Source organism: Stegodyphus dumicola, chromosome 10 (assembly GCF_044657685.1).
Source record: "Stegodyphus dumicola isolate Sdum_Otavi_A_Nest chromosome 10, ASM4465768v1".
Classification (NCBI taxonomy): domain Eukaryota; kingdom Metazoa; phylum Arthropoda; class Arachnida; order Araneae; family Eresidae; genus Stegodyphus; species Stegodyphus dumicola.
The window spans coordinates 170,181,554-170,325,732 of record NC_140777.1 but is presented as its reverse complement, the minus strand read 5'-3'; the positions used below and the strand labels follow the sequence as shown (position 1 = coordinate 170,325,732).

The window sequence follows — 144,179 nt, the reverse complement described above, 5'->3', positions numbered from 1 at the left end:
CATGCAGCCAGCCCGTTCGCGGGATTCGAACCTCAGACCGAACTACCAGTGTTCAGCGTCTTTACCGCTCGGCCACTGGTGGGCCATTTTTAACTGGAGTTGGATATTAATCTTCTTCTGAGTAGTATGGTTTTTGGGTTCTGCTCATGAAGACCTAGATTTAAACAGCTCTTATTTTAGTCTTTTTTTCATAAACTTCCATTAATTAAGATGATAGTTACATTGGTCAAAGTAAGAAAGCAAATTTCTTTTCTAATGTAAATGACAAAAAAATCTCATAATAGGATAAAGGTGGTCATGCCACTGGGGGGGGGTTAAATTCAATTTGCTTTAATATAATGATATAGCAGGCTGAAAGTATGTCTCTGATATGTATTTTTCATTATTATAATGGTTACAATTCCTCTCTTTGTGCTCGGGAAGCTGAATATTGGAACAGAGTGTTTGTATTATTAACTTAGCATAAAGTAAAATTCTTTTATTTGTATCTAGCACATCTCTGTGTTTTATATTTAAAATTCACAAACATGATGATAAAACATTATTGAGACCTGTAATATATTTTGGGGTCAGATGTAGGTCACTACAAATTAAATCATAATAGTTTGTGAAAATGTAGAATATTTCAGTATTTAGAATAATTAATACTAATAATTATGATGTGCAAATGTTTCTAAACAATCAAATACAGATTTATTTATGATAACTAAAATATTTTGTAGAAAACCAGAGAGGTCTCTTTCTCTCTTCTAGTAGTAACATTCAGAACATAAATATTTATAAATAAATCATGTTTATACAATTTCTTGATTAAAATTAAATATCTTTGATGATATATTCAATCAGCATTTTGTAGTTCTGTATGCAGAATTAAAATTTATGATGTACAATATTTTATACAAACTTAGTGTTAACAATATATTACATATGTTAGAAAATTGACAAGCATTTTTATCTGAAAATACCAATGATATTTAATTCCGGGGTGATCATAATTGAAGTTAGCCTTTTCAGAGCACTGTGTAACTGTAACCATTAAACAGCATGGTGTCAAAATTTAAATATATCATCTTTAAAAGATGCAGAAAAGGATTCTGCAATTGAAAATAATTAATTAAAAAAACACCCAGTTAATGACTAATGTATGATATAATACAGTAAAAATAATCTATTCAATAAGTGAAGTAAACTAGGGAATAAAAAAAAAAGTTCAATTCAAAACAATTAAACATTTCTTATACTATTTAAGCATTGTGAATTGAATAAGAGAAGTAAATATCACCTGAAGCAGTGCCAGCATAAGTACAGGAATTGCTGTATAATGCGCATTATTTACACAAAACACCAATTACAATATGTGAAATGATCTAAATCAGGGGTTCTCAACTGGTGGTACACATACCACTGATGGTGCATAAGAGAAAAATAAGTGGTACAAAAAGAAGCAAAGTATTTTTAACTATTAAATCCAAAAATTAAAACCTCCAACATCCTGTATGAGTTTTTTCTGTAACACTTGTAAATTTATGCGATTTGAGCTTTGTTTAAGAGTTGTGCTGGTTGTAGAACTTTGTAGTGGTGGTACTAAAGGTTTTCAGTTTTTATTTAGATGGTGCACATTAGTCAAAAGCTTGAGATCCCCTGATGTAAATAATCTGCTTAGTGTGGTCTGTGCCTTGAATTTGCTTAAGCCAATGAAGAGTGTGTTCCGTAGCTGACTGCAGATGATTGTCTGTGATGCTTTGCACTATTAAATGATATTATAGCCCTTCAGTTACATCAAATTTGTGATGCTGTTATGATAAGCAACATTTTTTTTTTTGGAATGACTGGCCTGTAAAAAATATTGGGGATTAAGATCCGTTGAATGTGATAACTATGCAACAGGAAATAAATGTGACAAGATGCATATCTGTAAAATGCTTTAAAAGTATTCGAAATTGCCCCTTTTCTTGATTTCTTGTGTAATGTGCGTAAATAGTACAATGCTTGATTTTTTTGGTAGTTTGTTTCATTAATTAAAGGTGTTTATTCTATTTATTTTAATTAATTCCTCCCATTTCCAGAATCCTGTTCTATATCCTTTGAATACTATATGCGTAAATAGTAGTGTCTTATGTATTAGACAGTTACAGCTATAGATTGCTCTGAACAGGCCAATTTTAATTATGAAATTTTCCATTTTCCATTTTAAACTGCTATGAAAATGCTGCTTCTGTATTGCATCATCATGGTAATAAATCACAGTAACAATACATATGTTCATGTTCTTACTTATACAATTTGTATTGTCTGTTTTTAAAATTAATTATCAGTAGGAATATAATATAAATGACCAGTGTCTATTATCTATATTACCGGTGGAATTATTCGTCTATTTTGAACACATAAAGTTTCCACCATTTTTTTCTGACAGCAATATAAATACAAATTAGTTTATATAAATTATTGTTTACCCACTGTATGTAATATGAAAGGCATCTAAACATATGGATTTTTTTGTTTTGCTTTTTAATTTAAAGTATTTGTCAGGTTTTGAAATATGGATTTTATATATAACATAAAATTTCTCCCCAAAATATTTCTTATTTTGATTATAAAAAGTCGGAAAAGCAAATCACTAATATGAGCCCATGTATTTAAGATTCATTAAAGAAGTTTTAATTTACTTAAAAAATTAATGAACCTGATACTAAACTTTATATAAGAAATTCTAATATTTCATAACATACACATACTTTTAAATATAAAATAAAGCTACAAGTATCAAACAAACTGGAATTCTTAAAGGTCAAGTGCAAAAAATAAATTGACTTCCTTTTGTCTTAAATACCTGCACTTTGTCAATCAGTATCCTTGTACAGAAACCTAAAAATTAAAGAAAAGTAACAATTTAAATATTTATTAAGCATTTTATTAATTCTTACATCTTGCACTTTTGAGAACATTTCTATTGTGTATCTGAATAATCTTATATTAGAAAAAAATGTTTCTTGGGTCAGGTAGAAAAGTACTAGTCTGCCTCAACACCTACTCAAGAATTGAAAATGTGGTTCTGACTAATGTCAGTACATTGTCAATAATAACACACAGGAATCTCATTTATTTGGGGGAAAAAAATCGCTTTTATGACGCACCTGCTTTATCATGGGTATTATATTCCTCATTTGCACAGACATTGTAGAGAGAAAAAGAAATGCTGGTGGTCTGGAGATCTGGATATTAAATTATTCCTGATACTGGGCAACTGGATTTTTAATATATATATATATTATTTTACCGTGCAAATACTCATTTTTTTTTTTTTTTTTTTTTTTTAATTCAGGCATTTAACTTTGCAAATTTCACTACAGAAGTTTTAATTCTTCTAAATTAACCAGAACCTCAGTATGCTGCATGAGGAAACATAATTTGTAATTTAATAAACTTTTGGCATCATACCTGAAAAAATAATTTAAAATCCCTTTATGGCGTTTATTTTTTCGATTTTGTTTTTTTGGAACGTCTGGAATTGTTGCTTCAGATAGTTTCTTTAATCTTTCCTTCTCCATTTTATTGAGATTTTCTCCATCCATAACTAAAATTTTGGGAAATACGAAAAAAATATTTTAAGTCCAGTATATTGATTTTTTTTTCCCCCTAAATCAGATGTAATGTATAAAATTTACTTGTGTTTGAATTATTTTACCTGTATTTCCTGTGTTCATAATATCAGCTGCTTCATTCTGAAACATAAATATGCATTTAAACATTACTTAAAAATTGATTTTTTAAGCTTAAAATTATAATAATTATATTACACATTAAAAAAAGAAAAGGAAGTAAGCGAATTTTATTTTAGAACTAAAGATAGTATATTTTAAAATTGATTTTTCTTGAAATCATGCTGGAACATGTGTATCTGTTTGCAGTTACATACTTAGTTCATACTTTGAAAATTCTGTGTTTAAAAATTAGTAAAGAATTTGATTTCCATTGAATTTAATGCAGTATACCAAAAATCTTTAAATCAGTGGGGAAAATATTTAAACAAGTATGCAAAAGTTTTTACAGTGTTAGATAACATTTTTTGCTACTTTTCTATTTCAGTATATGTTCATTATATACATATACAACTGATATGTGTATGCATAAACCAATGTATATGTAACTCTTTATTAAATAATGAAGAATATCTATGTATGCAACCCTCACACTATGGAAAAATTATATTCCTCATTAGCATCATTTTTCCATAGTGTGAGGGTTGCATACATAGATATTCTTCAAATTTTCAAATTTTGGCTATCTAGAGCTGCCAAAATTTGAAAACACATAGTCCTTCATCTGAACATGTGCACTTCAAAGCCCAAATTTTGAATTTGTTTTTTATTTATATCATATGCTAGGAAAACTTAATAAACTCTCTGACTGAAAAGTAAGCAGTGGCAACTTGTAAAACATTTTTATCTTTGGCATGCTATTTGTTAAAATTTAAGCTATTTATCTTACAAATTTAATGAACAAACAAACTTGGCTGTTTGAAAGAAATGTGTTGCTACTGCTTGGACTAAAAACTTTTGTCTTCCAACATGTTACCATTAGGCAAAACATAACATATTTAACTTTATAATTGAAATCTATCTGTTATTGATTAATAAACTAAGTGATTGAAAAGCAATAAGTATAGTTCTTAATTTTTTTTCTACTATATTATCTGATTGATTTGAATCATTTAATTTATGATATATCTAAAATCATTAAAGATTTTTTATTAAATTACATTAGCTGGATTAATTAAAACCATTATATATATATTATATGTCATTGAGCTTCACATTATTTATTAATGAATACTACTTGAAATTTTTCAGAGAATGACAGTTTACACAGTTTAGGGAGTGACACCAGCAAAATGCTTTTGTCTATCACTCAACCTTAATACAGTATTTCTGTACACATATTCCATTACAAAATTTGCTTATTTCAGTCCATTTTAACTGCTTTTATATTATTGGCAGGTATTTATTTTTTAAACATGTTTTGAAGTCTTTCAAGTTAGTTAAGAGGTTTTGTTGTTCAAAAGCATATTAAAATTGATAGCAAATATTTGAATTGAAATTTTAGTAATAATATAGACATGCAGTTATTTCATCAAAACGGGGTTAGTTATAGAGTTGAGCAATGAGCAGTTTTTGGTATAGTAAATTTTAATGGGAAGGTAAGATTAAAAGCACACATGATAATCTAACATAAAAAAGGTTCAGATGACATGATTCAGGGATTAAAATTATTTCTGGTAAGATATATACATAAAATTAAGTGACTGTAAAATTAGTTAAACTTTGCTGTAATAATTTACATTGCTTTTCAATGAATATTTTAATTCTGACTCACTTTATGTTTAATACAAACTTAACTGCTTTCTTTTTATTATTATTTTTATTTTTAGTATTTTAACTTTTTAACTGTTTTCTGCTCATGTTTAGACATGAACCAGGTTTTCTTAGCAAACCCTTCAAGTATAGCATTTTGATGGAAACAGGCCTGCTTCTACATTTGAGATGATGCCAGCAAAGTTTTGGGGCCAGAGCATTATCCTTTCCTGTTGAACATGCATTTCTGCCTAATAACAGAACTTATTACCGTATAGTTGAATTAAGTTGTAGGAGCAGAAAGCAGGCTTTATTATAAATATCTTAATTATATATTGATTAAACCATACATTTTATATGAAAATATTAATAAAATTGAACTTAATATAAAAAGAGTTCTAACTGAAACAATAGAAAAGGATGCTAGTCTATAGCATAAAAAATTATATTTTGACATGTAGGTAGGAAGTAAGAGGAGAGGCTCTATCTAGTTTTTTTTATGCACCGCCTTGAAGGAGCTGCACTTCCTTCGTACAGACCAAATGACTTGCCAAATTAATATCAATGGTTTTTGACATGATCGGAGGTAAACATTTTGTAATTACATTGTAAATATACATATAAATGTGTATATTTTCTTTTCTATAATATTTCATAGTCCTAAGAATATATTTTTAAGCAACATTTCATTTTGAACAGAATTAAATGCTGCAAATTTCTCAGAATAGTTTAATTTGAATGAAATATTTTCACAAGTTTTCTTTAATTACTTTAGAATGAAATTTTAAAGTAATTTGATTTTATTTGGTTAACGATGGCACAAATTAAGATAAAAGTTTATTGTAATATTAAAATTACGCAATATTTCTTTTCTATTTTCAGAGCTTCTTGAAATACTTTCTCAAATATGAGATGATTTTTTAGCTTCTGAGGCATCCTTTAAATCAAAAATCAGAGTAGCTTTATAATTAATGCTCTGTTTGGTTCATTTCAAATTACAGCACATTTTATTTTAATTGTAAAGTACATTAAATATTGCCGCCGATTTCCAAGTACTTAAGTATATTTTTGAAAGGGAAAAAAATTTTTTTATCTTTAATTTCAACAACACATATTCTAAAAATACTTCTTTACTACTTCCTAAAACATACGACATATTGCTTTACACCTTTTAACAGATTGCTTTCCAGTACGAACAATTCTTACTTAAATAGTTTTATATACATGTTAGTCAATGGAATTTCAATTTATGGTTACAAATTAATATTAAAGTTATTATTTATTTAAATAGTATTTATAATTATTCTAAATTTAATTATATTTAATAACTAGATTTCTTCACAGAAACATTCACAGGAGTTTATGAATGAATAAATCCTTCATTTCCAGGTTCACCAGTGTCTGAGCGGAAAAAGTCACCGAACATTGGTAGTTCAGTCCAAGGTTTGAATCCTGCGAACAGGCGGGTTGTATGAGTGCTTTCGTAGTTTTCCCCATGTATAACACATATACGAACCAGTTACTCTTAGAAAGTCCTTCATAAAGGCATCCCTCTTCTTCAGCAGATAGCCCTCAAGGCTTTCCCATAATCTCATAAAATCCAAACTAAACCTTCATTTCCAAATACATTTATAAATAATTTAATAAATATTTACGTATTTTGTTAAAGGTAGATATAGGCTTTTTGCAAGGATATGCATAAAGACCCGTGTATATTTAATATTTTTCATTTTTGGCACGTGCATATATTTAATTTCAATTGCATTAACTATATTTTTCAAGAAAAGTAATGTAAAATTACATTACTTTACTTGTAATGTTAGCATATATCAAAGTTACATAAGAAATATAAACTGAATAAAAATTGCATGCATTCATGCTGTCTCGATGATGTGTCACATTCACATGATCACATCATCTTGACCACACATGGTACTTCTGCCGAATTGGCAAATGTTTCTGTATACAATTTTACTCAAATTTGGATTACAAATGAAGGAAAGTTGACTTATTAGCACATCTGTCTATATATTTATTAATTTTAATGAGGATTACAGGATTTCGGGGTAATTTCAATTTTCATTTAAGATATGTAAGCCCAAAATTATTATTTTTCATTTTAGTATAAAAATAAAATGATGAGTTTAAAATGAGCAATTAATAATTCTTTCCCCTAAAAATTTTTAAAAAGTACCTGTTACAATATTATGTGGATGACAAAAATGTACTTAACATTTTGATATTTAAAACATTTTGATATTTGGAACATAAAATTAAGGTAGTGAATACTGTATCAAGGCTATTGAAAGAGGTATAAAATTTTTTATGCTTATACCAGTTAGTTATAAGGAAATTAAGGTTTAAAGTGTTTTATATTTTTGCGATATTTTGACATTTCAAAGGTGCCTAAGTTATTTTTCATATTCTTGTATTCCAGTAGCTTTCGAATTTTATAAAACAAATTCCAAATCAATATAGCTTTTGCAAGTTATCGAAAAAAACAAATATGTGACTTTTACGTAAATGCCACTAAACTATACAAAACTGCTATTATCCATCTAATAATGAATGTTCTTTTTATGTGGAAGTGACCCCCACCTTTTTGGCTTGTGGAAACACTATTAAAGTGCTGTCAAGGATGATCTGGATGTAAAAAAGAAACACCCACTTTAGAGACCAAAGCTTGAATCATCCTCCTTTCATTCCTCCATATATTCGGGCACCAGATGACCTTATATGGCCTATCAAATTAAACACATTTTTTCCTGCTTTTCATTTAAACTTATTTCCTTGAATTTCATTAGAGATATATTTTTAATTCAACCAATTCAGTTCTAACTTCGTGGCAAGACAAAAATACATAAAAACTCAATCTTCATTAAAAATTATAAAATGCATAAAAACCTAAAACAACAAAAACAGTTAAACATTTTTTGCAATTAAAAATAAAGTTTCTGGGCAAAAACAAGCAATTTGGCCAGCAGGCAGGAAGACAAAATTTTTAGTGCATAAAATAAAAAATTATCTTTTGGTCACACTGAGCACAAAAAGACACTGAAATTTGTGCACCAGTACTCTGCTAAGAATTTCAGATGTAAACAAATGGAGGCCTTATTAAGATTACCATCACTTTAAACTCTGAAAATTGTTGATATTTCTACAAATATTGCATGCAGATTCTTTAAAGGCATAAAAACCTTAACCGGAACATAACAACAACAAAATTCAATCATTTTTATAGCAAAAGGTACACAATTTCGTAACATTGAAGAATAAAAAACTGAGCTCATCAAGCTGGGTAACAGAGTGGCAATATATATACATTTATATATGTTTGGTGAAGCCAATTGCAACAATAAAGGGAGGTGCACAACTACATATTATAATAGTCTCATATACAAAATTTTAATCTTCTATGGCTATTTGTTTTTGAGTAATGTGAGATGCATTTGTACGTATGAACGTACAGAAGGCACGAAAAAAATCTTTTCTAAATCCATTTTGAATACATTTTACAATCCATTTTGAAAAAGAGAGTTTTTTATTGTGTCCATATGTACATATGTTGCACAAAAACATCATTCAAATGGATTTGAGAGCAGGAAAAATGGGTAATTTTTGTTGAATATGATACCCAAAATGTTTCAGGATTGCAGTACTTCCTTTACTTTACAAGGAATTAAAAAAGAAGTGGGATTAGTTTTTAGATCATTTTTAGCTTAACTTTCCTAAATGGGGGAAAATAATACAGTGATCTCATAGTCTGATAAGTAATCAATAAAAACAGATAAACGCAAAAAGATATTACCTCAGATTTTTGAAAAGTGTCTTTCCAGTTATTTTCTGCAGAAAGTGTTCTTTTCATAGAAATATTATTATCTCCTGTTTTCAAAGTTGTATGACATCTTTCTTCTGATTCAGCAACTATCTCACTGTCTGTGGCATCTGATAATGCTGTTATATGTATTTATAAATTATTGCATTTTATTATATATGCAGAATTAGGGGAAAAATACATATGTTATATTTTTTGCTAAAATTTTGTTTAAGATACTACTAACATGTAATGCTTTAGCAATTAAAAAATAAAAGACCTTGTACATTTTTTGTAGTTTTGTACTTAAAAAAATATACAATGAAATAAGTGTTATTGTATTTGTGCATGTATAAAAGAACTATGCAAACTTTAAAATTAGACAAATGTCGCTTTTAAATTATACAATATGAATTTTTAACAAAATATTTACATTAAAACTTGAAAAAAAATTAGGAAGTAAAGTTACGAAAAAATGTAAGGAATGAGTTTATAAATGTTGATTGTCTTGAAATGAATTACGTTTTTGAAGTTTTCCAGAGTTTTTTATTACAGTTTTATCAATTTTTCTTTCTCCTCACTGTAATTTGCTGTTTATTTATATGATTTTGAGTATTATATGTCCAAACGTTTTTTATTTTTATTTCTAATTTTACTGCATGTTTTTCTTTCTGAGTACGAATGGCATGCAGAGGAAGTTTGGAGCCAAATATGAGACTCTCTGTAATCTTAGTTTTCAAAAAGGAAAATGTATTTAAAACAGCTTATGGTCTCGCATTGTCCAGAGGATTGAAATATGTTATTTAACACTCATTAATCAAACCAGTTTGGTGTTTCAAATATTTACCCCTTGACAAGTTCCATTTGAAAATTAAAATTGGGGAGATTAATATTTTGATTTTATCATTTTATTCATTTTGCATTGCTTCATATGTTAATTTTTTCATTGCCACTATTATATTTATTTTAATTATTATGCTATTGTTTTAACAAGTTTTAATTTCCTGTACAAAAAAGCTTAACTTGGCATTTTTAAAATTTGACACCTTTTTTCTTGGATAGAATAATCAGGATTTCTATTACTAATGTACTAAAACTTATATATATATGAGGACAGACAGATGTCCTAATTGCTGTTCTGTTTCACTAAAATTTATGTGAAAATAATATAAGATTAAGCATAGTTTTAACTAAATCTTGTGTTGATGTACTAATCTAAATTCTGAATCATTAGAAAATTACTGCCAAGGGAATTATTTTCTGATTACTGTAAGTTTATCTTGTGACGAACAAATATTTATCTGTTTATCTTCATACTTTAACAAAGCTTTTTTGTATGCTCCATTTTGCCATCATATGAAGTTCTTAACACAATTCTACACTGCAGAATTTCATTAATTCATTTTTTTCAATTAATAATTTGTGATCTGTTCTAAGACATTTTATCAATTTATGAAAACAACTTTTGTTTTGTCTTCTAATTCTGTATATCGTGATTTACGATAAAATATGAAATCGGAAGGAAAATGAAGAATAGATAATAGTTGATACAACTAACAAAGTAATGAAAGAACTTTCAGAGGAAGATAAAAATAAGTTTTATCTCCATATTAGAATCTATTTCTGTTGAGTATGTGATTACATACCACATAAGTTTTCAGTTAATAATGAAGTGACTTTACATGCTAAAGTTGAGAATGTTTCTCCTCTAGCAAATGCATCTTTTTCAGATATAAGTTACTTTTTGAATACATATCCAGTTTTGCTTTATTTAGTTTTGAAAGACAATGGAATTCATGGTGCAACTGATGAACTGCAGTCACAGTTTTGTAGTTTGCAATTAGAAAACTTAAATAATGTTATATAACCAGCAAGAATTGACACCTAATGGAGTTTAATTGGAAAACTTGGAAAAAAAAAAAAAAAAAGCTGATGTTATTTTAAAGTACAGTGAACTGTCTAGAATAATACTGACCATCTTGACAATTCTCCATAGTAATGCAGAGTGTGAGAGTATTTTTAATGATGTTACTAAAACAAGGACTAAATTTACATCCAATATTAGTAATATGACACATTAGAAAAACTTTTATAAGTAGCCCACCATGGCTTGTTCTGAAGAAAATTACAAAGCTTCTTTCCTAATGAAACAAATCTACCACTGTTTTTGTGATGTGTATAAAAAATAATTAAAGTATTATTTTTCTATTAAAAGGTGCAAACAATACTGTTTGCATTCAAGAATTAGTAACTGAACTTTCAGATTTTAATTAGTTACTATTGAAAGTTAATTGATCATTAAAAAAATATTTTCTTTCTATACATTTTGTTGTGAAAATTCTCCCGACTTCTTAAAAAAGTCTGATTTTTGAGTGTCGTAGGTTGGTATGCATATATTGTAATTTTGTTTTATTTTTATGACTGTACATTTGTATTTCATCTGAGTTTCATTCCTTTTACTATTTTTTTGGGGGGAGAGGAGATAACTTATCCTTTTTTGAAATTTTACAAAGCTGCTGCAGATAAGGTTTGTTAGCATAAAATATTCTTTTAAATTTATGTCCTTGTTTCAAGCTAAGCATAGCATTTTCCCATTTTGATCCATGATAATTAATTATAATCTTTTCAATTGCTAAAATCAGTATAAATATGCTTTATCAAACAAATTACTGGTATATTAACTTTTGAATTTTTTCCTAATGTTGCTTAATTCTGCTTCTTTTAGTTTACTTTATTATATGTACTTTTTATAGTAAAAACTTTGTGTATTAGATACTATTTGCCAACTTCTATGTATTTTGTTCGCAATATTTTGTAAGTTGAAAGATAAATGGCATTTTAGTTATTTTATTTCATTAGATAGATTATATGGATTAAAATTAAAATTTTGACTCAAATTTCATTTACTCTGGAATTGTTTCTCAGATATAAAGCACAGTTTATGACTATTTTGAGCCAGAAGAAGAAATAAACACTTACCTTTGAGATAATTTGCATACAAGCATGGAAAAATAATATAAACTATGTATAGCAAATCAGTGTTATAATTTTAAAGCAGTTATATAGTATTTTATACAATTTTTATTGAAATCTTAATACTAAGTAAAATTTTGATATCAATTTAACTATATATACATTTTACCAAGTTGGTTGTTATATTACTGGGAAAAGTGCAAGTAATACAGGGAGTAATACAGTTTCCCAGTACATTACTGGGAGTATTTTAAATTTTGTATTGCTTAAAACCTAAAATACAGCTAATACATTCTAAGTTTATTTATTACAATCAACAAAGCAAAAACTATTAATATGGATCTAGAATCATGAGAAAGGAAATACATTAAATATTTAAAATTTGTCATTTTTTAATCAGTATGTATGCTTACTGCAATTAGTACATATGCTTACTGTAAAGATTAAAATCTGATTCAAAACATGAATTTGTATTAAAATTTAATTATTTCTGGACAATACATATATGCTTAAATTTAAAAAAGGTATAATCTGCATATCAGATATAAATACAGAATATCTTTTTATCAGATATGAATACAGAATATCTTTCTAAAGCTTAAAGTATTGACCAAAAATGTTTTAAAAATAAACCATATTTGGATGATATTTATGATTAAAGTTTTTTATAAAGTCATATTTTTCTCTATAATTTTTATAATTAATTATCTGTAAATTATTTATACAGATAAATTAATGTATTTAAAATTGTTTATTGCTATATTAATATTATAATATAACAGATATGTATTGGAGTACATGGTTTAATCAAATTTATCAGATAACAATACCTGAACTATTCTGTGCATTTTCCTTTCCAACTACTGTTAGCACAAATTGTTGATTTGCTGCATAGTAAATATTTCTTTTACTCTTGAAACATACTTTTTTAGCCATATGCCAAGGGTAAAAATTTAGATTTTTGTCAAAGAAATTCAAAAGTATCTCTGATTCAATGTTACGTATTATGTAAAAAAATAAAATAAAATAAAATAAGAATATCGGCTTAAAAAATCAATCAGTTTGAAAATAGTTTTAGTAAATAAGAATTTACTCTGTAAAAAAAGGATACCAATTATTGCTGAAAATAAGGATGCATGTATTTTTATCTTTCCAGAGTTTTTTGTTCTCATAGACAATACTTGAAGAATAATATCCTAGAATAAAATGAGTAGAAAGCTTTCAATTTTTTTTATTATTATTATTAACATAAAATTTAAAGTTCTGTAATTTATCATGGATTCACATTATCTACCTAACTGTAACTACAAAGAGTTTGTCAAAATATATATTATCCCAAGAAAATGGTCGGACTCTTTTTAGGTTCTGAAAACAATGTAAAAATTTTTAAATGCATAAAAGTAAATAAAAGTAGTTTTCTTTGAAATATGAATTTATACATGGTCTTTTTATATTAGACATGTTTTTTCAAAAAATGAAATATCAAATTTTAAAATTAATATCTTCTTCTCTTTTAATGGATAAAATCATATCGCAAAAGTTTTCAAACACTTACCCACACAGCAATTAAAATCATTTGCAATAAATATAGTAAGTAAATTTATGACATTATTTTATGGCAAGGTATCTAAAAATTATTACCAATGTTTTTCAATAAAAGTTCTTAAGATTTGTGTTATTTATTTATTTATTTTGTATTTATGTATTATGCAGTCGACTGATCAAATAGTGTAATTTAGCTCCAATTATGGATGATAGAATTCCACAGTAATGACTGGTGACCATTGTTGAAATTTCTGCCAAGGGTTAATGGAAGTAATACATAAGTCCAATTTTTTAATTATAGATGCTTTAAGAAAGCATGCCTACTTAGAAATTCAAATATTAATTCTTCATTTGCATCTTGTAAGAAAGAGCTATTAGAAAACTGCTATAAAACATTGTCTAAACCTTCACAGAATACAGAATGAAGGAATACTTAGCCCAAAACTATCCAGTCATATAGTGTCTTCATAAATATTAAAATAACTGAGGCTTGAGTGTTTCCTAATTTGCAGCAGAACATTTGGTAATCATAAAAGGTATTCAGAAACAACTTTTGAAATAATGACTCGATCTTCTGCTAGTATGTGGGCAGTAAGCCAAGCAATAAATTTTTCATTGGTAAAAGGGCAGAAATCTTCAAATTTTTTATCAAAATCTGCAAGAAATAAAAATTTTGAATATTTGTATAAATTTATATTTGCTAGCAAAAGCTAATTTTGATTAGGATAGTCAGTTTAAAACTTGAAGGAAACCCAAGAACGATTTTAATTCATACACTGTTTGATGAATTGTACTTACAGAATTAAATATCAAATGCAAATGTTATAAATATTTAATTGGTTTACTTGTATAAAAGACGATTCCAATAGCATTTGTAAGATACTGTGTATTAAATATAAGATTTTAATTTAAATATTATTTTAAATCACAGTCTGCCTCTTTTCAGATATTAATTTCAGTTTGAGACAAATCTAATACTTCTAATAAATATTATATACTACTAAATCTAGTAGTATATAATATTTATTAGAAGTATTAGATTTGTATATAGATATTTATTGTTATTTACTGTTTCTTAGAATTAATATTTTTCATACTGATTTCTAAATTTTTATTGCAAGGATCTCTTTACCTGTAATTCCATTTGCAGACGTATGATACCATGTTCTGTAAGAAATCTGAAATGAAATTATTACTATAGTATATATAGAGAGAAAAGTAGAAACATACTATACTATAACACTTCATTATACTTACTTTTGTAAAATGTCACTGTTTTTTATTGTGAACTTATAAATTTGATTATTGTAACGGATAAGTTTAACGCATTCATTTTCTTTACCAGGTAGGATGCATAAATGACAGTCATTGCTACTAGGAAACATCGCCAAATTTCTCTAAAGGTTCATAAAATGTCTAAATTAGTAGTTAATTTTTCTTTTTCCTGTTGTATTCAGTATTCTGAATGCATTTCAGAGTTTAGCTTCCTTGCGCATATATATATATATTCAAAACTGACAAATGTATATATTTAATTTTAGACGCAACCTGCAACCTTTCTCTTTAAACCATATAGAAAACTCTCACTTTAAGAGGTCTCCTTGAATATTTTTATTATTTTATGTTCGTTAACTTCTCTTACAGATAAAATTTAATCCTGTTCATATTAATCGTCTGCGCGTACAATTACGCGTACCGGGATATCGTTTTATTTTTTCGATTGTGAATGCTCGCTCTCTAACAGCAAATTATTGAAAATAAAAATATTTTGGATTCTTTGAATAGGCACGGAGCAGTTAGGTTAATTTGGCGGTGTTTAATATAAATAGAATTTAGGATGCTGTTCCTCAGTGTATCGCAAAAAGACAAGGGAAAAATCCAAATTAAAATAGATAATAATATTTTAAGATATTAAAAGTAAAATAAAAGATGTCTTCCCGGGATTTGCGTAATAGACGAATGTAACGTCTGTAATGGAACATCAGGTTAAGTGCTTATGCAGTAATAACCATTCTGTATAGAACATTCTTTGAAGCTAACATGTTATTAAATAATGTTCTTCATCAACATGTAAATACGACGGCAATTTGCAGATATCCTAGATTAGGGACAACGAAACTTATATTCACGAACCAAGAAGTTATGCATTTAAAAGTAAGATAACAAAATAAGTTTAGGAAGGAAAATTTTAAGATATTGCTTTAAAACAACCAAACATTTGTTAGACTTTAAATTACTTTGTTAAATATGTAACGTTTGTGTTATAGTATGTTTTATTTTAATTTATAAATTCGAGTATTTTATTTTTTAAGTTTTCGTTTAGTTGGTGCATACATGTGTGGATTCTCAAATTTACACCCACTAACATCGGTATATCAGATATTTAGCGAAATTAAGGACATACTGCAAAATTCTGAATTTCCTGGTACCTTCATTTAATAATGCAAATATAATGAAATCTTTTTAAGTCATACAATCATACATCTTTTTTTTTTTTTTTTTTTTTTTCTCAAAATTCTTAAATGTTAGCTGCATAACTTACTCTGCATTCTTTGACAGTGTAGAATGTACAAACTCCACCATAATAAACAAGAGCGTTTTGAACTTCTGCTATTCTATTATTGATTCTTTTTTGTAACAGAACTAGTCAGTTCTCAAAATTTACTTATCTTTGTAGACCTCGACGAGATACAAAGGCAGTGGCAGAATTGAATCCCCTTATTTTTGTTCTTTATATCCCTTATTATTGTTATTATCTTTACCCCTTATTATTGTTCTTTCGTTCAGTATCGTATATATTTCTAGGTGTGCATTTACTTCCTATGTTATATACCTCTCTACTATATTGTAGTAAATTAAAGATGGTTTTCTTTCTCAGTTGCATCTTCTTGGAATTCATTAGTGTTATACATGTAGACTGTTGCGTCATTTTAAATGAGATATTAGGAATCAGATCAGCTTATATGCCTGACATTGCAAACTGGCAAAGTTTAGGAAAGATTTTTGGTGCTAGGTTCTTCTAATCTAGGATGTGAATTTAGTAAGGAATAATTAATTGAGTTAACATTTTGAAAATGTATAATGTTTGATCTAATTCACTGTAGACTTTTATCCTTTTAAAAATCTGAAACACATAATGAAGAAAAAGGTAACAAAATGGATATAAAAAGAATCGGAGAAAAATAATGTTTCTAATAAACCTCTTTAAACAAAAGATACATACTAAACACATCTTTGTTGTGACTTATCTCAACACTAAAAAGCCCGGGGTCATACGAAATGACCGCTGTTCTAGATATTATAAATTGTAATTAAAATGATTTGTGCAAAGGAGTCTGCTAATTCGAACTGAATTACCCAGGGCAGGCGGCGAGGACGCCCCTTCCACTTCCTTAATTGCTTTAAAAAAATAAAATGTTAATTCACTTGTCAAGGATATCTTTGTACACAACATTTCTTGCGTAGATCTTTCCATCATTTTTAAGCTCGCCTTGCAGAGGACCATCCATTATTTTTAATTTTACGTCCGTTCTTTCACGAACTCTTGAACAGGCAACATAAAGTTGACCGTGTCTAAATGGAGGCTCAGGTAAAAAAAATGCCAACACGCTTAAGCGTTTGGACCTGAGACTTATGGATGGTCATAGCAAAGGCAAGTTTTACAGGAAATTGTCTACGTCTCGATTGAAACGGCAACCCTGTGCCGTTGCAACTTCAGTCCATTGGCTAGTACAGTTACGCAAGCAACCAATAAACTATCGGCGACAAACAGACACTTAAGCCGCATATAATAAAGATATTTATTTATTTAATTTGTTTTTTCATCATTGCCGGTTTTTGCCGGTTGCATAGTTCCGAATTCTATTATATATAGATGTTAAATTTATTTATTAAATGTTAAATGCATGTGCTCTTGTATTTTTAATTTTTACGGTTTAGCTTTCTCATAATATTCGTCACGCGCTTCACTGCACGGGGAATAAAACTATTTACAGTTACGCAAGCAACCAATAAACTATCGGCGACGAACACTTAAGCCGTATATATATAAGATTATGTCTGACAGTAACATCAGAACAAACCCACAAAATTCAAAAGCACTCCAGGTAACGTAACGGATCCGAGGGTCTCCCACTCCTCCTTCCCTACCAACAACTTCTCGAGATGATTTTCGGCTCGCCCCATATATAGAGAGCCCCCATGCCGCACAGAAACTATACATCTACAAACCTCCATTCGAGATTCGAAACGTGGGCCTTCGGTACAACAGTCAGCGTAGTTAATCACTATAACCTTTGGGCGGCAAACACATCTTAAGAAAGTATTAGGCCGAATGGATACAGCTGCGAAACACTGTTAGTTAGGTCCTCCCCTTAGCGGCAAAATGGGTGAGCTCGGGTTCGAATCTCGACAAATTCGCTAGCTACATGCGCATTTGTAAAGCTTTCTTAATGTGAATACAGGTCATTTGCTTCTAAAATGCCCCTCACAAATATTTCTCTATTTTTAGGAACATAATACAAAATTTATCATATATGCTGCATCGTGCTTACCCGTTTATCTGCGCATTAAGCGGCAGGTGGGTTTGCATCTACAGATCTTCGGACAGGAATTTTGAAAGTTTCACTTACCACCCACCGATGGGATACCTCTCCAAGGGAGATGAACGCTATTATTTATGAATGCTTTTTATTTGAACGCTGTCTTTACACTCGACGGTGCACAGGATTCCCATGGTCACCATTCCGGGGAGCACGGTGACCACGAGAGCTTATAGAAATCGTTTCTACCTACTCGGATGGCATACGCCACTACAATAGATCATTGAAAAAGGAACTGTAAGAGTACTTTTGTTCAGAAAATTCCAGAACTGTGAAGTGTTTTTGGAGAAAAAAAATGCATCGGTTCTATATTACATTAATCCATAAACCATAGCCTCCTATGAAGGAACGGACAAGTTACATCCATGCCTTCTCCGGGATTCGAACCCGAGGCTTTTGGTATAGCAGTCAGAGTCACTAACTACTTCTCCATCTGGGCGGCGTGATACTTCTTCTTTCACTGTGATATTTATTTGAAAATTTGAAGCATTTATTTAATTGCTATTATCACCGAAAACCTGATAGGAAGATGTCCTAAAAGCAGAAAAAAAATTCTTACGATTTCCTCCTAAATATGCCCTAAAATGTCTCGAATTGTTACGATTGTTGCAATAAATTGGGATTTAATTTGCGAGGTATGTAATTTGGAGACTAAATTAAATGAGAATTGAAACAATTTTTGCGCATCCGAATTTTAAACAAGCGCTGGGTATTCTTTATTTCATTTTCTGTTTTATATCTATTTTCGGTTATATTATAAGACTAAAAAAAAAGAAATACTAAATCGAATTTGTCGGCATTTCAAATGGAAATTTTAGAAAATTGATCAAATTGCTAATCATCATGAAATTTTAAGACACTTCAATTATTGAAACTATTTTACTTCAAAAATTGTATTTATTTAATTTTAAACCAGTACTTTAGAAGATTTAGAAATTTTATAATTTTATTGTCCTGTATTTTAAAATGTTTTCTTCCCATTCCTATAATTGTATTGGTTTTTTCACGCTGCCGAATCCAAATTTGAAATTTAATTTTCAATATCATTACAGAATTTAAGGAAATCTAAAAACTATAGGAAGCCAAAACATTTCTTAAAAGCTCCTTCCCCCCCTTCTTTTTTGAATATAAGTAACGTATCGAGTTATATGAATATAAGTTCGAAACCATGCGCACCGCCAGGTACCTAAATTTATAAGTAGCATGTTCGGGTATCTAATTTAACCGAGAGTAACTTTTTGTGTTTAACATAAATTGAATTATAAAACACATCATCTGTACTTTTTTATCGTTTTTCTTTTGTAGGTACTACTTTGTGTATCTCACATAAAGTCATACTTGGGTTTGATTTTAAGTTGTTTGTCCTTTTTATATGGGAGTTCATCCTTTTATACTACGATGAAATACTTAGCAAATTACACTGGTTATCATAAAATAAGTAAAAATTACAAAAATCACGATTACTGAAAAAGTTACATGTAGAATTTAATCAAACTTACCTACAATATACAAGTAAGATATCATATTACATAAAAAGAAATTACCAGACAAATATGGTAGTATAGAAATTAGCACATGTATAAAATGGACAAATTGAAGGTGTCAGTTTGCTATAGGAAAAGTACCTTCAATAGGGAATATAATCGCCTCTAGAAGCAATACAGCACATACAGCGATGTGTGATACTTTCAATTATGCAGTCTATCAGTTCCATAGGAAGCGAGAGCCATTGATTGCTCTTGCAAAGCAGTTGCAAGCGCGACAAGGGTCTGAGGAGGCGGATTGAGAGCAGCTAGACGTCTCTCTAAAGTATCTCAAACGTGCTCGATAGGATTCAAGTCCGGGGATCGAGCTGGCCACTCCATGCGCATAATTGCTTTCTGTTGAAGATAATCATCTACGATGACAGCCCTGTGTGGTCTTGCGTTGTCGTCCTGTAACAGGAAAGCATCACCTATTGCCCCGGCATATGGGCGCACATACACATCAAGGATGTCATCTCTATAAATCTGAGCATTCACGGTTCCCCTTGGAAAGACATAGAGGTCTGTGCGTCCACCCAAAGAGGTGCCTCCCCAAACACAGACACTGCCCCTTCCGTATACATCTCTTTCACGGATGTTTGACGGATGATAACGGCTTCTAGGTTCTCTCCATATCAAATAACGCCTACTATCGCTTTCTAGACTAAACCTGCACTCATCCGTAAAGAGAACCGCTTTCCAGTGATCAGGCGTCCAGTGAACGTGTTGTCGTGCCCACTGAAAACGGTCCCTCCTATGGCGTGACGTGAGCGGCACACAAATGGCTGGTCGCCTCGCATACAGACCACCTTCGTGAAGCCTTCTACGCACAGTTGACGGTGACACGAACCTTCCGGTGGCTGCGGCAAAGGAGGATCTAAGAAGAGTCGGAGGAGCGGTTCTATTCCTGCGTGCACATAATGTCAAATATCGGTCATCGGCGCTCGTCGTAGCAGTTGGCCGTTCTTGGCTGAACCTCCTAGATGCCGAATCTGTGGTTTGAAATTGCCTCCAAAGTCTATGAACCACAGAAGGACTCACATTTAGCCATCTGGCCACTTCTGTTTCACTTTGTCCTGCCTCTAGTCTCCCAATGGCTCTCCATTGCAGTTCTGAAGGCAAATGATGCCTGGAGGTCATTGTTACGAATTGGCTATCTCAGATTTCTGATGTCACTGTCACAGTGAAATATGTGGGCTTGCTCTCAAACTTTTATGCTCCTCGCAGATGACGTATTCCGAAAGCAGCGCCACTAATTTGCATATCGCAGTTTTACTCAGCTACTCTTACTTGGCAACATATTCAGATTTTACATGGTTTGGCTTATTTTTGAGGGAGTTATCGCTATTTTTGTGATTTTCCTTAATTTATGATAACCAGTGTATATTGAATGACTCGGTAAAAAATTTCATTTTCTGGGTTAAATTCAGTAATTAAATTTCATTAAATTGTGACCTCAATATTTTCGCTTTCAGTTATGAACAGCATTCAAAAAGTTTTGAGGTACTCAATAAATGAAAACATTCTTCAGAATAAGTGTTCAAACCTTCTTTACTGATATCGTTCATCGGGTTATTTGTTTTTTCTTTTTTCTATGTATTTTTCCTCAGAATCTGTTATAAATTCATATGTGAAAATTTTCTAGAAGGCAAATACGAGAATTATATTATAGGAAATGAGTTTTTTTTTTTTTTTTTCCTTTCTTTCAATCATTTTTATTTTTGATTATATTTCTTTATAAATTTAAATGTAAAATATTTTGTCGACACATCATTTACATTATTGTCAAATGATTTTTCTGTAAGAATTAAGATCATAATATCTTTTTTTTTTTTAATTTGTGTGTCGTACCTAACAAAAATTCTTGTTTTACTGAGAGCAGAAAAGTTGTAAAAGGGTAATTTACTTAACTTAGCAAAATGATCATTTTAATATAATTTAGATAAGAAATTAATTATACAAGAAATAATATGTCGTGAAAATATTACAGATTAATGAAGAATGGTTTCTGAGAAAAATTCATCTTTATATTTTATGTTTATTAAAGCAGCATACTTAGCCCGTCCTGCAGATTCTCACTACTGTTTGTGTTTCTTAATTTTATCACTATACTTTTTCCTTTTAAGCTTTTCTTTTTCTCTCCTAACTTTCTTCTTCTTCTTCTTTATATATATATATATATATATATATATATATATGTATATAATGTTGTATGATCTTAAATTCATTTAGTGCGAAAACAAGTTACTACTACTTGCGCAATTGCTGCAAAGTTAGTTAATAATAATTTATTTCCTAAACAATATTGATTATATGATTATATTATCTCCTAAGTTTAATTAAAGTAGAATTATATTAAAAGAGTGAATCCATACTGGTAAGTTATATTTTGAAAGATGTTTTGAAGTAATTTGAAAGCAAAATGTTAATAATGTTTTAACGGGGACTGGAGTTAAATCATCATGAAGAATAAAATTTTAATTGTAAAAGGAAAAATTAAAAACATGTAATCATTGTTATTGATCGGAAATTAGTTGACTTTTCAAGGGAAACAAACCAACTCCCGTTCAATGAACAATAATTGATAAAAATACGTAAATACGAAGGTGTTTCGTCTTTACTCGAGTTATAAGTTAAAGCCAAACCGGCAATTCTAGTCAGGCCAAATATTTCCGTGAATAGAAGGGATTACGAACCAATGCTGATACTCAAAGATCTTATTCTTATGAAGCATTTTAGTCAATTCAATTTGGAGTAAAAAGCAATTTCTATAGAGAAATCCGAAATAACTCGAGTAACAGTCCCCGACACCTTCATGTTTATGCATTTGAGTTCTATATTATTTGTAAAAATTAAACATTGGAAATTGTCATTATGAAATCGAATTCAAAGTAAAGTTGAAATAAACATAGAAGATTACAAAATAAGATAAATAATGCAAACTTTGTAAAAACAAATCAAAGACAATATAAAAATAATATAAAAAATAATATATAATAAGAACAGTGAATGTACATGAAGATATAAAGGCCAGAAAAGGTATTAAGTAACTTACATTCTTTCTAGTGGGGGAGTTGGCAAAGTGTTCTCTTCGTGTCTGACCGTGTAGGGTATCCGAAAATTCTTAGCGGCAGTGGGGGCTTTGAATAATATCAGTCGGTAAGACTTGGGTGAAGTAATTTATGGTAGTGGGTGGGACTCGGAATTCTTGAGGGATGTATTATGTGGAGTTCTTATTTGAGTGAGACTGTCTGTTAAGATTTTTTTTGAAAATACTAGTGAATTGAAATTAATTAATTTCTGGCTAATTGTCGTGTCGCAATGATTAAGAATTTAAGAAAGGAAAAAAGGAATTTTCACTTTACAAGAGCTATTAGACAGACTAAAGTCATGAAATAGGCCCATTTTTTTAGTAACAGCATAAGTCTGAAGACAATTAGCTTTTTACAATATATACAATTGAGTAATTACACTATATACAAATCCTTCAACTGATAGTCATCCAACTTATACCGCCTTCTCAGGTTTAGGAACAAGTTATCATATCCCTATCAGTTAAATGATTTAGAGTGAGTATTTAACGCCTGCTTTTTTAAGGCAATGGTTGATAAATTGAATGGGTATTAGATTATTTTTGAGAATTTTAATAAGGAGCAAAATTTCGCGTTGTAAATCTATTGTATCTGTGCATATAATTTTAATTCGTTGTATTTGATTAATTATAGTATTGTTAATTACTTTTTTGGATATGTTGGAGTTCCAATTTATTAATTTGTTAGTATTGAAATTGAAGTTTCTTGTTTTGTCAAAAAGTAAAATTTTTTTGTAGTTAATGATTTGAAGATCTAGAAAGTCTATGCTATTTTGTGAATTATTAGTTTTATTAAGTGTAAGACAATTCGGATAAATCTCGGAGTGTTCAATTTTACCAAAATTATTAATTGTAATAAGGTCATCAATATATCTGTAGGTGTGTTTGTAGTAATTTAACTCTTGTGGTTGTAGATTTTTTTGGAAGTTAAATACTTTGACAAATAAAAAGATATTACAGATCGAGGTGCTGGAATGTAAGCCCATTGGCAATCCTCTGACTTGTTTAAAAAGTTGATTTTGAAACTTGATGTAGTTATGAAAAAGTGTGCATTTTAGGTAGGTTTTCCATTAGTCAAGAGTCATGATATTGAGCATATCAGGGAAGAGTTTAGGCAGATCAAGTAGACTGGTATAGATTTCTTCTAGAGGAAGTGAGGTATATAAGTCATAGCAGTTAATGTTTTGGACGTTAATGGTTTGAATGATATTAATGACAGATTTATTATGAATGATCCAGCAATAGTTATGATTAGTGTTACAATCATTGAAAATAAATTTACAGATTTTATTAAGTTGAATTGAAAAATAATAGTCTACATTTTTCTTGTAATTATTAGTTCCACTTTACGACTTTAGGATCAGAGTTCGAAGACTTACGGATCCGAACTACGAGGTCATTCAGCCTGTTTAGGACTGTGTGGTGAGCATCCCAAGGTGACTGTAATTTAGGCCTGAGTCCTTTTCGATGAATCGGGTTCCACAACCACACCTTGTCTCCTTTGTTGGATCTATGTCCAGTAGCTCTCGTGTTATATCGGGTCTTCATCTTCTTCGTCGCCAAGTTGACTTGCTCTCGTGCAAAGTTGTGCATCACTTCAAACCGGGCCTGGAGATCTTGAATATATTCCTCAGACGAAGAAGGAGCATCCGGAAGGCGGCCAAACAGTAGATCACAAGGCAGACGAAGATCATGACCGAAGAGCATCTGTGATGGAGAATAGCCGGTAGTCTCGTGGACAGCACTACGGTAAGCCAGTAAAAAGAGTGGTAATTTCTTGTCCCAGTCCTGTTGGTTTCTGGACACCACTAATGAGAGGTTATTAAGGATGGTTCGATTGAACCTCTCTACCATGCCGTTCGACTGGGGATGCAATGGCGTCGTTTGAGTTTTGTCAATGCCGAGTAGTTTGCATAGTTCTTTGATTACTGCCGAGGCAAAATTCCTTCCCTGATCGGAATGTAACTGAAGAGGCACTCCGAACCTGGAAATCCAGTGCTGTATCATTACCTCAGCTACTGTGACAGCCTCTTGATCAGGAACAGGGTACGCTTCAGGCCACTTGGTGAAGTAATCAATGACAACGAGTATGTATTTGTTGCCATCAGCAGTTCGTGGCAGAGGTCCCAAGATGTCAAAGGCGATACGTTCAAAAAGCGCCCCTACGTTGTAACGTTGCAGCTTGCCTCGGCTGCGTCTTTTCGGTCCTTTCCGACCTGCACAGGCATCGCAGGATCGGCACCACTTTTGCACGTCATCCTTTGCATTATTCCAGTAGAAGCGCTCACGAACTCTCTGTAAGGTCTTCATTATTCCAAAGTGACCTCCCGTAAGGCTGTTATGCAGTTCTTTAAGGACATCAGGAATGCGGGATCTTGGAAGTATCAGCTGCCATCGGAACGTCTTTCCAACATCCGATTCGAACTTCCGGTATAAGACGCCGTTGCGAATGTGAAGTGAATCCTAGAGTGCCCAATACTGTTTGGTTGTAGGACTACAGATAGAAATGTCCTGCCAGGTAGGTTTCCTGGTTGATGACTCCATTAAATCAATTATGGGTTTAATGTCGCGGTCTTCCAGCTGGTCTTTCCTGACTTCATCATCACTCCACGGTTCTCGATCAGCCGATGTTGATGTTGTAATTTGTCTTGCGACCGGAGTCAGCAGCTCGTATTTCGCTTCCACCCTGGAACAATATCTGCAGCTTTCTTGGCAAGGTCTTCTAGACAGGGCGTCGGCGTTTCCGTGTGATGATCCCTTACGATGATGGATAGTGATGCCATATTCTTGGAGTCTCTGTATCCACCTGGCTATTTGACCCTCAGGATTCTTGAAATTTAAAAGCCAGGTCAATGATGCATGATCGGTGCGGAGCAGGAAGTTTCGAATGTGAAGTGAATCCCAGAGTGCCCAATACTGTTTGGTTGTAGGACTACAGATAGAAATGTCCTGCCAGGTAGGTTTCCTGGTTGATGACTCCATTAAATCAATTATGGGTTTAATGTCGCGGTCTTCCAGCTGGTCTTTCCTGACTTCATCATCACTCCACGGTTCTCGATCAGCCGATGTTGATGTTGTAATTTGTCTTGCGACCGGAGTCAGCAGCTCGTATTTCGCTTCCACCCTGGAACAATATCTGCAGCTTTCTTGACAAGGTCTTCTAGACAGGGCGTCGGCGTTTCCGTGTGATGATCCCTTACGATGATGGATAGTGATGCCATATTCTTGGAGTCTCTGTATCCACCTGGCTATTTGACCCTCAGGATTCTTGAAATTTAAAAGCCAGGTAAATGATGCATGATCGGTGCGGAGCAGGAATTTTCTGCCGTATAGATAGTGATGGAACTGTTCTACAGCTTTAACTATGGCGAGCAACACTTTCCTGGTGACACAATAATTCCTCTCCGGTTTAGACAGGCACTTGCTCCAGTAAGCTACTACACGTTCTTGGCCGTCTATTTCTTGGGACAAAACAGCACCGACACTTTCATTGCTCGCGTCGGTGTCGAGAATAAATGGTCGGTCGAGCTGAGGATACGTCACGATTGGAGCAGATGTTAAAGCTTCCTTTAAGTTGTTAAATGCATCCTCGCATTCTTTTGTCCAAAAGAACTTTTGGTTTCTCTCTGTCAGCTTGTGAAGGGGTCTTGCGATGGAAGAAAAGTCCTTCACGAATCTCCTATAGTAGGTTCAAAGCCCTAGGAAGCTTCTCAGCTGATGGATATTTTCGGGACGTTTCCAGGATTTAACCGCTGATACCTTTTCAGGATCCGTGCGTACACCTTCTGCAGAGATGACATGTCCCAGGTAAGTCACTTCATTTCGGAACAATTTGCATTTAGCGGGACTCAGCTTCAGATTGGCTTCTTTCAGTTTCTGAAGCACCTTCCTAAGATTTTCTAAATGTTCTTCAAAACTCTTTCCGACGATGATGATGTCATCCAGGTATATCAGGCAGGCTTTGTAGGAAAGGCCTTTCAAAACAGTCTCCATAAGACGTTCGAATGTTGCCGGCGCATTACACAGTCCAAACGGCATCACCTTGAATTGCCAAAGCCCTTGTCTCGTAGTAAATGCCGTCTTTTCTCGGTCTTCAGGCTGTATTTCTACCTGCCAATACCCACTCTTTAAATCAAGTGTTGAGAACCACTTGCTTCCAGAAAGAGTGTCTAGAATGTCGTCAATTCTAGGAAGAGGGTAACTGTCTTTCTTCGTAACCTCATTCAACCGCCGATAGTCAACGCAAAATCTTGTTCAGCCGTCTTTCTTTCTGACTAGGGCAATGGGAGATGCCCATGGACTTACTGAAGGCTCGATGACATCGCCTTCTGCCATATCTTTTAACAGTGTTCGCACCTCTTCCTGTTTAGCAAACGGTAGACGTCTTGGATGTTGCTTGATCGGGGGATGATCGCCGGTATCTATTCTATGTTGTGTCAAACTAGTTCGACCCACGTCAGAAGTCGAGCGGGAGAAAACAACTTGAAGATCTTTAATGACGCGATCGGCAGCATTCCTCTCTTTATAATTAATTTAAAATTTAATTGCGCATTCTGCAATAACTCCGATGTAATGCTCTCTGAGGACACGGATTCTTGGATGTTATTCTTTCTTTCAGCGCTGGTTACTGGAGTACAAGCTGCAATTACTTCACCCTTCTTAATAATTCTCCCCTTCTCAGTTACATCTCACCGGGATAACCGTTCTGGATAGGTCGACGAGTGTTGAGGCTACTAGTACTCCTTTTGGGCTATTACAGTTATTGGGATATTCTATGATGCCATAGCGGAAATTTCTGTTTTCGGCTATGGATCCAGGAAGTAAAATTTCTGTTCTTGCCGGTATTGTGATATTGTCTTGTGCTATGATTTTATGAACAGATTTAACTTCTTCATCATTAACTCCAAATAACGCTATGTCCTCAGATGTAGAATGCAATTCGTTATTTTTAAAGTCCAAGGAAAAATTGTATTTCCTTAGAAAGTCCAATCCGAGTATGCAAGAATCAGTGATCTCTGCTACATATGCCGTGTGATGGTAAGCGGCACTTCCAAACGTGATGTTAACATTTACTTTTCCATCGATGTCGATCTTCTCACCAGACACAGTCTGTAGGGTAACGCAGGGCGGCGTCCAGATAAGTTTGCTTCCCAGTTGTTCAGCCAAATCTTTTCGGTTGATGGTAACGTTGGCTCCTGTATCTATCGTCATATTGCAGGGAACTCTATTAATATGTCCTATTATGAAAAGTCCATTACTGCCGCCTCTCGCTGCAAAAATCTGAAGCGCTTTAAACTGGGGCTTTTCATTATCTGTCAACCTCTGCCCCGCGAGATGGCCACTAATTAGTTTCCCTGCTGTTTGTTAGGAGCGGTTTTAACATCCGTACCCTAGGGTGTTCTGCAGTTTCGTCGTATGTGTCCTTCAGCACCGCAGTTCCAGCACTTTACGGTCGGTTTCTTGTCACCAATATTCCGTCTCAAGGCGTTCAGTTGTCTAGTTAAATCGTCTAAACGAGCAGTGACTTGATCCCGTGGCTCCTGGACTTGAGCAGCTCTGACTGGATGGCGGTCTCGACGGGTGGCTTGCTGGGCTGCCTCGAATTTCATGGCGTACACTAAAGCGCTTTTCAGATCTTTAACATCCGCCATTCGCAGTGCTTTCTGTATTTCAGGGTCCCGGATGCCATCGATGAAATATTGCAGCGACAGGATTTCTCTTGTTTCTGTCGGGCACTCCGAAAAGGCGTGATGTAACAGCCTTTCAACATCCGTAGCGAGCTCCTGAAGTGTTTCGGTGGGCTTCTGTTGACGGGATTTTAATTGGAGCCTGCTGTAGTCTTTTAAACATTTCTCCCCGAAGCGCAGCTCCAAGGCGCCGGACAGAGCTTCGAAATCTAACCTTTTGTTTTCGGGAAGAGTCTGAAGGATATCCGCTGCGTCGGCTCTTAAAGAAGCGGCGAGGTGACAGGCCTTAGCTTGGGAATCCCATCCATTCGCATCCGCCACGATAGAAAATTGTGTCTTATACACCTGCCAGGAGGTCTTCCCATCATATGTCGATAGCTTCAGAGAGGGACGAGCAGGCATGGGTAGAAATTTTAAACCATCCGAAGTGCTCCCTGCCGTCGCTACGAATTTCTTTAAAGTGTCAACTTCTTTGGCGACGACAGCAGAAATTCTGTCTTCGATTTGTTGTTCAATATGTCCTTGGACAGCAGAAACTCTGCCTTCGATTTGTTGTTCAATATGTCCTTGGACGGCAGAAACTCTTTCTTCAATTTGTTGTTGGAAGGGCGAAACTCTTCCTTCGACTCGTCGCTCCACAGCCGACACTCTATCTTCTATTTCATCTTTGACAGAAGAAACCTTTTCTTCAATTTGCCCAACTTTATTTTCAACCACATCTATTCTACCTTCCATAGCATCGAATTTGGTTTCTATTATGCAGGCAATTTCTCTTTTCATTTCGTATTGACTTTCTTTAATCTTTACTTGTACGGCTTTTATTTCGCTTTAAAAGTTAATTGACCAGCTTGAATGGCCTTCATCTCTTCCTTAACGGATTCTTGGTCCAATTTCATCTCGCCTTTAATTTCTTCTTTAACGGAGTTGACGGCTCCTTCCATCTTTTCTTGGAAAGCAGCAAATGCAGTCATCATTTGCCTGAATTGTTCTTCCATCGCTCTTGCTATTGGCATTCAAATCCCACTTCTGACACCAAAAATTGTTGCCTGCGTACGGGTTCGTTATGAAATGAATGCACAAGTCCGAGGAAAAATGAACAAAAATTTATTATTATCACAACAAAAATGCTTAAAGTTTCTCAAATTATCATGCAGTATTACAATATCTCACAGTAGTTATCTTTTAACTACTCAAATGTCCAATAGAACGTAATTCAAAACAGCTAAAGACCGCTAATCCGCGAATTCGCTACAATCAACAAGAGCAGTTTTCTAAACAACAACAAACTAAGCAACTAGTACTAACTGAGATGTTTTCCTCCTTTTATTAGATTTTAAAATCACGCGCTAGAATTTTCCAGTACTTTCTCGAAATCAAAAAGAGATATTTATTTATTTAATGCACGCGCTCTTGTATTTTCAATTTTCTGGCTTAGCTTTCTTTTAATATTCGTCACGCGCTGCACTGCGCGAGAAATAAAACCATTTAATTTATAATTGAACTAACATTAGCTTTTTAAATACCAAATTCGTAACAATATGATAAATACTTTGAAATGGTTCACAAAGCCACTGCAACTGGAAATTTACTTACTTCAGCATGAGTTTTATTTAGCAATTTAGTATTTTTAAAACCACACCTTATACCAGAGGCGCATCCTGAATTTCAATGAAGACCATACTGCTTAATGCTAGAATTTTTAAATAAATGTAATTATATGTGCGAGTTAGTATTTACTGTGGCAACTTGCCTACTACAACTCAACGCTGCCAATCTGGTAACCCATAGCAACCAAAAACAAAATAATATTTATTCTATTCTATTGTTAGATTAACGATCTGTCTCAATTATTGTACTACCATAATAAAAATTGTACCACCATAATACGTTTTTAAAAACTGGCTGCATTATTTGTGCATTCACGTTGTTAACTATTGCACAGCATATAAAATAAGGAAATGCACATGATCGAATTTTATAATTCGTATGTTTTGAAGATTGAAGTGAAAATCTTTATTAAATTTTAAAATTACGTAAGATTGTTCGAATATAGAATCTACCTTGAGTATTATCGAATTCAAATTTAGAATCCATTTTCCTTCATATTATAAGTTTTGAAAAATTGGATTTGAAGTAAAAAATTTTATCTTCTTTTACAAAGCTCATGAATTCAAACTAATAAGAATTAGACTCGCATTTCTAAATGGATATATTATAACTACACAATACACTTAATTTGTTTCATATTTTTCAGTATGCATTCTGTTCTTTTAGAAAAAAGTTATTTTACCATTGTGTACTAGCTGACTATGCTTTTTGATTAAAACAATCTGAGAAATCCTTGTTTCGTTCATACAATCGTATTTGTACAATCGTATTCATACAAACATTTGAAATGCAGTTCATATTATTTTGAATAATAAGAAATATCCACGGACAACTATGCTTAGATTTTTTTCCTCTTATTTATATTTAGCAATTTTATGTAATTTTACTTGCTTGTGGCATCAACTGACTAATTAAAATCTCTAAGTGGGAGCTGCTGTTTTTCGAAGAAATTTTTGTAATTTATTACTCGACTTAATATTTCAATACATTTATTACTACACTTTTATGAAGCGTTGTAGGTATACTTTACTTTCATTTGCTGATTTACATGAAAATCCCTTTTTGATCGCTCATGTGTGGAAAATTCTAAACTAGTTCTAATATAAGAGCGAGAATTTATGTGTTTATAAATAGACAATAATAGCACAATGAAATTACTAAATTAATCCTTAAGCTAAGCAGTTATTCTGCCACTATTAAGCAGCTGAAAAGACTAAAAGCACCTTCTGGAACAACATAAACTGATAAACAGCTGCTTTTTTTTTTTTTTTTTTTTTCCCTTTATGTAGTCTGAAAGTGTCTTCTGCTTTTAATTTTATATTTACTGCAAATGCCCGTTAAAAAAGAACAAAGTCTGTCATTTGTAATAATATTTATTCAGAGAAATTGGAGATGTCAAATAACTGTTTGCCGAATTATGTCCTTTAAAAGCATTTCAATTTCATTTTCAGCTGTGCTTCAAATTTCTAGAAAAGATAATTACCGTATTTTCTGGCTTCGCAACGGGGTATAACGAGCATCTATAATTTCGCTTAAATTGAAATACAGTTGATCCAGGACTACATCTTTTAGTAGTAAATATGGCTCGCGTAAAGAAATACAGTGTTGGCTTCCAATGCAAAGCCATTCATTTTCCGAAAGAAAATGGAAATCGTACTGCAGCAAGGATGTTTGGTGTTGGTAAAAGATGGAACGGATAATGATTATTTATTTATGGATCCAAAATAACAATTATGGTGAAGATGAAACAAAATTCAATGATACGCCTGAAGATATAACGGAAGACTAACATGAAAAACTTCATATTATCCGATAATGCAAACGTTTAATTTCAGAAGGTATGTCATTGCTTTTAAATAAGCAGTATTCTGGTGCATGTAAAAATCTAATTCCTTCTTTGTTTTTAAGCTGTCATTTTTATATCCGGCTTACAAAGCGCACCCGTAAATTTCGGTCCTATTTTTTGTATTAACATGCGCTTTATACGCCAAACTATACGGTAATTAATTATACAGATTGTTAGTCATGTTACACATTGTCGCATGGAACACTCAAAAAGTTCTGAAATAAGGATTTTAAATACATAGTGTAATCAGTGGCGTATATATATAGCGTAATAAGCAGAAAATTAGCTCAGTACCACGAAATAATAACAAATTGCTCTAAATTCATCGGTAAACGCTGAACAGTATCTCCTTGTAACTCTAACATGCAGTGCGTCTGTTCGTTGGTAGTATTGTGATAAAAAGGAGAGGAAGAGGAGAAGTTCGCTTCTCCAGTTGTTTCATCACCCGATGCGCTAATTCATTCCACTGGTTGATGAGCAGAAACAGAACTTAGCAGCGGTCATCTGGTTTCGTTTTGAATTTCAGAAATTAAAAGTCAATGACTCAGTGCAAAACTGAGTCATCGAACTGAGTCATCATAAAATGCAGCTAATAAGGATTTTAATATATGAATAAGTTAAAAAACAATAATTCTTTTTTCCCAATTTTAAATTTACAGGCATGCGCTGAAACGGCGCCCCTACCTTGTATATTTGTTTGACGCTGACGGACAAATTGGGAGCTGAATTCAGATTTGATACTACATATAAAAGGCCATTTTGATTCTTCTAACCTTCATAGAGATAAAAGTAAGATATTTTTTTAAAAAGAAGTAGAGTCCTTCAAGGATGTAATAATCTCAAATACACTTTTTATTCATTTCCATTAAAAAAAATTTTTTTTAAGATTTTGGGTTTTTTGATACTACAGAGACATTAGGTTATTTCGGAGCAGGAACGATGAAAAATGAGCAACGCCCTCTCCGGGAATTGAACCACGGACCTCTGGAATACGCGCTCTGCGTGCCGACCACTACACTATGCAGGCATGCTAAGAAGGCGGGAGAAACACTTTATAATACTCTTAAGGTAATTAAAACATTTGTCTTTTTTGATGCTTCGTTAAATTTGTTCAATAGCTCCTGTGGCTTCAATCAGTGATAACAATCACGAAAGTAAATAAAATCAACTGCATCCAAATGAAATTAATATAACGTAATCATTGCTATTTTTGCTGCAGAAATTCAACAGTTGTTATAGGAGCATTGTCGAAGACCTTAAAAGCAGGATCCTAATTTTTATTTTACTGTAGAAAGTCGACAGTTTTTTTGGGCGCATTGTTGCAAATGTTAAAGATTTGATCCTAAACATTATTTCGGGCCATTTTTCAAGTACTTTGGGTAAGCAGATACTTGCATTTATTCTTTAGCAAGTGTAGTTTGTGGTTTTAGTTTCATGGCTAAAAACTTGGGCACTTTTAAAGCCAAAGGAGGGATGCCACCATTGTTTCGCCGTTATCTATTTTGATTTTATTCGGCTGGATATGTTCCATGAACGAAGCATTTAACTAAGGATTGATATTCAATCAACGGTTAATACATATATATTCACATTTCCTCATCCGTAAAGGTTTCTAAAAGACTTCGACTATATTTTCGCATTTCATCATCTGTGGAAGTTTTTGAAAGACTTTTAATGTTAAATTTGCTCCAGTCCTTATGCCGCTCTTTGCTAATCAGTAGGATGGGCATGAATCTGGAGTATCGCTTTTTGAAACCGAGACGATCAAGAACAGAGCTGACGTTCCCCAATCTGATCTTCAGGCTTTCGATATGCATGCAAGTGGTATGACAGTCTTCAGCATGACAATCACAGCAGTGAAATTTTTTGCTATGTCTGAAGTGAATGGCTGGCCTTTGTGTATGCCATTTTTCCGAGAACTATTTAAGCAGTAATAGAATTTAATATATTTCCGAGAACTATTTAAGCAGTAAGTAAGTGCACAATCTAAATATTGGGGAGCACGAAAGACTTTTTACTCCAACACCCCAACACGAATTTCAACTTTTATAGCATGTCAGATATTTAAGAATAAAACCAAGGAGGTTAGAACATAAGGAGGTAGGGTTCGCAGTTTCTTCCACTATCGGGGAATGAAACTCCACCGAACAAGCGGCGTCCATGTTTGTAACTTCAAAAACATTGCATTACGGCAGTGAAACGTACGTGTTTTTAAGCTGTTTCGTGCATGTATTTTCCACTAAAAATATGTCAAATTTATAATGAAATACTTCGCTATTGTTAGTTTTCTGTTTCAAAGTTATAAAGATGATATCCGTAACTTCCTACGTACAGAAAACCATTAAGAAATAGTTCGAAATCTAAATGCATGTGCATATCATTAAAGCCTTTAAAAATAGAATTTGTTTAGGTTTTATTAGCAACTGTTGGGTGTGCTTTCCAGTTTTTTCTTTAAGAAGTGATATTTCTGATTTATTCACAATATTGTAATTTATTAAAGAATCATTTAAAATATATTTAACCTGAAACTAATAGCAGATAATTATCTAAAACAATAGTCACAGGTGGCATTTTTTTAAATGAAAGTTTTAAATAGATTCTTTTCACAACCAACAACCTTATAACAAGAAAATAAATATTAATAAAATAAAACAGATTTATGTGAATTCAGTGATTTCAGTTTATGCGCGTTTCATATTTATGAATCTCAAAGAAATTGCCTTGAATTAAGCTAAATTACAGAAATATTTCTATATTTTTGGATACATCTTTAAACATGTTCATTTGTGTAAATATTTTGCTTACTTTTATCACTATACTGCCCACAAATTTGTAAATTTATGCAAAAAAATTTTAACAACAGAAAAGTTAGTTTATCTTGATCAAATGCACAAATTATATTCTTAACAGTTCAAAAAACTTAAAAATGAATAATAATTAATACATAAAGAAAAGCATTACTTTATTTAACACCTTTAAAATTCAGAAAAATAGCAACAACTGGTGTCTTACTTTTCATGAAAATTATCAAACGATTTACCTAAAACGTTCAAATTATACAGTTTACATCCTAACATACATCATTATATGTTAAGGAACAAAGATAACAGCTATAAACAGAAACATTAAAATGTATTTAACATATTTTGATTATTATTAAGTCTCTTTTTCTTTACATCTGGAAAGAAAACAACATTGTGATATTTTTTACCATAGTTTTCATATTACATAAAAAAAAAAAAAAAAAGAAAATCAATACTTACACGTGAAAAGTAATCCCAGGAATCTTTTTCGAAAATCTGTTTGTGCATCCATATACAACACACGTGACATGCTTCAAAAAGAAAAGAAAAAAAAAAAAATATTGCAATTACAGACTTCCTTGCACAAGTCACAGCGATAACAAGAACATTGCTGCCAAGCTTCACCGATTGAGTTGAACCTTCCCTCCTTCTATTCTAACCTCCTTGAATAAAACCCGAAAATGTTTCCTTTCGATAACACAGCTTCATTGAGATTACGGGGCTCATCCAGTGCCGAGCGATAAAATAAATAAACACTGGCTAGTTTGACCCGGGTTCATATCCTGGCGAACAGGCTGGCTGTTGAGTGTTTTCGTGGTTTCCTTCGTGTAACATAGATACGAGCCATAGATTACGAGCTTCGAGTAACATAGATTCCCTTAGAAAGCCTTCCACGAAGGCATCCCTTCCTGTACGTAGATAGACCTCGAGTTGCTTTGCTTTAATCGATTAACTTTACCTAATCTAATAAGCGTTTACAGAGCAGTAAGTTACGATATATACTTTGATATATTGAAGAGTAAAAGTATATGATAATAAACTCTCGGCATCTCAAAACTTTCTGAAAGTCCTATGTATTACTAAAATTTCACTCTTATATTTCATAATAATACAAATTTGTTGCTCGTACAGTAAGCTTACAATAACAGATTTTGAAAACCGCTATTGATAAAAAAAAAAAAAAAAGTTTAGGCTTTTCCTTTTTTCTTCTTCATTAAGGCTTTTTTGTACCTTAAAAAAACAACTAATTTCTGAAAAAGTTGATTGCGGATACAGTAGTTTTGGAGCAATCGTGCAGAATGCTCTGAACTTTCATGTGAAGAATATTTCTGTAGAGCAATATGATTTATTGATTATTAAAATCGATTTACTTATTAATTATTTCATCTTTATTACATTTATTCGCTTTTTCATATCGATATCATCTAGATAAAAAAAGGTAATTCAAGTTTTCAAATTCTGCATTTTGCGCGAACTTAAGTTAACTACCCGAAAAATCTTGAAAATTTAAGTCTTTATGAGACTCTTGATCAGCTGATATCATATTTGCCCATCCCATCTACGATGCTTTTAGATGAATTGAAAAATTTATGGGTTTTCATACTAACTTTTTAACTGTGTGAATTATAGTGAAATTTTTAAAGTTTTATTGTATTGTTTATCCTTTGCTCAAGAAAATTAATCTTGAAGCCGTACTTAGTGTTTCTTATGTTTCATTGATCAGTGGTTGGATTAGTTGGGTACTTACGCTTTATCCCGTCGACCGTGAAATCGTCGCGTGGACCGTGAATCGTCGCATAACTGGCGATTTACCGCCAGTTATGGATAAGCGTGACGTCATAGCGCACTTACTTCATCTGCGCTTTCGTTTGATGTAACGCCAGCCACTTTTTTTATGAACAAGGATATAAATTAACTGTTATTGTTGCATTTTTTCCTTGTATTTCGTGAGTTTTGAAATTACATTTTGACTACACTCCGACTCAATTATATCTGGTTAAGATAATTAGTATCTGTTGAACGAGCTGTAGAACAGCTGGGTATGGCGACAAAACAGAAACAGATTGGAAAAATCACCTTCGGTGTTGCGTTTATCTCATTTTATTTAGTTATTCAACATACAACGTTTTAAATGTAAACATGTCTCTCAGGGAAACTGTGTAAAAAATTAATATTACGCTTGAAACTATGCGCCCACTTCTTGGAATAAGAAGTCATATATTACCATTTCAAATAAACTCATATAAATCTATACTTTGACCAGAATTACGCTATGCTAGTTCTTGTCTGAGGCCACGATGCCAAAACTCACCTTCAACATATCCAAGTTCTTCAAAACAAAGCACTTAAGAGAGATTATTAACACGCCATGGTTCATCCCAAATGCGTATATCTACCGTCATCTCAAAGTAGACACAACTGAACATTATATTCAAAAACTTGCCATAAATTTCTTCTATTCAGTTCTCACTCGTCCTAACAACTGCATCAACTCTCTTAGATGTTCTCCATTTTCCAGCGAAAAGCACAAATATCCATCTGCCATTCTCCATCCTTAACATTTTTTACTCATTCTAGAGTCTTCAATTCATTGATTTGGACCTTCCACCAGAAGCTCACCTTCTTCATCGACTGATAATAGCCACTTAATACGTTCGTCTTATTTTGTCCACACTAACCATTTTGTTTTACTGATGGCTTCACCAGATGCAGAATGAAAGGAAGCACTGCTTTCTGAAATTTTAATTCATTATATGTTCTTAGTAGTAACATGCCATTCTTATAATTTTGTTCGATTGCCAGATTCCAAAGTTCAGTGAAACTCCACGTAGGAAAATCGTGACTGACATCTCGAGTAGAACTGTTTGTCGAGAGGCCGGAACATGCTGGATGTTTGTAGCTATAGCATGCTAAACAAATCTACCAGTAAAATCGGAGGGCCTAACAAATTAGTAGAAAAGTCTTTCTGTGAAAGCCAAAAATGAAGCTAATCGAGTACTTTCGCAGCAGTTGCTATTTCGTGGACTGTATACAGAGATTGACAAGTGTTTTATTGTAAGAGTTGCATATAGTAGTGAGGCTCAGAATTCAGCAAGAACGATTGGCAGGACCTCCACCAACTTTACGTAATTACCCAAAACCAAAATTATCTCACTTGTTCAGCCAATGGTTTGTATCGTCGAATGGCTGTCAGATTTTATCATGTGTTGCATAATTTAGCTATTTGGCAGAACATAACTTAATTTTTTTGGCGGAAAGTCTTAATTTTGTATTATTATACATATCATTTATATCAATTTGTGCTGTGCAAATATGAATTGAGCATATTATGAAATATATTGTTGCATTGACATCTAAAAGTATGTAGTAATAATAAATACATTTTGAAAATCAAACAATGTATGAAAAATAAATAATGTATCTTGTAATTGTTTGTTGTTTGTTTTATATATAACGGACAACAGAACGTTGATTGATCTTTTCCCACCCTTTTTTCCACACATCTTTAATAAATACTGGCACCCGATACATCTTTAGTAACTATTGGCACTCAGATGCAATACCGAGAGAAGAAAGTATGTATGTCACAGACAAATATCAATCGATTTTAATTTCAGATAATTCAACAATATGCTGTGACTCCGTCTGGAAGTTTTTTTTATGTATGTCGAAACGTTAGAGACATGAATATTTAATAAATACGTGCAATATCTCAGCGGAACTTATCGTAAGTGATTGATAATTTTGAAGTGGTAGATTACTCACATTGCAGATCAAGATGTTATCAGCACTTAGAAGTTATCTTCTTTTTTTATCAGTTTTTTATTACTATTGTTATTTTTTTAATAAGACAATTTCACGGTTATTATTATGATCGACAGAAATGTGCTTGTTACTTTCTAAGAACGTTTTGCATGCTCTTTACTCACTTATCTGATTGATGTCTGTTCTTGTATCAGACAGAAAATATTTTTTTACTTCCATACTAATAGGATGAATGAGAACATTTAAAAAAAATATTAAAAGCTTTAGGTTTTAAAGAGATGGATATAAGATTTATTTTGATACTTCTATGCTTTGGTTTTATAAAATGCTATGCTTCTTATACAGATGCAATACTACACAAAAAGAATAGATGCGAATTTTATTTTAAAGATGGGAATTTTGAAGAATTTAGTGTATATTTAAGAAGAAATTTTACAAAAACATTGAACGGATGTTTGAATTTGTTACCCAATCCCACTGTCTTCGTTATGTTTCAGAACTATAACTTACCAGCATTTCCAGATGGTTCGTTTACAAATTTGAAAAATCTAGATAAATTTCACCTGAAGATTGTAGACGGCTCGAAGATTCAATTGCTTTCAGCCCAAATCCCTGGATATTCAGTATTTGAAAATTTAACAGCTAAATCCATAATTTTCGATATAATTGATGTGCCAATTTTAGTTGGATGGAAATGGAATGTACTGGAGAACTTAAATCCTAGTGGTCAAGAGGGAATGCAGTTCAATGCAGTCCGTTCGAAACTTTTATATCTGCATTCTGATTTTCGCAAAATAGCGAAAAATAACGTAATCGCAATTCGAATTTTAAAATGCCAACTTAAGTGGATTGGTGAAGGTGCTTTTGCTACATTTTCTAGTCTCAGAATATTGGAACTGCGAGACAATTTAATTGAATCTATTGATAGGTCCCACTTGCCCGTAAATGCTGCTTATTTGCGCGTTTTGGATCTTGGGTAAGTGTATTATTTTCATTTCAAATATCAGTATCTATTAAATAGTTAAACAATAATGTATAAGTATCAGGCTGTTTTAGAAATTTTTGAAAGGGAACATTCTTTCGGTAAATTCTGCCTGTAAATCCATTTGTTGTTTAATAATGATGTTTTGAATAACTTACATATACACACACATTTCTATATATTATAAAAGAAACAAGCGGAATGAAAATTCAAAATTAATTCCATTTATTGTGTACCTAATGTTGTTACAAATAATGTAATAAAGCAAGTAAATTGTAAGAACAATTTTGTGTTCTTCATAGTTAGCAAATCTAGAAGGCAAGATGATAATGTTTCATGGCCTGTAATCAAATGGCGCCGATATATGATTGGGAAGTTTCGTTTTGCTATAACTTCGATGAATTCAACTACTTGTACAAGTCGTAAACGTACAGTAGTTATTCGTATAGAAGCATCTAATAATAATTCGATAACATAGTTCAGATAAAAATTAATATTAAAATTCCAAAGTGACGACGATGCTAAAAAATCTCATTGCCAACGCAGGACAGTGAATAAATGCAAATTAACTAGGACAGGCGTGAAAGTAAACATACTGCCACCTTATATCAGCATCAATCTTGATACACAGGCAAAATTAGGTTGTAGGCTTTTTGAAGGCACCGGTCTTAGTTTTGATTGTGGCTGCGCGAACTAATCCGTCTTTGGCAGGATAAACGACGATGACACACCCAGGTTAAAGGTGGACATCCAACTTCGATGACAAGAACACTACGTCGATCGTTGAGTGTGCTGCCACTTGGATCGCGGTTGAAGAGAAACCAAATAGTCATTTTTCCAGGGATTCCAGAATCCACGTCGAAAGTTCTGAATAAATTTCCACTCAGAACACCGTGTGCGAGCAGCTATATATGTGTTTGGAACGGAAGTCAAAGTATTATCTGTATTTTAAACTGCTGACGATTTCGCAATCTCGTCGGTGCCCCCAAATGTTTGGTGGCGGATAATCAAATGGCGCCGACATACAGGTGTGAAGTTTCGTTTTGCTATAACTTTAATGAATTCAAATACTCGATACAAATCGCAAATCGTAAACATACAGAAGTTATATAGAACTATTATTATGTTTATATAGAAACATCTAATAATAATCCGACAGCATAGTTTAGATAAAAATAACTATTAAAACAGTTATAGGTCAGCTACATTCTTACGAATTCCGGAGTGACGACAATGTTAAAAAATCGTGGTCCGAACGGAGGACAATGAAGAAATGTAAATTAATTATGAGAGGGCTGAAAGTAAACAAATAAAATGAAAAAAAAAATCATTTAAATAACGCAAATTTCAATTAATGTCATAAAAAGAGGATAGAGGTTTGTATAAAACTGTAGCTATTTTTCGAGAGCAGATCATAGTTCGGCATGATCAACTGTTTCTTTGAATTTACTTTTGGAAAGATTTAAAAAGGATTTGAAAAATATTTTGTAACATTTCTAAGGCCGATGATTAAAAATAAAAAAACTGAAGTTCACTCTAGTAATAAATATTCTTCGGAGTAGGTAGAATAAACAAAACGAATATGCAATTACAAAACCTGTAGTGAATAAATAAATAAATTAAAAAAACCTGTATAAATGATAACCAGAAGTAGGAAGATAATATAGGAAAATATAAGAACCCAAAACTTCTTTTCATAGCAAAAATATGTACTACTTAAAATAGATAAAAAAAATCAATTAAAAAGCATAAAGATTGTCAAAACAAATCATCTCAACACTGCGGCAGTTGAAAGAAAGATAGCAGTCCTCAAAGTCAAAAGTTTTAACGAAATCAGACAGAGAAAGTGTAAAAGTACTTGTAATGATCTAATTTAAGCGAAAATAATAATTTGAAAATCGAAAATCAGTTTTATATATGTAATTTAGTTTTTAAAAAATTTTAACAGATTTGAAGATAAATTTTTGGATTGTATAATATTTTTTTTATGTATTTACATGCTTTCTTTGAATTTACTTATGTTTTCTGACTTTGAATGATATTGTAAATTAGTTCGCAGCAGTAATCATTTTACTTGTTTTCAATTGAATTTACATAAATAAAACATTTAATTTGCTTTATATGAATGAGATATAATATTACATTGTATTTGTTAAATTATTTAATTTTATTTAACTTTACTAATTATCTGCTAATGAAACAGTATATATATTCATTTAGTGCAATTTCTATTATTTAAGTGCTTTCGGCTTTTGCATTTTGCTTTTTCTCCTAAGCTCGCTTAACAGGAAATATATATTGTAAGATTTTTCTTACAATTTATTATATAACTCATAATGGTGGTTAACAAGGAAGAACATAAATCAAAAGCGAAACAAAAACAATATAAAATCAAAAAAAAAAAATAAAAATAAAATAAAAATAAAAAATCTGGATGAGTTACCATTCGTCCAAAACGTTCGGAAGTCTTACGAGTTCCGAATAGAAATTAACTCAATGGAAGAAGTTACATCTTTGTTAAAAGAATATGCAGGTATGAAATAATACTCCTGACAATAGTTTGTAATATCATTTTACAAAGAAAGAACGCTTCCAGCAGATATCTGAAGTCAAATGAAAGCAATCTATTTAAAGGGACTGATGCATTAAAATCTGAAAATTTTTATTGTACAGCTCCATCATGCCTTTTTTTTTTTTTTTCAACTTAGGAAAAGAAGTAAATGCTAAGGCATTTTTGTCATTTGAAGAATAGAACCACAGGCCGCATAACAGGGCTTTTTTTTTTTTTTTTTTTCATTTAGTTTTTAAAGTAATGAAATATTTAACTGAAGTTACGGTACTAGACTAAATATAACCTTATCAAGTCATAATATTCTGGCTTGTATATGTGCTTTTTTATCAATAACTTTTAAACTGATCGTGTAGATGTATTAGGAAATGGTCCAATTTAATTTCCTGTTCCAACTTAAAAGTGATCCGGGTTTTTTATATATGCAGGAAAAGAAAATCCTTCCACACTGATGATTGGAATGCCATAATTAAGGCTTCTAATTCATATTCAGTTATCGTATTCTCTCTATGGTGTGTTACTAACTACGCCGAATGAATGCTAATATGAACATGTTTTTTTCCCTGGCTGAACTGCAAGTTTCGGTGGCTCTGCAAAATACGAGGAGTTTGCTTCAAAAGGGATATTATTATTTTTCTACTTGTTAATATATTGACATTCTTACAATTTAATATTTAATAATATTGCGTGTAGCATTTGCGAGTTAAACCTTTAATATTAAAAATGCGTTTGCATATTTAATATTTAAAAACAAGGACGAAAATAAAGAAGCGATCACTGAACGTGATGTCCCATTTCAGCCTTTCCCACTTCAGGCTTTGTGGAGCTAGCAATAAAAATTGTGCTACTGGAGATCTTTTCTTTCCCTCCAAAAATATCTAGGTAAGATCATAAAAAATCGTTCAGTTAAAAATTTTCTAACTATTCCCACCTCCTTACTATAGTTGGTGAGAAGATATTGGGGGTGGAGGGAAGCAGGCATTCAAAGAATTAGACTAGACGAAATGATGTAGTAATTAAAAAAAATCATATATACTGTATTAGGTATCAACACCAGCGATATTAATGTGCTATGGTATAAGTATTTGAATATGAAGCTTAAACGGCGCAGCATCGTTGTGACATCATTTTATGTAGACTTCATAGTGAGTCATAATCATATCCTTTCGCATGTTCACTTAGCCTGGGTCCTGAATAAAAAGGCTGAGATGAGAATCGTTCTTACCTAGTCCAAAGTGTAAGGGTGTCATTGGACAATTTTCAAAAAAAGAACATCTGGGAAAGCCTAAAATGGAATATAATTTATTGAAGATGCAAAAATTAAAAGAGACTACGGACTTTTCATAAGACTTTTCTTCTCTTTTTTAAGCAAAAACCGATTAGCTCATATTTCTGAGGATCTTTTTCAAGGATTACCTATTGCTCATGTGTACCTAGACGGCAATAACATTCTGGCAATCGAAATTGAAAAACTTCGGAAATTGAATAAAATATCAGTGTCTATCATAATGAGTGAGTATTAAGTTTTGCATATAATATGTATATAAACCTGAGCTAAATTAAACTAAATAAATTTAACTCTACAGTGTTAATTGAATTTGGTATATGTTTATTTGGTATCTGTCTTTTTTATTATTATTAAACTTGATTATTTCTTTCACATTTCGAAATTTAGATTTATTCCAAATAAAATTCGCCCATTTTTTATGATTTATTTTTAAAATTTGTATTTTTAAATAATTTTTATAAATTTTCGAAAAACATTTTGAATTATAACCCATAAAATTTTTAACATCATCTTAAAGTAGATGTATTCTTAAGCATATCTGCAAAATATTAGAGTTTTTTATTCAAAACTTCCATGATATACGTGAATTTATATAGTGGCACAATCTGAAATTTAATATATTTTATATAAGCGATAAAAATGCCAAATATAGTTTACGCACTTTAATAAAATTATTTGAAATACTGAACGATGACGTTTTTCCACTCATTTATAATGAAAAAGGGAAAGGAAAATAGTTCGCTATAAATTAAGAAGTTCGCCAAGATAAATTTATGAATTTCTCCGTAAATCTCACACCACATTTTACCCAATTTAATATTTAGGCATAATTTGAGTCGCAGAATCGAATATGGAAAAAAATCGGCATATCATTTCAGAAGAAGTCCGATTTTGTGCCAAAATACCTAAGTTATAACAATGATATATATACTAAGTCGAGCTTTCGAGACATGAAGAACGCAATTTGAATTTTGTCAACCGGTCCAGTAGAACGGGAATTCAGCAAATTAAAAATTATTTTGACATATTTGCAATCAGCGATGGGACAAGATCACCTAAGAGTGATCTAGCATGTTTATATGTGGAAAGCGAAAAATTTGAAATGATCGAATTTGATGAAATAATTAATAAATTTGCTTCATCCAAGGCAAGAAAAATTTATACATAGTAATTAATTATATAAATGTAGTATTAGAATATTATATTATTATTAATAATAAATATATCTACTTATCTATAATACATATTGAACTTTTCATTGTTTAAAAATTGAACGTTTTTTAATATCGTATGTCTGATTTTTCCGCCCGACACATGCATTTCCGAATCTAATGCTAATCTTGATTTTATACTAGATTTTTTGCCTTAAATTTAAAGCCTAACTTGAGTCTGTTGTCCCTAAAATCTGTATAGCATTTCGAAAGTGTAGTTAGGTAGTGACTATTCTTAATACACTCATGTCCATAAATTAAAGGTAATGCAAAATCCGGCAAAGGAAGAGTTAGAAGCAAAACATATTTGACTTATTTGTAAAGCTTATTTATTAAACAAAATGTAAAGAGCAAAAAAAAGATGCTATATGTTTGATATTATTAAAAAATTAGCGAGCAAATTACAAAAAAAAAAAAAAAAAAAAAAAAAAAAAACTATTTACAGAAAACCAATATTACATGGTTGGTATGATTGTTAATACATTGTAAGTCTCCCAGACGATGCAACACAGTCCGTACAATGCCTAGGCATGCTGAGTATCAAATTATCGATCTGATCTTGGGGGATATTACACCACTCAAAAAGCAATGCTCTCCGAAGTTCCGGTAGACATGTAGGAGGAGGTTGACGGGCTGCAACTCGTCGACCAAGCATGTCCCACACGTGCCCTACTGGATTCAAGTCCGGTGAGAATGCTGGCCAGTCCATACGGGTGATATCCTCCGATTGAAGGCATTCGCTTACGATGTTTGCACTGTGAGGACGGGCGTTGTCATCCATAAACACAAATTGTGCGCCCATGGCACCCCGAAACAAACGTACATGTTGTTCCAGAATGACGTCCCGATAGATTTTGTGCTTGTCATGGTTCTAATTTGAACATGCAGTCACTTCTGGAACCCAGAATAATTCCACCCAAACGAGCACTCCTGCACCACCGTAACGGTGTCGTTCAATGATGTTTTCTCGTTGGTAACGGGTACCTGGAGCTCTCCATATGAAAGTCCGACGAGAATCAGACTGCAAGCTAAACCTGGACTCGTCGGAAAACATCACACAAGCCCACTGTTGCGGTGTCCACAATGCATGCTCTCTACTCCAGGCTAACCACAGACGACAGTGAGTTGCAGTACGTGAAACGCATCTTACAGGTCTACGAACATATAGAGCAATCTACCCTAAGCGTTTGTACACGGTCTGCCTTCAAATTGTCGTACCAGTGCCTGAAGACAGCTGACGAGACAGGTCTGAGGTTGTGCTCCGCCTGTTTCTTTTGGCAGTAACTGCCAAATATCGGTCCTCATTCGGCGTTGTAACTCTGAGGCGACCTGTGCTGTAACGTCTACTCACATTACCATCATCTTGGAATCGTTGCAAAAGCCTGGAGATGACACTCTGTGCAATTCCAAGTTCGTCTGATACTTCCAGTTGGGTACGCCCACATTCCAGACGGCCGATAATTCTACCACATGAAAAATCATCCAAATGCGTCCATTGTGTCATAACTATTCGGTTATTGCACTGAAATACTTATAAAGCGCCTGAGAACAATTTTACTTCTTTGCCTGTATTCCTTATATATCACTCTCTTACACTCTCGTCATTGTGACGTACCATCGGTGTCATCTGGTTACTTCCTGAAATTTGCATATGATTCTTAAGATGTGTCTAGTGATTTTAGGTTGTAAGGATCCTAAGTTTTACTAACGTTTATTTTATTTTAAATCTTTACTATCACTTCTTATTTTCTACTTCCGGCCAGAATTAAAAGCTTTAACTTATTTATGCAAATTTGTCTTGAGAACGCCAAGTACTTAAGTTGTGGCTTTTTGCCAAGCAAGAGAGAGGAAGGAGCTATTAGAAGCAGGCCGCTTGCCATAGTAGATTTACTCGGTTGCTGGTTGCCTTCAAGGCCAGAGGTTTAATCCTATTGATAATTTTAAACGTATCGTAGTGTTAGCAGTTCTCTGTACTACATACGGCTTTTTATTAATATACAGCCAATCTTGGAGTTAGGCACTTGTTTGATTAATCCAAAGTTAGTTTAGTTAGAGTTTAGTTAATATTGTTATATTCTTACGTTCAGACCACAAGTGGTTGGTCTCTGTATTCCGAAGTCCGGAAATCATTGTGAAGAGAGAAAAATAAAGGTTTTCGTATATCCTTCCTGTGTGTATTGTCTACTTCCCAAATTTATTGAACATAGCATTAGTAAGCTCCCTGTTCCGAGTCAGGACAGTTAATGTTCCCTAAGCAAGTAAGGAGGAACACGGAACCTGATAGTGGCGCCCGACGAAGAAGAATAACCATGGCCGAGTTTCAAGAAGAACCTGTGCTGCCTGCAGAAGCGGCTCAGAATCCAGAAATGCCAGCTGCCGCCCTGGAAGGATTTGGTTACATCGTCCAGACCATGCGCGCATCGATGTAACCAGAAGCAACATTTAATGGAAACTCACCGGTAACCAGTTTTTTGGAAAAATTGTATGACCACTTCATGCTGTATCCAGTACATGATTTCTAGTAAGTCACCTTAGCTACCAGCGCTTTGAGGGGCCAAGCGCTTAATTGGTTCAAATGTATAGGCAGAAGCCTCTTGGGTCAAGCGGGAAGTCCCACCTATACTTACGAAAATTTTAAGACTGCCTTAGTAAAAGCTTTCCCTGTTGTAAGAGATCGTGCAAGATTAGAAACGGAACTCTTCAGCATATACCAGAAACGAATTGAAAATCTCTCAAGCTTTATTTTAAGAAAAATTCACGTCTTCAAACTCTTGTATGGAAACCGTCCGGATCCTGAGATAATTCAAGTGATTTTGCCGAGGTTACTTCCCCAACTACAAGACTTTATTGAATTAAGGAATCCGACTACACTGGAAAAGTTATTTGAGCTAGCAATCCAGTTTGAAAGTAGAAGAACGGCGGACATTGAAAGAAGACGCCAGTATGAGCAACGAAGCCAATTTGGTGCGCCAAGACCACAGCAAAGTCAAGAACACGGCTACGGAAGCAAAGCGAATCAGATGCAAGGAAACCCGAGTATCCAAAAACAACCGGCGAACGTCGACATTTCAATAGTAAGCCACAAAAAAAGTCTGAAGGCCAGTGGAAAAAGAAGGAAGGCATGGAAAGGAAGAAACAAGATTTAAACTAAAACGGATTTCTGCTGACAGGAGGGTGCGGAAATCCGAAGGCCAAGAAAACCCCTCTTCCTTCAAGTTAAATACAGTGACGGTGAAAAATTTGACTCTTCCAAAGATTGAAGTGTTGGTGAATAACATCCCAGCCACCGCACTCCTGGATACAGGCGCGCAGTGTTCCTGTGTGGCAGAAGATTTTTTAGGAAGTATTTCCGTAAATACCGCATATATAATTCGGATAATACGACAGTGTTAGCTGCGCAGGGAGAAAGATGCAAGTGCATAGGTAAATTACCGTTATACATTTGTATCAAGGACGAGCAAGTAAAGATTATGTTTTTTATCGTAAAGAATTTGCAAGCACATATCATCTTAGGGATAGATTTTCTTTCAGAGGCAGAAGCAACGCTGGATTTTAACGAAGCGTCCCTTAAGCTGACGATGAAACCAGTTCGAGAAGAAAAAACAGAACCACCAACGTTAAACCTCCACCACCTGCCTAAGGAAGAGCAACAAAAAATTCGACAAGTGGATCCGGCACGACAGGCACTGCAGGCACAAGCTCCAGAGGTGGAACAACGACAATCACAAGGGCAAGCCATTAGGAGGCAGGAGCAATTGAAAAGAAAGTTTCCCCGTTGGAAAATTGAAGGTAACAAGAAAAAGAAGCCGTTCCACCGACCAGAAAAGAGAGGGCACGACCATCCCCAGAATGAAGAAGAGAGAAGTACGACGAATGCAAAGAGAGCCAGGAGAAAGGACGGCAACTATAACCCGGCTCCCAAACGGAAGATATACCCATCGGACAGGAGTCTATGCAGCAAATGTCGACGAATTGATGAAGGAACACCAGCTGCGGAGGCAAAGAAACAAGGCAAATTTGAACAGCCAGCAACGAGATCCAAGCAGGAACGAGAGAGAGTTGTCCAGGTTCCGCCAAGACCAGCTGCCATCAAACGGCCGAGACCACAGGCAGCGGCTAAAAAAAAGGTCTTCAAGGGTAACCCAACTGGAAGGAAAAGAAAGCTCATGGAGGAAGGAACGAAAGGGCGAACCCGCACAAGAAGGAAGATAAACCAAACCGTAGTCTTCGCTACCTTCCAGGACTGGGCAGAAAAAAGGATGTCCGAATATCACAAAGATAAGTAAAACTTTATGTTACTTTGAAACCTTAAGTTAATCTTTCATTCTTACTGCAAGTGGCAGAATTCAAGAAGTTTTACCTCATGTGAGGTCTACCTTTATCGCCAAAAAGGCGAGAAATGAGTTGTTACCTATTTTGGTATTATGTTTTTCAATTACTCGCGAGTAAAACTAAAATTAATGTATAAGAGGAATGTGTAAATACTTGAATATTGTAAAAGCGTTGATAATCTTTGAGAAAGGTACCTTAAGAAAAATTGTAAAAGTTATTGTATAAAATTTTTAGTTAAAAAATTCTGGCAAGAAAGAAGTTTTAGTCTGAAAGACTTTTGAAATGTAGTATTTCAATGTAGAAGAATTGTCACTTGCTTAAAAAAGAATAGAAGTTAACAATATACTACTAATGTATGTTTTAAAATGCGTAAAATTAACGGCATGTTAATATGTCCTTATATACATTGTGAACTGTTATTTTAAACGTTAAGAAATACTGTGATATGTTAAAAGTGAAAGTAATGCCAAAAATTTTAACTTATTCGTGTGACTGTAAAAAGAGCAAATTATTGTGAATATGTGTTAAAGGTTGAATGAATGTAGTTAGGCTCTCTGACGCTACACTTCAGAGTTAGCCACTTTTCAGAATAGTACCTCAGGGTTTAGAGATGAATATAAGGTGTGTTCTGAGGTCTTGTTATGTTGAATTTTAACACGTTAGTGTTTTGATTGCAGGCGGTAGTGTTGAACACTTGTACATAAACACGTTCGTGTTTGGAGTTTTCCTTTACAACATATGTCAGAGAGCACGGGGAGATAATTAAATAACGTCACGAATGAAAGAAGAATGTAAAACAGAAATATAAGTATTCATGTTACTTGCCATTTAATTGTGTAACATTTCATTAAACTAGTTTTCCTTCCAGATCTCTGGAAGGAACCAGATTTCAACTAAGAACTCCTATTTAGATGCAGTACAGATGAAAAGTAATTGTCCAAGGAGTTGATAATGTAAAAACGACTTTTTTTTAATTTCTAGTTTCTAGTGAGAAATGTTTGTAAAAGATTGGCCTCGCGTTAGATTCTAGAGCTAAAAGTTTTCAACAAGGTCGTTTTAGACCTCAGTTTCAAACTAATTAACTCTGGCGGGAAGTATGTAAGGATCCTAAGTTTTACTAATGTTTATTTTATTTTAAATCTTTACTATCACTTCTTATTTTCTACTTCCGGCCAGAATTAAAAGCTTTAACTTATTTATGCAAATTTGTCTTGCGAACGCCAAGTACTTAAGTTGTGGCATTTTGCCAAGCAAGAGAGAGGAAGGAGCTATTAGAAGCAGGTCGCTTGCCATAGTAGTTTTACTCGGTTGCTGGTTGCCTTCAAGGCCAGAGGTTTAATCCTATTGATAATTTTAAACGTATCGTAGTGTTAGCAGTTCTCTGTACTACATACGGCTTTTTGTTAATATACAGCCAATCTTGGAGTTAGGCACTTGTTTGATTAATCCAAAGTTAGTTTAGTTAGAGTTTAGTTAATATTGTTATATTCTTACGTTCAGACCACAAGTGGTTGGTCTCTGTATTCCGACGTCCGGAAATCATTGTGAAGAGAGAAAAATAAAGGGTTTCGTATACCCTTCCTGTGTGTATTGTCTACTTCCCAAATTTATTGAACATAGCTTTAGTAAGCTCCCTGTTCCGAGTCAGGACAGTTAATGTTCCCTAAGCAAGTAAGGAGGAACACAGAACCTGATAAGGTGATATATTTATTTTAGAGTTCGATTTCCGCGTGACTCCGAATTATCCTTAATTTATTGACATGAGTGTATTTTAGAGTATTTTAAGGTAGATTCGGCATTTTATTATTATTTGCATTATTTTCTTATTACGAATATATTCTATACATTATCTTACTGTTAGTGTTTTTTGGGAGGAGGCGCCAAAAAACACAACCAGTGATTACGAATATGTAAATCATTGGTTGCAATAAATGAAAAGGGGGATCAACCTCGAATGATCCTTATTTATTTTCAACTGATCCCTCAAGAAAAACGAAAAGTTTGATATTTTTGTCACGTCAAAATATGTAAAAAGTCCAAACCTTAAATATCTAGGTTAATTTTTGTTGTATAGAAGTTAAACTTTTTGTGTCCCATATTTTTAAAAAGAAATATAATATAATATATATATATATATATAGATAGATATATAGATATGTAGATATAGATACAGATATAGATATACAGGGTATTTCAGCAAATCAGTTTCATTGACCAGCAAGATCGCCAGACCTCACTTTCATCGACTACTTCCTCTGGGGGTAAGTCAAGACATTGGTGTACGAAACCTTTGTTAGAAATTCTGAGGAACTTGTTGCACGCATTGTGGTAGCTCCTGGGGAAGATCGGGGTATGCCCGGGATTTTCCAGAACATCAGACCTTCCATGTGACGAAGGTGTGAGGCGTAGATCAGGGTCCGTGGTAGTAATTTCGAACATCTGTTTATTTCTTCAGTTGCACTAAGCATAATGAACGTGTTTCCTCACCCTGTTCGTACTCTTCCTTTCTTGTGTTTTGTATTGTTATTATCGCGCCAGGAAAGCCTTTTCGATCATGCATAGCTATGTGATTTTCCATCGTCTAGGTGTACTCTATCTCTCCTGAAAGTTTGTAACCGATTTGCTGAAACATCCTGTACTATATATATATATATATAACTACAAGAGAATTTTTTTAAAAACAATATATGTATATATATATAAATAAATTTGCCTAGTATTCTTGCGCTTTAAACTGCTGAAAATTATCATTAAAAACATAAAGTAAGAACTTTAGAACTAATGTTTCACTAAGACCAAAAATTTTGAAATTAATAAAAGATAAATTTCAAATAATTCTATACATGCAACAAAGAATTTAATAAAAACCAAAACATTTAAACAATTAATACACCAATAAAAATTAATGAAATAAATAAATAAAAAAAATTAAAATAAAATAAAAAGAGCATGACAGAACAGGAATTCACTCAACTTCAGTGCCACTGCCTCAGGGAAAAGGAACTTTGAAATCAATTGAGATCTCTTTTCTACAAAACTACTTGCTGTTCTGTATCCAGAATTAGCCGATGAACCCTTTCAATGTATTTTAATTATAATAGTTCATCTGAAAATTCTGGCTCTTTCCCAAAGCAAGTAAAAAAATAAATTCGAATTAGTATCTTGTATCTGAAATAAAGAGAATTCTATTTTGTTTAAAGAACTGAAACCGAAAGTGAAAAATTAAAATACTTCAGTGAAAATAATTAAATTAAAATTTTACCTTTAAACATATATCATATAATCTAAAGAATTTTAAACTTTAGTGAAATTATAAAACTTAGGTGAAAAAAACTTAATTAAAACTCACAATAAGTGATTAAAAACCTTGAGCACTTTCATTAGACCTCAATAGAAGCTACGAATATTGCGACTATAGTGACTTACAGGTTTGCCCTTTTGGCTTCATTAGCGAAACTAAAAAAGCTTGGCGACAAAGTAATCGCTCAAAAGGCTAAAATTTGGAACAAAAGATGGAATTTTGAAACCAAAAGAAAAACTTTTAAATACTTCAATGAAATTTTTTTAATTTTGACAAAGAAAAAAATTACTATATTAATTAAAAGAAATTAAATTCTGACTTATTTAAAACAAAAATGGGAATAAAGAACATAATTTAGTTTAAAACTTTAATTAAATTTTAAAATCAATTATTCTTTAAAAGTATTAGACTAAAAAAAAGTGCCTAAAATGATCAAAATCATTTTAATAATTGTTCTGTAGATGAGTAGAAAAATCCATAAAGATGAATTTTAGATTATTTTTAAATTGTAAATTAAAATTACATAAAAATGTACTAAGGAACTATTGTTAGAAAAGTAAAAATTCTCACGTCATGGGCTTATCGTGACGACTTTGAAAATATATATGGCCCTTGTTTAGTAACAGAATAGTAATTAAAAATAAAATAAAAACCTATAAACCTTCTAAATAACGTCCTTCATTATCTTTTTCTTTCGGAGATTCAGATAAAAAATTCATACTTTTAAAAAGTATTATAGGGTGTAGACTACTCCAGATCTCTTTAAAAGACTATTAATGAATTTTAAAGGCATTTCATTATCTTTTAAAATTTTGGTGATTATTAGAATTTCTTCTTTTTGTCTTTCTCTTTCAGTGTAAACATTTTTAATTCTGCTAATTTGGTTAATAATATTATTTACAATAACGTTTTTAGATATGTCGGAGTTCCAATTTATAAGTTTATTAGTAGAAAAATTAAAATCTTTTCTGTTATAAAAAAGTTTAATTTCTGTTAGATTATGGATGTTGTTGTTTTCGATGAGATTAAAATTGTTGAAAGTAATAATGTCATCAATATGTATATAAGTGTGTTCAAATTTACTGAAATCGTTAGCATAAAGGCTCTTTAGGAATTTGTATTCTTTAGAAAATAGAAATAAGTTACAAATATGAGTGGAATATGAACTTCCCATTGGAATTCATTGCTTTTGCAGGTAAAGAATGTTTTAATGTTTAATATAGTTACTGCATAACGAAAAATGTAGAAATTTTTTCCATTTTTGTAAATCCAGAATATTAAGTATTTCAGGAAAAAATTCTATCATTTCTAAAAGACTTTCGTAAATTTCATTGAGTAGCAGAGACGTTCAAAGAGAGAGAGGGAGAGAGGGTTGAAAGAGAGAGAGGGTTCAAAGTCAGAAAACCCTCTCTCTCCTTGAACAGAGAGATTTTAAAGTCATTAACAGTTTATATTGTAAATTTTAAGACTCCTAACTTCTTCAATGATTTTTCAAGCTGTCGTTAATAATCCAGCAGAAACTTTTGTCTTCTTTAACTTGTTCAAAAACTACATTACAAATAGTTCAGTAGACTGGTAAAAATATTATCAAAATTCTTCTTGAAGTTTCTGGCACTATTGGCTATAAATCTTAATTTTACAGGATTTTCATGAAGTTTTGGTAAGGCATAAAAGATTGGCAAATCTGTTATTTGTAGTGAAGTGAGAAATTCTCCATTTATTGTGAAAAATAGAAATTTTGTTAATAACAGTTCTTTCTTTATTTTTGCAGATATAGGTAGACGAATTTTTCAGCTCATTTTCAATTACATCATTGTAGAATTTGTTTCATAAAATACTGAAATTATTGCTTGCTTTAACAATTTTGGTTATGGTAAATTGCTTTTTCAATTGTGAAAATTCAGAAGTAAATTTTTCCAGTTTTTAAGTCCTTTAAATCCTCGTATTTTCTCAATTTTCCTTTTGCTTTGAGTAACTATTTCATTCTTCCATTCTTAAAATAAATGTGAAAGTAAACAAAGTTAAGAACTAATTTTCAAGATGAAATTATCAATATCTGAAGAAATACTTTCTATGCAATGTAATTTACTAATTAGTTTAATAGCTATAAACTTCGTTCCTTTTTTCATAAGTAATCTAATCTCTTGATCTTGAATAGTGTCCAGATTTCCTGTTATAATATGCTTGTGCTCTTCCTCAATTAAATGACAGAAATTTTTCTTCATTACAAAATCATGATGCTGCAAAATCTTCTTCATTATGTTTTTTCTTTAAATTTCATTAAAAAATTTTTGTATTGGGGTATTGATTGTTTAAAAGTTTTGTTTTTACATTTATTAAATTCTTTGTTGTATTTATAGGTTTATTTGAAATTTATTAATTATGAATTTCAAAATTTTTGGTCTTTGTGAAACATTAGTTCTAAATTTCTTACTTTATGTATATATATATGTGGCGTTCCGACAGATACTTCAACTTCTATTCATGAGATGGCGCCACGTGTAAAATCCAGTTAATCGGAGCAGCAAAGCGACATCTTTACTGACTCAGACTTCTCGTCGGACAAGTGTTCCTACGACGCTAGCACGAATTGTGTTTCGAGCTCTGTGTTGATCTCTGCAATATTGCAGATTGCAATATATAGTATATATATATATAGTATAAAAATCAAAAAGTACATGTCGGGACGGATTCAATAAAATTTTGTTCTTTCTATATGAAGGTCTAACCTTTCTTTTCCGGGTAAAAAAATTACCAAATTGATTAAACGTAAACTAATGAAACTTTCAAAAACATAATCTTTAACTGAAAATTAAAATGAAAAGAGAAACTTTTTAAAAATTACAGAACATTATGCATAACAAAACAAAATAACTTTTTTTATTAATCTCCACTGTTTAACTCTTCAAACAGAACTTGTCAAGGGAAAAGCATTTTGAAGCTTTAAACCAAGTTAATTAATGAATTCCGAATACATTTTTCGTTCCTCTGAATCATTTGAAACTCAAAAGCCCCTTTTCAACTTCATAACAACTTTCTACTAGTTCTCAAATGTTCAGATCTTTTCCCTACATGCATTCATACTCAAATAAGACCAAAAATTGGTAGGGTACGAACTGCGCGAAATTTGATCGAAGATTCTCTCCCCTCTCTTATTTAATTCACGAACTGCGCGACGTTTCCTGCCTTCTCTTTCTTTACCAAGAAGATTGGGTGCTACAAAAAGTCATTTATCGCCATTAATGGGACATTTTATTGAGACTGCAAGCCTCTATTTTCGTTTATCAATATTATAAAAATTGGGCATACAAAACAAATATTAAAATATTAATTTAAAGTCTGGCGTGTGCTAAAGTAAAAATGAACTTCTTTTACACTCATTTTAAAGTTTTATGATGCTTAAAATGATGAGCCAGATCTTTTTATTCTCTGTAAGAATTAAAAACTTTCCAAGTTGTAGATTTTAGTCTCTGATATATATATCAGTTTTGAATAATAAAATTGATAGATTAATGACATACACAAAACTGATACATAATCAACCTATCAAATATCGGATTTGTAGCGCACCTTAAATAAGTTTCTTGTCTAAATAAATATTAACAAATCATCTTAGATAGCAGAATGGTTTTAATTATCAAATTTACCATTTTAGGTAAATAGTTCTAATTTAATTTAAACAATTCTCTTTATTAAATCTAAAAATTGGATTTCTTAAGTGGTTCTAAATTCACACTAATATTATTGCAATATATTGCCGTATTAAGCTTTCCATTTTTAGTCATTGAAGTTATTTAACTATTTATGATTTATTATTTATGGTTATTTTAAGTTTATTTAACTTTCTTACAAATTCCATATTTTAATACTAGAAACGTTTAAATATTTATTCTGTTTTCCAGTTACTCTACCTGATGTACTTTGGCATACATTTAATTTCTAATGCACATTTAATTAATAAATTGATAATTATGAGCGTCTGCAGAATTTTCAGAATTAACAACAACAACGACAACAACAACAACAACAACAACAACAAAAAAAAAAAAAAAAAAAAAAAAAAAAAAAAAAAAAAAAAAAAAAAAACACGAACTCTCTTATATTGATATTTTGGGATTTTCAGTTCCCTTTAAATCCATTCCTTTTTCACATATTGTTGCACTGTATTCAAGTTTCATATGTATGTTATCATAATAATTAAAATTTATTTACAATTTATACGTCGGAGTTCCAAACACATACTAATGTTGTTATAATAGATTTCATGCTAAGCTTTTTTTTTTAAAATTTAACTATTAATTTCTGCAAACATTTACACGATTACTTTAATTAACAAAAAATATTTCTAGCACACTTTGATATGGAATAATCTTTTGCACGCCAGTGAGCTATACTAAATTTTCCAGTCTAGTTCAGACATCATGACTATTATTGATGTTATTTATAAAAAATACAATTGGTATGCTTTATAATTATTTAATTTATGATATTATTATAATATTCCTTGCTGTAATATTGTGATTAATGAAAGATGTTTGTAATGCTAATATGTATGTTTACTAATACCTTTTATTTTCTTTGTTAATTCTCGCATTTATTACTGTTATTCAAATAATTAGCCTGCTTGTTAAATATTCTATACCTGTGCTTGTGATTGTGATATGTAATTCTATTTCTTTATTTTTATATTCCTCTTGGCTACAATCGGCTTCGAAAAGTAAAACTGTAATCATGTAGGCAACGGGGGAAGAAATTTTGATTCGCGCACTTGGAGTACACCCCAAAAATTATATACAAAAGATAAATAATAGTCAAAAATTGTAAAAAAAAAAAAAAAAAAAAAAAAAAAAAACCTGTAAAAGGCCTAAAAAAAACCCTAAAAAGGGCAAAAGAAACTAATTACATAAACTAAAATAATTCAAGATGAAAAATTCTACATCAAGAATTAATGAATCAGTTTTGTTTCTTCAAAATAAATTGTTCAGTCGAATTATATAAAGCCTAAAACCAAAACGGCTCAATTACTCGAAAATTAGCTTTTTGTGAATTTTAAATTTGTGCCAAAATATACTCATAAAAATAAGCTAATGGAGCGAGCTGAGTTAAATTGAAAATAAAATTTATTAAAAATGAAAACAAGGAAATTAAGAAAACAAAAGACAAACATACCTTTCATATTCTATTCTTCCATATCAGCAGAATGTTTCAAAAGCCAAAAGAATGGATGCTGATAGGGTTGGTAGAATTAAGACGAACCCTGCTTAGGGGTTTACCATATATATATATATAGGTGTTCGAATAATACTCGACTTTTTCTATTCTTTTGCAATCACTATATCGACATTCCGGCGAAATTAAAAGTTTTTAATATATAGCAGTGAGTAAATATCGAATAAAATTTTCTTGGTATGCTCAGGGTGATAAGAAGGTAACTCAGTTCCTTTAATAATTAGACTTCGAACTTTTTATTAAATACAGCATACAAGAGAAAACATTTCGTTTTATTGAATGCAAAAAGAAATTTTTAATAAAATGAAAACAATGTTTGTAGATGAGCCGAATCTAACTATGAAAAATATAACGGATCAGGAATCGGAAGTAGCTCCAAGTAGAGATGTTGACTGAATATTGAGAAAGAAAAGTTCAAGATACAAATTACAGGTAAATATACCTTTGTATAAACCTTTCTTTAAAATTATAATGAAACGCTATATAGCCATACATTTTAACGAACAGGGCATCCACTGAAATACAAGGGGCTCATTCCTAATCTACCACTGCAAAAAGGTTACGTGATTTTCCGTTTTTCAGGGCATATATAGTGGTGGACAAAAATAATTCATCACGCTCTGAAAAAGCGGAAAAATGTGAAAATGATGAGTTTCACGTATATATTTCATATAAAGATCATAATGCTACAGTACAATACAGTTGTAGGATTAATCTTAATCAAGTTTTATTAATTAACAAATTATTTAAACTTAATTATTCGTTGCAACCTTGTGTGGGAAAATTTTATAATTCAGGCAGGATGGGGTGACATAATTTACAATCCACGGATATTGCGTCAGCCCTGTTTGCCACTACACATCTTGTAGTCTATTTTCAAATAACACTGTTTCTACTTCCTTGTACGAAGTAAAGGAAGTATTGTAATCACGAAAATGTCCAGGTACCATATTTCAACGAAAATATCCATTTTAACCGCTATCGAATGCAATTTAAAGATGTTTTTGTGTGACATCTATACGTAAGGACAGAATAAAGGACTCTTATTCCCCGAACGAATTATAAAACTGATCTAAAATGGATTCAGAAGAGATATTTTCGTGGCGTCTGTACCTCCTTACGTATGTATGTATCTCGCATAACTCAAAAACAAATAGCCTCAGAACGTTGAAATTTTGTATGTGGGACTGCTATAACATGTAGATGTGCACCTCCTTTTTTGGTTGCAATCGGCGGCACTAAAAGTATATATATATCCACTCTGTTACTCGGCTCAGTATCTTTATTCTTATATGTTTGTAAATTACGCATTTTTTGCTTTAAAAATGACTGAATTATATTGTTATCTTCCCGTTAAGGATTTTACGTCTTTAGTTAACCTGCATGCTATAGTTGTAGAATTAGCAACAATTTAAAAGCTGTTTAAGTGCGGCTAAGTCTAATTTTTTTTTTTTTTTTACCACAGTAGGCCATATTTGTTTACATTTGAAACTGAATAGTGGATTTATTGCTAATCTAGAGAAACTAAGCTTCGCAACAACAAAGTAACGTCTTCTTTCATTATTGCGACTTAAATTATGCTTAATCCATTCTGGAAATATCATTTAAGTTATTAAACTATCCCATATATTGACTCAGCATAGCGTCCATAACGAAAATCAGTTTCTACGCTTTCACTGTCTTTTTGCCGAGTGAGACCAAAAGTAAACTTTCAGTTTTGTGCACCGAAAAATCTGCCTTACCGAATTGCTTGTTTTTGCGTAGAAACTGCAATTTTAATTGTAAAAAAAAATTTTTTTAGATTCTTTTATTTGTATTTGGTGTTTTATGTTTTTCTATAGCTTTCAATTTTTAATATAGATATTTTGAATTTTTATGTATTTTTGCCTTGTCGCGAAGTGAGAACTGAATTAAGTGAATGAGAAGTGTATCTCTAATGAAACTCGAGGAAATAAGTTTTAATGAAATGCGTATAATTTAATATTCCGCACAATGTCATGTGATGTACACATTGGATTTTTTTAAAATTTATGATCTGTGTATTTGCTGGAATAGCGCTTCTGAATTTCTTAAGAAGATTTACATTCACAACACAGCTAATTGTTTTGCACAAGAGGCCTCGGTGTTTGACTCATTTTTTGCTAAGATTAACCACTTTTACAATATCACAGAAAAATTTTTAAAATGTAAAACTAATTCATAACATATAAAGGTGTATGGCTACTTAACTCAAATTACTTATTGCTCCTAACAGCTAATTTTAGAAATTTCTATGAGATCGCCTTTATTCCTTATGATTGGTAGGATACCAACTGAAATAATATAAAACAATTAATGCAACTTCTCGCTGATAGCAACTAGCTGTTAATCAACAATAAACTGATAGCAACTAGCTGTGAATCAACAATAAACTGATAGCAACTAGCTGTTAATCAACAATAAACTGGCTTACGACTCCAACAGACTCTATCCAAAGTTACGGTATTGTCTGTGGAGGTTAAGAAAAACACAACTAACTTTTTTAACAGTTACGAAATGTATCACTATTGAGCGCCCAACATTTCTATTTGTATGAGCGGCATTTTACCGTGAAAATCTGCATAACCCTCTGCACTGAGCGAACACGTGACAAAACAAGAACATGACAGAAAGAAATCAATATAAAACTATTGCCAGTAAAACTTTGAAATAAATGTCGTAAATTAAATGCTCCATGTATTAAACGAATGAAGCTTATAAAAGAAACTTTTTACAAAAATTTGGATGTAGAAAATTTGAACAACAGGAAAAAATAAATTACGTTTTGATATAAGTATAGTGTTCCTAGTACATTCGGATGTTCCGTAGGTTTGTTCACACGTTTCCGGATTTACTCGCGTAATAATAAAATAAACCAAATCATTACCAAAGAAATTATATTGTCTAATGAATGAAGATGAGTGAGAAAGAGGGTTGATGCGAAAAAGAAAAAAAAAAAAAAAAAAAAAAATAAATAAATAAAAAAAAAAGACATATTGGAACCTTTGAATACACTAAGGCACCGCCTTCACAAGATTTGCAGTCCTAGATACAAATTGCTCATTTTCCTATTTTTCGATAGACAAAAATACCGCTATGAGGATATAGGATTATATGGAGGCCCCTTTAAACCTCAGCACGAAAAGGTAATGAGGAATGAAACTCAAAATGTGGATTACACTAAAATCGCATACCCTACAACCTAAAGTTTGATTTTACAGAAAACTATGCAGTACAAAGTCCGTAATCCGGACGTCCATTATCTGGAATGATCTATAATCGGGACCTCAAAGCCACAAACTTATGCATGCGCGTGTCCGCTACGCATGCGCGTAAAGCCAGTAAAGCGTTTACACATGCGCGCTTCCGATAGTGAAGAAAGTGACAGACAGGTTATTCAAAACGAAAAAATTTCGATTGACAAGTTAGTCGGTATTCTCGACACAGCAATTACAGGATTTGAACAGTGGAACTTTGTAACTGAACAAGAAATTATGTCTGTTTATAGAAGAAAGAATTAAAGAGAAAGTATTAGCACAAAAAACGAAGCAACTTAAACAATTTACATTGAAAGAAATGTTTAATGAAGCAAACAAATAAATATTAAGCTTTTTTTTTTGGTAAATTTTGATACTCTTTAGATCATAATTGCTCTTTATTTCATAAATTACGGTTTCGTATTTTTAATTGTATAATTTCTGCATGCCATCTTACCAGATTTAAATTGATGATGTATAATCCGGAAAACCCCTAATCCGGAATCACCGAAGTCCCGATTATGGACTTTGTACTGTATACAGTTCAAAATTTTCGACTTTTTCCTTCCAAAAATAAATTATACATGCATAATATGATTCTGATTTAACATCCATAATATCGTACATATTTGCAGTATTGTGAATTTTTTTTTAAATTTTATTTCCTCTTATACAATTTGTCAACCAAAGTGCACAAAGATATATTTAAAATTATTTATTTAATGCACCAGTACAAAGAATTCTATTACTTAAAAGCAAATATTATTATTATTATTATTTTTTCATGCAGGCTCTCTTCACTTTATAATACAAGTGAATTATTATTTTTTTTTTATTTCAGTTGAAATTTTGTGCTTCACTGTTTCACACATCTTTACATATACTGCCACCGCACGTTTTATAAATATTTCATCTTGCATTTGGATCTCTGCAATTCCAAGGAAGCAGAAGTATGGATTACCAAGGAAAATTAAGCTCAGTTGTAAAGAAAAATAAACAAATTTCTTTTCTGCTTTTGCACCAGTGTATTTACTTAAAAGTATTGGAATTCCAAATTTATTTTTTAGGATAATTTTAGCAGTTTTCCCCTAATACTCCAAATTTCAATATAATTAAATGCTTAATAAAATTTGCAAATAAAAAAAAAAGAATTTACATTATAAATTTTTTTATCTATATAAAATTATTATTTACAAAAATATATACTGATGAAATAATGATTTAAATCTAGCCTTCAGCACCCAAAGGCTTATTCAGTGTTACAATGCACTGCACATTTCTAATCAAATACAAAGGTCAATAGGATAGGTCTGAAATTCAATTTTTCTGGTCTGCAATTTCAAGTACTTTTCACCACATTCTATGCACTGCCTTCTTCGAAATAAGTTGGCAAACTAACTCTAGGGAGTTAAAGAGACTCCCTAACGTTCACAGAATGTTATCTTCATTGAAGAATCACCTTCCATTTGAGACTATTTTTCATGTCAGGCAACAGCATGAAGTCATATGAAGCAGGAAGTGGACTACAAGGAAGGTCCTTCATCAGCCTCATACTCACCAAACAATCAGTGCAAAATTTAAAAGGTTGCAGCAGCATTTTATGATAAACCATGTGTTTACCCTTAAGTGTGAAGAGATATTTTTGAAAGCCTGAGCAACAGGAACTCCTTGGTGTATTTATTTTGCTGTGACCATCTTCTCTGTTCCTGACATTACTGCTCTTCTAATGTTAAAGAACAGAGCCATTATTCTTTTTTCCTCGTAGACTGGGACTTTGACATACAAGCAGATTTTCTTCTTCAGACAACTAGATTTTTCTAACGTGAAGAGAGTTGTACATAAATGTGTGAATATTCAAACATTCTTTCACATGGCGCCAGGTCACATGCTTATAGGCCTCGAGCATCTTCCCTATTCTGTGACAGACTAGGCTAAGCACCCTGACTATGAAGACTTTTAGGCTGCAGTTTGTTCTCTAGAACTCCAAATAGCAACTAGATATGGTAGTTATGATAATGGCACACATTTCGCAGTACGGAAGATATTTCTTCTAATTGCTAATCAACACTCAAACTACAAATAAAGCCTACTGCCTAGTATTCTACTTTTGATCGTGATGGCACTGTGAGCACTTCTCACTGTCACAGTTCAGAAAGAATAAATACTAGAGCTAGTCCAACAGCTAGCTAACAGTGCAGGTTCAAAGTATTTCAGTACACATCTAGTTTTCACAAAGTATAGACTGCATCATCCTACAAAATCTTACTACTAACTTGTACTATAAAAGGAGACACATGAACATTATCTTGTATTTTAAGTGGCTAGCTTATATAATTCATATCGTTAAAAAATTCAATTTGAAATATAACAGATCAGTCAATTACTTTGGAAAAATCTCCATTAAATCCAACTAATTTCAATCAAAAGAAATCCAGCAGCTTCACATAAAAGGGTTGTGGTAAAAATTTTTGAAATTTAAAAGATAAAATAGAATTAAAAATAATAATAATAAAATAAAAACTTGAAACACAGCTCAAAGGCCATTTCAAATTTTTTCTAAATCTCATTTGAATGGCTTTACAGTTCAGCTGATTCTTCATTTGACACATGAAGAATTAAAATTTGTTTCTTATTAATGGAATCTTTTATAAACAAAACTAGGAGTATAACTTTTTGAGTATAATACATTAGAGAACAGCAAAGTTATCAATAGCTACTTTTAGCTTGAACAATGTACAAAGTTTTGCACTTTGTACACAAAATTGTTTAACAAAATTTTTGTCTGGGAAAAAAAATGAACCTTTACAAAATTGTAAGGAAAAGAAATTGAAATAAATATTTTTTTATCATGTGGATTGGTCTAAGAGCATATGTATACTGTATGAGTAATGTGCTCTTCATTAACAAGCTAGTTACACTTGAAACTACTTTTCCTACACAAGTAAGGCTAAAGACTTGGAATTTTTCATTTATATATAGGCCCACCAGTGGCCGAACGGTAAAGACGCTGAACACTGGTAGTTCGATCCGAGATTCGAATCCCGCAAACGGGCTGGCTGCATTCGTGGTTTTCCCCATGTGCAACGTTTTTACAAGTCAGTTTCCCTTAGAACGTCCTCCACGAAGGCACCCCCTCCCTTTAGGCAGATAGCCCTTGTGTGCTTTGTCATAATTGAATAATCCCAAGCCCAGTCTCATTTATATATAAAAAATGGGAAAGATTATTTTTCCCAATGAATTTTTGAAAAAAATTAGGTTATTCACAGAATGTAAGAAATTTTCTGATACATATAATCACAGAAGACTCATATAAGACTTACTGAAGTATACCAGGAGATAAAAAATAAGCAATGTATATAAATATAGTTTGATGGACAATTATGGACCTTCTTATATCCAAAATATAACATTCTTTAATTTCCTCCTAAACTTAAAATCATATTTTAACATTATTTCAGCCTAAATAGATTGGTATGACTGCAGCAGACAGTTAAAATTTTGCAATTGTTTAAGACAGCCAATAAATTTATTTGTAACTTCTTATTCAATTATTTATTGGGGAAGAAAAACTTAGCTACATATTATTAGAATGACCTACTTAATAGTATTTGATACTGAAGAACTCATTCATAATAAATTTCTTTCTGATGCTTATATATATATATATATATATATATATATATATATATATATTTAAATTTTATTTAATAAATTTTTACCAAAGAAATTATGCAATTAAAAAACACCTCCTCCTTTGTTTTTTTAAATTTTGTCATCCCAAAATACTAACTTCTGAAGATATATTACAATTTATTTTGAAAGTTTTATCTTTCTGCAACTTAATACATTATGCATTCTGTGTCTCACTGAAATATCCTAGAATTTTTATATGCAACATATTAGTAAATAATTAAACTAGTCAAGATAATTCCAGCATTAATTACTAAAATGCTTCATACCTGAAATCATGATAAAGGTCAATTTATCATAACATGTCTTCTTACAGAAAACTTTGCAATGGGAAAAAATCTGTATGAAATTATTATTTATTATACATTTGAAAAAGATTAATTCAGTGAATAGTTTGAAGCATAATAATGCCAAAAATCTTAAAGTTAAATATTAATCTTTTTTTTTTTTTTTTTTTTTTTTTGTTAACAGTTTGATAATTTCTCAACATGAAGACTTCATAAAGAAGTAAATTATCTGTCAGAAATTTTACGATTAAGTTTTCTTGAATTTCAATATTTTGAACCACAACTTTTATAAAACCTATGTTATATATTAACTATGTTATGAAAGCTTTCAACCAGAAAATGCATCATATGATAAAAACTTTATACTTTTTCTCAATTTTCACAAGAAGGAAAGTTAAATGTTGTGAATGCTTTTTTAATAAGAATAAAATAAACTTTTTCAAATCTTTATTTGCAGCAGTTCGCATTAATTCATCACAGGCATATATATATCTCACCAGACAGATTTTATTAATCCACATTTTCAACTTACGCATGTCACATTTTATACTGCATTAAAAAATATGTCAAACTAGTAAATTTAATCACTGCACATATTGTTAGACAACGGATAATAACATATTTTGGCATTATATATACATATATAATAAATACAAATGTAGTATTTAAAAAGGATTTATGTAATTACATAAATCCTTTTTAATGAGAATAAAACAAACTTTTTCAAATCATTAATTGCAATAGTTTTATTAATTCATCACAGGCATATATATCACCGGAGGTATTTCCTTAATTCACATTTTATAATTTACACATGTCATTTGCACAAATAAGTAGCCAAATTTAATCACTGCAATATTGTTAAAAAGGGAACAATATATTACTTTTTCATAAATAATAATATTTTATCTTCATATAATAAATATGTATACATAAAGAACTAATATGAAAACATAAATATATATCTGAACATTATAACAGCAAAACATGTCTGAAAGCCTTAAAATGTGACAATATTTTCCTAATGGGAAACTGTCAGTACCAAAATAAATAAAAAATGTACAATTAAATGAATATTAGGATAATTAGTTATATTTTATTTAAAATAGCTTTATTTTTATCAACAAGAACAACCTTTAAAACACTTAAATTTTGCAATAACATTCCTTTTTTTATTAAACAGAATGTAACACTAGTTTGATCTTAAAAATTATGATGTTGCATTTACACTTTCCATATGATATTTCATACATAACCAATTTTCATAACAAAAATAAGACAGAAAGAAATAACAAGATTAAACCGATGCATATCAGAATGTTATCTGAAGTGCATTAAATTGTTTGAAACCAAAATAAGATTAGAGCTGAACCATTTTCTTAAAGTTTTGGTTACAGTATTTCTTTTACATTCTATTATTTTAAGTATCAAATTGAGTATCATATCAAATTGGTGCTCATACAGAATGGCAATTTAATTTCACTTTTATACACAACCTTTAAATAAGTTTGAATTTTACTTTAATTCCACCAAAAGAAAATTTTATTTGTCTTACATTTTCTTCAACAGCAATCTTCTTAAATCTCTGAGTTAAATGTATCTACAGAAATAGGAATTTATACAACATCTGAAGCTCTTAAAAATATTCAAGCATATCCTTGTAAAATCAGGCAGACAAAGAGAAATATAAAATTTACTTACAACCTAACAATTACATTTAGTGTAGCCTTGCAAATGAAAACGAATTATGTAAATATGACATTTTTAATTTACTTCTTAAACAAAATGAAAAGTACAACTGAATTACATAACTGTAGTGGAATGATTTTCTATAGGAAAGGGTTGAAAAAAAATTACCTTTCATTTTAAAACCTTAAAATAGCTAATCTGCAATCTCTAGAGTAAAACACTCAAAAAAATTAAATAACTGTTATTATTAACAGACCATTTAAAAAAGTGGCTATAGACTTTACTTTCTCACATTCTGATTCTAATTATAAAATTTCTCGATATAGAGTAGAGATTTTTGTGAAAGCAATTTCAGTATTATGGGTGGGAAAGTCCTGTAAATATAAAATCTTACTGTTAGAGTAATCTCCATCCCTTACAGCAAAAGTTCCAATTAGTGGCATACACTAAAACTATACTACCCTGGTTACCACTTTCAAAATAATGTGTTTTTTCTTAAATTCTGGAAAAATATTAAATTTATGATGAATCATTACAATGTATTTGAAATCTTAAAACTTTAACTAAGTGGCAATGCATTTTGGATCTAATCATGAAGACTGTATTAAAACAACTTATAAGGTATTTTCTACTTCCTTTCCACGCCTTTGTGGTGTAATTGGAAGCGTACTCGATGCATATTCGAAAGGTCCATGGTTCAAGTCCCCATAAAGGCACTGCAAATTTTTCACGTTCTCCTGCTTAAAAAAAAAACCTAATGACTATGAGCTTTTACTAGATAAATTAATACAATTAATTTATTAGCTGTTGTCATAAATTTTCATTCATTAAGATGATATTTACATCGTTTAAACATTTTACCTTCTTTAAAGCATAAGCTTATACTATATACCATGTAATAAAAAATCTCATGAATGGATAAAGGCAGAATATTTATATTATTACATTGATATATAATTGCAATAATGAATATTTTAGCTATTGATGAATGGAAACAATGGCAAATGAGAGCTTTTTTCTTTAAATCTAGGAGCTCAGAAGATAGGAAGGAAGTAAATTTCAACTTGGCACTAACCTCTTCGCTCCCAGTGCATGACATGACATGTGTCAATTTCCCTTTGTGGGCCCACCACATACTGTTTGATATTCTGAAATCGAATGCTTTATTCCAAACCTTTAAATAGGCATAAATTATGTCAGAATGCTGCTTAACTTTATTGAAGGAATCGCCTGAGGATCAGCCTTGTTGTGATGAATGTTATATATCATTTTGTTCTATGAATGTTAAATGTGCGATGCTTGCAATGCTCATTCAGAATTTAGAAATGTTTCATGCATAGCAAATGGCTTAAAATTTTGTCTGTAAATATGTTAGCAATATAATAGGCACTGTTATAGATTTTTACTTCATTATTGTAAGGAAATAATTTAAATATGCAAATACAATCATTATTACTATATATTGCACATCAATGTATTATAAATTTTTTGATTTTTTGTTTATATTATACAAAATAAAATTTAAACAATGTAAGCAAATGTTTCAATAATAAAAAATAAAATAAAAAAAAAAAAAAGATTTTATAGGAATTGCTTTTATATATTATGCTTACTCACAAAGCACACTCGGGTACATGGACATTCAGCTCGCCAAGGTCATAAGCAAATATGGGAACATTTTCTCGATACTGGGAGTGAAGAATCATGTTGCATTAAGTTTATTTACTTGACTAAAAAAAAAGTGTTAGAAAAATTAGGCAACCATAATGCTTTCTAAAATAATGTTTCTTTGAAAATTGAAATAGAAATTATGAATCAATTATGGAATGGAAATTATGAATCAATTTACAGCAAATGATTGAAATTCTGAGACCGTGGAAAATAAGAACATTGATTTTTTTAAAATCAGAGCTGGTTTACACACATTTTATTAAAATTTTTTCTAAGAAGTTTTCATTCTTCATTGCAATAAGGAATTTTCTGTATCACTATATATAGATATATTACTTTTTAAAGATTTTTCTTATCAAATACTAGTTAAGATATATTTTTAATAAAAATGAAATAAAAAAGTCACCCGATCTTTATATGTTCTATTTTCAGCTTCCACAAAAAGTTTCTGAGGGATAAACTGTGGTTAATTTTAGTTGCACTTACATACATATATATATATATAGGGCAGCTTGCACTTATATATATATATAACAATGAGGAAAGTATCTCAACTAATGCTCACTACACTTTTTCTTTGTGATTTATTTTCTTTTTTACATAGCACAAAGTTTTTGCACCAGAACATCTATCTGAAGTACATAATCTAATAAATCTCAAGCCTCTGATTAGTAAATTAAAAATATTTTTAAAAATTTAAATAATTATGAAATTACAAAAACAAATTAAATATCAGTCAAGTTGAACAAATCTTAACTGCAAGCTAATATTAATAGTACTATAACAATCTCAGGTGCCGATCAAATATGTTTGCACCAAGAAACAGTTCATATCCAAAACTACCACATGGGTGCACTTCTGATATAATAGTAAAATGTTCAACTACAGTGAAACAGACCCATGATTCATCCTCAAGATCATTTCCCATCTTCATGGGGAACTATAGTGCCATGCTTCCTATGTGTGCTAATACGGTGACGTGGGCAAGTTGCTAAGTGAGCAAAATGCCTCACCACCACAAAAGATGACCTCAGATATGACAAGAACAGAACCCCTGCCTACCTGGGAGCAAATGACAAAAATGTCACACACCCAAAGGTGCAACAATAGGCCCAATTAGGCATGTCCACACTGAGGCTATGGCTGACTAATATGGCCACTGAAGCTATCACTATGACCTGTCACATTCTCTCATAACGCATTCAAAATGCTTAGTGGTGGGAAGGTATGTAGTCATCTCGAGGGCCAATCCGATGATACCACCACTAAACAGCTTAAGTATTTGAAACTATTGTATGAGTGCACTTTCGCAGTAGTGGTTAAGGTATTTAACTATAACAAATCAGACACACGATTGAACCCCAAGATAATTTACCATTCTCAAGGACATGTACAGGTTGAAGCAAGGCTGTCAACTGCACGTTCCCAAAGGTACATTGGGTACTGCTTGTTAACTTTTTAGCTTTATCCCAATTTTGATAGAGAACATCCAAAGGGAGAAGGGTATCCAAAGATCTCCAATCACTAATGATACTAAACAGAACTTTCAGCTCAGTGTGAATTCTGAGTACCACCTTGCCACAAAAGCACTATTACATTTATGAACAAACGCACCTGCCTCAGGATTCAAATGTCCGCCCATTGATATAGCAGTCAACCTCATTCATTAATCACGGCACCAACTGGGTAGCCATTCTCAATAACATGGGGAATTCATTGCACAGCACTTCCCATCTGTTGTGATAGATGGTAACATAAGCAAACAGCCAAATCCAAGGACTACCAGTAAGCATATTGCCTGGGACTGCCACAGTACATATTAGATGAAAGTTTTTTAGTAGAATAAAAAAATATCACTAATTGTCACATACATATTTATAAAATATCTCTAAATAAAAACTTAGAGATTGAGGTTTCTTATTTCAAATTATTTCATTTTTTTAAATTCAGATAACTATGTTATATTATTTAGCTAAAATACAGTAAACTCTTGCTGAATCAGGAGTTATATCATTTACACATAATACATATAGAGAAATAGTGTTTTGCAAAGTTACCTTTCTATGGGGGAAAAAGGGAGTTGGGTATAGTTCAGATTAAGAAAGCAGGTACAATCTATACAAATCTAAATATTATTGTAATTAAAAGGGAAAAATAAACCAACCATATATTAATTGAAAGGATTTTTATTACTGCTTAATAAGCAGGTAAACAATGCAATCATTTTTTAAATAGCTTGTAATTTTTGCTTGGGGCAATGTTTGAAGCAACCCATTAAATGTTTTACTGCAAAGTTTTCAACATCCCTCATGTGCTTCTTTTTCTAGAAGTGCATTGTAATTTTTGTTATCATTTTAGATTATTACTTGAGCTCTTATATATGTTAAAATTAGCATTTAACAACCTTTTTTTCCTTTATTTTATATGAAAATATACTTAAAAAATTGCTTATCTTGTAAAATAACTTTCAGAAGCGCTATTCAAATTAGTCCAAAGTTTTAATTGATAAAAACCCATTGATAAAGTTTAAAATTAATAAAACAACATAATGAAGACTATTTACAGTAAGTAACAAAGTTTAAAATGAAGACAATGTGGTAAATCTTGTAGCACAGAGAAGTATCACTTTCTAACTTTTTAGAAAATGAATCATCACTCTCATCTGCATTAGTAAATGGTTTATTAACCATACGAGGGTATTATTCCTCTGATAAATAGCGCCTTCCCGCCATAATAGACTGCAGGTGAGGCTTTCCAAAATAAAGAGAAGAAACAGAAATATACCTGAAGGCAATACAAAACGTAACAGAACTCCGCATAGTAAACCTAAAACACCGTACATAGAAGAGAGGAAAAAAAGGAATTGGATATAAATCAGACATGCAAATGTTTATATTAGCACATCCTGATTTAAAGAGCCCACGTCTGTTTACGCTTTCCCCTCCACCCTTTCAACAGTTGATGAACAAAATACCAAAATCAGGCAGAATATATCAAACTCTCAGGAACCTAAAACTGTGTTCATTTCAAAAGTAATGGACATAGGATGCCACTAATGGTCTTTAGAAAAATGTTCCAGCTTAAAATGAGTATACGCATCACCCGTCCTCTGAATGCAATCTCTAGTGATGGGTGGATGGGATGCCCGGCTGTAAGAGAGACGTTCTTAGGGAATGCATATATGGGATGCCCATCCTGAAAGGGTTAAAACAGTTGACAACTTCTGGACAGAACTAATGACAATAAGCATTTAATGTTGATGAATTCACTTGTTCCCATTTAAGCTTAATCATTTTTATGCAGTGTATTATGTTGAATTGCTTATAGAAATGGGTGAAAGAAAGTTACAAAAAGGAATTATTGCTTTTGAGCAGACTTACAAGCAAGTAGCACCAATACTTATAGACTTCTTGTTGAGAAAGTAAACCCTGTTGTAAATTCTTGCATTAGACAAATTAAATAGAGACAAGAAAACACATATACACAAAATTGCATTTCACAAGTCTGTATTTAGCAAGGGTTTTTATTGTCCGTGATTTATTTTTTAGATTTAATTTTTAAAAAATTTCAAAGAATTTTGAGTCTTTCAAATATTCAGAGGAAATATTATACTGATTTACTGATGGAACTGTCATTCTAATGAAGCAATTAATTTTGCTGAGAAAAATTTTGTGACACAGAAATGAGACAAACACTAAAATACCTTTTTTGTTAAAGATTTAAATTCATTCATAATATAGATTAGAAGAAAAACTATGACAACTACACTGAAAACGATATCATTATCATTAGTGTGAGGCAGATATACAGAAATTCCTATATTATACAAATTTAAGATAAAATTTATCTAAATAATTTTCAAAACCAAAAGTCAATATTAAAAAAAAAAAAAAAAAAAAAAAAAAAAAGAACAAGCTAAACATTCATAAACATAAGAGTTAATATTGAGATATTGCAGTAATTAGATTGAGATATCAATATTATTAAGGGAAAAATATAAGATAACTCACAAAAGTATTAATTTCCGGAATACATTCATTCAGTTTTCAGAATTGTGGAAGATTATGCATTAGCATTTATGCAGTTTTCAGTATAATGCTATTTCAAATTTAGATATAACCATGACCATGCAGCTTTAAAAGTATTTAAAAAACATATTCATGTTGTTCACAAAATATAATAATAACAAGATCTGCACTTTTTTTACACACTCTAGTAACAATCAGCAGTATATTTTATGAAGAATAAGCAGTATATTTTAAGAAAATATATCTTGAAATTTTCAAAAAAGGAAAGCTTGATTATTACTGCAGGATTTCCTCCTAAAAATATGAAGAATAAAATATTATAAGATAATTTGCATAAAAAAATGCAATTAGTTAGTTAAATTTTTTCCCTTTAAATTTGATGTTATTATAATAAGTTATTTATAACATCAAATTTAACAAATAAATAAACATCAGCATTCAAGATCACACAAAATGAAAAAGTTACAACAGGGTTCGTACACATTTCTGCACATGGAAATTAGGTACTTTTAAGGACCATTAATGAAAAAAATTAAGGACCTATGAGCAAATGAGAATTGAATAAATTCAATTAAAAATATTATTCTATGCCTGAATTTCACTTTTGTAATACCATCCTAAAAATAAAATAGATCCATAAGTAGTATGCATTATTACTAAACATGAATTAACTAACATAATTATTAATAAGTTTGAGAATAAAATAAACTTCATGCAGTTTATCAAGTAGCATTAAATATTTTACACTTATAATATTTGGACATATTTAAAAGAAGATAAGTGGCATTTACGTTTTATTAATAGTTCGCTTTATGCTGCTTTTTTTTTTTTTTTTTTTTTTGTCTCATTTTTCTCACATTACTTGGTCAGTCTAGAAGTTTAGCAAATAGTAGAGAGATTTTATGTCAAACGGCATAAGTTAAAATGAGAAGTGAGATCATAATCTGCATGACTCATAACAAAAGACTGAATGTTGTCCCTCTGCTGCTTGTCTATAGAGAGACCTGCTGATTGGAACAAACCTGAAAGGCCCGATGTAGGCATGGTTGGCAAGTGTTGAAAGTTAGTCAAGCTCTGCTTAATGCAGTTAATGTCATAGCTTTGTTTAGAGTTCCAGCCATTGTGACCCAGTTAATATACTTTAAGGTTCCAATAAGCCATTAAAGCACCAGAGGTGATAAGTTATTTTATATATATTATAAGTCTCAGGAGATACAAAGTATAAGTTTTACTTTATGGTGTTGATGGTTACTTGATGAGTGTTGGATAATGTTCCATCAAAGTTCATCATCCTGTGTTCTCCACACAAAGGATTTGGCGATTGGATCCCATAAAAAAAATCCCAGTCGCCTTTTAAAAGGGGGAGTATACAAGGCATTTCTCCCACCTTGTTGGCGACCCTTCGTGGTGTAGTGGTTTGCACACTGGTAGCGGTATTCCAGAGATCCGCGGTTCGATTCCCGGCGAAGCATTGTTAATTTTTTATCTTTCCTGCTTTCAAAAACACCTAATGTCTCTACAAGCCTTCCCAAACATTTTGGCTAGTTTATATCAATTTCCTTATCTTTAATTATCGATCTTTTCTGACAATAATTAGAAATTTGTCTCAATATGCAAACCAATGTTCTCGCTAGTTTCTGTGTGCTTTATCTCCTAATTTGTCAACCTCTCCACAATGTACTATGAGGGTTTACTTGATCTGGTAAAAGTTAAATAGTCCCCCCCCCCTCTGATAGACGTGAAGCAAATTATCACTGTATCTGAAAGTAACTACAATATCAGACAAAGAACTTAGAACATAAAGGCATGTTCTGATGCTAACAAAGTCAATTACAGCTCAACGGTGATGTAATTAAACAAGAACAGTCAAATTCAAACTAAAAATGAGGACTAGTGGTCAAAGATAATACAATTTAATTTTAATTTAATCTGGCTCAGTAATTCTATTATATGAGGAAAAAACACTAAATGCATTTAGAATGTACAGAAAAAGCGGCTAATTTTATTCCTTTAGTAATATGAACATTCAGAAGAAATACGAAATATATATGCAGGGTTCGTACACATTTCTGCACATGAAAATTAAGCACTTTTAAGGACTTTTAAGGACCATTAATGAAAAAAATTAAGGACCTATGAGCAAATGGGAACTGAATAAATTCAATTAAAAATATTATCTATGCCTGAATTTCACTTTTGTGATACCATCCTAAAAAAAATAAAATAGATCTCTAAGTAGTCTGTATTATTACTAAACATGAATTAATTAACATAATTATTAATAAGTTTGAGAATAAAATAAACTTCAATTTATCAAGTAGCATTAAATATTTTACACTTATAACAGATGGACATATTTGAAAGAAGATAAGTGTTATTTACGTTTTACTCACAGTTAGCTTTATGTTGATTTTTTTAAATGTCTCATTTTGTCACGTACTTGGTCAGTCTAGAGGTTGAGTAAATAGCATGTAGATTTTATGTCAAACGGCAGAGAAGATCATAATCAGCATGATTCAGAACAGAAGACTGAATGTTGTTATTGCTGCTGCTTGTCTAGAGGGAGACTTGCTCATTAGAATAAACCTGAAAGGCCTGATGTAGGTTCGCAAGTGTTGAAAGTTAGCCGGGCTCTGTTTGATGCAGTTAGTGTCGTAGCTTCGTGTAGAATTTCAGGGGTTGAAACCCAGTTAATATACTTCAAGGTTCCAATAAGCCATTAAAGCACAAGACGTGATAAGTTGTTTTATATATAAGTCTCAGTAGATGCAAAGAATAAGTTTTACTTGAATTTTTACGTTTTTGTGTTTTATCTTGTGACCACAGTGAGTATTAATGAAAGGCAATAACTCGGTTTAATACGTAGAGGTAATTTTTGAGGGTAAGCAGTTAGTTATAAATAATTAAATTAGGTAATTAGATAACCTTAGTCATTATGGACTTACATTGCCAAAATTAAATTTTATTTTTTAACAATATTTGTTAAAAAAGCTCTATTAAAATCAAAATCTAATCAAATTTCACAGTTTAAAATGCATGTAATTTATAACATTGATTCTTAAACGATATTAGAATAATTACACATTAAAAACTACAAAACATTTATGTTTTGTAACAACAACACTCATCAAAATATTTATCCGTCATTTTAATATGAAGCCTTCCCAAACATTTTGGCTAGTTTATATCGATTTCCTTCTCTTTAAGCATCTTTTCTAACAATTAGAGATTTGTCTCAAAATGCAAACCAATGCTCTCGCTAGTTTCTGCATCAACCTAACTGCTTTATCTTGTAACTTGTCAACCTCTCCACAATGTACCTATGAGGGTTTACTTGATCTGGTAAAAGTTAAATAGTCGAAAACCCCCAACTGATGTGAAGCAAACTATCGCTATGTCTGAAAATAACTAAAATATCAGACAAAGGTTTAAATAAGCCTCTTATATAAAAAGAACAAAGAATACAAAGGCATGTTCTGATGCTAACAAAATCATTTACAGCTCCCGGTGACGTAATTAAACAAAAACAGTCAAATTCAAACTAAAAGTGTGGACTAGTTGTCGAAGATTATATAATTTAATTTTAATTTAATCTGGCTCCGTAACTCTATCATATGAGGAAATTATAGTAAAGGCTGAAATCATAAACAATTGGGTAATTTACATAATAATAACTGCACATTTCTTTGAAGAATAATTTTCTTTGTCTTTATTATTTTATTTCTTCAACATGTTTCCTTTTCATTTTAGAATTTTTGGATTTAATTAAAGATTTCCGTTATTCTAAAAAACATGAAATGCATTTAGAATGTATAGAAAATGGCTAATTTTATTTCTTTAGTAATATGAACATTCAGAAGAAATATATATGGTAAAGACCGGTTACAGAGCCAATGTGGCAGAATTTTTAGAATTTAGTGACATACCGAACAACAAAATCTAGAAATGGCACATCTTTTAGAATTTAGAGCAGGCATAGGAAGCAGAATTTAGGCTCCACATAGATTGCATCAGGTGGGAAAATGCCTAGTTCCAGCTCTGTCTATGATGCATTAAAACATATTAGATGAATCTTTTAAATTGTAAGTTTTCAATTTCTCTATTAATAAAAAAATCTCTTTCTATAATTTGCCTGCCCATGTGACAAGATTAGAAGCATTTTTGTTATTTTCCATGCTTGTGTCTAGTGAAAAGTAGAGAAAATAAAGGGAAGATAAACATGTTAAGAAAATGATTCTAGTATCGGGAGTAAAACATTCAAATATTATGTTTTCATTGTTCTTCCAGACGTTCTCCAAAAAGTAAGAAGTTCATCGCAAACTTTCAGTAAAATATATCCATTACGTGTTGATACCATGGAGACATTTTTCATTTTGCCACATATTTCTCAAATTTTCTAGAATCGTGGGTCAATAAATCTTGCCTTCAAATCTTTATAAACTTTCCAAGCTGCAATGGCTAAAATACCAAAGAAAAATTATCCCTACCAATTCAATAACAGCAAAAAGCCAAAAATATTTTGGAAAAGAAAAGGAGGGAAAAAGTGTAAAATTAATTTTACACAGAAAACTGATACATACTCTGAGAATTTTGAATATTCTGAGACAATCACATGGGAAAAACTTTTACAATGAAAAAATTAAAAAGAAGATATTTTTAACTAATTAAATAGCTAATTTTGCTTTTGCTGAGAGCCATTTCGTAAATTGTGCTTTATAGCATTATAACTTCTTTATTTTTCAAAGTCAAAATATTGTATAATAAGTTGCCAAAATTAAATTTTATAATATGATAGCAAAAATTAAAAATGTTTTATTTTAATGCTATTTTTTAAATATAATTTCAATATATTACCTTTATTTTAATAAAATTTATCAATGTTAGGATGTTTTTAAAAAAAAATCGTCCAAAAATTCTCAGATCTTGGAATTAAAAATTTTCTATAGAAACTGATCTTAAAATCGCCAAAATGTTGATAAGTCACCAAATTTAGAACCGCTTAATAAAAGAATTCACATCTTTAAAAGCGAAAAGTTGTTTAAGAGCTATTTAAAAAAATGAATTTTGCTATGCTTATGTTTTACTTCTTGCTTAGAACCTCGAGTATCCCATCACTCTTATATTAGAAACAGAACAAATTATAACCGATGAACCCATTCAAAAGGGATAACCATATACATCAGTGAATTGCCAAAAATATTCCTCCAAAATGCTAATTCACACTCAAAATGGCAGTCGTAAAAACAGAGAGAAATTTCAGATGATTAAAATTAAGGACCTTCAACTGATTTTGGCCAAAATTAAGGACTTTTAAGGACCAAAAATTGATTAAAAAAATTTAAGGACTTTTAAGGACCGTACGAACCCTGAAATAAAGACAAATCAACTGTTAAAATTTTCTTTGAAAAATTTATACTACACATAACCATATTTATATTTATATGGAAAAGATACCTTTGAACATTTCTAAAGGAAAGACAATTGCAAATCTATGGCAAGCATATGAAAGACTGGACAGCCTCTTCACTACAGAAAATGAAGATGGTTATTACTAAATTATATGCGGCTTAAGTGTCTGTTTGTAGCCAATAGTTTATTGGTTGCTTACGTAACTGTACTAACCAATGGGGTGAAGTTGCCACAGCATTCAAATAGTCTATATACACTGATACCATACATGCAGTTATCACTGTTTTAATTAAATTATCATGGTATTTTTAAGAACATTTAAATATTTTTAATTCATACAATTGTTGCTTATTATGCATTTAACTATATTTACATATGAATTACCTAGAAACTTGCAAACGTTGAGAAATTAAAGGAGACGAAACCAAATAACAAGACGTGCGTAGTACATCTCATCAGGTAGGTTTAGCCAAACTCCTATGCTAAATATCTTTCTGCGTAAAGAGTTTAAAATTTTGCCCGATTTTATTCCGCCACTATATTTTAAACTAAATTTTCAGCTGAACGCAAATTGAGCGTGTCAGGGGGAACGTGAACATTTGCTTGCATTAGCAATCATCTGTTTATAATCAATTTATAATATCTAGAACAGCGGTCATTTCAAATGACCGTCGGTCTTTCTAGTTACTAAATAAGCACCTAATGTTACTTTTATAACAAATTTACAAAGAAAAGAGAACATCTGTGGAGTTGTAAGGAAAAAGAAACCATAAAAACTGATACACAGTCAAAATATCTGCTTCTGCTATACAATAATGGTATTTTAATATAATTCTTTAGATATTAAGAGAAACCAAAATCTAGCTAAGTGATTGATTATGCATCATCAGAAATGAAAATTTTGTTTGTTATTTACCTATTTTCAAATCAAAACGAACACATGAAGCATACCCAGACAGCTACTTTTGCAACAACAACTTGGAATTTCCACCACATATAGCTCTAAGGACTATATTTGACTGAACAATTAAAATTACTTCAACATTTATCATCTTCTCTATAAAGATTAGGAAAATCCTTATCAGCATAAACTTCTTTGTCTATAAATGTTTTGTACACAAAGATTTGGAGCCTGTGTTATATATAAAATTTTATATTACAAAACATCAACTCTATTTTTTAAAATGACTAGATAAATTTCGACCATTCCACGTTATAAAATTCAGGACACCAGAATACTAAATAACAGCATAAGTCAAATTCAAGACTTTCTACAGTTCCTCAAGGTCTCAGATATAAATCGACAGCAATAAAACTGTTTAAACATTTTAAAACAGCATGTCATCAAATCTTAAATAATATAAGTTATAAAAAAATAAATATAATGGAGAAAATGAAATACATAGAGCATAGTTTAAACATGAAAGCATGGTAAAAATGTAATATATTTAAAGAAATTTGAATAATAATGTTAATTTTGAATCTTACATGTTTCACAACATTTATAAATTCAAGAAGAAAAAATACCAGAATGCATTTTTTACCTTACAGATGCTCTCAAATGAAGAAGTCTATATTTGTACCAGGACTTCCCTCATTATATGAAGATTCATACATCATAACACACCACAATTACAACAGCAATCGTGTAACCATTCAATAGGTATACAAAGAATGGTTATTAACGGGACAAAGAGTTTACAAGAGGAATAAAAATTCACATTATCAGATTACCATTTAATATTCAATTTATAGGAGAAACAAAGATTCACATTATAAGATTGCTATTTAATATCAATCTGTTAATTTTCTTAATCCTCTTAGCCTTACGGATTTAGCCCTCAAATTTCAAATTTCCTCAAAATGTCATGAATAAAATTGTATTTTCTGGATTATAATTAAAAAACGACTCTCATTTTGTTCCTTGATTCCTTACCTTCCATTATACAACCAACCTGAAATCAGATTCATTAAATGCTGGCAGATATTTTCACATGTAATGTATATGAAAGCCAGACTAGTCTTCTAGAAGGAATTTTCCAACCGTAACGCTGAGAGAGTTTTAATGTATAAAATTTAAAGGATAAAAACTTTGCAGTTTGATTCTAATTAAAAAGGCAGGAGGGCTAACAACTACAAAATTACCAGAATTTGCAGATTATTTCTATTTTTATGAAAAGTACTGAACCAAAGGCTGCTGAAAAATTATGGAAATATTCAAAGTCGAATACGTAAGCATACGCATGTGTATCTGCGAAGTTGGGGATGTAAGCGCATGAGAGGTTTCTGGAAATTTGCGAGCTTGTACATTTTCATAACTTTCAACGTGTTTCTAGCAAGAATTGGGTAAATTTTATAAGTTATCAGGTAAAATGAGCAGTTATGAACAGATGATGGAATGAGATGGATAACTGTTGGTAAACTAGAGGCAGGCCAATCACAAGCACAGATGGCTACAGTGCTCAATGTAATGCCCAATGTTATCTGCAATTTATAGTAAGTTTCATAACACTGGATCCATATCAAGAAGACCCAGGCATGATCGACAATGACGAATGAGGATCGTTATTTGGGACTTTCTGAATGGCGACATAAGACTGCCACAGCTTCACAGCTTTCACATGAGTTGTATGATGCCACTGGAACCCAAGTTTTATGGTATATAATTACGTGAAAGCACGTGAGATAGGGATGTATGTCAGAAGCCTGCTGTTTGCGTCCTGTTTACTGCAGCAGACAAGAGAAGGCATTTAGCATAGTGCAGGCAACATGCACTTTGAACCAGACTTCAGTGGAGTACCATGCTTTTTAGAGATGGGTTGAGATTCAGCTTGGACATAGATTTTCAGCATACCTGCATCTGGAGAGAACCTGGAACACGATACCATCCCTCCCTCATCAGGGAAAAAGACCATTCGGTGTTGCAGGTGTAATGGTTTGGGCAGACATTATGTTGGACTGCTGCACACCTTTGCATGTGTCTGACAGAGGCTCTCTGACTGCTATGAAGTATACACTGGGGATACTAAAGCTGTATGTTTGCTTTACAAGAGTACAGCTGGTTCTAGTTCCCGTCAATGAAAAACAATGTTCGCCCGCATAGGACTCAGCTAGTCGCCAATAATCTGGGAAGTAAGGATATTCGCCAGATAGACTGGTGAGCTACATCTCCTGACCTTAACACTATAGAGCAAGTCTGGGACACTCTTAGGAGGACAATTTCATTTAGTCATCCCCCTCCGAGAATCATCCTATAATTGAAAACTGCTTGCTGCAGGAATGGGATCAACTGCCACTGGGACTCCTCAACTATCTCCTGTCCAGTATGCAGTAATGCTGCATGACCTGTACGGCAGTGGACAGGAGACCATATCCCATATTAGACTAATTTTCAGTTTGACATCACAATGTTGATTTTGAACATCCCTGCGCTACAAATACAATAAATCATTTTTGAATGGTAAATGCAAACTCATTTTCAAATGGTACATCCCTTTCTTTGTTTTAAATGTATAGTCATACCAAATTTCATTAAAATCAGTCTATTAGGTTTTCAGAAATTCAACATAAGATGCGAATTATCTTAATTTTGTTTAATAGTGCAGTTTGCACTTGCTTGAACTATAATTAATTCAAAGATAAGAGGTAAGTATCCATTATGAAAATTAAGTGTTGTTTTGTGATTACTACTAAGTATTATTTTTAACTTAATCATTAATAGGTATAATTTCTATAATACTCAAAAGACTGTTTTTACAACAGATTAAAATCCTTACCATACACTAAAATATGCAGACAATTAATTCCTTGGCACTGCATTAGAATTATTAAAGTTACATTTTATTAATTCTATACAGAAGATTGGAACAGTTGATAAAATCTTGACTGGCTAAAAAATGGAGATTTAACAGGGAATGATTCTTATTTTTTAGCCTATGACACACTGAACAGTTGATTATCTTCATGCTCTTGTGTAAAACAACCTTATAAGCAGAGTTAATTCAATGCAATTTGGATCAATCAAAGATTTATACCTGATCAGTAAATAAAGAAATAATTTCTTAAAAGCTCAAATGAAAATTTTAATTTGTCCAAATGAATGTTCAGAGCAATTAAACCACTTGCTACTATAAAGAAAATAACTGAAAAATTCATAAAACTGATTTTATATCATGTCCAAACAACCCATTTTATTTTGCAATATAAAAATACAAATGCAATATATTAAGCTTTGAAATGCTGCAAAAAGACAATATTAGCACAATCTCTTGTACATGCTATTTATTTGCAAATGCATCGAGTTACAATTATTTGCTTGGAAAACATTTTGTGTGCAATAATACTATGCACTAGCTGTATGTAGTTTCTGATGGATTGCCAGAGTGTGCATGTCTCATCATTTTTTTCAATCATGCAGTCTAATTTATCAGATCTAAAAGCATTTAGACTCTGCATCTGTATACCAGAAGACTCTCATTACCTTCCTTCTGCAGGTAGACCTCCTTTCTTGGAGATATACCAAAGAATATATAACTGTGATGCAATACAGTAACCACTATCTGGAATTCTGTAGAGATTTTGGTGCAAACTGCAGCTCTGTAGGGATTCCATGCATTAAAATTTCTTATATGAATAAAATATGCAGATAATGCACACTGTTATTTCTATTCTTTGAATTTTATTCTATAAGTAGCAGAATAATTATCCAAGAGATCAATGCTGCCTTCATTCAATTGCAGTTGTGGAATTATGGAGATTTCCCTTATTTTCTTAATGCTTTTGAAGAAATACACAAATGGAAAATTGAAAGCTACCATTTTGGTAAAAAAAAAAAACATTTTTATACTTGCCAGCACACGACACCCAAAAATCAGGAAAATTTTCTTAATGACAAAAAGCTTTTTTTAATAATAAATATATGTAGACAGAAAATAAATTTTAAAAAAGTCTGAAAGCTTCTGATTTTACATTATGCCCAAAGGGGTGTTTTTTTAACATTTTGTGTGTTACCTTTATTTATTAAATATCATGTTCTTCACATTTAAACCATAAAATTCAGTTCAACAGCAATATTGCAAAATAATTTTTAAATGAGCATATCTTTAGAATTTCCGATACAGTCTCTCGCGCAGGAGATAAAAATGTTTTTTTCGTACAGTTTTGCCATTGTTTGCTTTCAAATCGTTTAGTTTGTTAATCAAAAATTTGTTGAAGTGTTACAAAATATAAAATTGAAAACAAAACAAATTTCAAATTCAAATTTGGGCTTCCACATGCCCATATTCTATGGAAAATTATGTTATTCAAATTTTGATGGCTCTAGGTACCGTTGTTTTATCACAATTCGAGAAACATACATACATTTATGCAGATTCTTCATTATTTAATTTCTTAAAATATAACACAGGGCTCTAATATTTGATGGCAACAATTTGAAAAGTGAACCAACATTTATAGTGAATCCATACGAAATGCCAAAACGAAATTATAGTTCTGGGCAAATTGCCTCTTTGGACTAATACAAGAATTAACTTAAGATATTAATTAATTAAATGATAATTAATTAATATCTGAAAGCTCAGTTATTACACTTACTTCCAAAAGTTAAGTACGGAGAGGAAAATGCTAATTTCCGGATGCCAATCAGAATTGAAGAGGATGCAATTCGCTGCAGAGGTAGATGGAAATATGCAAATATGTTAGGTAACTGCCAATCGCGCTTTCATGTCAAGAAATATGCAAAAAAGGCAGTATTATAAGCCAGCCAGCTTCATGAAGGGTTACAGAAGTTGATTGTAAGTGCTGATAGAAGGTGTTTAAAACTTTCGTACAATTTGTTTTCAAGACATACGTGTTTCTATGACTTCCAGAGGATGAATGGAAGATTCTGAGCACTCGCGTGCTGCGGTACGCATTGAAGCAGGACAGTCGATCAGAGATCTTGTTCTTTTCTTCAGCGTTCATCATTCTATAATTTCACATTTATGGAAACAATTCCAAACACCACAGACAGTTGTACGAAGGCCCGAAAGCCAGTTGCTTAAAGGTTACAACCCCAGCGAAAGATCGATATGTAGCTATTGTAGCCAAGCGGAATCGCAGAGCGACATCCACACGTGTGGCATCTATGGCTACAGCGTCCATTGATAATTCAATATCTGCAGCTATTGTATGCCGAAGATTACATATGAGTGGACTGTACACCCAGGTACCTCGAGTTTGTGTTCCTCTATCCGTCCAATCAAGAGGGGCACGATTACAGTGGTGCTGGGAACATGGAACAGGAATGTGTCTGACTGGGACAATGTCATGTTTACTGACGAGTCAAGATTTGCTCTGGAGCCATATGACAAGCGTATAAAAATATGGCGTAAACAACAAACACGCAATCAGTCCCAAAACATCACCGAACATCACGCATTCCGAGGCGGAAGCATTATGGTGTGGGCTGGGATTTCATTAGGATACTGCACCGACCTGCACATCTTTAAACGGGGTTCTTTGACGGCTGTCCGGTATCAAGATGAAGTCCTAGAACCCATTGTGAGATAGTACACTGCAGCAGTTGGCCCTACTTTTGTTTCAATGGATGATAACGCATGTCCCCATAGAGCTGACATCGTCGATGACTACCTGGAGAGTGAAGGGATTGCAGCATATATTTCGTGTCCAGCATATTTGCCCTACCTTAATCCCATTAAAAATCTTTGGGATGCTCTCGACCGTGCTGTATCTTCACGTTTCCCTCCCTCCAGCCACTCTTATTGAGCTGGAAACTGCTCTACAAGAAGAATGGTAATTGCTTAATTCTGCGGTGGTTGACCCACCTAATTGAAAGCATGGTCACAAGGTGTAAACTTTATATACAGATGAGGGGGGGGATTACATACCCCATTAATGTCCTTTTTTTTTTCATTTTATGCTGTTTATTTTCCCTTTATACATAATCCTGTTTAAGTCTCCAGTATGTCATTATCTGATAACTTACAAAAATTTAATATTGTTTTCATTTCTGTATATAATTATTGATTTTTGTATGATGCATAAATATATATGCTACTTTCCTGCTGAATTTTGTGTCAATCAAAGCAGTATTTGTTGATTTTTTTCAGTATTTCGCATTTTACGTCTTCGTGCTTAACTTTAGGAAGTGAGTGTATTTCTTTAATGCAAATAATGTAAACATACTTACATGGCCGAAAAACAAAGATCAGTTTTATTACTTAAGTACCTTCTAATAATAGAAAAATACTCTTATTAGTTTCCCTCATCATTAAATACTTTAACAGATCATTAATCATTGACTGCAAAACATGAATTAATGTAATTCTGCACTGTGGAATTGTGTTCAGAACATTGAATGATGACAAAATGGAGCACACTTTAACAGATCATTAATCATTGACTGCAAAACATGAATTAATGTAATTCTGCACTGTGGAATTGTGTTCAGAACATTGAATGATGACAAAATGGAGCACACTTTAACAGATCATTAATCATTGACTGCAAAACATGAATTAATGTAATTCTGCACTGTGGAATTGTGTTCAGAACATTGAATGATGACAAAATGGAGCACACAAGAAAGGAAAGAGCTTTGCTAAGGTCCGAAGAGAAAAACATAAATATTCGTTCTTCACAAGATAAACTTACAATAATTGGAAAATGTGTCCCTTGTCAAGCGATTTTTTTATTTTGGGAGAGCTTTACGCTTATACTTTGCGGTATTATTTTGAGAATTATCAATTAAATTGCTCGCAGGTGCAGAAATTACTTAATTTTTATCACATCTATTTTCAACAATGGAAACAATAACTATATTTCCATTTACTTCAGATACTTTATAACTTTCAACAGGACCTTTTATCTTAACACTAGAAGCATTTACTTTTACCTTAAAAAATGCAAGAAGTGGTCTACGATTCTAGCTAAACATTTCTCTGAAGATAACCAGCATGTATATACATATTTCAGATTTTTTCTTATTTCTGTATTATGCAACTGTTGGAATAGTTTAAATTTTCTCTTCCATTTAGCAATTTTTCCAAGATAGTAATGAATATTAACAATGAGTTCAAATACCCTTTTTAACTGCTAAATTTAAGAGGTGACAGGTGCATTTCATAATTTGCAAATATGAATTTTCGTTTTTTAAGATGCCTCCAACATCAGACTTTAAGGCTAAAATCCTGGTGCATTCCTGGTGTGGCACTAAGTGCTAAGTAATTATCCTGAAGAATTGCACTTTCTTTTAAAGTTTTAACAATTAGCTGTGCTGTTATTAAAGCCTGTCGAATCTCTTCTAAAGTGGGGACAGAAAGTAAACTACACTCAAATTCTGAGACTGCTTATTGCTTCCTTCCGTACAAAGGCAGAATGGAGCTGTTTTAATGCAATCAATGACTGAAGATTTATTTTTCATACCAATTTCTTCTGTAATGGTGGCCGTTTTTGTCCTTGCACTTGAGTATTTTTTATTTATTTTACTGGCGAGAAGCATTTTTCTAAAAAAGGCTGCAGTACGATCCGATGCATTGAGAGGCAGGTTGTGATCTAGTAAAAGGGCAAAAAACAGGCATTCTGCATTAATAACTTTTTGGTCCTTTGTTTCTCCAGAAAAATTTTATTTTTTATCCAGTACAATTCAGATTGTCCTTGTGAAAGCATATGTTTAAGAACATCAGCCCTTCCACCGTGCAAAATTGCAATGACAATTGATACATATTGCAATATTACACCAGAAAGACATATTTCCCCTCATTTAAACCCAATTGAGAATCTATGGTTATTGAGAATCTATGGCCAAGTTTATTAGCTTTATAAATAATCTGATATGCAACTCCAGCAGCCGTCAAATGCACTCCAATCAGCATAGTCAGTATTTCTATGAATATTTTCCAGAGCATTATTAAGTCCCTTCAAATTCGTCTAGCTGCTGTCTGCACTACACATGGTGGTTATTCTGGATATTAAAGAAGGTCACATTAATGTAACTTGACTGAATATAAGATGACGTACATTTTTTAAATATGTTTCTTCATGAAGAAAGAGCAGAATATCTTGCATATAATGTTTTCTGCTTGATGTACTGAATGTAAGAAGATACCTGAATGGTCTAAATAACACATCTTGAGTTAAAATTATGTAAATATGCTGTATTTTAATTTTCACCGGAAAAGATATAAAATAAATCATTTTAATTATTAAGATGCATATAAAGAGTGATTAAAGATTATCTGGAAAACATGGAAAGGGCAGGTAAAGGGAACCAAAATAAGCAAATTTTGTGACAAAATTGTGCGTGCTGAAGTAGGGAGATGGGGAGGTGTACAGTTCAGCAGTTGGTAAAAGCATTTTGCTGGTGTGAAATGTCAGTCTCTATGTAGATTTTAAACAATATTCTACATAAACACATTTATGCATTTAAATACACATGCAACATAATACATTTATACATTTAAATACATATGCAACTACATAAACACATTTATACATTTAAATACACATGCAACTACATAAACACATTTATACATTTAAACATACATGCATTTCATCTGCATCGCTGTGGATGGAAACTGAACTACTGCTCAAGGGAGGTATCTGGGAATTGTTTTCTGTACCTCCTTTGAGTAGCTGCTAAATTTAGGCCACACCCCTATAAATAAAAACACATGCTGATGAGCTCAACATTTGTCTAACAAAAAACATCACTTTAAATCCATATGGGGAATAACAATTTCTGTAAGCAGAATGCTTTAATCAAACCACTTAATAGCACCTTGCACCACCTCAACACTATTTTGGCACACACATTTTGTTACACAAAGTGCTTATTTCAGTCTCTTTACATTTTTGCCATATATTTTTGGGCCCACCAGCAGTCAAGCGGTACAGTTGCTGAACACTAGTAGTTTGGCCTGGGATTTGAATCCCAGCAATGGCTGCATGGGCATTTTCATGGTTTTCCCCATGTGTAATGTGTATGCGAGTCGGTTTCACTTCCCTCCACGAAGGCATCCCTGCGCTTAAGGCAGATAGCTCTTGATTGCTTTGCCATAATTAAATAAACAAACAAAAACATATTTTTGAATCACCCTGTATGATTTCAGAAGGGCATTTATATATTATATTGAGGCTAATATGATATTAGAATATAAAATCTACCCAGTGCGCTTTCAGCAATTCTTTTACTGCTGCAAATTTTACACTTCATTTATCCACGATTGGTTTTATTACTTGTTTATCTGCATAAGCAAGTTATTATGCCCTATTTATGTGCTATTATTCATCATGTAAGTATAGTACCATTTAATACTATACTAATGTTATAATATTCTTCTGTTAAAAAAATTGGTTTCCCTACAGCTTTAATTTTTAATGCCAAAACAGAAATGAGATTAAATAAGCAAGGGGTGAAAAAAAGGTGAATGTTGAATTTATTTCAAAATGTACTTGATTAAAAAACAAAAATGGAATGTGCAATGAACATAAATTTTATTATAGCAAAAAGTGTCTATTAAGAAACTTACCAATTCTGGCAAATATCGGAAAAAATCAGATATTACATTAGATAATGATACTCTGTGAGCTTTTGGCAATGCAATTCTTGTAATTTCAAATGCTAAAGCAAGTTCTTCTTGATAAGAAGCAGCAGTGGCACATAAACACTGCAATGCTGCATGAAATGTTTGAGAATTGACTTTATCCAGTAAGCAGCATGCAACAGAATTTATCTATAAAGCAAAAAAGAGTAAGAAATTCAAATTAAACTAAAACATAAAACATAATAGCTAAACATACAAAAAATATCAATATTTTTTAAATGAGAAATTTAATAAATTTTATATTCAAGTTTTTACTGAATTTTAAAAAATGTTCATATTGTGAGGTTTCTTTAATTTTGAATTTTAGGTTTTGAATTTGTTCCACCACTTCTCGCTTTCTATTTTCCCACCAGAATGCAAACGAGTTTGCATGAATTTAAACAGAGGTTTTGAGATTGTTAATTTAGAGCATATTCTGCCTTCTGTAGGCCTAGTAGGGTTTGTTATTCTAGATAAACAGTTCTTGTTTTTGGTTTTGCATTTGATTGCCAATAGTTGAATTTAAATCTAGGCTGGTGAAGTTTTGAGCCAACTTCACATTAAATTCTCTGGGCAACTTTAGGCTATTAATTATTTCAATTTTGCTTCACATTTGATTTACTGCCTTGAGTTTCTTGACATATGGGGTGGCGGACATGTAAGCACCAGGGGTGCCTTCTGTTTATCTCATTTAGCATAAAATAAAAGGTCTTTTACACCTCTTGCAAGTTTCTGTTCTTTAGACTTAGCAATAAGTCATTTAATGTCTACATAGCTAACTACTTTGTACATTTAGTAAAGACAGTCAAACTCTACAGCAGGATTAAATCTATCTTCATCAACTGTAGAAAATAATTTCGCTTTAAGAAATGAACTACACAAGAAAGAATTCTTGATTAAGTAACGATTAAAATTGTTTTAGCTCCATTTGATTGGCTTTGATAAAACATATTCCAAATCCATATTTTTATATGGAAAAGTTCCAAGTAACTTTTCCATATAAAAACATAGATTTGGAAAAAAGCTCTTAAGAAAGCAATAAAAGGTTTATGATATGCAAAACTGGAGTTCAAAAATCATTAAATAACATGATTTAAACTATTTCCATTCAAAGAAAATAATGGTCATTTACAGGTCTTATAGAATTTAATTTAAATAAAAAAAAAGTTTTGAGTTTTAGCTTTTATGCAAATGTTGAATTTAAATGCTTTTAAATTAACTTTTTTCCGATGCAAAAGATAACTTTTAGAAACAAATTCAAAAACTTAATATGCATACCTGCCTTTAACAATATCTGCTTACAATCCCAAGAAATTTTAATCATAGATATCTCAATTTTACTCGTATGTATTCTTTTTGATCCCACTGTTTATACAGTTTTTTCCCCCCATCATTGATGTTTTTCCTACACAGTCTATGTAAAACTTTTAATTTCATATGATTTTACCAAAAGGTATGACACGATCAAAATTCTAGTAATTTGAAAGTTTATCCCACTTGATTTATTTTGTGCACTTGCTGTTCGACCGTCATTTGAGACTTTAATCATTTCAGACCTGCTGCAACTTGCAGTATCCTGTGCATTTATATTAACCAACCCTATTCCATTAGCTAGCTTGACAATTTTGTCAACATCAGCAATGGCTTCACTTGTATCTCTGCTTAGCTTTGGTCACATGTCCCTCCACACTCATAATCACGTCACGTCATCACTATAATACATATTTCAAATTTATGTTTATATATTTTTTTATTTTTATCCTACGAGGCATACACCCAACCATAATTTTCTTTCAAACATTTCTTGGTCACCTCATTCTAGGAAAGATTAATGTTGTCTGCAATATCCATAACATTGTAGTTTTTCCAAAAACTCTCTAACGGTTTGCTTATCTTCTCCATTGGTTTTAGAAGTAAGTTGTCGGAATATCTGATGCAGATAATAAGCTTTAAAATTTGAAATTATAGCTTGAATCATTGGTCAGATTAAGGAAGCTACATTTGGTGGCAAGAAAACCATTTTTTACTGGAATGCATGTTGTTAAATTGGACAGATGCAAAGGATGGCTTGGAGTATTATCAATCAAAAATAAAGCTTTTGGTTATAGTTTCCTTAATTTGCAGCAGTGTTTAACAGACGAGCAGAAATGTTCAGTAAACAAATTATTGAACATTTTTATAGTAAATCAAATTAATGATTACATATGCTTAATATTTGAAGATGCTATGTTACAAAATAAAAATAATTTTTCAAACGCAACACTGCTTTTAGAATTTGCTAGTCATCATATTGTTACACACACACACACACACATATATATATACAGGGTGTACCGTAAATGTTGAGACAAACTTCTAGGGTAGGTAGGGCACATTATAAGAATTAAGAATTGCATAGGAACCCACACTCAGAAATGTCACTGTACACCACAGGGGGTGCTCTACAGGACAGTGCTAAATGGAAAGTGAGGATTGCCTCATTCGAGTGGTAGGCACCATACGAAGAGCATGAAACGCTATATGAATGGCGAGCTTGTAGACGTGCACTTAGTGTATGGAATAGCTGAGGGTAATGCAGGAGCTGCTGCACACATTTATCAAGAACGCTTCCCCGACAGACATCAACCACACCCCAGTTTGTTCGTACGTCTGCATCAAAATTTGTGTAACTACGGGTCATTAAGAAGTGGCAGGACAAGTGAGGGCAGGCCACGATTGACTTGCTCAGTTGTTAGGGAAGCAAATGTGTTGGATACAGTGGAGAGTAATCCAGGGACCAGGATATGTGCCATTGCTTCTCAATTAAGAATGTCTCATACCAGTGTCCAGCGTGTCTTGAATGCCGAGTCCTTCCCCACCTTTCATCTCCAAAGGCTTTAGTTACTGCTCCCCGATGACTATCCTGAACGTGTGCATTTCGCACAGTGGTTTCTGCAAGAAAGTGCCCGTGATGTTAATTTCCCAGCTTCAAGGATGAGGCCACATTCATTAGGGATGGCGTGTTCAATCACCACAATCAGCATTTGTGGGCTCAAGAAAACCCCCACTGTGTGCGGCACCATGCAGTATAACGCTTCAAAGTCAACGTGTGGGCGCGTTTGGTTGGCGACTGCTTAGTCGGGCCATACCTTTTACCATTCAGGTTGAATGAAACAAATTATCTGATCTTTCTGGAGCAAGTTCTTCCGGCTTGCTTGACGATGTTCTACTAAATGTGAGGTGCAACATGTGGTTCCAACATGAGGGGGCGTCTGCTCATTTTGGACTGGATGTTCATGACCATCTGAACAGATCATTCCCACATCAATGGAATAGGCATGGTGGACCAGTTCCCTGGCCCCCCACATTCACCGGATTTATCGAGCTTTCATTTCCTTTTGTGCGGAGCCATCAAAAGTGTCGTGTATCACAATCCTGTTGTGTCTTAAATGGATCTCATGCCAAGACTCGCCTGTGCAGCTGCTACAAAGAAACTCCCGGTGTGTTTGAACATGTTCGGCAATCAATGGTCTGTCGGTGTCAGGCATGTTTGGCGTCTGATGGTGCAAACTTCGAGCATCTGTTGTAACACCATTTGTATTCATGTCCAATAAATGTTTCAAATGAATCACTCTATTGTTTCCTTTCTCATCTTCTACCTCTGCTACCAATTATCCCTGAAGTTTCCGGGTATAGGTTCCTATGCAATTCTTAATCCTTATGATGTGCCCTACCTTCCCTAGAAGTTTGTCGCAACATTTATGGTACACCCTGTGGTCTGAAATGCTTTTCTGATGTGGTAGATGGCATTGTATGGAAGTTCTGTGAGTTCTTCCAAGGAATTTTCATTTCACACAAGGATGTAGACTTAATAGGATAAATAATTATACGATCACACAGTTAGCCAATATTTATTTAGCATATGGGGTTGCAGATTGTAGTGGACCTACCGCACAGCAACAATATCCTATGAGGCATACATCCAGCCATAATTTTTTTGAAAGGTAGCACCGGAGGTAAGCAGAAAACAGGTTCCTTTCAAAGAGCTGCCATTAATCAGAAACAATCAGCACGGACTCCGGACATCAAAGAGAGTGTGCTACATCAGGCAATGGGGATCCCAAGTTTAAGTGTAGCATATGCAGTCAGGGTTTCCTGTTCCAGCATCCAGAGGATTTGCAGAGAAAACGAAATGCACCTGTTGTGGCTTAAACTTATACAGAAACTTTAATTACTGATTAATATCACTTTATTTGTTTTTTGTTGTTTTGAGATTGGCAACAAAAATATTATTCAATTTTTGTTGTTCTTGGAATGGCAACAAAATATTACTAATGATATTGTTCTAAAGAGTTGCGTAAATTTGCTTAAAACGAAATAAAGATTATTTTTGAGCTAAAATGTGGATTGATGTTATTTGATGAAACAGAGTGGTAAAATAAAGATTACTATAGAGTCAGAGCCAATACACCCATACCACATCCAGCTACTTCAAACGGGTGATTATGCACCTCATATAGCATTCACACAATGGTTTCTAGGAAAGTGTACTATATGTCACCATTTCCCTGCTAATGTGCTGTTAACAGATTAGACATCTTTCACAGGGAAAAGAATATTCAACACACATAATGCCCATCTCTGGGTGGTAAAGAAATTGCAACATGACATCATGCAGCACAGAGATGCTTTTCGGTTAATGTTTGGGTGGGCATTGCGAGGAATCACCTCATCGGACCTTATCCATTGATTTTTTTGTCTAAGCGGTTGTAACTATTTGATCTTTCTCCAGCAAGTCATTCTGCAACTTCTAGGTGATGAATAGATTTCTGCATTGATGTGACAGACAATGGGGTTCCAACACAATAGGGCCCCTGCCTATTTCAGCCATAATGCTCATACCCACCTAGAAATCAGATTTGGCCAAAAGTGGATCAGACATGGTGGTTTGGTGAGTTGGCCTATTTGACCACCGGAAAATCATGCCTTTATTTTATTATTTTTTTTAATATATGAAGGCATATGAAGACACTGGTTTATGAGATCCCCATTGACAAGGAGCTGATTGCACAAATCACAGTAGCTGGCAGGGAAATTCAAAATATGGGATATTCCAGAATGTTCAGAATTCCATGTGCTGTAGATGTGAAGCGTGCACTGAAGTCGGTGGACCAAATTTCAAACACTATCTTTAACTCATGTTACTTTTGTTCATGTAAATTTATTATTAAAAAGAATATAATTTCTGATGTTACTGTGTACACCAGCACATCAGGAAAGCATTTTTGACCCTGCATTGCTATTATTCTGAATCACTGAGGTGCACCCTACCTGTGCTAGGACTTATGAAACCTGGTACTGAGAAACCCTGTATATACATATATAAACTGGAGTATATACATGTATATATAAACTGGAGATCAGCCCCAAATTTTCCTTTATGAGTTAATTCCTATTTTATATTAAAACACAGAAAATATTTTAAATACAGTAAAAGCTTGAGTATCTTAAAAAGCTTGGGAAATGCCAAATTCTGGATACATGAAAATCCATTATTGGTGCTAAATCACGCTATTTAGTGACAATGTATATATATTAAGAGTATTGTAAGTATATAATGATCTTATAAATCTGACAATTACAAAATTTTTCAGGAGAATTTTTTTTCTAAAAAGTTATAATTACTTGAGCTTTCTGGCAATTTTACTGCAGAATGAAAGCAAATTCCTCTCTTTTTTCACATTTGATTGAAAATAAATTCTGAGATGCTGAGATATTTAGCTTCACAGACTAAATTATGAATTTGTAACTTATGTATTTACTGCTGTCAAAATAATACAGCTGCCACAGTAAACATTTAACCTGATTAGATTTTACATTCAAATTCATAAGAATTTTAAAATTGACAACTTACAGTTGCACAAGGTCCAATTCTTTTTATATTTTCTATAACTTGTTTATCATCCTCGTATAAATCTAAAACAGAAATAAATGTATATAATTTAAAAAATTTCATGACTAAAACTTATTGGTTTGCATTTAACTGCAAAATAATAATAATAATTTTTAAAAAAATGTGATTTCAAATAAAATTAAAAGCTTCTTTTCAGTACTACAAACACTGCTATAATAAATCTTCACAAAACCAAATTTTTGGTTTGCTGCATCTGATTCGATAAGAAAAATGGATGATCTTGCTAAAAATTGTAAAATTCTACAAAAGAGTCAGTTAAAAAAAATCATAATTAGACACATTAAGAACTGTGAATAATGATTTGAAAAAGTCCTATTAAGGATCAATTATAATTATTATTGCATACAGTGATTTTTTTCTTCCTTTTTAACTGAACACTATGATAATACACAATAAATCATTTAATACTAATATGATTCAGATTCTTCCCTCAAAACATACATCTGCAACTATAAATATTTATTTTCTGTACAAAAATATGAATTGATTAAACATTACTAACAAAAAAATACTGATTAATTAAATTTTATATAGTACATGAGTACAAAAATAACTTTTAATCTGCTGCTAACATGATGCAGATTGCAGGAAAATTGTACCTATCCCCAAACTGAAACAATGTCATTATTCTTGACTTCACATTTTGTGTGAACAAAAATTTATTAATGATATGCGTTGCTGCCTTTGTAATAAACAATGGCTGAAACCACAACTATGGCCTACGTATTTTTTCACTTGAGGCAAAGAGGTAAATGTTCACTCCTACATACAATGCACAATGTCCTGTGTTTCTGAGAGAGGGGTAATATACTTCAAAAGTTCACAGACTGAGTCTATAACATAATATTTTTTTGCAGCAATGTGACCACGAGAATTTTTTTGTGTTATTAAAAAGTAAGTTACTTTTTCGTGTTATGTTCTCTCCCTTTTCTAAAAGTGGTTTGTCCCAAATCATGTGGTCGAAAGCTCGTGACGACAGAGTTTTTGTACACAAATGCATTTAGTAACTGGCGATAGAAAGAAATGGTGTCAGTTGAGCAGACAATCAATATCAAATTTTGTGTTCGCTTGCAAAAGAGTACTACGCAGACTTTTAAGATGTTGAAGCATGTGTACGGAAGTAAAACGTTATCAAGAATGTAAGCTTTTGAGTGGCATCATTGTTTCAGAGAAGGGCAGGGAAAGTACAAAAGACGACAAGCGCTGTGGCCATTCCGTGAATTCACACATCGATGAAAACATCAAAAAGGTGTCTACGGTGGTATATGCGAACAGGCAGCAAACAATTAGCCAAATAACAGAATCAGTTGGGATATCAGAGGCCACATGTCAGCGCATACTGACTAAGGATCTTAAAATGCATATGGTGTGCAACACATCGTTTCCTGCATGTTAAAAGTAGACTAAAAGGGATTTCGAATGGAAATGGCAGGAGACTTTGGTGGAGAGGGAAGGATCTTTGTCTCGGTTGTTGACAAAGATTCTTCCCTACTTGGCAGAATTGTTATTGGAGACGAGAAATTGTGTTTTTTGTACAACCCACACACCAAGAGAGCATTTGCAACGAGGAAATCACCACAATCTCCACAGAAGCAGAAATTTCACCATGATCGCTCTAAAGGAAAAGTCATGCTAGAGGTATTTTTCAATATATCCATGGCATTGTGTATCTGGAAGTTATCCCTGAAGGACGCATTGTTACCAAAGAACTCTATGTCGAAATCCTGCGTCGTTTGCATAGGTCGATCCAGAAGAAGAGACCAAAAATGTGGGCCAAATGACTTTCTTGCGAAAACAAAAACAACTATTTTGCCTCATCCTCCTTACTCACCTGATCTTGCACCCTATGATTTCTTCCTATTTCCTGAACTGGCAAGATGCTTGCAGGGTCATCAATTTCAATCTTCAGATGAAGTTAAATGTGCATTGCAGGCTGAATTAAAGGACATGGTCAAAAATGGATTCCAGACATACTTAAATGAACTTTACAGGCGTTGGCAAAAGTTTGTTGTTGCAAAGGGTCTTATTTCGAAGCAGGATGTGTTTCTGCAATTTAATTCATAATATTTTTTACGTTACAGGCTCGGTTTGGGAACTTTTGAATCCTACCTCGTATATATATATGTGTGTGTGTGTATATATTATTATAAATTTTGCGGAGACTTGATGATTCTTTTGGTGTATATAGAATGACAGAGTTGCATAGATTCATAAGGTGCATAAAAAAAGAAAAACCTGCAGACATAGCATGGATTCAACACACAAATTTTATTCCTTGCTAATTGATTCTTAGGACACATAGTATTCTTTTAATATCATACATATAAATGGAATAAGCACTCCACAATTTAATATATCACAATAACTAATCCCACTTTTAGACAATGGATGAAGCAAAGAAATAAGCAACACACATTAGCATAGTGAAAGGAAGCCAGGAAAAGTGAGTGCACACTTCAACAAAGGGGCATTTATAGTACTTTTTGCTTTAAATTTTGGGTTGCAACTGGATAAAAACTATCCATAATTCGTAACATAAAAAATCCTGTGCAACTGCTGCTAAAATTGACATAAAACAATTCTTTAATTAACCTAAATTAACACTAAACAGGCAAAGAATGAACTAGAAATCCAACTTTTAAAATTATGTAAAGTTAAATGCTATCTATTATTTTAATATGGTCCGAGTAGGAATAGTATGTACAATTATAAAAAAAAAAACACAATAAAAATTTAAAAATACAATAAGAATAAAGCTGTATAATCACTGACAAACTCGTAAGTTTTCAAAACTGCTTTTTTCTTGTATAATCAGTTATGTTTCAAATGTGAGTTTGGCAGTGATACAAATACCGAAAATCCGCCGACCTGAAATCTGTGCTGCCTCTCAAAATATAACCATTCATTTTATGGGTTCCGGAAACTCCAACATTGAATACGAAATATTGAAGAAAAAATACTTACCGAATAATGAACGTTATATTTACAGAATAATAATGAGTCATAAAGGAAATACCAAATTATTGACATAAAAAAAAATAAAATAAATAAGATAAAAGTTTTCCCCCTCTAATCTGCATCGAGGTAAAAAAGAAGACAATTCACGCAATTCTTCGTTCAAGTTCACGATTCACATTGCTGTATTTTCTGAGCTTTGTTATTTCACGAGATTGTTTAGTGCTGCCTTTTTTTTTAATCCAGATATTTTGTGGATAAATTAAGAATATTTTAAATTTCAGCCTTTTTTAATACAATGACAGATAAGAAACGCACTCATGATTTCACTGTTTGCAACGTCAAAAAACGTAAACACTTTGCATTGACGGTAACGCAAAAAGTGCAAATTCTGCAGGCAGGTGCTACTCCTCGATTTATAGCAGAATGGTATGGAATTGTGGCATGATTGTGTATGATATACGGAAAAATAAAAAAAGCTGATGAAATTTTACAGCAACAGCGATTCTAACAACGGAAATCTTTGCATGAGGCGAAATCGGCAAACCTCGGTGCTATGTACATATAATACAATGAATAATATAATCAATTTATATATGTAATAATAATTTAATGCGTATAATAAATTATTGCAATAATGTATATAGTAATTTAACTAATTGTATCTAATACACCTTATTTATTTTGCACTTTTAGTCTGAATATTATGCTTCATCTTTTCTGTCCTGAAATCCGCAAAATCCTAAAACCCGCACAATCTCTGGTCCCACGTTTTGTGTATTTCTGGACTTCTACTGTATTATTATATATATATATATATATATGTATGTGTGTGTGTGTGTGTAATGATTTTAAAATGCGTAGATGAAAACAGTGGAACTTTTAACAGCTTAGATACTGTGTAGATGACCGAGAATACCGTAGTGGGTTGAAGGTTTCAAAGTGGAACGTATGATGACACAATTTAGAACAGCATAATAAAATCACAATCTTTATTTTTTTTACGTATATCAAATCATCCTTTTTTCAGACAAGATGTTTCCTAATTATATTTGAATCAGAAGTTACATTTTGAAGTACGACGTCATCTTTAGCATGTAAGCGGCAGCAGCATGGATGAAAAGCATCTTGCCAGTAGGAGAGCTTATGCTAAAAAAGGGAAGAGTATCATAGAATTTCAGAGTTGCAGAGGAAGAAGGGTGGGAGTCAGAAAAGTTTCAGTTCAGGGTTTTGGTTTACAATTAATTTGATTGGACAAGACACATCTGCATTAAAACATTACGCAAGACAGAAAAATCTGGAACTTGTGAGAAGAGATGAACCCAGGGGCAGATCACCAAATTTAGAATGTTAATTTTGAGGTCGCCAATTATTTTTTTTTTGAAACAGCTATCATATTTTGTTATACCTTGTATATATACAGCTTTTTCCTTACTGGGTACTTTGTAAATATTTTTACATATTACTTTTCCAACTCAGTCCTGTTTAAAACAATGGATTCCACTTAAATTACTTAATTTTCAAAGTGTTCTACAGTCAAAAGTCGTTAATCCGGACTCATCGGGACTTCAGCGATTTCGGATTATCGATTTTTCTGGATTATAGATCATCAGTTTAAATCTTGTAAGATGGCATGCAGAAATTATAAAATTAAAAATATGAAACCGTAATTTATGAAATAAAGAACAATTATGATCTAAAGGGTATCCAAATTTACAAAAAAAAAAAAAAAAGCTTAATATTTATTTGTTTACTTTATTAAACATTTCTTTCAATGTAAGTTGTTTCGTTTTTTATGTGATAATACATTCTCTTTAATTTTATAAACAGACATAATTTCTTGTTCAGTTACAAAGTTCCACTGTTCAAGTCCTATAATTGTTGTGTTGAGAATACCAACTAATTTGTCAATTGAAATTTTTTCGTTTTCAATAACCTCTGTAACTTTCTTCGCTATCGGAAGCGAATTATAATGACGAGGAATTTGATTTAAATCATATCAAAGACGGAGTACATCGATATCAAATACTACATTTAGTAAGGAATTATTAGCCAAATAAAATAAAAACATCTGCCCTGAAGATAAGGATAGTGCTGACAGATCAACTTCCAATTCATTGCGCGCCGCGGCATTAAAGATAAACAAACATTACAGTTTAGATAAACAAAGGATTATGGGTGTCCTTTATCCATTTTTTGCAGCAATTCCACTTTTTGTTTAATGGACTTCGAAACATACTTCCACTTTGTAGATCCTTTACATATTAGTAAATATATATCAGAAATTCTATTTGACATAATCAAAAGTTCAAGCTTACTTTTATAAAATTGCTCTAACAGTCTGCAAAAAATAATAAGCCGAATCCAATTCGTAGATAAAGGAACAACGCAATCTGCAACATTAACTGAATAAGATAATTTTAGTTTAGCTTATACCATCCGTTATACATTAAACACGCATTTGTAAATGTATTTTGCGCATGTACACACTCGTATTCACAGCCGTAAAGATTGTTGGAAAATATGACCTATTGTAACCCTTTTTCTGCATCATCTCTCCTCCTTGAAATATTTATTAGGCTTAGTTCTTATTTTAAAGGGATATAGTAGTTACTTCGTTTTTCACTGCCACTGTTTTTATTAAGAACGGACTGTTTCAGCCTAATTAAGATGCAAAAACGAAACTTGATGTTACGTCATCTGGAAAGCCGAGTCGTGCTGATAGCTGATTGGTTGCCGTGAGATGACGTCATGTTTACTTCAGGTATAAGTATCTCGCGTCGCTCTGGCTCATTCCTTCACAATAGTAACATCAATCTCATTGCTCCCAATCACCCAACGCATTATACACACAATGGACTAGGGGATATTTTAGATATAGTTTTGATGAAAAACCTTCCTAATATTCCTAATCTTGATGTTCTCCCAGAACTTTCGTCTGACCATCTCCCTATAGTCTTCAACTTCTATGGATTTTATCCCCCTCTCCCTAAAGCTCATACAAAAGTTAATTGGTATATGGTTACCGAACAGCTAAATTCTGTTAACAGCAGAGCCACACTTCGTTATGACTGCGATATTGAGCTGGAAATCACCAGATTAAACTCCAAAATTCAAAACGCTATCAATAATGCTACCTATACAGTCAAGAATAAAAATCCCTATGACATCCCAGAAGAAATTAAATCCCTTATACAAGAAAGAAATAGACTTAGAAAAAGATGGCATATTACTCACAATCCTACTGAAAAACGTCATATTAATTATTTAAACAGAAAAATAAAAGAAGACATCGCCACTCATTGATCAAATTCGTGGGATAATTTCCTAGAAAACATGGATCTTTACCCAAACTCTGTTTGGAAAGTAGCTAAATCACTCAGAAATCTTTCACCCAATCAAATTCACCCCCTGTATCACATGGGCAAAATTCACCACTCCGAAGACTCTATAGCTGAAATTCATGCAAAAGAATTAGAAAACATTTTTAAACAACATGAAAATAAAAATTCTGATCACGAAAAAGATATTAATTACTCTGTCAATAGCATCCTCAACAGTCCCAGCATTAATTTTTTTATGCCTGCATCTCCAAACAAAGTTCAGCAAATTATTAAAAAATTAAAGAAGCGCAAAGCTAAAGGATATGACATGATTTCTAATGAAGCGTTGCAAGCTTTACCTAGAAGAAGCATAGTCTTAATTACAAATATTTTTAATGCTTGTATTAGACTCAGCTACTTTCCATCGCAGTGGAAACATTCGATCATTGTTACGATCCCGAAACCAGGAAAAGATCCAAAGCTAGCAAAAAATTACAGACCCATCAGTCTTCTGCCAGCGCTTGGAAAAGTTTTCGAACGAGTACTTAGTGCTCGGCTCACCAATCATCTAGAACGCCTTAATCTAATAGACAAGCATCAATTTGGATTCCGCAAAGGCCACAATACCACACATCAAATATTAAATTTAGTTGAATTTATTGCCCAAGAATTTACAAAAAAGAACGGAGTAGCGGCCTGCTTCCTCGATTTCGAAAAAGCTTTCGATCGAGTGTGGCATGCTGGCTTACTTCATAAGCTATCTAACTTCCTTTTACCAAACAGCTTTATTAAGCTTATGCATTCTTATTTTAAACATCGTACTTTTCAAGTGCGCTGTGGTGAAGCAATCTCTTCAAAAAAAGTGATTTACAGTGGAGTAGCTCAAGGCAGTGTTTTAGGACCGAAGCTTTTTACAATATTCATAAATGATATGCCTCTACCTTTTCATTCTAATATACTCAAATATGCTAACGACACAGTCATCCTCACCAGTTCACGAAGTCCAAATAATGCTTTAGAGAAACTTCAGCTCCAAGTCAACATTATTAACAAATTTTGTCAAGACTGGAAAATCAAACTAAATACTGATAAATGCTGCGTAGTTCTCTTTCGCAGATACAGAAAAAATATCCCAGTGAATATAAATATCCGACTCAATAACCAAGATATTCCTGTTGCCAACTCCTATAAATATTTAGGTGTCTATATTGACAAAACCCTAAATTTCAAAGATCATATTCAATATGTTACAAATAAGGCTAACGCTGCTTTCATTGCTCTCTACTCATTAATTGAAAGAAACTCTAAGTTAAACCTCCGTACCAAGAAAAATATCTACATCTCACTTATTCGACCAATAATCCTCTATGCAGTTCCAGCCTGGGCTACTGCCCGAAAAATAGACAGACAAAAATTAAATGTACTTCAAAACATAATCTTACGTAGCATAGTGAACGCACCCTGGTTCGTGCGAAATTCTCAAATTCACAAAGACCTGGATATCAATCCAATTCACGACCAAATCCTAATTTCTGCACACAACTTCTTTGAAGATATGAGAAATTCTCCCTATGAAGCTATTAAATCGCTTACAGACTATGACCCTACTATTGAGAACGTAGTGAAAAGACCTCGAACGATCCACCACAATTCTAAGTGGTGGTAGTGTATATAATGTATAAAAAAAATTTAAAAAAAAAAAATTACTATTCCTTTGCAGTTACTATTCAAGAAAGATGAACTTTGCAAAATTAGGACTTTATTTTTCATCGATGAATTCTTCGTTTTACTACTTATTTAACCAAGATTTTTACTTTTTATTTTTACTATTTCGTATCGTGTGTTTTAAAATCAAAGTTCGTGGTAACACCAAGTGCTTACTCTCACTCATTAGCCCTAGTGAGCTACAGGACCTCATTTTCACCTTTTACAGTTTCCTATTCATTTAATGATTATATCGCAAGTTTAGAAGATTTTCAAGTGTTTCAAAAGACATAAGACTCTTAAATTCACAAATAGATGTTGCTTTTACTATGTTCGAACTTTATTTATTGCCCAAAACTACAAAAACTTCATTTTTCGAACTCTGACTCCTCGACCAATCTAAATGCCGGACGCTGATCACGTGTTCCTGCTCTTCTTGACTCACGCAGAAGCTTAGACTTTCATTTCGCTTCTTGCCACCATTTACGTATATAATCACCCATGCTATGCCATGATATGCAATTTAGCAAAACTTATTTTATGAGTTCTCTCATTTATTGATCTCGCCTTCGGGCGCGGTGTATTTTAAATACACCTCTTTAATTTTTAACTTTATGGCCTATGGTAAAATGATAATATACTGGTAAGAGCTCCTAGTAGCTAAAGCCAGCAGTAAAGATATGATCCAAGATCCAAGCTCATTCCTTCTAGTTCCTGTTTTCTTGGCTCCTTGGTATGCAGTTTCCAGCCCCTATTGGAAGATGTCATGCGGTAAGTGCAGTCCGATGATAAGTTCCATGGTTCCAGTCTACAAGATGACTTTTCCTGGATTCTCAAAAGAGGCTACAATGGGAGTGACTGCCGTGGGCGGCATCCATGTTCTTCATGAAGGCAGCATTTAACATAAGTTAGCGGCGATGTTTTTCTAAGCTGTGATTCCTCGTGTTTAACTACAGTGAGCAGAGTTAGGCCGGTTTTAAGTGCTCTCAAGGATTTAATTTAATTTTCAGGTGCCTTCTTGACCATTAAGCATGGACTTATTGACAGTGTAGCTAATTTCATTTAAAACCGCATAATTTCTGTTTAGGATATGTTTTCGCGTATTTAATGCCAGTATTTTGGAGATCAGGTAAAATATTATTTAATATATGAAATTTTTGATAATGATTGTTATATTTTTTTTCCAAGTTTCTGACATTGTTTAAATTTATTCATTGTGTTTTTATTTTTATATATTGTTAATAAATTGGTTAAGTTTAAAACCTTTTATTGTCTTCAATATCTGCACAGCATATAACCTTAGGGAGCTTCTACTGCTACTCTTGTTAAAAGTTTATTTATACAACTTTAAACTTTGCTTTTGCGTCATTTTGGTTATGGGCACAGCTCCTGTGTTATCTTTAGTGCAGACTTTTGAAGTTTAAAATTAATTTAGGACTTAAGAGACTGGGGGGGGGCGGTTTTTTTTGTTGAAATTCAAATATGGCTACTGTTAATGTTATGCATAATATTGCTAAACTTGATGCATGTAATTATTTTACATGGTCAAAAGATATGAAGTTTGTCTTAAATGAGAAAAATGCATGGCTTTTGAAAGGTATTGAAAAATGTCCTGATTTAAATGATGTTAAGGGTATTACAAAAGAAATTGTTGACGACTATCAAAATAGAAGTTGATTGGCATTATCGTTAATTTATATGAATGTAAGCCCTGAATATAGAAACTTGATAAGTGAAATTGATGACCCGGTAATTGCATGGAATACGCTTGCCAAATATTTCCAGCCAGATTATCGATCTAGACATATGTCCTTGTTTTCAGAGTTCTTAAATTGTAAAATTAAGCCAAATGAAAGTATTAGTTTCTTTTCTTCTAGATTAAAACAGGTAACTGAACAATTAGCTGATATTAATCAGGCTGTAAGAAATGTATACATATGCTTTCAGTTTCTTAGGTTCCTTCCAGATAAATATGATCAAGTAGTTCAAAATGTTTTGAGGTGGCCAGATGAAAAGTTCATATTTAAAAATGTTGAACTGGAAATACTAGCAGAGGAAATGCGTCTTAATTTAAGGGAGATAGATAGAGAAAATTCCAATAAGACTATAGAAGTTCAAAGTACTCACTTTGAACCTAAATTTAAGCAGATTAAAGGGCTCAAGTGTTATAAATGTGGCCGTCCAGGTCATATTCAAAAATACTGTAGAATGAAAGGTAATTCTTCCAGATCACCCTCGCCTGCTTCTTCTGTTTCCTCAGCTGTATCTAGTAGTAATAAAACATCCCCTAAGTGTAAGAATAAACCCAAGTTGTGTAAAGGTAAAAATAATTCCCATGCTCAGTCCCATTTTATAGCTCAAGCTAATGTTAACAATTTGGAGGAAAATGATGATAGTTGGATTTTTGATACTGCTGCATCTCATCATTTTTGTAAAAATCATGAATTGTACGATACTTTTTCTCCTGTGAAGAATGAGAATGTGCTAGTAGCTGTTGATGGGGCAACTTTTCCAATTCATGTAAAAAGGTACTGTTAAAATGAAATTCGGGGATAGAGTTATTTTGTTTAAAGATGTTTTATACTCACCTGAACTGAGACGAAATTTAATATCTGGACCTAAGTTATATATCAATGGAGCGAGATTTTAGGGTAAAAATGGGCAAATTAAAATTATTAATGATGAAAATGAAACTATGTTCAAGGCTAAGTTGATAGGAAGTAACTATCATGTATTCCCGAAAATAGAGAAAAAGGGGGGCAAATCAGTGAAATTTGAGGCATCTATAGTTCAGCATAACAATAGTGAATTATGGCATGGTCGGTTTGGTCATATATATTATGGTGCTATTGTCAGAACTAGTAAGAGACATTTAGTTCGAGGTCTTCCTGTGTTAAAACACTCACCTAATTTGTTTTGTGAACATTGCGAAACCAATAAGCAAAGGCGAATCTCCTATAGACCTTTAGAAGGTATTTGAGTGAAGAGGCCACTTGAAAGGGTTTTTTCTGATGTATGGGGACCTCTTAACATTCCAGGTAGGAATAGTGAACGTTATTTCGTTTTCTTTATTGACGAATATTCTCGTTATGTGGTAGTGTACCCCATTGTAGAGAAAAGTCAGGTGTTTGAAGTATTTGAAAGGCATATAGCACGTGCTGAAAGATCTCTGAACCTTAAGTTGAAATACTTTAGGACTGCCAATGGACGAGAATATGATAATGAACAATTCAGGTCATATTGTAATAAAAATGGTGTAAAGCACGAATTTACAGATATATATACTCCAGAACAGAATGGAGTTTATGAGATTCAATCAGACAGCTCTCAACAATGTACGCGCAATTTTACAGGATAGTGGAATGAGTCCTGAATTTTGGTCAGATGCAGTGATGTATTTTGCATATTCATTTAATAGAATTTTAGAATTTGTCATAAGGGCCAAGATAGAACCCCATTCGAATTGTATACTAAGCGGAAGCCATCAGTATGTCACCTTAAGGCATTTGGAACGATTGCCTATGTGGGAATTCAAAAGGCTAAAAGAAATTCTAAGCTTGATCCAAAGGCAACGAAGGGCCGATTGATTGGATACAGTGTACGAACATAAGGGTACAAGATTTGGTTGGAAAATGAACAAAAGGTAGTAGAAACCCTAAATGCTTCTTTTAAAGAGTCGATTGGAATGCAGAGAAGTGGCAGTGGAGCTGCACTGGGCACCCTTCCTGATTTGGAATCTGAAGAGAGGGTCGAGTCCCAATCTACTGATACTCCAGTTGGCTATTTTCCAGAAATAGAGGAAAGAATCGATACCAGTGTACCCTCTTCTATACCTAGCACTGACACTCAATCTACATTGAGACAGGTAACTTGGCTTCGTAAACCTGTTCGTAAACCGTCAAGGCCAGACGGCACTCGTACGGATGTGTACTATTTTGAGAGGGGGTCTAATCAAAGACTACGATCATCAAATGACGTAGAAAGGTATTGCACTGAGCATAATATTCAGTATGATCCTACCTTGTTTGATTTCAAGGGAAACAATACTTATAGTGGTGAAATCGACCCAACTGGCACTTCTTCAATGTCATATACCCAAGATAGCCGACTACAGGTTTCAATTCCAAAAACTTATAACCAGGCAATGAAATCCACAGAAAAGCATAAATGGATAAAGGAAATGGCCAACATGCGAAAGCATAAGGTATGGCATCTTGTTCCACTTCCTAAAGACAAGACTCCACTAGGTTGCAGGTGGATTTTCAACATTAAACGTGACGAATTTGGAAACATTGTTCGTTTTAAAGCTCGTTTAGTGGCTCAGGATTATCGGCAAATTAAATACGATACCTATGATGAAACCTACTTGCCTGTAGTCAACTTTTCAGTAATAAGGCTCTTTTTCTCTTTTTTATTGGCACACCTTGGATGGGCAAATATACAGGGCGACGTAAAAAGTGCCTATCTCTACGCTCCTTTATCAGAGGAAATTTACATGTCCAACCTCAGGGTTTTGTAGAGCGAGATAAAGAAACTTCTGTGTGTCGTTTAGATAGAGCCTTGTATGGTCTGCATCAGAGTGGGCGATTATGGTACTACGAGTTGGATAGAACACTATGTAACCTAGGGTTTATTAAGTCTGAGTGGTGTAATTGTGTCTATCGTTTTAAAGATTTTGTCATTCTGTTGGTTTATGTTGATGATATTGTTGTGTTTGGAAAAAGTGAAGTTCAGGCTAAAAGGATATTAAAAATCCTGAATTCACATTTTGATTTGAAAATTTTGGGTAAAACAAGAAAGCTTTTGGGTGTGGAATTTGAATATGAGAACAATAGTGTTTTGATTTATCAGCAATTATATATAGAAGACATAGTTGATCGATTCAAGTCTTTTAAAATACAAATAACTTCCCTTCCAATAGTTAAAGGTGTGAAATACTCAAAGTCCCAGAACACAAGAAGAAATGACTGAAATGATGAATTATCCTTATAGAAATGTTTTGGGATGTCTCTCGTTTCTTTGCAATCGTACTCGTCCGGATATAGCCTATGCTGTTAATATATTTTCTCAGTTTCAAAGCAATCCTGGTAAGTTTCACTGGGAAGGATTACTTAAACCTTTAGGATACGTTTCCAATACCAGACATCACAAACTTAAACTGGTATGCAAGGATCTGAAGCTCAATATATATTCAGATTCAGATTTTGCTTCAAGCAGGGATGATATAGTGTCTATTGGTGGACAAATAGCTTTGTTGGGAGAATCACCTGTATCTTGGCGTACATTTAAAGAAAGGGGAGTGAGTTTGTCTACTATGGAGGCTGAATTTATCTCCACGACTGAATCAGCAAAAGAATTAGTTTGGTTTAAAAATATTTTGGATGAATGCATTCAGTTTAAAATTGCAAGTAACTATGTTTCGAGGCCAATATTATTTGCTGATAACATGGCTGCTATATGTTTTACAAAATCACCCATTGAAAACTCAAGGACAAAACATATAGATGTGAAACTATTTTTCATTCGTGATCTATTGAACAGGGAAATTTTTGATTTAAAATATGTTCCAAGTAAAGATAATCTGGCTGATCCCATGACAAAACCGCTGACTAAGCATAACCTGATAAGAGTACAACAATGGTTCAAACATGAGAGCTAAACAATTTTCGAGTAATTATACTCAAATTGTTGCTTCTGCGAATTAAAAAGTTAACCTAAGTTTAGCATAATATGTAACTGCACTTAACCTTTTTTATGTAGATAACCAATAACAACAAGCAATCACAAAAAAGATAAATATTGCACAAATTACTACGTTTGGAACCGGAATCCTCGAACAGTTTAAAGGCTCCCTGAATTCGCCAACTCCATCGATGGGGATGTTTCACCCCAGACATCTATGAATATCTGACTACATAGCTCCACCACAACCAACGGACAAAACAGTATCATACGGTCCCTGCCGAGCGTGAAACAACCTCCCCCAGCAATGACTTCAGTTCCTGTGGAGACTTAATTTAAACACCTGTGGCCGAGACTGCCTAAGTACAGATCCTAATAAGTAGTTTCTCAGGTTTTACCTGAATCGACTCCCAGAAGGCTGTTCAAATAAGACAAGAATTTTCTTGTTGAGACAGGCAACAAGACGGAACTGCTTAATTAAATGATTGCCTTGCGTCTTTTTATATAATATACTAAGACTGTTAGAAAGGAGATAAGTATTAACAGAGACTAGAAGTGAACATTTCTGCATTAACCGTAAATATAATTTTATCGATGCCAATATTGGTTGTCATACATAAACTATCAAAAAGTTATGGGACAGTGCGAATCATACCAAATCAGCATTATATACCTGTTAAAATGTACTTATGCTATATATATACCTGAGCTGCATACATACATGATTTTTGGTGACATTATGGAGGTTACCATAGAACTATTCTGGCAATGCCTTGGGAATACGTTTTGAGATTTTGTTGTGGGTGTAATCAGAAAGTTCCATAAGTTTCATAAAAAATATCATATGCTAATAATATCCATTTACATAATATTCAGATAATATTTAAAAATCAAAATTTTTGTTTAATTACACACATATGTATCTGTATTAATAAAATTTTAAACCAACACATTTTGCATACCAGAACTTAAAAACACGTAATACAACTAATACTTACAGAATTCCTAAAAATGTAAGTGCAAAACAAAAAGTTACAAAATAACAAAATGTAACAAAAATGTGCATACTTACGGGCCTCATCACAAATGTTTACAGTTACACAATTACGTTTCCCAACATCATTTCCTTCAGGATCAAATAATTCCACTTGGAAACGTTTATCAATGCCACTGTCATTATTCTCTAATAATGCAATCTCTATAATGCTTTCTAATTCACCCTCATTGAATAAAACATCTCCTTCAGAGGCATCAAAGTGAATACCAGATTTAGCAGTTTTATCACAGGTTTTCCATTTTGCCTTAGTAGATTGCTCAGCATCTTTTCTTACAACAGAGATTTTAATTACTTTGCTATCAGCAGAAACAAAAATGTTGAGATCTTTGAATTCAATACCACTACTACCTGGAATAAAAAAAAAAAAAAAAAAAAAAAATACATACATATTTAAACAAAAGTTCATTATAAATGCAAATAAAATTGAAAATTTTCTATTCCTACATTTCTCTCTTATAAAAATTCAACTGAAATATTTGCTTTATTGAAATAAGATTTACAATACATTTAGTAAAAGATAAATGCACCAGGTTTTGCAAATATCTAAAAAGGACACCAAGAATAAATGCACCAGGTATTTGTAATTATCTTTAAAAGGCACCAAAAGTAAATGCACTAGGTATTTGCAAATATCTTAAAAAGGCATCAATGGTATAAATTACAAAGTTAATAATGAAGAAACTTTAAAAATACCTGCAGACCGAGTCTTAGAACAACCAGAATGAATAAATTCAAACTGGTCAGAAAAACTGATAAGTTGGCGTGCAAATTGTTTTGTCCTCTCTTCCATTTCAGTGCTCAATGGAACTGAAAAGATAAATAACAATGAAAAATATATTTTTACGATTACTAGCACAAACAGATTATATAATGCTGAAGGTTTTCAGAACAGCCACACACACACCAATTCTTATTGTTCAAAGTACTTATACAAAATATACTTTTAATTCTTCAAATTTGCTGTTTTTATGTACACTGTGACCACAAGAATCATTACTTGGCTTTAATTTTAGACACTGTTGGTCATAAACATATACTTCAATTACATATATGTTTCAAATGAATGCAAAAATATGTGTTTTTGTACTTCTAAATTTAAAAAAAAAAAAAAAAAAAAAAATTTATACAAAATCTAACTTTTTATGTTTCTCTGGTCCTCACACTTAGATCTAGGAAATTTTTGCACTCATTAAAAAAAGAAATAAAACACAAAAAATTCCAATTTCATATGACAAAAAATGACTGAGATATTTAATTTCAAAATTTGCGATACTTCACATTTTGAATTTGTATTGAAGAGTCCATTAATTAATTAACTCAATAATTCAAGGTGGATTTTTTTTTACCCTTAAATGCCATTCAATGAAATTTGTTTGTAATTCATTAGTGTCTTTATTTTATAATTTTCTACATTTGGTATGTCAAAAGAATTTTTACACGTAATTTAAAAGTGTTCAAAGCACAAAAATGTGTTATTAATATTCTCATGAATTTTTATTACTTAAGAGTCACACAAAAAATTCATTAAAGAATAAATAATGTTCACTTTTAATTAATGCCAATCATTATGAGTTACACCGAAGCTTGTACATGTCAACACCGAAGCTTGTCACTGTTTTCTAAAATATGAATTTCAAAGGATTCAGAGAATAAGATGTCCATTATTTTGTCAATGTTTTTCACAAAGATCTGAAAGAGAAATGTTTGTCACATAATCTCTTGACATGAGAAATCTTTTCCAAAACAAATTTTATTTTTATTCAGGGTTACAGGAAAGGACTAGTTCATTCCTTTAAGTGACCCCTCAATGATGCAGTACTCACTGGGAGAGTTAACAGGAAGTAATCTGACATCAATTTGCTGCATCAGCTCTCATTTTGCATGTTTAAAATTGTAGTTCCATTCTGCAAGGCAATATTCTAGAGGTGTAAATATGCCAAATTAATTTAAATCATATGTATTTGTTTTCTAGTAATGTAAAAATTAAACAAAATTGTACATATCGGGTTTCAACGATAGTTTCCTGTCACCACAAATATCGTCTCTGCAAACAGTTAGTGTTACCATGTTTAATCTTATTTTGTTCTTATTTAATTTTTGGCATTTGAAAGAGAGAGACTTCCTTTGCAACACTGTGTTGTGAAATTTGTAAAAAAAGTATAGTTATCATTAACTATAACATTCTGAAATCGAACTATCATGCTACCAGATTCGAACCATCATTTACATCCACAGGGTTCATAGCCACATTTTAGTTAAAAAAGTAAGCACCTATAAGCACTTTTCAAGCACATTTTAAGAAAAAAAATAAGCACCTGTCTAATTACATCATATACAACTGCATAACCTTAAAAATTAAAATTGTAATTTAAAATATGAGAAATGAAGTACTTATTAAGAGAGAATAAGCATTACCTCAACCATGGAAAATAATTACTTTTTTTTTAATTTTAAATAATAGTTCAATTTACAGAACTAGTTTACAATGAGAGAAAAAAAAACTATGAAGAACTAAACTATATTGCAAGATTTAATGATGAAATTTCAGTTCAAAATAGAGAAAATAAATAATAATAAGGCATATTTATTGTATTCGTTTGGAACCTAATAATAAATACAATTTATTTTTCCACTCATATTGATATTTAAATAATTTAAATCTAAATTCTGAACATTTTCTAAATTTTCATTGTATATCAGTTTTCTCTTAACAGAAATTGCAAGCAAAATAATTTAAGTAAAAAAGAGGAACATTTCTGAAATCAGAAGCCAGAAATTTGCTTCATGCAGCCATCTTTAACAGTAAAAGCTTAACTAACCCGCATGCTTGGAATTGGCGAATATTCGGACAGTCGAGCGTAACTTGAAGGAGACTATAATTGCCACACACACCATATAGTTCCAACATCACTCCTTCAGACTTCTACCTTTTTTCACAGCTGCAGCTATTGCTTGGTTGTGCTATCTTCCATTCTGCACAGAACATCCAAAATGAGGTTGATTTGTATCTGGGCTTGCGGCCACCAAGCTTCTGGGCTGAAGGCTTTGAAAAACTACCAAAATGTTGGCAGAAAATCATAGATTTGAGTGGTGATTACTACCCACATTAAAGGTATTGTTTTCATGTTTTTCTTTCTCCAACTTTATCAAGAACATTTTTTGGTGGAAAACTTTCTTTACAATCAGATATATAGTTTTAGTCAGTTTTCTTTTTAAATTCTCGATTGTAAAGCATCGTTTATGCAATATGGCTTCATGCGCTGCAGAAATATGCCATTAAGACACATAGAAATAAGAAATAAAGAGATACTGTACTTCATGCTTTTTCAAAGAAAATTTGCTTTTGATGAAAAAAAAAAATGTTAAAATTTAATGCTGTTTCAAAGGTTAATTTACCATGTAGAGTAAAAGAAATAACACTAAGGAGTAATAACACTAAAAAGAAAACTAATGCAGAGTGCTTCTGAAAGTCTAATGCAAATTAAGTCCAAAGAAAATTCATTTTGAGGCCCAATTCAAAACTAATGATGACAATAATAAATCATATGTGAATGATTTTGAAATAAATGCACAATGTAAATATCACAGAATGCTCTAAGTATAAAGATAAACAAGAATGCATTAATAATTTGAAAGACAAAATAACATCTGTAGAAGATTATATTGAAGTATTGTAAAATGGAGACTTTAAGAATGTTTGCTTAGCGACAAAGAAGGTGGACAGCATCTAAATAGAAACTGGTATCAGAGATTCAAAAATTAAAATATCAAATAGTGGAATTCAGAGGGGAAAAATGCAGAGATTGGAGAATTTGAAAAAATATCTAAAGCATATTTTTACAAAGGCACAGATTAACACATTACTAGAAAAGAAGGAAAAAATCAGGTGGACTAGTAAAGATATTTCACGTTGCATTGTCATTATGACAGCTTTGTCATCTAAAAGTTACGGTTTTTGGAAAGGAAAAATGGAAATTCCTTTACCTAGTGCTGGCACATTAAAAAACTGGCACACTAAATTTTTGTGTAGTCCACAAATTCAGGGATAATCTTGCTCTAATAAAGGAAAATTGCGAACAATTGAATTCTGCAGAAAAAATATGCATTTTCAGCTTTGACAAAATGCATATACATTCAAAGCTCTGTCATGATTCTAATTTGGAAAAAATTCTCAATTCTTTTCAAAAAGTGCACTTTACCTTAACTCAAAAAGAAAAGAAGGAAAAGAAAAAGGGGAGAAGTGTTATTATTATTATTTAAGCTGAACATTTCAAAGAAAGAAGCACTTTTCTCATAAAAACATATTCAATCAGCTGGAGAAGAAGTGAAAGTAACAGGCCTAACTTAGGAGGATCTAATACTTTGTGGAAAGAGCTACAAATTTTGATTAATAGCTGTCAATTTCAAAATCCTGTTCTAGGAGGGGGGAGGAAAGGTTTCAGGTTTTAAATTATGTCCAAAGGGCCATTTTTTTTAACATTTTGTGTGGTAACTTTATTTATTAAATATCATGCTCTATGTACTCAAACCAGAAAATTCAGTTCAACAGCAATATCCCAAAATAATTTTAAAATGAGCATATCTTTAGAATTTCCAATACATAGTCTTGTGCGCTTGAGATAAAAATGTTTTTTTTTCGTATAGTGTTGCCACTGCTCACTTTGAAATCGTTTAGTTTGTTAATAAAAAATTTGTTGAAGTGTTACAAATTATGAAATCGATAATAAAACAAATTTCAAATTCAAATTAGGGTTTCCACATGCCCATATTCTATGGAAGATTATGTTATTAAAATTTTGATGGCTCTAGGTACACCATTGTTTTATCACAGTGCGAGAAACATACATACATTCATGCAGATTATTCATTATTTAATTTCTTTAAATATAATACAAGGCAATAATATTTGGTGGCCACAATTTGAAAAGTGAAACAATGTTTATCGTGAATCAATGCAAAATGCCAAAACGAAATAATAGTCCTTCTGGGCAAATTGTCTTCTTTGGACTAAAACGTTTTTTGCAGATTTAGCACATTGTCTTAAAATGCAGAGCACTTTTTGGATAAAACATTTGTTCTAGAAGATGGAATTGTTTTAAATGGTGATAACATTAAAGATGTTTTAAAGAGAGATTTATGAGAAATTAAATTGTGACACATATTAAAACTGAATTATCTAATAGTCAAGAGAAACACGAGACAAAAAGTAGTTTCAGCAAAACATTATTTTCAAGAACTAGCGCGAAAAGTATGCTATACCTCACAGGAAATCAAAAACACTCAACTTGAGTTAATTGAATTTTTTTGATACTGTGAATAGTACCCAGCCATGCCCTCCCCTGATAAAATACTTAAAGTAGTAATTGAATTTAACGAGGAAAGTAATCAGTGGATTAAGATGACTTCAGGGAAAATCTAACTTACTGCCATTCCAAAAAGGAATAATAATTTCACTTTCTGGCTTACACATATTCATTCTTTCTGGCCAGGATTTGAAATCCCCTTCTGATATATCTTAACCTCTAGATTAACTAAGAATGCACTTAAAGTCTCTTTCATCAGATTTGAGGGCTTGGCGGGTTCAATGACCTCCACAACTACTGAAGTTATATGTTGCTTAAAATGATTATTACTTCCTAATACACTCAAGTTATGTTCAAAAGTGTGCATAACAAAAGAAATCAAATATACTGATTTATATTTAACATCAACATTACTTGAAAAGGCTTTGAAAAAAACTGATGAGGAAAATGCTGTTCCATTAAATGCTCTTGGTGATTTGGATTTCATAGAGAAGCATTCTCCAATGGCTTGGGAATTTGAGTTGAATTCTACCAGAGAATTTTTGACTGCAGAAAACCAATTATTAACATATGGTGCAAGCTATACTGCCTACCATGTGCATGACCAAGACCCATCACTGGGAACAATATCTAAAAATACTGCTAATGAAACAATATTTCATTCAGAATGGATTAAACTATTGTCCTTAGGAGGCTTAAATGTAGTTTCCCATTCATGGATGAACACTGTTTATGTGTTTGAAAAAATACTTTGTGCAATTCATGGTACAACCTACCGTAACGAGAAGGATGCTATTGGCTCTCTTACTAGAGAAAAATTACCCTCAAGTAAATAGAGAAGTATTTCATTTATTTTGAAGAGTGCGAACTTTTATTAGAATATATTTCTTAAATAGAAATTAATATCTTTTTTCTCGCAAGAAAGCAACTAAAAAAGCAAAAAAGTTATTGTTTCGAATATGGCGGTTAATAAACGAATTTTATACAGCTTGTAGTTTGTAATTGCAGTGCATTTGAATACAATAGGTCTCGGTCTGTATAAAGCATATAGAGTATAAAGCATATTTCAAATGAAAATTAATTTTGTTAAGCACTTATCAAAGTTATTCTTATTCTATTTTCTGTAGCTAATTTATAATTCGATTTTGTACCAGCTGGGAATTTTACTTTAATTATAATAATATTAAAAATTAAAGGAATTCACACACACACACACACACACACAAAAAAAAAAAAAAAAAAAAAAACTTTCCTAGTTAGCACCCACTTTTGAAAAATTAAAGAATTCTTTTTAGGTACTATAAGTAAAGCTGTTTTGTCGAAATTAAGACAACAGTCTTGCATATTGTATTTAAATATAATGTATGTAATATAGATGCAAGTTAGCAAATTATTTTCAAATAATTTCTATTACATAAACATGCCCGTGTAAAATTTATAATTAAGCAAAAACTCAACCTTCAGTCAGCAGAAATTTTGAATAAGCTATCAATTTCAAGGGCAATCAAACATAAGTTCTTTAGCAGCAGAGAAAAAAAGAATTGTGATATACATTTAAAACTACTCCAATTTAAGGTTACTTTTTTGCCTAAATTTAAAAAGCTGTTATTACAGTTATCTTAGAGGCAGTAGTAGAATTTTCCCAGTTAGTATACAGATGAAGAAATGATTATAAATAAATGTGCATTAAAAAAACTCTATATTAAAAGAGAACAGCATCTTATCTATTACTTTTAAATTACTGAGTAAATATTATTAACTTTTTAAATGTTCAGCATAAAATATGTATATACAACAGTAACATCATCTCTTCCAAATTATATTTATCTTTCACACACTAAATTTTAAACACTGGTTCTTCAAATTAAAAACTCCAACTTCTACATTAAGAATTGCATTTCTGCAGTCAGTGTCAACATGGCTGTACTTCTCACTTCCTGTTTCAGGGGGGAAAAGCTATGAGATAGCCCTTGTCTTTTAAGACCTGTTTTTAGCTACATATAACTGCATTTTGCTCAATTTGTGCATGGCTCCCAAATTTAATATCAAACATCTCAGCCAATTTTTATTGCATTGGAGCAAAATTTTATGTTTGATTTTTTATAATGAACACAGAATTTTCCTAAATTAAAGGCACATGTAAAAAGTTAAGATTTCTTTTTTTATATGAAATTATTTTTCTTTTAATTTAAAAATAAGAAGACATCAACTTTTGCATCATTATAAACATTTTTGTTATTGGAAGTATATTTTTATGAGCAACGGTTGTAAAAATAAAAGCCAGGTAAGGACTCTTGTGGACACAGTGTGTAATTTTTTTTTTTGGGGGGGGGACAAGTAAATGATATTATTGGGCAATCCAATATAACATAAATACATAAAATAATGTAAAAGTATAAACTGTGACATAATAAACACTGAAAAATATTAAACTCTTAAATTATTTGAAGAGTATGTTTATTTTATTCAACAAGCAAAAAACTTATAAATAATACTAAATAATAATAATAATAAATAAATAAATAAATAAAATAAAAAATTAGAATTTTATAAATCTTACAAGGTGATTAAATATGCAGGGGCGGGGAGATATTGAATTCCTAATCAAATTCATATAACATTACATTTAATTACATAAATGTAATCAATTTTAACTTCAGTATCAGGATAATTTTTTTTTAAATGTTTGTGATATAGTTCAAATTAACCTACCTACCTTAGAAATCTGATTAACCTTACTTAGCTTTTAAAACTCTGCATTTGCAGAGGTAGATTACATAATTGCAGCTATTTGTACTTTGCTTAGCAACCTACACCTCAAATGTGACAATTAACTCAGATGTCTATTGGCATTATTTTTACCTCAAATGCAAAATTTATTTCTGAAAGTCCATATTTTCTATAACACCATTAAATTAGACATCAAAGTTCAAAAGTAAACAAATGTTTAAAAAACATCTTTTAAGATTTTTCTTAAATTCAGTTCCTGATGGTAAACACAGCTGTTTATTTACTTGTGTATATTGTTACTTTATTACTTTAACTGTTTATTTACTCGTGTATATCACTGCAGTAATATTATTAGAATTAGAGTAAAAGTCACCATAACAACATCTGAAAAGTAAAAGGTTCATATATTTGGCATACAGTTAACTCAATATAATAATAATCATGTTTTCCATTCTCCTAGTTACATCATGTTACATTATACCCTTATATTATGATCTATTTATTTTCTTTATAAAGCATTATTTACCAACAAAGTACAAAATAACACATTGTTTGAAAACAGATTAAATGATTTGAACACGACATGCATATTTTTAATATTATTACACATACATATTAGCAAAATTACTAGAAGATATTTCTAACATTATTTACTTTGTATCTCTACTACTATAAAATTTCCATTCGCAGTTATTAAGAGTGTATTTGTATATCCTGATTCATTGATCAAAAAAAGAGTTTTGCACACTTAAACAAACTTCATGAAATACAGCACTTATTTCTTTTAAGAAAAACAACTACTTATAAAGATTACACATAGCATGGTCAATAATTAGGTTACAAATGGTTATAGAAATAAAACTGCATGAAATACTTAAAAAACAATTTTATTTTTCCACATAATTTCCACCTGTATTGCGACGTATTACTTCAAAGTATGAAAGTCTTAACACTTGGTGCACCCAAGTCTTTTGACTGCTGCTGCATATACATAAAGCTGTGCCTTTCTGAGCCTTGGCACTGTCATGAAGGAACACAGTGACTCAGTTAATTTTAGTAAACACTCAAAACTGCAACTTTACATCACAGTATTATGACAATTACACTCGCATTTAACCTCTGGAAATGGATAAGCAGCATAAGAAATACACATCAGCCCACTGTTATACTAATGTACAGAGATCAGCCCACTAATATACTAATGTAACATTTTTTAACGATTTTGCAAAGATTTCTATATAAACAAACCTTAATTGTATTTTCTAATATGTTCAGTCTGATAACCCTTTTGTTGAACTATCATATTACATCTTGATTTCCAAGATAAAAGTGCTTTTCTTAAAACATCCAGGTTGACTTTATTCCATGCCTCCTTCACAATCTTCCATAGCCCATCTGGTGTTTTGGAATGTCGTTTATAAAGAGCTTGTTTTAAAAGTCCAAATGGACAGTAATCCATAGAAGACACATCAGGAGACTTGGATAAGATGCATTTAAAAGAAATAGCTTCGATTCCGGTTTCCTTTCTCCTTTTTTTTCAAAAAATAGAGCAGTAGATTTAGAGGTATGGCTTGGAACCTTATCCTGATGGAACTTAATGTAGCAAATATTAATTTATTTGTCAAACAACAAAAATCAGCATTACATTTTCAAATTTTCACTGGACTAGTTTTGGTGGTTTTACTGAACCATCATCCTCAGCTGCAAAAGTGCAAATGAATGAGATAAGATATAATGATTAGAAAAGATATGATAAGAAAGTCTGGACAGGAGATAAGCTACTGGCGCCATCTGCTGATGAAACCAGAATTAAAACATAATTCCTTTAAAGACTGAAGACAAAGATGAATTGGAATTACAGTTGTTAACTAGAACAGAAAGATTTTTTTTTTTTAAATGTGAAATGCCTCTAGAAAATCCAGTTCACAAATGAAAGATGTTTTTTGAATAATTTTGGCAGCAGAAAAATTGAAAGTTTGATTTTCGGACCAACAATGCTGGGCAACAGAAGACTTTTGTGTTTCCTTTTTTCTAACATATGCTTCATGTTCCTTAACACAAAATTTTAAGGCTCTCTCAGTTTGGCCAATGTAAATTAAACCACACTGGCAAGGAATCCTGTAAATACCCCAGGAATTCCTATCCGGAATGGGGGTCCTTCAGTATGGAACTCGGAATTTTATTGATAGGAGAATAAACGACCCAAAAGTTAAATTTCTGCAAAATAAGTGCAACTTTATAGCTAATTGAAGGTAAGGGAATGACAACAGAATTTTTATAATCTCCTAAAACAAGAGTGTGCTGTTTTGGTGTGTTGAGAGGAGAATTTTTTAACTGCTTGATTAATAATGTTGAGAGAAAAGCCCCTGTCAATAGGTATTGTTTTTAAATAATTTAGTTCTAAATCAAGGGATAGCCTGGAGGAGCAAACTTGAAGAGCACGGAAAACAGGAATAAAATGAAGCTAACTTTTGTTTAGTCAGATGACACGATTTGAAGTGTGGTGGAAGGCAAACCAATGAAAGTTTACGGTAAACCGTAGTACTGAAGTTGGATGTGTTACGTGTGAATAGAATGTCGAGAAACGGAAGAGAATTGCAAGTCTCAAGTTCAAAAATGAACTGAATAGCAGGATCAATGGAATTCATTGTTGAAAGAACTTTATTTAAATCATCTTTATTACCTTCAAACAGGGTAAAAGTATCGTTTACATAGCGCAGTGTTTCTTAACCTTTCTAGTGAGTCGCACCCCATTGAATCTGAAAATATATCTCCGCACCCCACTGAAAAATGTGTTTTAATTTTTTTAGTCTAGAAAAATACATTTTTTGCGAAACTTATTGTTTATTGGAAAACATTGTACATTTTATATAAATACAAAACAATATTATTTTTAGTAATGACTAGTCTGTTGTTGTTTGTTCATTATTATACTGGCGAAGCGAGGTTCCTTTTTTGAAAGACATACGCGTAAGTCATCACTTGCATTTAAGCGATTTTTCGCTTTAGTTTTTAAATGCGAAAGCGATGAAAATCCCATTTCGCACAAGTAGGTGGTAGCAAAGGGTAAGAGTAACTGCAGTGCTCCGTTCGCCAACTCTGGATAACGTTGTAATTGTGAACACCAGAATTGTTCCAATTCGAATTGTGCGAATTCCATTTGAACATGTCCACTTGCTCGCATTTCAATAAGTTGATCTTTTTTCAGATCACTATCATCCATCAAATTTAAGTCAAATAGAAATGGATCTAGTATCCATCTCTGAGTTTTAGTAATATTTCCGGTAGAAAAATATCCATTGAATGATTCGCTCAATCGTCTCAAATGTATTACAATGTAGGGTATAATTGTATTCTTTTCATTTTTCGCAGAGTTCTCTATGTAGACCCCCGGGAGGGGGGTCAGTATATGGTAATTAGTACATTAATTAAAAATCATAATAATAAATAAGCATTAAAAAGTAAATTACATACACAATAAAAAGCATCAGAAAATGACAATCCACTGTGCCCTAAAAATATTTTCAAAAGTGGTAGTGATAAACCACAATTGATTTAGATTGCTATTACCTAATTACAACTATTTAATACAGCTTAGTGAAAGAAACATTTAACAAATATATAACTTTAAAAAATTTATAAATGAATTATTAAACCTCAGCACTAAATGTTTATTTCCATATTTTAAAATTATATTCTATTTCTACAAATCTGAAGATTTTAATTTTGGTTTAAGGAAATAGATTTGTAATACGCGTATAGAAATATATATTACCATGATTTGGTTGTACCATGACTTCTTCTACAACAGGCACAGCACTCTGAGGATGCATAAACTGCAGTTCTACATAAAATATCAAGTCACTTGTAATTGTTAGTGGATTTAAAAAAAAATCACATTATGAGAAACATTTTTCGCCCTGTCTATTAATATTAAAAGCAAAGAAAAGTCAGGAAAAGTATGTATTTTATTCATTTTTATAATAATACATGTGACGCACATATATGCTAAGGCCAAAATTTGAAGTAAGGTCAACTGATGTAACTAAACCTGAACCACATAAAAATTTATCTATTTTTATAAATTTTTTTTAAATATAATTTCAAGTAATATAGCAAGTGATAAAAGAAATTAAGAATCCATAAAATTTGAGAAATGAAAAATAAAACAAATCCATATACACTATGCTTTGTGTGGTATCTTGCAGTTTGAGACCACTCTCAAAAGAAAAATCACACAAGGATACTAAAATTTATGTCCGAGCAAACAAAGAAAATATGTAATTCTATAAAAGAATTACAATCATTTTACATACATTGATTCTACTTCACTATCATACTTTATGTTCAATCATACAGTCAATCTGCACACAATTTTCTCAGAATATTTACCATATTATTCAAAAAAAGTAATACTAGTTTTAATTTCACCCCTCTTCTTAAGAAAAACATTATTTTATCTAATTAAATACTGTTTGAAATATCTAAATCAATTTTAGAAATTCATAATTTTAGAATTATATTAAATGCATTCAATCAAATAGCAATTATATTAAATGTAATCAAATAGTAATTAATTATATTAAATGCATTTAATCAAAAAGTAAATTAATACGAGCAATTTATTTGAAATTATGATATTATACATGAATTTGGTGACCACACACCTTATTAAACTGCCCAAATGGCTACCAGAGACGATCACACACCTTATTAAACTGCCAAATAACCTTTTTATTTTAATTCCTTTCACTAAAATACAGACTATTAGTTGGAGCTGTTTCCTTTCAAACTGTGTCATTAATAATAAAAATGACTAATACATCAAAGACAACAGAGGATCTAACCCTGTGTGGTCATGAGCAGGTCGAGTTCACATTCAAGATTTGCAGCATAAAACATAAAACATTCTCACTTTGCACTAAGCACTTCCACATAATGAGATGCAAACTGTATTCATAAAGCAGATCTTTTCAGTTGTGTGACTGGAATTACTTCTGGAATACATCCAGAGTTCGAGTAACATGGAAATTAATTGAAATTAACGAATACAGTTCAAATTAATAAATGCAACTTTTACAAATACTACATAATTTACTCCAAAATGAGAAATATATATAGCTTTGCACTTCTTCTCATTCCATGTTTCAGCAATAATTTCTGTTGCTGAAATGGCAGCGCAAAAGCAAAAGTCTGATTTTAAACTAATGAATAAATGGCAATAAAGAATTATAAAATATTCCAGTTTTGGAATAGCAAATAATTTTGACATGTCCAATATTCAATAGAGAAAACAACTGAGAACATGACATGCAGTGGTTTACATTTGAATAAAATTACTAAATGCCCTTCAGTTTCAGGTTGATATAATTTTACAGATGTTTCAGATACAAAAAGACAAGCATTCTGTTATAAAATACAGAATGTAATTTCTTTTGTAATAGCATTATTATTTTGTAACTGTTTACAATTTTACTAAAAATAAGTGAACCTAATGCCAGTAAAAGCTGTTGTCATTACTGCTATAGGATGCTGAGTATACCAGGAAAGTAATCACTGAAGACTTTTTAAAGAATTTCTCTGATGATAGACAGAAACATGATACTTTTAATCCGTGTTTACAATGCATAATAAAGTTTATAATGCTATTACTTCCTTGAAACTTAAAAATATTCATAAAGTCTGATAATGTACACAAGCATACAGACACAAAAATTCTCGAAGTTGTTAAATGTCATACTCAGTTTCAAAGCAAGAACTGTAACCTAAAAGCTTATGATTTTTCTGGTGTTAAAATGAAACTTAACTGTTGACATATTTATGAGTCATTGATAAAAATTACTTTGCACAAACTTATGTTTAGAGGGATGGAATTGTGCTACTATGCACGTCGTAGCTCTTAAAATTTTTACTCAAAACATGCAATAACACATTCCTACTAGTGAAGTTCTTTAAAATGCCTGTTAAATTATTTTCATGTGCCATTATAATTTCACATATCTATGCAAAAAAATAAGTATAAAATTTAATACCATTACATCTGTCATCTAAATCAAGTGTAGTTTCACCTAAAAAGATAAAAGTATTCTTACTATTTCAAATTTTGAACAAATTTATATTCTATACATATATATATATCAAACAATATCAAATTTTTAACTTACATTTGATTCCAACAGTAAAAGTAATAAAACTTGTTTTCAGTTAGTATATGAAGAATTAATAAAGGTAAGTCATATGCATTTTTCAATTCAGAAATTTGTTAGATTATTTAAGTGCACATGAGCTGTTAATCTAATTTCGTTCAAGTTCTACTCTAAAGACACCAGAGGATGGCTTATGAGAGTCTTACACTCTTCTCCCCCAAACTCATGAGTAAATTTATGTTTCAACAAATTTTCAGAGCTTTTATACTACCTACTCACTAGATGCCTATATCTTACCCAGGATTCAAGCATGGACTCAATGACATGGAAATCTGTGAGGGTGTGCTACTTAATATATCATCTGGAACCACCGCCCACTTTGGAAGAAACTAAAACTGCAGCTGGAAACTTTTACATTTTGATTGCATTATGGCAGAATCCTTAAAAAATGGAAATCGACTAAAATAAAAGCTACAATAAAAGCTTAACTATCAGGAAAGCTTGAGAAATACTGAATGCAGATATGTGAAAATTCTGGATAGATGAGCTTTACAGTAGCAAAAGCCATATGAATGCACACATGGCATAATGCACAATTTAGACTGAATAAAATATCGCATCTCAGAAAGTCAGTTTAGTCGCTACAATGCATATGTAAAGAGAAAAATTATGGGCATAGAAGTGCAAAAGATTTTAAGATATTTGAAACAGCAACAATAACAACAAATCCTTCTTACAGGTGGGTTTTGAAAAGGTGTTACTAAGACATTTCAGACAAAAAATACAAAACTTAGATATTTACTGCATTTTAAAACTACACAAAAATGAAAACTAGATATTTATTAGTAAAATAGTACACATATTAATAATTTTTATTCTTTATTATTGCCATGGATATCAATATATATGTCACCTGCATGGCTTATGAACTCTCCATGTACGAAATGATTATAAAGTAAGTCTAATAAATGAGCATATGGACATCAGTATGTGCGTCATCAGCATGATCTCTCCAAGAAAGAAATTACGATTATGTAAGTCTAGCAAATTAGCATAAACATAATGGTATACTAGTGTACTTACAGAAAATCCCATCGACCACAAGAGAAGGTGTCAATCGCGCTGAACCAAAAAAAAAAAAAAAAACATTTACTAAATACAAGAAAAACGTTCTATTCTTATTTTTCTTTCAAATTTATTATATTATCACTTATTTATATTTAATTTTTCATTAAAAATTTCCATCATTTTTTATTAAGGAGATATAGTGTAAAAGAAATTTATTTTCGCTAGGTTTTAATTTTTGCAAAAAATATGTCTCGCAAAATACTTTTTTTTTTTTTTTTTTTGCCTTAAATAATAAAAAGTCAAAAATTTTTCACGTATCAAATTTCAAGAAATTTTCTGCTCACGAAATCACCGATACCTTCATTTTCACGAAAATTACGACGTGCGAAAATAAGTGCTTTTACAGCGCTCACTCGAATTTATTGTGGTGACCAAAAATTCTGCCAAAATTTCAGTTAGAATAGCAACGAATATATTTTCATCCTTGTGAAGCCAACTTTGAAAATGTGTGATGGGGGGAAAAAGGAGTCTTTACTCAAGAATAATAATTAACACATGAATCAAGGTTACACCAAACCCAGTGAGTTTGAAGAAGACTTTTCCATTTTTGGCAAAAAATCGCGTAGTTTGGCATCTTTTCTTTAACAGGCAAAAATGGTCGATGGGATTTTTCATAAGTACCCTTTTTACATCATCAGAAGTGATTATTTTAAGAAATATGTTATAAATAAAAATACTTATGCCCATTTGAGTTTAACTCAGAATAAATTAACAGAAAATAATCATGTAACACTGTGATACAACATCGCACAACTGTTGCAATCCACAATTAGGTAAATTCTGCAGATCCATTATAAGAATAGAAGACAGGTCCAATCATGAAATATATAAGTTTGCAACTTAGACAGATAAAGGCTTTTTGCTCGAAAATACCTATTTTAGAAGCCATTCCAAACTCTGTTGTTATAAATTTGAACAAAAGTATCAAATGGGGCAGGCAGATGAGTTATTGTACTTTTAACTACTTTTTGTACAGGCTGTTAATAGGACAAAAACCAATTTTTGTCAAGTTAGAATGGAGCATTTTGCCACATGTGGAACGGAAGAAGAAATTTCCAGGTGAAAAATATAAAAACAATCATCCTATTTGTTATCAACTTAAATATTAAAAGTCTCATTTAAAATTATGAAAGATTAAAAATGCATTTCAGGCACAAAAGCCAACACATTTTGACAGCTTTAGGCACACAAAAGTGAAGCATATTATCTAATTATGAAATCTCTTCAATCATAAAATTTGGTGGAGATGCAGTCAAACTTGCCCCAATCATTCTGAGTAAGAATGAAGGAAGCGATCATTCATTATTCAGTTAGATAATGAACACATATTTCATGTTCCATCATCATGGTTTATCCATTTCAAACTGAATCCTCAAGCTTATTAACGTACACTTTTCTTGATGCCAGGATCCTGTACCTTTGAAAATACTCCACTGCGTGCTGTTTCATAGAAGACTGGGTCCAAATTTAAATAATTTTTTTTTTTTTAAATGCAAGGGAGAAAAATGATAAAAAGCAGTTAATGCAAACTTAAGCCAACTTATCAAGAATCAATCGGGGTTACATAAAACAAAGGTGAAGATCTAATGACTGTGCTGCCACACAACGCTTATCCATGACTGGTGTTTAAATCACATGTCTTTGCATGCCCTTTTCCTTAATACAGTACAAAGTCCAAGATCCGGATGTTTAATATCCTCAATGCTCTAAAATCCGGACCCAAGAAACCCCCCTTTTTTTTAAGTAATTTTTTTTTTAATATACGCTTTACATATGCACTTTTCATCCCCCTCCATAAATTAAACATGTCAAGAGTCCTGATTCTTAATTTCACTTTGTTGCTAAATAAAATACCTTGTTATTAAAGAAACAAATAATTTTACCATAAATAAATTTGTGTGATCAATAATTTGACTCCATAGCTGCGTAACTGCTTGGCATACCTTTTAAACTGAAACTTTCTACATAGAAATATTGATTTTATGCCTTTTAATATTTTATATCCCTGAAGTCAACCTGGCTAATCATTATTTATTATATTTTTCTTTCATCACCACATGTTTATCTCAAACATGATAACTTGAGTGATGACAGATGCAGCAACACCCATTTTTTTTTTTTTTTTTTTTTTTTTAAACATTGGTAATTGAATAACAAAGAATATGGGAAGCTTTTCTGTACAAAATATGATTACAGATTTAAGTTAAATGCACAAAGAAATGTTGACGAATTTAAAAAATTTTTCTTTCCAAAAATAGATTTTGTTAATAATACCCATAGGCCAAAAGATTACATTTAGTGTTATTTAAATTAAGAATAACTGATTTGTTACTCACATAAACCCAGAATTGGCGACAGTCACACCGGAAGGCATAATTTAGGGAAGACAAAATTTTTGGAATTTAGAGAAGCATCGAGCAACAAAATTAAGGAATGACAAAATTTTTTTAATTTAGAGAAAGCACTGGAACACAAAATTTAGGTGCAGCAAAACTTTAGAACTTAAGGAGGCACTTGGTAGCAGAATTTAGGATCTCCAGAGACTGTATCAGGTGGTTAGATATCTAGAGCCAGCCCTCCATAAGCCTCAAGTATATGTGCAAATTTATTTATTCAGGTCTCAGATAAGCCTAAGCATGTGAAAAAAATATACTTAAGTATAATAAATAACTAAATTAATGCAATTCAGGCTTGACCGCTTCAGTGCACAAAAGAAGCAAAACAAAATTTAGCAGAACTTGTCTTTTGTCGCCAGTCACATGATACATAGCCAAAAATGTATAGTGGACGTTATTAAGCTAGGCCAAAATTGTACTTTACTGATTCAAAGGAATTTCAGTTAATATAGCAGATTGCTCTGTTAACATTCTGATTTGATCCAGCTTATTATTTTCCCAGGCTGTTATTATTACAGCAATTTTATGAAAATTAAAGTTTGAGTTTTCGATTATGTCAAAAAGAGTATCTATAATTCTGGAGGTGCAAAAGGATTTACAAAGCGAAAGCTTGTTTCGATGTCTATTAAATAAGTGGAATTCCTACAAAAAATGGATAGAGGTATATCCATCTCAAAATTATATGAGGAGTATGGCTTTGGAAAGTTAACTGTATATGACATAAGAAAATGAAGAAAGGAACTTCTTGAATTTTTGTGCATTCCGAGACTCCACTCACAATGAATAACAGAAAAATTATTCGTTAAGTTAAAAGTGATGATTGAATGGTCAGACAACGTCGTAGCGAAGGCATGCTGATTGATTTTTCCAATGGGTCCAATGATTAATGGCTCAAGCTAAAATATTTCATGACAAAATTAACTTAAAAACTGAGTGCACATATTCAACAGTTTGTCAACCAAATTAAAAAATCGCCATGGTATAAGTCATGGCCAATTAAAAATTTCAGATGAAAAAGCTTCAACTGAATGAACTGTAGCTGCTGAACTTTCTGTAGATGAATTCATTGAACTTGCCAGTAATGAAAAGCTATCTCCAGAACACATTTATATTTCTAATGAGACCAGTCGTTTCTGGCAATATGTACTGTGAAATACCTTGGCAACCTCTACAGAAAAGGCTCCAATAGGTGTCAAAGATTCAAAAGCAAGACTAACAAGTTTAGCATGCAAAAATGCTGCAGGAAAGCACAAGCAAAAACGTTTTGTAATTGGGGGGGGGGAATACATGACCTCAAGCATTTAAAGCAGTAAAGATTTTTCCTGATGTATATCATGCAAATAAAAGAGCATAGGTGACACAAACATTAATGAATGACTGGTTTGAAAATCGTTTCATACACGAGGCTTGGTTACATTTGAATAAAGTTAGTTTACTCGACGATGCAAATATTGTCCTGATTGTAGACAACTGTACGGCTCATACTTCACTTAAGAGTTTTAGTGAAAGATAATGTATTTGTATTATTATTTCCTCTAAATTGAACATCGATCATTCAGCCTATAGATACTGGAATAGTGCGAATGCTGAAATGCAACCACAAAATAGCATTTTTTAAAAATATCTGTTAAATTTCCTTAATAATGGTAAGATTATTCAAGAATTTTTGAAATACTTTAGCATAAAACCTGCTGTGTGGAGCATTGTAAGATTGTGGGTGTGTCTCCATATACTTTAAAAAATACTTGGCATAATTTATGACCAGTTACCATATTTCATGCTAGGGATGATGAAAATGATAGCCAAGAATTTGAAGGTTTTTGAATATCGTAAACCAAAGGTAAATTTTTTCAATTAATGCATGTTATAAAGAAATGAGGAGAAGCAGTAATAAATGAAGATGATATATCAAAAGTTTTTCATTGCAGTTTTAATGCCCCAATCATCAATTAATGGATGGCAAAATCTACAGTATTGTTCTACATTCACAGAAAAAAGGTTCAATAAAAAGTGATTACATAAAACAAACACTGATAATGAAATCATTCAGAAATGTCAGAGAATTGCACTTATTTGGAAAAGGCCACTATTACAATCTCTGAAGAAGAGGTGATAAACATCCACAATGAAACATTAAAAATTACATAAAAGAAACATTAGTAATAAAACACTGTAAACTACATAAAACAGGAACAAGATATCTAAATTAAAAATGCAAGAAGCATTCAGAATAAAACACTTATCCTTTCCCCCCTTCATTCTCTGTTACTGGGGAAAATGCGAAAAATGCAATACTTTCTTTTTCATTAATGGGTAAATTACAAAGTGGCATTTTTATTCATTAAAAAAAAAAAAAAAAATCCACACCCCACAACAAGGAGAAAAAACAAAAATGACCCTTGAATCTTAAAATCACAAACATGCACAACCATAAGTAGATTGTTAGATAAATACATTTTCTTAAAATTTTAGGTTATCCATGTTGGTGACATAGTGATTCTTATCAGAGCAAAGCCCATTATTAAAGAGTAATTTATTTTTAACTTTTCTTCTAAAATTATTGCAAACCTTTACTTGTATTTATTTCTAGTACATTTGATTTTAGAGTTGGAATCCATTTTATGGTTAAATAAACAATGAACTCTCGCAATAATGACCAAGTGACTAAACTAACTGTGTGAATATTGCTTGAATGCAAGTAGTATAGATTTTAGTTTGAATGTTATGGCTTTAATACACTTACATTAATGCAAATTTACCCAAGTTGTATACACTACAAAGTCCATAATCAGGACTCGTCGGGACTTTGGCGATTCCGGATTATTGGTTTTTCCAGATTATAGATCATTAATTTAAATCTGGTAAGATGGCATGCAGAAACTATACAATTAAAAATATGAAACCATAATTTATGAAATAAAGAGCAATTATGATCTAAAGGGTATCAAATTTTACACACACACACACACAAAAAAAAAAAAAAAAAAAAAAGCTTAATATTTATTTGTTTACTTTATTAAACATTTCTTTCAATGTAAGTTTTTTAAGTTGCTTTGTTTTTAGTGCTAATACTTTCTCTTTAATTCTATAAACAGACATAAATTCTTGTTCAGTTACAAAGTTTCACTGTTCAAGTCCTGCAATTGCTGTGTCGAGAATACTGACTAACTTGTCAATCGAAATTTTTTTGTTTCAAATAAATGTTTCGTTTCTGTTACTTTCTTCACTATCAGAAGCTATAAATGCATGCATTAAAAGCGCATGCGTAAAGTATACAAAAAAAAAAAAAAAAAAATTCTGGCTTTGAGGTCCGGATTATAGATCATTTCGGAAAATGGACGTCCGGATTATGGACTTCGTACTGTATTATGAAATTAAGAGTTGTAAAATGCTACTGAATTACAATATATTGTACTTACCAGCAAGACTATCATAATTAGGGCCATGTCTTCTAACTTCATCCACCACTAAGACAAAAGCACCATATTAAACAATTGAAATTAAATTTATTTAGATACAAAATTTTAAAAATAAATAAATAAAAATGGATACTAACTGCTTCATAAATATTATGATATAAAATAAAGAACACTGAAATAAAACAATATATATATTTTTACAATATATATTTTTTAACTTATAATCAGAAATTGACTTTTCTACTAAAGCCATACCATACATTTTTAACACCATATTGGCCTATTTTAGTTCATTTCTTTCCCATATTTTAGATTACATACTAGATAAAACTGCACTATTGGAAACAGCTTTTAGCCGATATAGTGGTTAGTGAAGCTGACTGCCATACTGAAAAGCCTAGGCATGGATGTTTCCTAGCATATACCATGCTTACTCTTGTAATAACCGAACCCCCATTTTGAAGCAGAAAAAAAATCGTCAAAATATTTTCTCTGCAAAAAGTCACAGTTGTGTATTTGATCTTCATCTAGAAAATAGAAAATTATCAGCTGTACTATTTCCAGAAAACTAGTACTCATAATGGAATGAATTATCTATTCTGTCACTTCCACTGACATTCTCAATGGTCACTCAATAGTGAGATAAGGAATTATCTGCTTCCCCTGGGAGGATGGGAAAACTCCCTGGGGCAGGACTGCTTATTCCCTCCCTCTCAGTTTAAAGCTTTCAACTCCTTCTTTGTTAAAGAAAGTATGTACATGCTCTAAATTTACTGGACTGCATGTATCTAAAGTTACAGAAAAAGAATCTGCAGAAAAAGACTGTTCTGCAGTAAATTTCGTGGTGTCGTCTTTTTTTTTTTTTTTTTTTTTTTCCATGTGTGTGTTTGCTGGTATTTTGGGTGTTTTGTTCCTCCCCCCTTGAATATGGGAAAGTTTAGAAAGAATAATAGTTATACAGTGGGATTTAAACTGAAGATTACTGAATATGCTGAATAGAATGAAAATAGAACTGCTGAAAGAGAATGAAATGTAAGTGAAAAACTAATAACGGAGTGGAAAATATCGAAACAGTTGCTACAAGAAATAAATGTAAATATGCGAGCATTCAGAGGGCCAAAGCATGGAATTTTCCCAATGATAGAAAATAAACCTTTCTTATGTTCATGCATCTCCAACACTTTGGATGGAAAGTGTGCAGTATCTCCAACACTTTGGATGAAAGTAAAGATGACATTTTATGGAATGACGGAGATTTTTAAGATACCAATTCACATTACAGCAATGATACTGATACCTTCAGTGAAAATTATTTATTATGGTTTATCTTATTTGAAGTTTTTGTCAAAATTTTCATAAAGATTATTAGTTAATTTTATGTCTAAAAATATTACCATAATAAGTAAAATGACTTTTTCTGTATGCAACTAACAAAAAGACTATTTATCACACAGCACAAAATCTGGAAACATCTGGTAAGTTACCAATTTTATTATAATATATATCTGCTTAATCTTTGGATTATGGTGACTTGGTGATTTTTTTGGCGAAAATTTGACGGCCAACCCTGCTACAGCAACCTGCTAGTTTTTTTTTTTTTCTGGGCGCCATTTTGTTTTCACGAAGTAAAGGCATGTTTTTTTTTTTTTTCCCCCCCTCAACATTTTTTTCCAACAATCTGCTAGCCGAATTGGGCTTATTCTAGAACTTTTATGGAACAAAAGTGCTTAATCATGATGAAGATTAGGTGCGAAATTGGGAGAAAGTGCAGAATCGCCCACTGCTTGCCGCGTATTTAAGAATTGCACACACACGGTATCATCCATGTATACGTCGACCCATTTTCACTTAAAAAAACATCCCAGAATTGCATAAAAATGGCATTGAGCACACTCTTGACTTTATCCATGTACACTGCTAAAGTCCTAGCTAGTAACCTTCATCGCCTTACCAAAACTACCTGTTACCATATTCCAAAGATTAGCCATATATATTTTTATACCAGCAATGTTTTAACATTAGAGAGTGCAAAATATTGTGTAGTATACTTCCCTACATAATAGTCGCACCTAGACTATCACAATGAAAAATTGGCAAGGAAAAATGCATAAACTATACCAGTAAACATAACCTATACCAGTATACCAGTAAACATCTCCTATACCAGTAAACATTATAGTGTCTGTGTGACAAAGGGGCTCTCAAAACACATGGCAAGCTAAAAGTCCTATCATGAGGATGGCGGCAGAGAAAGAAGAGTGGGAGACTCTTCGACTGCCAAATAGGGTGTTCTCTCTCAGAACTGAGGTAGAACTGCACAGTTAGTGCAGTTAACTATACCTGTAAGACTTTAATGGTGAAATTTTGGTGTTTTGTTCACTTTGATTAGCATCTTTACTATTGGGAAAAAAATATTATGGGGAACGAACATGGCCTGTGTTCTTTCGGCACTTGTTAGTTATAGCAACCTTAGCAAGAAACAGGAAATGTTACATTTTAGGCTTAGTGAGAAACCAATGTTTACCGACACATAAAGAATTCCTTCAGTGTTACAGTAAATTATGCAGTATACATATACAGAAGTAATACAATATAATTTTGTTTGTTAAAAATGATTTTTTTTTTTTTTTTTTTTTTTTAAATGTGGCAAAGCAGTTTGGAGAGGGAATAACAGATAAACACAGTTTCAAATGCAGAAAACAGCAATTACGAATGAAATAAATATGAATTAAAATTTACATTTGGTTTGTTTCTTGATCTGAAAACAATTTTAATACACTGTGGAAAGGCAGAATAAAGGATCATGGTACTATTATACTTCCTATACCATATAAATTTGTCAAAAAAGGATCCATATTAATTTAAAACCTGTTAATGATCACACAGTACAAAGTCTGACATCCAATATCTGGAATGATCTAATACCTGGACCTCCTGACTAAAAGCAATTTTATTTTTTTCCTTTTAGAATTTTTTGACGAAAAGGGAGAAAATTTCAAAGCAGCATATGCTTAATACTTCACACATGCACAAAAGACATTTTGTCATAACAAAGACATGCAGAAGGACCTTTAATAAGAAAGTACCACATTCTTCAAGCCCCAGACTGTAATTAAATTTCTCATGAAAAGTAGAATACCTATGAAGCAGTTACCAAAGTTTCAGAATACGTCAAATTCCATCAGGCATGCACATAAATAATTATTCAGGTGATAATGCACATAATAAATACTCAGTTTCCAACATCGCCATTTTCATACGTGCTCTTTTTGCTGTACTGCAAATTCCAACGGCTTTTATAGAAAAATTATAACTATTTTTTCTCTTAAAGACAATTTTAAAATTTGTGCTTGTGGGATTTTCCTATAATAGAAAAAACAGAGATTAAATTTCTGTGGGAACACAATATTTTGCCCCAAACTGGCAAATGAATAATGGATTGAATCTTTTTCAAAAGTGATCACTACAGAATTTCCATCACAACAAAAATCCATTTGTAACTAGGTTTACTGCTTGTATTTTGGAATAAATGTACAGTTGAAATGTAAAATATGTGTGTATGTAACATATATTTTTTTTTAGGGAAAAAGGGTATTTTTCCGTTTTACCGGCGCAGGCGATAGAGGCGTAGGCAATAATGGTACAACTGATGCCAAATGGAATATCCTCGCTGATAACCTTTTACGCCTTATTTTCAAAACAAGTCGCAGCCATTTCTCATCAGATTGAATGTTTCTTTCAATACTGGCACACAATTATATAGAATTTTTACTAGATAATTCAGTTTTATGCTATAAGGCCATTTGCAGTAATTAAGTCAATTAGGATGAAATCACACCGCTCACCCGAAGGCAAAAATATATAAAAGGCAAAGTCATGGGTTAAATTCGTCAAGTCTAATGAGAATGCACTAGCGAAGTAAAGCACTGTGGTTTTACATAATTTCTGAGTAAGTTATTCATATAAATTGAAATAATTCTTGCATTTAAGCTTGCATTCCAAATTAAGATTTAGCTTGAAATTAATAAATTAATTACTGAGAGAATTAGATTTTTGTAGCTTAGTTTACGTGAGATGGGATCATGTTATATAAACCGGCAAATCAGGATGTTGAACCATGAAAGCATAGTAAATTCTCAAATTAAAATGCCTTTTTACAAATTTATTGTCTTTATTTATTGGCGTTTTACAAAATTTTAAACATTAAAATATAATGCCTTCAAAATAAAAAAATCTTAGAACTAACATTTGTTATGTGTATGCTGTATGCTGTCGTCAATAATGAGATTTGCGCCGGCGAAACAGAAAAGTGCCAAAAAAAGTAATTGTTCTTTTTTCCATAAAATTCGCCAAACTACGTCAATAACTGTATTGTTGGTTGTGATAATATGTAAATACCATGAAATGCCATGTTAACTAATGGAAAGCTAAAGGATGCTGCAAGGTATTATCTCCCTCCTTTCTGCATGCCTTCGTGATGTAATGGTAGCACATTCGGTACATATCGAGAGGTCCAGGTTAGAGGTTAGAGGTTAGAGTCTCAGTGAGGGCAATGCTCATTTTTCACGTATTCTTCCTGAAAAAAAAATTCTAACAACTTTACAATGTATACAAAAATGACCATATTGATGTTCGTAATGTCTGCAGATGGCTGTGACGCTTCAAGTCTGGTGAAACAAACATTATGATCATCCCAGAAGCTTTATGTGATTGCCGCAAAGCTTCTACAGCTTATCTGCCTAAGGAAAGCCATGCCTTCACAGAGGTCTTTCTAAGGCAAACTGGCTCATATACACTTTATACAGTCCAAAGTCTTTAATCTGGACTCATTGGGACTTCAGCGATTCCGGATTATAGATCATCAATTTAAATCTGGTAAGATGGCATGCAGAAATTAGAAAATTAAAAGTATGAAACCGTAATTTATGAAATAAAGAGCAATTATGATCTAAAGGGTATCAAAATTTTTTAAAAAAAGCTTAATATTTATTTGTTTACTTTATTAAACATTTCCTTCAACGCGTGCATGCGTAAAGCATACATTACGCATAGTCGAAATTAGAAAATTGCAACCAGAAAACTATTTGATGTGTATTCGTGATATTTATAATGACAAGGAATTTGGGTTAATCTTTGGATTATGGTAACTTGGCGATTTTTTGGCGACCAACCCTGCTACAGCAACCTGCTAGTTTTTGTTGGATGCCATTTTGTTCTCACGAAGTAAAGGCTTTTTTGGTTGATCTTTGGATTATGGTAACTTGGCGATTTTTTGGCGACCAACTTTGCTACAGCAACCCTCTATTTTTTTTTTTTTTGCCGCCATTTTGTCTTCACGAAATAAAGACATGTTTCTTTTCTTTTTATTTACTGAACACTTTTTCCAACAATCTACTAGCAGAATTATACTTATGCTAGAAATTTTATGTAACAAAACTGCTTAATCATGACAAATATTAACTGCAAAATTGGGAAAAAGTGCACAATCGCAAACTCCTTGCGCGTTTTTCAGAATAGCACATACACATAAACCATTTACACGTCGACTTAATTTTATTTAAAAAAAAATCCCAGAATTGCACAAAAATGGCATTGCACACACTCTTAACTTTATCCATCTACACTGCTATTTTCTCATAAATTACAAAAATGTGCATGAAAATGCAAAAAAATTCTGTGAATCATTAAACTCGGTAAAAAGCACATATATGAAATTACCTGATCGCGAAAAAGTATATACCCTTTCCAAAGATGAACATTTCCACGTATAAAATAAATAAAATATCCAAAAACTTTCACCTCTAAATTATCTATTATATTATAAACGTCACCAAAGAATTTCTACCGCAAACATTACAAATGGTTACAAATACTTAGTATCAAATATTTAAATTATTTCCATGCATGTTTACTTCAACTGAAACGTATACCAAATTCCTACAAACATAAAATTCACAAAATAACTATCATTTAATTAAAATATCACTAAACCATGTACACGTCGACTTATTTTTACTTAAAAAAACATTCCAGAATTGCACAAAAATGGCATTGCGCACGCTCTTCACTATATCCATGCACACTGCTTTTTTCTCATAAATTAGAAATATTTCACGAAAATGCATGAAAATTTTGTAAATCTTTAAATCCGGTAAAAAGAACATATATGAAATTACCTGATCTCGAAAAAGTATATACCCTTTCCAAAGATGAACATTTCACCTATAAAATAAATAAAATATCCAAAACCTTTTACCTCTAAATTATCTATTATAAACGTCACCAACGAATTCATACCTCAAACATTACAAATACTTAGTGTCAAATATTTAAATTATTTCCATGCATGTTTACTTCCACTGAAACGTATACCAAATTCCTAAAAACATATAATTCACAAAATAACTATCATTTAATTAAAATATAATTAAATTCAAAAACACTACTTAAAATATAAAAATCATTGCTAATAACAATTTTCCAATAATACCATATTATTTTATTTACTCCTTACATTTAGAACAATGCATAAAAATAATATCCTCAAATAATTAAAAATACTAACTTACCTAATCTTCAGAATCTTGATTACGTGTCCGATAAACTTTTCTTATTTCCTCTACTAAATAAAAAGCAAGCGTATGCGCGCCTGTTTCAGTATCTTTAAAATCATATTTATAGTTCACAGCAAGGTACCAGGTGAAATAAATAACTTAATAAAACATCTTTACTTCTATCTCGCACAGCCTTAAAAAAACACTTATTACTACCCCTTTCAATCCCACTAAATACCCATTTCGAATTCACTTTAGTTACGGCCATGGGATCCAAAAATTAACGAACACCGTTTCACACAACAGAGAAAAAAGCTAAATACAAAATTTCCATATTTTTCCCGATTTCCCCCTTTTCCGATTAAAGAACTGTAATTCGTCCATTAATGTCACATGACATATCTCATGATCTCTCATTTCCCTCACACAAATGCGTAATCGGAACTGAGTACTTCTCACATTATAACCAAAGTCCTAGGTAGTAACCTTTATCGCCTCTAAAATGTCGCCAAACTACCAGTTACCATATTCCAAAGATGAGCCGCTTTTTTTTTTTTTTTGTTAACTCAACGTTTTTTCCAACAATTTGCTAACCGAATTACGCTTATGCTAGAACTTTTATGGAACAAAAGTGCTTAATCATGACGAAGATTAGGAGAAAGTACAGAATCGCAAACAGCTTGCCGCGTTTTTAAGAATTGCACATACACGGTATCCATGTACACGTCGACCTATTTTCACTTAAAAAAACATCCCAGACTTGCACAAAAATGGCATTGCGCTCACTCTTCACTTTATCCATGTACACTGCTAAAGTCCTAGCTAGTAACCTTTATCGCCTTAGCAAAATGTTGCCAAACTACCTGTTACCATATTCCAAAGATTAGCCGGAATTTGATTTAAATCATATCAAAGACAGAGCACATCGAAATGAAATACTACATTTAGTAAGGAATTATAAGCCGAATAAAATAAAAACATCTGCCCTGAAGATGAGGATAGTGCTGACAGATCAACTTCCAGTTCATTGCGCTGCTACGTTCGACCCCCCCCCCGCAAAGCAGCGTGAAATTGATAAACAGATTTGGAATGGTTAGAGAAACAAAGGATATGCCTTTTTTCACCTTTTTTGCAGCAATTCCACTTTTTGTTTGATGGACATCGAAACATGCTTTTGCTTTGTAGATCCTTTGGCAGCTCCAGAATCGGAAACTCTTTTTGACATAATCGAAAGTTCAAGCTTTTTATAGAATTGCTCTAACAGTCTGCAAGAAATAATAAGCCGGATCCAATTAGAAGATTAAGGAACAACGTAATCTGCAACATTAACTGAAATAATTTTAGCCTAGCTTATACTGTCTGTTATACATTAAACGCACATGCATAAACGCATGTGCAGAAAGTTTGTAGCTAGATCATTCCGCATTATGGACGTCTGGATTAAAGACTTTGTACTGTATATGGGAAAAACCATGAAAATGCCCATTCGTGGGATTTGAACCGTGAACGGAACTACCAGTGTTCAGCAACTTAAAGCTTGGCTACTGGTGGGCTGATCATCCCAGACGCAGATCTCAGTTAATGGGAATGGATGCAACTTGGAATAGATTAATTAATAAATTATTTGAATATCTCCATCTATGAAATAATGCAAATCTTATATACTTTCATGGTCTCTTCAGGCAGATTATAATTACTCCAAAACAACTGAAAACATTTTTATAAATTATCTAACCAAGTAAAAAAAGATACTTATAAATTATCGGAACTACCTTGACACAATTTGGCAAACTTTAGGAATGAAAAGAACAAATTACTTTTATTGCAAAAAGTTATACATTACATACATACATATGTTTCAGTTATTTACTCACTCTAAAAGGTAATCCGTAAACCTAGTTACAAACAGATTTTTGTTTTTGCTGTGGTGAAAATTTCATAGCAATTGTTTTCAGAATTTAAAGCTTTAGTGATTTCAGCAAAATAATGAATTCTTACAGAAATTTCATTGCTCTTTCTTCTATTATAGGAAAATCCTACAAGCACAAACTCTAAAATTGTTCAAAACAAAAAATAACCATAACTTTTCTATAAAAGCTGTTGGAACTTGGAATACAACAAAAAGAACACATAACTGAGTATGTGAATGGTTACCTGAATAACTGTTATGTACCTTTTGTGATATCTACTAAGGTGGTTGCAATAATATGTTTACACCGTATAAAATAACATGGACATATTTTAACAGATTTTAAAAACTACTTGTAAAATTAGAGTGGATTTAAGGGTGTCCCTTGGATTATCGCTAAGTTGTTTCATTTATGGTAACCCGAATAGTTGAATGCTATGGAAACCCTATTATGACATAAATGGTCATGTGATTAAAGTGAATTTGAATGATGGGAAAAGATTTGGAAAGGCTTGTTTGTGTGTCGAATTTGAGATAAGAAGTACGTTGTTATTTTGTGGTTTACATGGTAAAATGGCTGAATGTAATTTGAAGTTTCTATACAATTTGGAATGAAAGGAAAAAAAAAAAAAGCATTCATTGACTGGTGTGTAAATGAAGGTTTACTTAGTAGCCATTACAAGTGCCCTGTTTGTAGGAAGGAAATGCGTATGGTCGAACGTCAGAGGATATTTTCAACTTATTTTTGAGAATTTATGTGGCAACACCAGTATACAGACTCTAGTTCAGATAATTTTAGTAAGTTTTGGGATGCTATTAAGGAATTTTGTTTGACGGAAGACATGGAAATTTGTAAATAAGGAAAGTGGATATTTTCTTTGTGTAGTGCTAAGATGAACTTCCTTTCTTATGTTATTTCATTGTTTGAGTTAAAATGTAGTTTATTGAGATTATATATATTTTTTGTTGGCTGCTCCTTTGACTTTTTAAGTGTATATAGATCGATGTGCACATGGACAATGTCAAGGGAGTGTGCAATGTGCAATTCTCTGAATTTTTTTTTTTTTTGCATGAAAATAGGTTGATGTGTACATGGATACTGAGTTTGTGCAATTCTTAGACTTGTTATTTTGGATTTGTGTAACACAAAGCCAAAATTAAAAGAATTGCATAAAACCAAAAATTTTTTACGAGCTGTTCTTTCATTTAATACACTTAAACAATTACTTTTAACTAATTTAACGTACTGCTGAAATTCTTTTATTCTTACTCTATTTCAGGGAGGGAGGCCATTCTTTTCACTGTTTTCAAGTGCAGTTACAAGAAAAATGTCTCTTTCAAATTTATATATTTATTTAAAAAATCCAGTTATATTTCTGATTTATGTAAAGTACAGCACCAGAAATTTCTGTATTGTAAAATCATTTTATAATTTTTAAACATTTATACATTCAAGTAAAAAGCATATCATTCACTGAAAATCCATACTACATACTGAAAGTTTTCTTACCATCATAATGGCAATTCCTCTCTCTCACATAGCAATCAAGCAAGTATTCAATGCTCTGCGGTTTCTAAAATAAATTTTTCACGTCAGTAACTTGAAAGAACTTATTACTTTTGGCAGAAATTACAATATAATACATAAATATCATTACCATAATGGAAGCCCTCGTGAATTAGACAGCAGCTTATTAGCGTTAGTAACAAATATTAACAATAAAACTTCACAGTTCACTTCAAATCACTCAACTCACAAAGATAATAAAAATCTCCACAGATTCACTTTCAGCGCGCAACTTTTGCGCTTCGTACGAAAAAATCTAGTTTTTAAAATGAAAATGAAAGTGAACAGCAATAACAGCGTTCTTCTTCTTCTTCTTGAAGCTTGGCTTGCCTTTGGCGTCTTTTATGCTCCAACTCAAATATAATGTTAATTACATGTTAAACCACAAGGACGCATTCCCACCAATTCAGAGGAGAACGTCTGTCCGAAGACCAAACCCTTACACTAAAAGTGCTTACGAATTCTTTAGGATGTATTTGATGACAAATTTGCCTAGGAAATAATATTTCCAAGGTTTCTTATTACAATGTTTTAAAAGATCAGCTAAGAGGTCAATATTGCTGATTTTCATCTTCTTGAGCATAATGTTTCTGGCGCTATCGTATATAACAGGCTCCTATGTATATAACAGGCTGAATCATCAGGCATTCAGGATTCCAAATGCGAGTATTAATGGAGACTGCACAGTTAGAGGTGCAACAATTTCTTGTGCTTTTTTGTGTAAAATAGGCGGATGTGCAGCTATTAATTGCTCAAATCATTCGCGGAAAGGTCATATATTGGTAAAATTTCCTAAAAATGAAGAAAGAAGAAAAATATGGGTAAAGAATTGCCGAAGAGAGAATTGAAAACCTAGTCCAGGCGCTCAACTTTCCTTAGTAAATATAATATTATTTATTTACGTCTTCATTTAGAGTTTATATTTTCTCCGATGTTTATAATGTGCAAGTAAAGTGAAATTCTTGTGTGCAATAACATAAGTATCTGCTAATTTCTGTCATAGTAACTATAATTAAATTAGTATAGGGTTAATGTACCCGTCGCCCAGAGTCGTAGCTAGGGTTTTCAGTGCCCAGGGACAACTGAAGATTTCGCGTCCCCTACTGCTTGCCAAGGATGGAAAACATTTAATTCTTAACTGTCGTAACATCAGTTTGGCGCCCCTTGGATTCTGCGCCTGAGGACAGATGCCCCCTTGCTCTCGTCTAGCTACGCCCCTGCCGTCGCCAAATATCGCCAATAATTATGTTTTGAATGTGGAAAAGAAATTTCTCTTCTAATTTAAAGCGCAGATTTTGTCTTCCTGTGCTAATTGTGGAATTTATACTAATGTAATATGAAAAGCCCTATATGAGCCTTATAGAGGAGCTTTATATCGTACTTTCTGCAGTGAATGACTGCATGTTCTGTACTGTCAATCATATAACATGAGTCACAAAATAGCGAATTCGCTCTATAATACCTATAGAACAGTTGATTCATGTCCAACATTTTCAATCTAATTTTACTGATTACTACTTCCATTTTCCAATCGATGTTTAATTCTAGTGAACATTACAGTAGCTGAATCTGCGGCCGGTTTAAGAAGTCCACCAGCTGTCGACATGCTCTCGATGAACCTACACGCATCCTCTGCTGAAAGATCCCCCGAGTTATTCATATTTCTTCTTTTCGCAACTTTATCCTCTCTTTCATTGAACCCTATACCCTTATGACCAGAAACCCAGATGGCTGTGAGGTGATGGAAAGACTTAATCCGCTCGAAGAGCTTAAGAATGAGAGAGTTGGATCTTCTATGAACACAGCTCAACGCGCTGACTACAGATTTTCTATCTGTAAGAATAGCAATTTTATCGTTAGGATTCAGTTTCTCAAGGAGCTTACAAAGGGCCCAAGCCTCAGCTGAAAAGATGGAGCGTCTATTGTCTATGCGCTGACTGACAATCACTGCGGTACGATCTACAGCCGCAATGCCAATTCCGGTATCAGACTTAATAACAGCGTTATATGGGAAGTTCCACAAATGCCGCCCTTCCCCCCCATACAGCAATTTTTACTGTTCCTGCTAATTTTTTTGTTAATGTCCAGATTTATTTAGGATTTTGGAGTAACTTTTCTAGGGTAAAAAATTGCAATTCAACTGTTACATCCTTAGGTAAGAAATGAAATTCCACAAACTTTTTCTTAAAGAATTATTTAGAATATTTCCTTTATTATTTATTTCCTCAAAAGAATTTATAGTTTTTATTATTTTATTTATTGTTTTTTAAAGAATTATTTTATATTTTATGCAAGTTTTTAAGGCTGTGTCTACCCGTCCGACGTAAGTCCGTTACATGCAAGATCAGTAAACTACTTCTTATAGGATATTTTAGAATTGCAATAACGCAACAACAAACGCTGACGGTTCACGGAAGTTAGCGGGTGTCACGTAGCCGGTGGCAACGATACGTCACAAACCGCTTGTCTGGATTTTTATAATTGGATATTTTTCATTTTTTTATGTATAATTTCGACAGAGTTTAATCTAAAAAGTCCTTCTGTTGCTTCAGACGTAGACAAACACCTGACGATTGTAAGAATATACTAACGCGAGCTGCTGGCTTGTCCGATGGTAAAAACAGAAGGTTGACCAGCGGGTCATTGTTATTAGTAATTGCTCCCCTCCCACCCCATGAAGAAGCTGCCTTAATTTGTGTTTCGGTGAAACATTTTCGCATAATTGACTGAGAATTAATCTGAGTGTTGAAATATTATAACAAACCGTTGTCAGGAGGGTAGCCAGGGGTTTGTCTTGGGCGACCGGGCACCCTCCCCCTTCACCACTGCCTGTGCTTAAAAAAAGGGCTAAAGAATCCGGGGTACTTAATTTTAAGATTTGCTACTTATTATCTATATATTGCGCAAAAGAGAAACACAGTAAAATAATTTTGAGTGACCGTTTTTTGCATTCAGTTAGTGCGTTTTTCGAATTTCAGTTAAGTCAATAAATGTAGCAAAAATATTATACTTTTTTTTAATAATATAGACAGAATGTCAACTTCGATGCTTTCAATGCAACGAATTCTTTGTTTCCTTAGTCATCTAGCAATTTAAATTCTTTTTATTTAAAATGATATCATAGCGTAGTTGTTAAATGCGCAGATAGTTCATTCACTGCCAAGTATTTTATTTTATTTTATTACTAGCCCAAAGGAGAAAATGGCTCAGAGGTGCTATTAATTTCATTTTGGCACTTTGCGTTGGCTCACTATAGACGGCGTTTCACTTTCAAATTGTTGGCACCAAATATTAGAGCCCTGCATTACATTTAAAGAAATTAAATAACGAAAAATCTGCATTAATATATGTATGCTTCTCTCATTGTGAAAAAACAACTGTACCTAGAGACAGCCAATTTTGAATAACGGAGTCCCCGACTAGAATATGGGCATCTGGAAGACTAAATTTGAAATTTGGAAAATGTTTTATTATCTATTTCGCATTTTGTAAAACTTTAATGACTTTTTGATTAACAAACTCAACGATTCCCAAGCGAGGAATACAAAACTGTACAAAAAAAAAAAAAAAAAAAAAAAAACCTTATCTCCAGCGCGCAAGATTGCGTATCGGAAATTTTTAAGGTATGCTCTTTTTCATTTACTTTGTGATAATGTTGAATTTAATTGCATTTTATGTTCTAAGGCGAAGAACATGATATTTAATAAATAAAGGTAACACACAAAACGTTAGAAAAACGTCCGTGGGGCATAATATAAAATCTGAAAGCTTTCAGATTTTTTTAAAATTTATTTTGTGTGCGTCTGTGTTCGAAACAAATAATTAGGTAATTACCGATTAAAAGGAAGTATAAAACAAGAGAATTTAATAGAAAGAAAAAAAAAAGGACATAGCCCATTAGTGGACAAAATGTATAAGATTGCTGAACAGTGCTAGTTCGACATAGGTTAGAGTATCAGCAAACGAGCTGTTATGGTTTTCCTCAGTGGCGTAGCGAGGGGGGCAAGGCGGTGCATGATGCCCGGGCACCGCTCGTAGAGGGGCGCCAAATGGTCTCCAAACAAGATTTTCCGTAAAATTTCAGTTTTTTAATCGATTTCTGGAAAATATATGTAGTGGGGGAGTTGAAGATGCTAAATAACAATTCCAACGTGTTTTCTATATCACAGAACATTTAATAAAGGAAATCAGAAGA

At 32.1% G+C, this 144,179-nt stretch overlaps 4 protein-coding genes across 7 annotated transcripts; 1 reads left to right on the top strand and 3 right to left on the bottom strand.

Moving 5' to 3' along the window:
* Positions 1 to 755: 755 nt before the first annotated feature.
* Positions 756 to 13,099, bottom strand: LOC118200276 (uncharacterized). The gene is made up of 5 exons (XM_035372224.2): positions 12,972 to 13,099; positions 9,163 to 9,308; positions 3,689 to 3,725; positions 3,442 to 3,577; positions 756 to 2,868 (listed from the first exon to the last, which is right to left on the bottom strand). Exons 1-5 carry the CDS (start codon positions 13,075 to 13,077, stop codon positions 2,844 to 2,846), a joined length of 450 nt encoding a protein of 149 aa, XP_035228115.1. The 5' UTR covers positions 13,078 to 13,099; the 3' UTR covers positions 756 to 2,843.
* Positions 13,100 to 13,145: 46 nt separating this feature from the next.
* On the bottom strand, positions 13,146 to 15,341 carry LOC146995200 (uncharacterized). Its single transcript, XM_085825165.1, has 3 exons — positions 14,944 to 15,341; positions 14,819 to 14,864; positions 13,146 to 13,337 (listed from the first exon to the last, which is right to left on the bottom strand). The coding sequence occupies exons 1-3, from the start codon at positions 15,069 to 15,071 to the stop codon at positions 13,146 to 13,148; spliced, it is 366 nt and encodes a 121-aa protein (XP_085681291.1). The 5' UTR covers positions 15,072 to 15,341.
* A 23,374-nt stretch (positions 15,342 to 38,715) lies between these two features.
* Positions 38,716 to 68,994, top strand: LOC118200274 (uncharacterized). Of its 3 annotated transcripts, none has more exons than XM_035372220.2 (4): positions 38,720 to 39,587; positions 43,532 to 43,674; positions 57,846 to 57,955; positions 67,495 to 68,974. In XM_035372220.2, the coding sequence occupies exons 1-3, from the start codon at positions 38,890 to 38,892 to the stop codon at positions 57,917 to 57,919; spliced, it is 915 nt and encodes a 304-aa protein (XP_035228111.2). In that variant the 5' UTR covers positions 38,720 to 38,889; the 3' UTR covers positions 57,920 to 57,955; positions 67,495 to 68,974. The 3 variants fall into 3 exon arrangements, with proteins under 3 accessions (XP_035228113.2, XP_035228111.2, XP_035228110.2); XM_035372219.2 differs by lacking the exon at positions 67,495 to 68,974 and adding an exon at positions 61,640 to 61,810 and having other exon boundaries at positions 38,722 to 39,587; XM_035372222.2 differs by lacking the exon at positions 57,846 to 57,955 and having other exon boundaries at positions 38,716 to 39,587; positions 67,495 to 68,994.
* Positions 65,208 to 140,255, bottom strand: LOC118190420 (uncharacterized). Of its 2 annotated transcripts, XM_085825864.1 has the most exons (11): positions 140,076 to 140,255; positions 139,928 to 139,991; positions 129,955 to 130,002; positions 124,095 to 124,133; positions 122,898 to 122,933; positions 120,641 to 120,709; positions 109,526 to 109,639; positions 108,848 to 109,180; positions 94,052 to 94,113; positions 88,105 to 88,308; positions 65,208 to 72,457 (listed from the first exon to the last, which is right to left on the bottom strand). In XM_085825864.1, exons 1-11 carry the CDS (start codon positions 140,076 to 140,078, stop codon positions 72,440 to 72,442), a joined length of 990 nt encoding a protein of 329 aa, XP_085681990.1. In that variant the 5' UTR covers positions 140,079 to 140,255; the 3' UTR covers positions 65,208 to 72,439. The 2 variants fall into 2 exon arrangements, with proteins under 2 accessions (XP_085681990.1, XP_085681991.1); XM_085825865.1 differs by lacking the exon at positions 124,095 to 124,133 and having other exon boundaries at positions 140,076 to 140,249.
* Positions 140,256 to 144,179: the final 3,924 nt, after the last annotated feature.

Excerpts from the sequence above, each read along its gene's own strand:
- LOC146995200 (XM_085825165.1), bottom strand. The coding sequence starts at position 15,071 with ATGTTTCCTAGTAGCAATGACTGTCATTTATGCATCCTACCTGGTAAA. Across the intron at positions 14,865-14,943 it reads AACAGTGACATTTTACAAAA|ATTTCTTACAGAACATGGTA; the intron begins GTAAGTATAATG and ends ATTTCATTTCAG. Across the intron at positions 13,338-14,818 it reads GTCTGCAAATGGAATTACAG|GATATTATTCTTCAAGTATT; the intron begins GTAAAGAGATCC and ends ATTTTATTCTAG.
- LOC118200276 (XM_035372224.2), bottom strand. The coding sequence starts at position 13,077 with ATGGCTAAAAAAGTATGTTTCAAGAGTAAAAGAAATATTTACTATGCA. Across the intron at positions 9,309-12,971 it reads AAATGCACAGAATAGTTCAG|CATTATCAGATGCCACAGAC; the intron begins GTATTGTTATCT and ends TACATATAACAG. Across the intron at positions 3,726-9,162 it reads ACACTTTTCAAAAATCTGAG|AATGAAGCAGCTGATATTAT; the intron begins GTAATATCTTTT and ends TTTATGTTTCAG.
- LOC118190420 (XM_085825864.1), bottom strand. Across the intron at positions 122,934-124,094 it reads TGTGGTCGATGGGATTTTCT|GTGAAACTACACTTGATTTA; the intron begins GTAAGTACACTA and ends TTATCTTTTTAG. Across the intron at positions 120,710-122,897 it reads TTTAGATGACAGATGTAATG|AACTGCAGTTTATGCATCCT; the intron begins GTATTAAATTTT and ends TATTTTATGTAG.
- LOC118200274 (XM_035372220.2), top strand. The coding sequence starts at position 38,890 with ATGGATATAAGATTTATTTTGATACTTCTATGCTTTGGTTTTATAAAA. Across the intron at positions 39,588-43,531 it reads TTGCGCGTTTTGGATCTTGG|CAAAAACCGATTAGCTCATA; the intron begins GTAAGTGTATTA and ends CTCTTTTTTAAG. Across the intron at positions 43,675-57,845 it reads ATCAGTGTCTATCATAATGA|ATGAGCCGAATCTAACTATG; the intron begins GTGAGTATTAAG and ends CAATGTTTGTAG.